General features: G+C 41.6%; 1 protein-coding gene across 1 annotated transcript; it reads right to left on the bottom strand.

Annotated features, from left to right (window-relative positions):
• Positions 1 to 95,567: 95,567 nt before the first annotated feature.
• Positions 95,568 to 142,373, bottom strand: NUAK1 (NUAK family kinase 1). The gene is made up of 8 exons (XM_039725230.1): positions 142,331 to 142,373; positions 141,757 to 142,220; positions 118,755 to 118,875; positions 108,375 to 108,526; positions 107,028 to 107,093; positions 101,110 to 101,229; positions 100,687 to 100,819; positions 95,568 to 99,616 (listed from the first exon to the last, which is right to left on the bottom strand). The coding sequence occupies exons 1-8, from the start codon at positions 142,371 to 142,373 to the stop codon at positions 98,463 to 98,465; spliced, it is 2,253 nt and encodes a 750-aa protein (XP_039581164.1). The 3' UTR covers positions 95,568 to 98,462.
• Positions 142,374 to 144,179: the final 1,806 nt, after the last annotated feature.

Genomic DNA, 144,179 nt, shown 5'->3' with positions numbered 1-144,179 from the left:
AATTTATTGCAAAAAAGCTAGTTCATGTACATGTGGTCCAATGAGCCGGGTTTTTTTCAGCAGAAGACACATAGCAGACCAGAGTAGTCACAGGAATTAGGACACAGTTCAGAGGGGAAGTTCTGGTATTGCCCATGACAGCAACTGGGAGGAGCACCAGAAGGTCACAGAGTGGTCAGTTTTCCAAAGAGGGACATGCCAGAAGCACAAAGCCAGGCAAGACTTATTGACTGCACCCTTAAAAGATTCTCTGCTCAGGAATTCTTAGTGGGGGATATGAAATTTCTTGCCTTGTCTTACTGGAAGAGGTGGGAAGCAAGGACATTTGTGGGACTAAAGTGCACTTGATCTGATCATTTCCTAATGTCACTTGTGAGTCCCATCTAATCCTTTTCTCTGGCAATGTTTTTGTCCATCTGTGTTTATCTCTACTCTGAGTGTCCCTTCGGCTTTTAAATTTGTGGATGTGCTCCAGATTCAGTGATGAATTTGGACTTTATGATATTTATATCTCCACCCTTGACTGTTGCACAAGATTACATACTGGAATTTTTAACCCCAGGTTTTAAAAGAGTTGTCATTGATTTAGGGGAGGAAAAGAAAAAGAGAGCTTTCTTGTCTTTAAAAAATGTAGAAAGGAATAAAGTTGAGGAGGTGGTTAATTTTTAACTGTGTTTGAGAGAGCTGGAACATCATGCAACTGTGAGATCTGTCAAGTATGACAGGATGAAAACATGTTCCCATGAAAGCAAGTTGTTGCAACTGGGAAAAGAAATGAGGAACAATCCCCAAAGCAATCCTGAACTGGGAGAAGCAAATCTTCAACCCAGTCCTAGCAAATAAAAATGCTGCAGTTGGTTTTATCAGCTGATTGTACAGTAGGTAGCAGAAGAGAGGAGAAAGTGAATGGAGGTGCTGTTTTCCAGATGAAGTATATCCCATATGCCAGGACAGTCTCTTCTCTGACCCCATCTGCGCTGGAAGGGAACAAGCAGTCTCAAGCAATCTGTGCTTCTGCCAGCTGTGACTGCCCCAGGGCCCTTGGCAGCTTCCCTGAGATACAGGTGTGGTGGGGCTGCCCAAAAGGACAATATCTCCCCTCTCCATGCAGCATCCCCTGCCCCCTCTGAGCTCCTGGTCCTTTGGTGGTGTCCCATGCCCCTGCAGCACCAGCTGCACATCCTCCCCCCGACCACCCACTGCCAGGCTGCCAGCCCTGCTCTCTCCCCTGGGCAGACAAGGGAATGAGCTTTTACTCCTGCAGGACTCTTAATCATTCCTTGCACTGAAAATTGATTTACGGGATGAAACCATGACTAGCAGTTACAAACTTCTGACTGAATGTTTTCATTCTTAGGCTGTCAAAGACCTCTACTTTTAATCAGCTGGAACAGTGGCAGGATTATCAGCATTAGTAATTTCTGGTGTTTGTGATGCATTTTCAGAATCTAACCCAAAAGGAAGAATTTATTTTGAAATATTTTATTTAATCTATTAAAATAATTTAGTGAAGTTGAACTTTGATTTTTAACTTTTATTATGTTAAATTGCCAAAGCCAAAAAATCTACCAGCAACTTTTGTTTGGTTGCTTTTTTTGATTGTTGTTACAGTAGAATATTTCAAGAATCAGACTAATCAACAGCAAAGAGCAGGAGAGGTTTTTTTAACAGTACTGAGCAAGTTGCACAACAGTTGACATCTTTAAAGGGACTGAGCACACTTCATCTATTATTGAAATTAATGAAGTTTAGAGCTTATCAGTACTTGTGAGGATCAGACCTTGTATCTCTCTGCTTTAGTTTCCTTGAAGTTAATTGCACTTTGATTAAACTCAGGGGTTTCTTGAACTTGACTACATCCTAGGAGCATTACAGGAATTCATCTGGGACTCAAAACACCTATTGTTTTTCCCTGAACAGGGGTGACGAGGAGCAAAACAAGCAGCTGCACATGGCATCAGCTTTCCTACACAAGGTGGTTGTGATTACTCACCTTTGTGCAGTACATGGTGTTTTACAGATGGTAAGCACTCTGCAAGAAATTGATTTTTGTTGTTGCCTATAAAGGCAGAAAGAGAAAAATGGCTACATTAGTAAGAATTAAAGCTACTGAACTATTGCATTCAGAGTTAATGAGAATTCAGGTCTCTATCCTCAAACATATTATTTTGTTGGATCTAATTCATAGCTCCAGCTGGATGATACTGTCTTTCTTCTATAGAGCTCCACATTAATTTAGACTCTGGTATAGTCATACCAGTTTTTTAACATTTGAAGGTCTGGCCCTGTGAATAGTCATTAAAAACTCCCATTGAATCCTAAGATATCTTGAACAGATGGCAAGATTTGCAGTAGGAAAATGATGACTAATTGACATCCATGTCAAGTAATCTGTTACTTGCTAGAAAAATAACACAATTAAAAGAAAAAAGCATAAGAGAGCGCGAGTGTGAACATGTGGACATGAGTCTGCACTTGATATCACAGTGTTTGTAGTTTCCCCATCATTTTTCATATGACTTCCAAAGCAGAATAATCATACTTAGTGAACTAGGCACAAGGAAAATATGATGCAAAATACAACAAGCAAATATTTTAGGTTAAAACTTCTATTGCTTGATGTCTCATTTTGCTCTCAGTATGGCAAAGTGTTAGAGAAGGCAGCTGTCAGTAATAAAATTCTCGCTGATAAAATGGACTGATGTGTACTTCAATGCCATTAAAATTCCTTCTCTCTCACATTTCACTTTTTTGGCTGATTTTTTTTTAAATTTTAGCATGCTAGAATCTCTGCAATTCACTAATTTCAGCTGCAAAGACACAATGTGACTGTCATGTGCACTTCTCTGTGGCAAGTTGCAGGTGCACAGCCTTTCTCCAGTAACTTCTAAGTGATGACATTTATTACAAAGCAAGACTAAGTTATTCAAGGAACTCCAGTAAAAACATTAGTGACTAGGTCAAAACCACTTGAAAAGGTCTGTGATTATGAGTAGATGCCTGTTCTGCAACCACAACTTCAAGAACAGTTTTGACATAACTTGTGCCATGTGGCAGCATTTACTACAGGCAGAAGGCATCCTACTGTTTCAGGGAATAACATTCTTGAAAGTAAATCCAGAAGTTCCTTCCAAAGACTCCCCACCCCACGGATTTGGGGGTTAATTCTCATCGCACACTTTGCATTGACACCCCACACTGTTGCTTTCATTTAGATGTGCAGCCAGCTCATTTCATTGATTGCACTCCTACAAAATGCTGCGCTGGGAATGGCAGAAGTAAAAATCCAGCAAATCTGGAGGAGGGGCCAGGCTATTGAAGAGTATGGGCTCATATCGAAATTATTTTGCGCTGGGAATGGCAGAAGTAAAAATCCAGCAAATCTGGAGGAGGAGCCAGGCTATTGAAGAGTATGGGCTAATATCAAAATTATTGTCTATGGCTGCCCTTCCCTCTTTGTGGGTAATATAAAGTAGCAGCAGTAAAATTCAGGGAATCAGCAGCCACACATAGGTGCACGCCAGCAAGATGGGTATTTGTCATCTATACATCAGGTGCTTAAAATACCACAAGAGACAATGCAGCACACAATGCAGAGGGCTCACGGGTGATCCGGACTGTGGCTTCTTCACAGTTCACTGGCACTGAAAGGAGCAGCAGAAACACTGAGGAAAATGTTGTCCATTAGAATCACAGCTTCTGTTTTACAGCCCAGGCTTTATGGATTGTAAAACAGGCACAAAATTTCTAGCAGCAATTCAAATCACTTAGAAGTCATTACAGCATCTGTACCAAAAATAATATGGGCTGGTCTACTTGGAATTGGGTTAAGCGACACAGAGTTTTCATTCCAAAAGCACAGATTTTTAACAGTTGTTTCAGAAGTCTTTCATCAGGCCGGTCCCCTCAACAAAGCAGGGCAAAGAGCCCTGGTCAACCTCTAAAACTCTGATCTGTCTCCATAGAGCAACATAGGGACACATGAGGGTACTGGCTCCTGTCCCAGCTGCAATATAGATGGTTTTGTGTGAGGCTGAACCTTTTTTTGAAGCAAGGCCAGTTAGTAATTGTACAGCTTTCAGCTCTGGAAATAGGTGTCTCAGGGCTCTTTGCCTCAATACTCCCTGCTGGGTACAGACATGTCTTAAATCACAGCACAGATCTGAAAAGGCACTGACTCTTGTGCTGGTTTTTTTAAAGTTACCTTTGAAATCATGATTGGTGTGTGTATGTGTATCCTTCAGTTTATTTAATTTTCCATTGAAATACATCGCTTGAGGTCCTTCATCTTATCTCGTTGTCCCTGTCCAACAAATGAGTCATCAAGGCTTCCTGTCTAGGAAGCAAATGGAGCTCTCCTGATTCACAGGCACCCTGATCTTGCAGGTAGGCACACAAGCAGGTGAGCCATTGCAACAGCAGATCCAAGAAGGAGCAAGGCCACCCAGGCAGGAGAGGAGAAGCAGGACATTTTGCTCCCAGTTCCCTCCTTTCAAGGTTAGAGAAGGGACCAGCTCATTTTGTTGCAAACCACTCTTATATAAAGCCTGACCCAGTTTCAACTTTTGCTCTGGGTCTCTGCACTCTTTCCTTCTCTGTAGTTTTTATTTTTATTTCATCTTCTGATTTCCCCAGGCCATCAGCACACCCACCTCAAGAAGGAGGTCTGTGGGCTGGCTGAGAGCAGCAGTGCGCGCTGCCAGCACTGTGGTAAGCTGTGCTGCAGGGCTGGGGAGGGTCCTGCCTCGGCCCCCAAAGGCTGGGAGCTGGCTCAGCTCTTGACATCTGTTCCTTTTCTGCACTAATCACTGGGAGTGGCCTTTGGATGTCAAGTCGCCTGTTGCTGCTTGCAGTTTTGTAGTGTTCCCACACTTACAAGCTGAGGTATCTGATTATTTTAAAGGGCATTCCCACATGCAGTTTCTACATTATCTTTTTTACTGTGAACATTTAGTCTAAGGGAATAGTCTGTCTAAAATTGCTCTCAGCTTTTTGCCAGTGGAGCTGAAAATACTAATTGTATAATTGAGTGAAAGATGCTGTATTTTCTGCTATTGTATTTTGCTTTCCTTGGTAAAATGGCAAAATTATCTTGATTCTAGTGTCACTGTTACTGCTGAAACAACCCTGGGTTAACTCCATTGATATTACTTATTTACTGCCATGCCAATTGTTTTGGGATTCTCTTCAGTCAACAAATCTTTGACATTGAATTTCTGGTCATTTCTGTTTTGCGGTCCCTGTTTATTTCATTTGGTTTGGTTAAACTGAATCTTCAAAGGTATATTCTGTTATCTCCATGCTTTCCTTAGCTGGTTCCTCGTTGAGTTGTGCCCTCCTGTCCAGCTGTCCCTCAAGTTGTCTCCTCCCTTTGTTCCAGACCCTTCCTTGCCTATCAAGGCAACCCTGCCCCTTCTGCCCTGTCCATCAAGGCAACCCTGCCCTTTGTTCCAGAATGTTCCTTGCCAGTTATCCCATGGACCAATCCCCTGTTGAGCCTTCTCCCCTTCCCTTATCCTATTTGATATTGTTGTCTCCTCCCTTTGTTCCAGACCCTTCCTTGCCTATCAAGGCAACCCTGCCCCTTCTGCCCTGTCCATCAAGGCAACCCTGCCCTTTGTTCCAGAATGTTCCTTGCCAGTTATCCCATGGACCAATCCCCTGTTGAGCCTTCTCCCTTCCTTTATCCTATTCGATGTGATCCCAAAACCAGACCCTGAATGCCACCTTATTGGTTGTTCCACTGTGTCCACCCCCTGGTTTTTGAGGCTGTATAATCCCATGCACAGAGCTGCTCGGGTCTCTCTCTGGCTGTGATCCCTTCAGCCTTGGTTCTTCCTGTACTCCTACCACCTCAACAAACGAGTTGGAACTTCACCGTGAGAGAGTCTCCTCTGCCTTCCTCACCCGGCCCCTGCCGTGTCGTGTCGGGGCACTGCTGTGGAGCAGGGAGCTCTGAGGTTCTGCCCTTGGCACTGCCCCAGCCAGGACAGCTCCCCACACTGGCTACTGCTCTGGAACACCAAAGACAACACCCGGGCTCTGGCAGGCAGGGGCATTTCTGCACAGTTTACTGTTGAGTGTTCTTCACTAGCTGCTTTTGAAATTGCTGCTTCTATTGTTGAAGCTGTTGAGATGGGAGTTTTCTCCTTTCCAGCCAGGGTTCTCCCTCAGCTCAGGGAACTCCTAATCCCATGTTTCTGACATCACGGTCCATTGCCATGGCAATGTCTGAGGGCTCTGCAGCCAACAGCCAGGTTTTCTGCAGGAACTTTTTGTGTGAAAGGATGAAATCAGAGGGAGCACTAACACTCATGGGCTGTGCACTCATACAAATATATGCAGAAAAAAAATAACTGTAGAAGAATGCAAAAGCTGGAAATCTAGAAGTTATTTGGGTTTTGTGTTTAAGGTGGGCTTGAAGCAGAGGAAAATTCTACTTTGTGTGTATCCTAAATTCCTAGTTCTTGGTCTTGTGTTGGACTTGGGCAGCACAACTTCATCCAGCCAGTGTACTGCCAGTGCCTTCTATTCATGGATATTAAACTAGTGGTTGTCTTGGTTTGAGATTGTTGTTGTTGTCCATTACTTTTTTATGCTTTTCCCAAATTTAGAGAGTTGAAAGGCAAGAGAACAAGGCTCAGAAAAAAGCTCTTTATCTTTTCTTCTCTAGTTGTTCTGTCCTTAATTTTCTAGGAAATAGATAAAATCCCCAGCTTCTGGAATGATTCATTGAAATTATATTGCACTTTTTCTTTCTTCAGGCTTTCTTCAGGTTCCCACTGAAGTGAAAATATTGAGTAATGTACTCTGATTTTTAAGATAATTTTTATATGCACTTAAGTGTTCTACTCTGAAAAACACTATCTATCATCTAAGGGAAAATGCTTGTGCTGAAACCTGCCCTGTTAGAACAGAATTTCCTTTGTTAAACTGCACTGATTTAATTGACTGTGCTTAAATGAAACGTATTGCAATTAGTCACATCTCATCCATAGCTAATTTATAGAAGGAAAGTCTTTAGTCATATGTCATTTGGACATACATTATGATAGTGGAGCTGATAATGTATTACGGTTTCCTGATTCACAATACAAATTAATGTTCAATCTTTAAAAGTATTTTAGTTTATTTTTGCACTTGTGAAGGAATCTTTGCCTGTGGGAAGCTAAGGAAAAGGGCAAGAATACACACTCCGTACTTGTAACTCTTTCATCATGACCAATGTGATCCACTTTGATGCCGATATTTGCGTGAATCTCCTGAAAATGAAGGGCTGGAGTACACGACCTGATGTAAGCCAGTTGCATAAAATATGCCTGTACCTGGCAAAACTAATTTCTCCTTACATAAAAAGCCAGCCTGTAAAATATGCGTTTGTCTGGTGAGGCAGACCACTGCTGCGTGAATTAAATACACAACTTCTTTGATGACAACATTTTGTTTAAGGTAGTGAATTACTCTGTGCTTTGCCAATTTATGACACTATTTCCCTCTGGGCATCCCTTTAGGCTTATCTGCTTCTGCCAAGATATGTGAATTGAATCATCTGGTAGTACTTGAGCTGCACATCTCACCCCAATAACTGGCTGATGGTCAAGCTGACTCAGCTGCTGCTGTGTGTTATACCCCTAAGCTTGTTACATTTACTTAATTAATTCATTCCTGCTTTCAGACTTTGGAAGCTGATAAGGGGAGGTTGCCCTTAGCTCAGTTCCTATTTCTTAACTTAAATATTTGATTAAATGTAATAATAAAATTACATTAGTCCTTTGAACTCATATCTACCCATGATTCAGAGGATTAGAAGAAGTTAATCCAATCTTTTAAGGAAGTTTTTGAAGTTTTGAAGTATGTTTTATCTCAGGGACGCACATTGTTGTGTTAGCCCCCTCCCTTTGTCATTTTCTGAAGGTCACCTCTAGTTTTGCAAGGCTGGAGGAAACGGCTGCAGGCACCTCATCTGCCAGCTGCCTCCCTCAGGCCCTCGAGCTGAGCTTGCCCACGGGTTCCACACGGAGGGGCTTATTCTGCCTTTTTTTAAAATGAGCTCCAACAAAGCCCCTGAAAATTAGCTGTGCTGTGGAAGACAAATATGTCATGTGCTTCTTGTTTACGTGCTCTTTTACTTCAGTGGCCTGACAGCCATCAGTAAGCCCTGTACCTCTGTCCAGTCCACGGATGCCACCGAGGTCATATTGTGCTGGCTAAACACAAAAGGTTGAATATCCCTAAATTCCTCAGATGCCTGATGAATTAACACAGACAATTGACAAAAGAGAGACCTTTCCCTCCACCCACCAAAAGTCACTTCAAAACCTGCACCTGGTCTAATCTTTTCTACTTGAACTAATTGCTATTTGCAGTGGCATATGGAAGAAAGCTCCTTTGCCCAATAGTGATATTTCAGGCTACAAAGACATTTCATATTCCTTGTTCATTTTGGAGACTGCCTACACATTGCAATCATTTTTCTTTGCGGGAACTGTGGTTCACAAAAAAAAAAAAAAAAAAAAGAGAACAGATAGCAAGGGATTCTGAGAAAGCAAGGGAATTTTCATATTTAAAGCTTCCTGAGAGAAGGACCAGAGAACATCACACTTTGCTCCTCTTCTTGAATAATTCATATATACTTGCACAAAAATCTGAAGGAGTTTCTAGTCTATGTGGGCAATGTGTAAAAGTTTATTTATTTTTAAGTAGACTTGTCAAATTTAATTTCCTTTTGATACACACAGTATGTGATGTTGTTAATATTTTACCAATAAGTTTTGAGAAGACAGTTGATGGCTGTCATGGCCACAAGGCATCAATGCTATCAGCCTCTCCAAAGCCTGGTGTAGCATAAACTGGAAAATTAGGCAGAAGAGGGAAGTACAATTTCCAAATGTGTTCATACACTGGGCTTATTATGCTTATGAATGTTTATGAAAGCACTCAATATTGCCATGAAGATACAAGAAAACAATCTATCTTTACAATACCCTAAAAAGTGCAGTTCGTGGCTTTTGTAAAACAGAATTTCCATGCTTTCCTTACCCTAACATTTACCTGCTTTTTTTAGAGAAGCAGATTTCTGTCCTTGTTCATGAACAGCTTGGAGATACCAGGTCTTAGCAAGGTACGTCCAAGTCCCTCCCGATGGTGTTTGGCCCTGCACCTCCCATCTCCCGGACAGAGGCTCTAATCTGCATTTGAGCTGGATCAGTGTCCCTTGTGGATACATGCCAGTGTGGGACATAAAAGTTCCACTTTGTGCGGAGAAGTTCAGGGTTTAGTGGATTAGAGGCAACTGCTCCTCCTCTCTAATGTAGCTTTGATGTTTTTTGAGGAATTTACTTGGGTGGGGGATTGGAAATCCCTCTTTTCCTCATTTATTGGAGCTGTAACACCATGGGGACATTGGGAGCCTCCTCCTGTGACCAGCCACTGTTGAAACAGTTAAGTAAAATAAGACAGGTCTGAGAAGAGGGGCTGGCAGAGCCTCACATACGGTGGTTGCATGATGGGAATGTTCACCCAGGGAGATGGGTAGGATGCAAAATAATGTCCCCAGGCAGGTGCTGGAACTGTACCTCTTTCCTACATGAACAGAGATTAAACATCTGCCAGACTCAAGGTTAAAAAGCAAGCAGGATTTTTGCCTATCTTTTAAAAGACAAAACAGCTTCAGTTTCGGATTTGGCTCAAAGAGGCAAAGTCAGAAATCAGTAGCAAAGATGGGCATTTCCCTGTGATTTGGTCCATGCTGGCCAAATACAAGCAGCAGGGCTTGCTTTGTCATGGTCTTTGCTCCTCACAGGCAAGAGAGGTTGGCATCATAATGCTGCACTTTCTGTAAATCCCATTATAGGATGTAACTATAGGAGTATAACTGCAGGGGCATCTCATGCATGGAGCTGGTGATTATGGTTTCTTCAGTGCAGGGCTCTTCACCTTTCCCCTGTGTATGTGTCTATCAACCCCAGGGAGAAAACAGTGATTTGTGAGAAGCAAGTTTGCATGCTGCTGACACCACACTCTGCTGAATAATACACTCTGCCACTGGCTCACCCAAGAGAGGAAGTGGCATGAGGGAGCATAATCAACCATGCCATGACCCCTTTTTCTGCATTATGTGGTCTAAAAAGTCTCTTTCAGCTCAAATTTCTCTGAATAAACATATGCACAACCAAATCCTGCTCTTCATCCTGAGTGCATGCCTCTCCCACGTGGAACACTGGACACCCGATCTCACGGCATCCCACCATTGCCTTCTCTTTACTGAGCTCTGCATCTCTTATCTACCTCAAGTAAATTTAGACTGGTCAACTCTGTGAGGACTTTTTTTACTGAGGTAAGAAGGGAGAGGAGGGCAGAAAGTTTATCCATCCAGCTTTGCCCTGGATTCCCTCCTAGGCAGGATGTCCATCCTCTCTGCACATTGGAACAATCTGAGTTTAAAAGGCTGAAGTATCCTTTGTTGTGCAGCTAGTGTCAAGGCTGACATTGCATACAGTATAGGGATTATCTTGGTGTTTCCTATTGACTAATATGTATGCCTTTTTGATGTAAAACAGATTAGTCTGATTTCATTTCCCACCTTCATTACAATGGCTGTCCAAGCAGCACCACAGCACTCCTGCAAAGCATCTGAAATCCTTGCTGTAGTAATTACATGCAACAGTGACTGGATCAAATTTGCTACTTCTATGATTCACCTGCAACAATGATCTTTGTCAGCAGTTTCCTTTTTCATGGATAAATCATTTGAAGCATTACTTAGGCCATTTGACCTACAGAAAAAGAATACATATAATCATTAAGTTACTCTCAAAAGGAGAGGATCAAATTTGCTACTCCTATGATTCACCTGCAACAATGATCTTTGTCAGCACTTTCTATTTTAGTGGACAGATCATTTGAAGCATTACTTAGGCCACTTGACCTGCAGAAAAAGAATACCTATTAAGTCACTATCAAAAGGAGAGGGCTGATAATATAAAGATTATAGATATATCTTTGGGGATTAGGGCTTAATAGAAAAAAGCTCACAGAATTCCTCATTTGTTCCATCCCCAGTCATGCAAGACACTAAGCAAAACCGTATCTTGTGGAAACTGCTGCGCACAGGAAGAACAGGAGACAATTCAGAAAGCTTTGGCACACAGCTCAGTTCAGTGTCTGAAAGGGAATGGGATAGGCTTAGTGGGGCCAAGGAAGCAGCAGAACAGGTATACAAGCTCATGGTCCACAAAGAGATGGGGAATTGACATGTTTTAGAAGTAGGTTTTTAAATCCCATTTGAGTATTCCTCCATGAGTTCTGGTTTCGTTCAGTGCCCAATCAAAAGGAAAGGTTTTTACTGACCTCACTGGGCCTCTAATGAGGGTTGTAACCATTGCATATCTTTGCTGACTTTTTTCCCTGCCTGCAAACTGTATTTATTAATGGCAACTTCTTTTGCTCTCTGTAGGGCGGGTAGTTTGTAAACATAAATGTGAGGATTGAAATAGGTTAGTGTATAACAGTGAGCCCAGAGGCCCAAAGTTCGATAAAGGAAAGAAAAAAGAGGAGGCACTGTGAATCTTGCTATAAACCTGTTTTCTGAGTGATTTATGTATCCCATGACAGCTGTGGAAAGCTAAGACAACATTAGAAACTCTGGTTTGATAAAGCATTTTTATGAAGAATGGTTCTCACAGTGTTTGTGGAAGATTGTCATGGCTTAAAAATGCAGTGGCAGCCCAAGAAGTGGCTTTGAGTGCAAACATGAAAATCCCTCTGTTTATGACAACAATGGCTGTGCACAAAGAACGAGACCAAAAAGCATTCAAAATAGTCATTTGAATAACAGCAGGTTAGAAATGAGATCAGATTACAGATAAGTAGGAAGTAAACACAGGGCAAAGACTAAAAGCAGAGGAATTCTGAGGAGGCATACAGCAAAAGAAGCTTTATTTTTGCAGGATTTCACCTTTTGGTCTGAGGGTTATCTGAGGCAAGTAAAGTCACTCTGCACTGTGGTTGCAGGCATATAACTTTCTACAAACTATGAAAATAATTCTTTACATTTTCTTTTTCTAAATCTATTTCACTGGAAAAGTATTGTTTTCTGGGTTTCTTTTAAAAAAGTAGAATTGAGAACAGCACTTTTATGTTGGAAGTTTAGTTTTGTGTCACCCAGTAGCTACATGCATCCTGCCATGGATCTTGGCTGTGTCAGACTGAAATAAGTAACAAAACAAGACTACACAGCAGATACTGTGCAGGCAGACACCCAAAGGTCTCTATAGCATCCACAGATGTGCTGGTCTTGTCTTTCCTTCCAGCTCAGCAGCATTTCAAAATCACATGTTTCTGTCTGGTCAGTTCCCTTTGAGGTACCACTTTGGAATTCCTTTAAAGTATCTCATTCAACATCAAGTTCCATACAAAGACAAAAGATATTGCTTCTTGAAGGAAACAGTTTTCCACTAGGGGATTACATTGCTGCTGTTATTACCTCTCCTCCTACAGCTCTTTCCCAACATCATATTTCTTGTAATGTTTTAAGGGGCCTGAAACACTAGTGTCCAACTTTGACATATTTGCAAAAAAGTTGATGCTATAAATCTTTATTCGTGAATAATGAGATCATAAGACCTAGAGAGGTACTACTACGAAAATGTCAGATAAGATCAAGGAGGTCTAGGGGACCTGATTTTGGAACATTTTTCTTTCTCTTTTTAAAAAGGTTAAAATCAACAGAAGTTAAAAATTTGACACAAATTTTGAGGAGTTAGTGTAAGGCATCAACTGGTAGTAAAAAAATAAATCAATCTCTCTCTGGCAAAGGTCTGGTGTATAAATTTGGAGAAATCAACAGACAATGAAACCAAACATGTTGTACTTATTTTCCACTGGGTTTTTATGACTGAATTAGCAGCACAGCTGAGTTCAGGAGTGAAAAAGCTTGGAAAACTGTTAATATCTGCCCCCATAGATTATTTTTAAAAGACACTGGCATCATCACAATCTCCTACAGCATCTTTATGAAAGAATTGTTGGTGAGTTTAGGAAAGAATTATGTGGCAAAATATTACTGCAAAATAATATCATTACAGTCACTAAAAAAGAAGAGAACTGTATGTTGCAGTAGAAAGTTCATGTTGTCTACTGAACGTGTTAGCAGGACCCTTCTTACTATCACTGTCATCCTGGTGCCTGCAAAGCACCAGACCTTAGCTCAGACTCAAAGACTTCCTGCAGCCAATTTAAGTTGCTACCTGAACACAAAAACCCATATTTCAGCATTTCAGTGTGATGCTTTGCTGATGGCAGGGAAGCATTGCAAGCCTGTTGATATCTGGCTGCTAAAGAGATGGAATGGTCTTGCCTCCAGAACAGGGCTGTGCTCTCAGAAAGAAACATCATTCTGTTAAGCAGTTGGGTTTTCTGTGTTCTTTTAACAGAGTTAATGGGAATTGAACATCATCCCCTTTTTGATAGAAAGATAAATGGGCCAACAGCTCTTGGCCATTGTCATGTGGGAGTGAGCATACAGACAGAGGCAGACTTTTACAAATTATATTTGTAAAAATTTTTACATGTAAATAATCTTTTTCTTCATAGTTCTAGACTGGTCTGTGTTGTTTCCTTCCTCTTCTTCCTCTCAACAAGGGGTTTCCTTCAAACACAGACAGCACGTGTGTGTCCACTTGCATCTAGCACTGACCTGTCTTTTTATGTAAATTATCAGTGCTTTGAGTCAGATCTTAGAGTTACGGTTGGGTTTTTTTGCTCAAAAAAACTTTTTCCTGGAAAAGCAGTTGGTAACCAATAATCAGGCATTCCTCTTTTTCGAACCACAGAAGCTGAGAACTGCCATAAATCAGAGGCATCAGCTTTTATCTGAAATAGTCTCTATTCTGAAAAGCCGTGATACTTTGTGCCAAATATAGGCTTGTCACCATAGAGATAAGATGAATTCAAGGATTTAAGACTTGCCAGAAAATATCATGTACCATATTTAGGATAAAGCTTTGCATGCTTATATCAGCAGTGCGAGCTGAAACTGCAAACCAGCATCTAACAAATACTGGCCAAAGAAAAGAAAGGACTCACATTCTTTAAATAAAATATATCTGTTTCTAACTAAGGATAGTGTAGGTGCTGAAGCTATGTTTGACCTCAGACCTCTTTAACAACCATGGTTACTCTGTATTTTAGTGACTGAGACATGTAAGTATTTTATTTTTTTGGGGGTGTTTCTTTCTTCCTTTTTCTCTACTTTCAAAAATAAATGTTTGTCTTTGTTTTATTTTAATTTATCCCTTAACATATTGAAATCTATCTGGCCTTTCTCTCAGGAGCAAATGAAATCTAATCAGTTCTTTATGATGATATATAAGGTGTTGTTTGAGATGCTTTTTTGGATGTAACAGTACCTCTGTTCCTAGAAATTCCTTTACTGCACCCAGATTTGAGCTAAGAATCCCCAAATCACAGATATACTTCCCTCTCCTGTTACCCACGAAAGAACAGCTAGAGTTTTCAGACGTGCCTTGGGAACTGAGACACTGCTGTAACTGTGATTCATGTTACTGAAGCCTATTCATGGCTAAAACATTTTTGAAAATGAGTTTTCTTTTGAAAATGATGCTTCCAAGGAAATTCAGTGCACTGGAAAATGTTGTGTCATATTGTCGTGCTGCCCCTCAAAGTAGAGAAGAAGATTTAATGCAGTGTTCTCAAGGAGCATCTGGGAGAAATGGAGACAGCACCATCTGTCCACCACAAAACCCCTCTGGTACCCCCAAAAAAGCTACTATGTTCAGTGGGGACTGCTGCAGGCTGAGAAAGGTGAGCTGCCCTTGCAGGCACTGCCTGTGGCCACACCAGTTGCTGCTGAGGAGTTTGGTCACTAGACAGTTGCCTGCACATGGAAGAAAACCAGGGCAACCTGGGGCCAGTCCCCTCTGTCCCAGGCCCTTCACACAGAATTTGGGGATTGCCCATCATCCCCAGCACCAAGTGCTTGGTCAGGGTCGTGGAGGAGGGTTGCAGAGTGAGCAGGCATACAAGGGGGCTTCTGGGCTCACAGGGCTTGCTTGCTTGGTGCTACTGTTACAAGCTGATGGAATCAAAATTATTAACAACAAAACCAAAAGAATTCAAATTCGTGTTTTTAGCTGTTGCCCATGCAGTGCCATAGATATTATAGTAACAACACTAAGTATAATGAAGTCCCCACATCAGAACTAAGCCATTTTAACAACCTTTGGCAAGCTCAGCAGCAATGCAAATACTCCAAGTCTTTGTGTTTAGGAGAGGGGAGAAAGAGCTTAAAATTAATTTAAATTGAAAAACAGCAGTCATGCATTTCTCTAAATGATTGTTTTCAGTACCATAAGCCACATCCTTTCAAATTTCCTCTGCTTGGCCACATCATTGGAATGAAGTGTCATACTTGGTTAAGTCACTTTGACATCATCCTGATGATGTGTCAAGCACAGGAAATTTGAAAGGACAGGGCTCAGTAAGGTCTTACTCTAACTTGCCTTCTTTTGACAATTCCTCTCTCCAGCCCCACACCCTCTCTGAGCCTTTTTTCAAATTCAGTGTTTCTGAGTTTGGTTAACTCTTAAAATCCCTATGGTGAGGCTAATACTGTAAAAAGTGTGGAAACTGCACTCTGCAGGTCTCCCACCTTCCTTTCAAAGACAGCATTTTCAAGGTGTCCGAATATTTATGGTGATGGGTCATAAAATACATGAGTTACATTGAATTTGTCAGAAAAAAAACCTGCAAGTGAACCTCAGCTGCAAAGATGTGTGTGGCTTCAGCTCTAGAGAGTAGGAGTGGAAGAGCTCTTGAAGGCTGTGAGCCTTCAGCCCAGATACGTCAGGCATCTGGTGGAAGTAGAGTTCATTGCATAAACTGATTCATAACAAGCCAGTGAGATTTTTCTTTCAAATACAGCTAGTGGGAAACTGCTCCAAAAATGTACATTTCTGTGTAGGAAGCAGTGTACACAGCTCTCGTGCCAGAAGTGTCCGTCAGCTCAAATAGCTCTTATTCTCTGGTTTCCTCTCTACACCCACAGCATACTCAGGGGAAACAACCCTACCTCTTCTCAAGCTTCATCTTGATGACCTATATGAGCCCTGTTACATTTGCGCAGGAAGTAGTCTCTCCACCCTTTTGAGAAACCCTTCATTTAATTATTTGCAGTTTCAGTGCTTCTTTCTTGATAATTGGTGAGCAGGAAAGAAAAGAGTATTCCCTCTTTCTGAGGTTCAAACTAGCCAGACAGATGGAGGCAGACCTGGGTCTTTGCTCCCTCTGTGCAAGGGCGTTGCTCTCAGTTCTGTTACACATGATCTCACTTCTAGTGCACCAGTCTCCAAAGTTATCTGTTTCTTTCCTTCTGATTCTTTTAATGCCTTCCAGTTTTATGTCATCAGTAAATATCTCTGATTTGCTATTTTTTTACATGCCAAGGTTGCTAATGAAACTATTAAGTGAATAGATCCTAAGGTCAATCCATCAAACAATAGATTTCCTCCCGCCTGATACTGTCACTTTCAACAGAAGCTGTTGTGAGGTGCCCTTTAGGCACCTCTGTTGACCTTAGAGTTATTATACTAATTCTCAGTTTTTGCACATAATGTAACCTTTTTCTCTCTGTCTTCATATGTAATGTTTACCTGAAATTCAGATTAAATACTGCATTTCCTTTGCCTACAAAATTATTGTTATCATCTAAGAAATATACTTGCTTACTCTTGCATGATTCAGTTTTGTTAAAGCCATGCTCCATTTTATATTGATTTTCATTTCTCTTGACTTACTCTTTCTTTCAAAACTTTTTGCCTATATTTTGTATTCTGTTGAAGTCAGGTTAGTTGTCAGTGTCAATCTTCAGTTTCTTGTGCTGGCTCTTCCACAATTACAGGAGAGAGATTCTCTGGTTCAAGATTTCTGCTTCAACTTCAGCTCTGTGTATTTTCAGCTTAAGGCTCTCACTTCCATTACCCATCCTCCTCTATTTCACTGTTTTTATTTTTAAAAAGGCAGAGTTTTGAAACTTTACCTGAATTACCATTGATTTCTATACCATTTTCACTCGAGTGGGGCTTTACTATTTCTTCACTGTTATACATACAGTTAAACAGCTTTTTGCTTGTTGTCTCAGTTCATTTTTTTTACCAAGGTATAATACAGATTGAATTTCACTGATTCTCACTTTACCTGTGTGTTTCCTGACTTTTAATGTAGCTCATTTTGCTGATCATTCAGTTTTCCGTCCTGAGAAGACATTTTAAAAACCTTCAATATATTCTTCAAGGTGGGCATTTACTATTTTCTGTCCAGAGTGCTTCCCCACAAGGTTACAAAAATTTTTCCTTCGCTTATGTTACAGAGTTCAGATAGGCTTCATCCCTTTGAGTAATTCTATGTTTCTTCTGCACTCAGGTTCTTGATTTCTTTTGGATAGCTCACTAATTAGGTACCTTCATTTCTGAGCCTTTATCCATTTGCAATCTAAAACCTTAATTACCTAACTGCCTTTGTTTACAGTTAAATTGTATTTAAACTGAATCAATCCATGAAAAACCTGCAACAAATTTTTATTTCTTATCACTTATAAAAACAAAGTGTAATTAAGGGTGTCCTCTTGTTCAATGAACTTTATCTTAGCTGATAAAGAAAATTGTCTTCTATAATGCTCAGGAAAACCTGGACCTTATCCTTAATATTAATGCTTATTTTTCATCCTATATTTTGGCATAGCAAACAAAAAGTACATGTATTCCAAATGGTTTTATCCACACTTAGTGATTGCTTACTCCTTTATGGTCTCTTATAGTACAGCATATAATGTTACTCCATCTCAGTTTTGTCTTAAAATACACTTTTTCCTCACAAGCACTTCAATATCCCTGTTCTCTCATCCTTGACAAAGCATCTTAGATTTTTGGCGAAAGGTGATTTAAGATCCTCTGCTACATATTCTGTTTTCCTTTTTTTCAGAGACAACCTGGACTTTTGAGTTATCCCTTGATTTTCCCTGGTCTAGTAAGCAGGCTAGAAGCTGTCCTTTCTATAACAGTGCTGTCACTGGTGGGATTGCTTTCAGATAGAAATTCCCAATTTTCCTCCTTTCCATTCTTTCCTTCAGAGGCTGGGGAAGGTTGCTGAGTATCTTTCTATTTTTATAACCACAGTCTTTAGGCCTGGGTGCTCAGAAACAACAGGCCTGTAGCACATAGAGCATTTTGTCCTTGTTACCAGCACTCCTCAGCTCAGCTCAGCTCAGCTCAGCTCAGCTCAGCTCAGCTCAGCTCAGCTCAGCTCAGCTCCGTGGCCAGCTCAGGCTTTCAGACAAGTGATTTCCTCTGGGCTTGCTCTTCATCCTGCACTGCTACACTGCTACTGTGCTCTGCTGGCAGTCACTGACCATGTGTAATCCCATCCTCTGCGTTTATGTCCATGTACCAGCTGGTTTTCCTTCAGTGGTTGACTGCATCTGCCATCAGCTCAGCAGAGCACCCAGAACAGGCCTGGGTCAGGGACCTTTCCAGGTACAGCCAAGTGGAGGATACCACCTACATAACCTTCAGTGCAAGAGATGCACAATGGACCAAAACTTCCCTTTATTTTTCTACTGTTTTGTACTATTTACACCACTAGTTATTTGTAATTTTCACCAGTGTGAGAGGCTAGTCAGGTCCACTGTTTTCGGACCTGAATAGGGATATTGCAGACTCTAGTTGTAAGTAAGAGTTAGTACTAGCATAGCTTCCCTCTCTTTCTCTAATTATTTCTAATTACATTGCTAAATGATTTTGATAAGCAGAATACATCCAGCCCCTTTATTCAAAGTGCCCTCTGCCTGAACCCTTCAAACCTGGCACAGAAATTTCTAGTAAAATTTACAGTACAAATAGTTTATGGAAATAAAGTGGCACTAGGAATGTTTTGACTAACTGTGCCAGTTCCAACCCACATAAGTCATACAATGAATTGTTATGGTTTGAAAAGAGCTGTTTGCATTTTGGTTTTTTTAAAGTGTTAATTAAATAATATATAAAGCTACTAACATCTTAGGTCAGGGAGAGTGCCAAAATGGACACTTTGGTATTAATTCTGTGTTTATGGGGCGTCTCATGTCTCTAAAACCTCCCTAGACCACTATTAATCATAACATATCAAGTATATTCATCACATATTTTTCCTGTCATACACCAAAGAATGTCTTACTAATTAAAGGGGTGAAAAATTGGAAAGGTTCCTTTTCTACCCTATTGTTTTGTAGAAGAGGAAATGATAAAGTTCAAACAGTAAATCTGCTCCTTTCCAGAAGAATGTTCTTATTTGGAAAGCAGACTTTTATCACATTAAAAGCAAAACATTTTGCAAAGTTTGACCCAAATCAGGCGGGGATTGCTTGCTCATCTCGTTCTTCTGAACCCAGTTCACTGCAAAAGCAGGATTTGGCCTTTTAGCACTTGTGCTGCAAAATCCATGACTGTTATTAAAGGCATTTTAATTAAACCCAGCATTAAAACTACATTTTTCTTTCAAACCATCTATAACCAAAAATTAGCAGCAAGGGGTTTTTCAAACCTCAAAAGAAATTGTTTGGGTGATATGCTATACATGGTTTATAGATATAAAATCCCTGGGGTTTTGTTTTCTGGGAAAGAGAAGACAAATCTCTGTCTTAAAATTAAATGGGTTAAGTTTTCTGTTCATTCCCTACTGGACAGTTGTCCACATCTCAAAAGCTGAACATAGCCTTAATTCATGACAGCTGTTTTCTTTACAATAGAATTGAATTTTATATAGCTCCATTCATATTTGAGGTGTCCCAAAGCATTTAACAATAAGGAATCATTGCCAGCTTTCGTGGCCACTACAGCACGTCAGAGTTTTGTTTGAGGAAGGTCCCTGGGATTTGGGCCTTTAGCTGTGGGTGATGCTCTGGGCGTGGAGACCACCAGGGTAGAGGTTTTGCACTCAGCAGCCCCTTTCCCAGCCTCACAAGGCAACACTGACAGGACCCTGGGGCTAGGTTCATACCAATCCACAAAGTACAGCAAAATCCCCTTTCCTTTAATATCTCTGAGCAATGACACCCTTGGCCAGTTCTACAAGCATCACTCTGCTAAATTTCTGTGCTTTGTAAGCTTTTCATCCACAATGTGAGCCAACAACATTCTGCCTTGGGTCTGCTGCAAAGGCTGTCTTGCATTAGTCTGATTGCATCAGATCTTTACAGCAAAGGAGACTGAGCAGAGCAGGGGTGGAAGGAACCCTCCACCCTGAACAGTGCTGATGCCATCACACCACAGAGAAATCCCAGGTTAGTCACTGCCTGCTTATCAGAGCCCATCCATGCATATCTGCTAAGCATATCCGGGTCTCCAAGATGAAGCATCCATCTTAATCCCTGTCAATAGATAACAACCTGAAAGTTGCTGTTCTACATCTCACATGCTTCATTTTAGGCATTGCCTAAATGGGAACAGCGGAAGCATGGATGTAAATCTTGAGGTTTGCAGGCAAAATACAGATATAAGAAAGAAATTTTTCTTAGATGCATGCTTACTTTTCGTTAGGTTTTCATTGTAGTAGAATAGTTCTGTGGTCACACAAAGTAGTATTCCACAACAGAAATTCCTGAGAACACAGGTAATATGTTGCTTCTGAGCTCACCACCCTTGCTATTGCAGAAACTCACATTGTAAATCAGCTGTACAAGTAAGGGAGGCAATGAGTACTTTAGGAAGATTAAGACAACCCGTCATCTACATTCACACAGCTTTCTAAAAGAGAGGATTGCCCAAAACCAGCTTTGGTTGCTGTCAGCTTATTCAAATGAAAATGATAAAATTGAATTAGTCTAGAAAGACATTTTCCTATGAAAATGTCACTAGTGAGTTTTGCCTTTGAAACAATGAGCTTTTCTACACACTCAGATTGGGGTAGGGCAAACTCTTTCAAGATAAATACATGAAGAAGAGATTCACAAATTACATCAATAAACAAGTTGTAGCAAGCTGTGCATAAAGCTGTAGCATAAACCCAGGGGATCTAAATTCCTCCCTGCTGTGATTCTGTGAAATCAGTGAAGTTGCACTAGGGCTTTTTAATACCAGTTTTATTGCATAGAAATAGCTTCATCTTCTTTAGAGGCCACAGACGGATTTGAGCTATCATAAAAAAAAAGTAATTTTCAAGAATGGATAGCCAAAGGGAGCTTTCTGCAAAAGACCTGAAGAGAAGCTTGCATCACCATTACATGTTCAAAATAAATCATCATGATAAGGAGCATGATTAAGGGTAAATGCGAACCTCATGGTGCCAAAAAAGATTTGGAGACCAAAGTCACATGTGAGCATGAGATCATGAGAAGGAGGGAAGAAGAAAAGGAATATACAATGAACAGACACCAAGTAGTTTCATGGCTGGAAGAATCATAATTTTATTGCCTGACCTCTAACACAACCCACCACAAGCATATGGGGGCAGGGGGAAGCAGAAGGGAAAATGAGCTGGGATAAAAATAGGAGGAAAGCATGAATCTGCTCTGACTAAATAGGGTAGAAGGAAGCAGGGTCTCTGCAAAGACACATGCTAGAGCACCTTCCAAACACACATATTGCTCAAGGCTGATGCTGTTTTCCAAAAACCTTTTTCCCATTTCCTGTGTTAAGCCGAAGGGTGCAAAATGCACTTTTAATCTTAAAAGGAGCCACTTTTCCTTCCAGGAGCAGAGTAGTCCAAGCTTGGCTCAAAGACTGTGAATTCTTTTTACTTGTCCTGTTGTAGGTAGGTTTTAGTGGGTGATGACATTCATCTGTTGTAGCAAAGGATAAGTAAGATTGTCCGTTCCTATTTTTCTCACAGGAGGAAATCCAGATGTGCATTCTTAGTATTATCTTTACCCTTATTCCAAAAAATTCCCATTCACCTCAAAAGCTTGCTCAGCTGACACAGGGTAAGGATCCAGACCATGTCTTAGCAGTTTAATGCTGCGAACAAGCAAATGAATGGGGAGATAGATGCAAGAGAGCTTCACTTATTGCAAGGCTCTGTTCTCCTTTGCAGATTCCTGCTCACTTTAACCTCTAACTGGTTCCTTAGGGCTCATGGTTTTGGTCTCGTTGGGTGGGGTTTGTCACACTAATTGAACTATGGTCATCCCAGGCTGTTTAAAATCTCTCTGTAGAAAGATGTATCCATCTGTGAAAGGTGAGTCACCCCACTCCACTGGAGATAGTTGGGATACAATGCCCTCAGGGAGTACTTATTTTTCTTTACTGCTTGTAAGGGAAACTTGGATAATTCTTGATTATACAAAGCTGGACATGATTAATCCCAAACTTTGTAAGCAGATATATTAATACAATCAAGTGAAAAATAAAAAGAAAAATTGCAGTTGTGCTGTACATACATTTCTGTCTTTTCCTGTCCTTTCCTTGGCTTCTCATCTCTTCAGTGCTTAAGTTGTACATCTCAGTAACTCCTGTGGGAGACAGGAAGAAGTGCTGATAGTCTCCTAAAGAGTAATGAAGTTCACAGCCAAGCACCTGATTTGTTAAGAATCCATTAAAAATGACAATTCACTACAACTTCTGTTGTTGTGGAAATAAGTGGCTGTTTTTCATGTTGTCTGGGGCCTTATCTATGTGCATGAAGTTCTCTAGTCTCCTCAGAGTTGCTCACAGGTTTTGAGGCATTTAAGAATCATAGGGTAATGTCCTCTACAAGCCACTGAATGTGGAAATACCCAGTCCTAAAACTTCATGGCCTTTTAAGCTAAGATCATAACCTTATTAATTAAGATTAATCTTAAATCCCTGGAGGAAATGGCAAAGGGCAAAGCAGCAGAAGTCTCCCTGTTTGTGTTGGCTCTGCCCATGAGCTGCACATTGTCCCTTCAATTCCTTGGCAGCTAGATCCCTGCATAAAAAAGCCTGTCCTTAATCTAAGTCCCACTGAAACCAGCTGGCAGGGATGTCCCCAAGCATTGGCTACTGAGTGCTCTCCTGGGCACTGCAGGGGATGACTTGGATTTCTGGTCTGACTCAGCATCAGTGCTCTTTCTCTCTGCTTTGGATGGATTTTGTTATTTAGCTCTTAAGGGTGCATTTCATGATTTGCCTGCAATCAGTGAGAGATGTGTTCTCCCTTCACAGTGTGTAATTAAAGTAATTCTCCTAGCATAAAGCTAAAGTTCTGGATTAAACCCAAGTGGCAGCCAGCATCATGTGATGTAACTTAATTATCTTACTGCCAGCTGTGCTTTACTAAGCATCTGGCCTTCTCTCTTTCAGGTTGAAGCTCCAAGTTAATTACAAATACCGTCAGGACTGAGATGTAACCTAATTGCACTTACCTCCTAAACATTGTTTAACCGGTTTGGAAACACTAATCTACATATCATAAAGTTTATTGGTCATGTTAATGTCTAGATCTGTCATTGGAAAGATGGAGAGAACTGGCTAATTTAACTAGACAACAGAATTTAAAAATCCAGTGACCAGATAATCCTATTGTTGATGTCATGAAGTTGTAGTTTTTCCTTTTCCTTTTAAAAATATCTTTGCAATTAAGATTTGTTTACAATTAAGACTGATTACTGTAAGGCTGATTACTTTCAATGCTGCAGAGAAGATTTTCCTCTCTCCCTCTCTTCTTCCAGTGAAGTGTGGCAGAGGCAACATGAAATGCATTTGTGGATTCAGAAATGTTTATAGTAGGCAGAGCCTTCAGATTAGCATGACACATGGAATTTGTGAGCTGTTAGATTTGATTTCAAAGCATTAGGCTAGGATTTCACATTTTGTTTTTATAAAATGCAAATAGACTGCAGTTGCTTTGTTATTAAGATGGATTTGAAATGCTAGTCAGGGAGCAGATATGGAACTCATATCCCTTACACAAGTCTTGCTTCCTGGAATGTTTTTTTTCTTTTTTCTTTTAGAACTTCTCCCAGATGCTAAGTAAACTGCTACTGTAAGACAGACCAACTAAAAAGCTATTCCCGAAAAGGAAAAAAGAGGTAAGGAATGAATGAACTCAGAACAAGGGCACACAAGTTATTTTCCAAGAACTTGCATGAAGGAAGAAAAATCCAGTACACACTGGCCACAGAGCAGTCCTTAGTGTATGCAGAACTCCTCTGCATTAGAGCTTAAGGCAAATGAGATGCCCTGTGTGGCAGCAGAGATCCTTCTCACTCCTGGTGATCACACTATGACGCCTAGAGCTACATGCAGGAGTCTTTGTGGGTGTAGGCAAAGAAATAGATTCCCAGTGTCCATGGCACAGGGAAGCCAGGGAGCTCCAAAGCACAGTGCCAGCATTATTGACTACCCTGAACACTGTGGTATTCCTTGGGCTATGAGGAAAGAGCCTAATGGTAAGTGTGCCTGACACCTGAAGGTCTCCTCAAAGCCAGGTCAGCTGTGTCCTGAGAGCAAGCATCCCCATGGATGCACTGCAGGAAGGCACTCTCTGGAGGACAGGCTGTCCCAGGACTGAGCACACACAACAGCTCCTTATCCTGCCACACACATCCAAAGAGACTTGCAGAAGACTGCCACAAGCAAATGACAGACTGTCAAACAGCTGCAGGGACAAGAGGTGGGGAGGTCCCAGACTGAGCCAAAAAAATGTGGTGGAGTGCCCTTTACAGTCACTTCGTGCTGTCGTCGTATTTCCAGCCATCAAACTGCAAGCAGCACCCCAAATGTAATTTAAGACTTCAAGTTAGCTTCTAACTGGAATCTCTGAGACAAAAAAATCTCAATCTGACAAATAATTATATAACCCAATTTTCTAACAAAAAAACCCAAAACTAATATCTGCTATAAAGATCATTCCCATGCTTGAAACTTTTAGTCCTAGTCTTAGTCAAATATTTTGGGAATGCATGCACACATCTGTGGATTGCCAGGAATTTCAGAGAGCTTTCAGCATCCCAGGTTACCCATTGTAATACGTGATAAACAGGAAAGGTAGAACGATCAATTGAATTTCTTGATAACTGTGCCTATAAATAAAACAACGAATCCTTTTTTTTTTTTTTTAATCCTCCCTGCATATTTCAGACATAAGTGTTGGCTAAAAAAGGCTGGACCAGCCAGTAAGGCTTGCTGGTGCATGCTGGCATGCTTGCAGTGGGTTAGGAAGGAAGCATGACTGAGTGTTTCTATGGAGATTAGAAAGAACAGGCCTTGTTTCCTTGGCATAGCCCTAATTAGCAAATGCTTAAAGTTAGGAAGATCTGTTGTTTCCACAAGGACATTTTGTTCTAGCAGAGGTTGTGTTTTCCTCCATTTGCTCAGTCTGTGAGAGGCTGAAAGGGCAAAGGAATCCAGAGTAAACAAGAGCTTTCTGTCCTTCTCATCCACAACACCTACCAGGAGGTGCCACACTGCAAAGAGACCTGGAGTCTGAGAATGCTGCTTTGTCACAACAGAATTAGGAGAGATTACCCCGGAACAAAACACATCCTTTCTAAATCAAAAGTGTGATTTCTCAAAATAGAAATTAGGTTTTTAGGATATATTTATTTGGCCCTCCATGAAATTACACAAAGGAGAGAGAAGACTAAATAAAATAGAGTATGATGCATCTATGTACTTACAGATATTTCTGGAAAGATGCACAGACCTATATGCAGATATAGACTGTAAAATTAAGAGCATAACCCCTTAATTTATTCCACTTGCAACATCAACCAACATTTTGTTGTCTGTTCTTAACTGTTCATCTTGCAGCATGAACTGTGCTGGGCTGGAGCAAGTGATCTGAGGGAAGCGTTGTCTCTTGAAACCTTGATGCAAATTCCCTGAGCCTCATGGAATGGAGACAGCATGTCCTTAAACCTGAAAAATTCTGCTTCCCACTTCAGCTGTGGTTTATTAAACCACTTTCTGATGCTGGGTCAGGATGGAATTGGTTATGTTGGAATGAGACCCATTTTCAGACAAAACTTTTATTTTCTCCATTTTCCCTTTCACAGCAGATTTACATCCCCAGCCTTAACTTGATAAAATCATTTCTGCCCTTTTGCTTGAGCTTGTAAGGAGGCACTTTCTCAAAATTCAAGGTCTAACTACTTTTTATAGCTCCAAAATGCAATACAGATTCTACTCCTGAGCACTGAAGTAATATTTTAGCAGAGTGGGGCAGAATTCCAGTACTCAAGTGAATTAGAGAGACGTACGTGCAGACCCAAGCTGTTTGTATGCTCTCTTTGAAGTGTGCTGAGACCAAGCCAGCCTCTCCTAGCTGTCCTGTCATTTCTTTTACACTTTATACCCAAGATGAGGTATAGAAAATACTGATATTAAAATTCTATAACGGCTCTCATTGCTACTTCAAAAGTCCTACCTTTCCAAAGTCTTCATGTTCAGCCAAGCTTGAAAGATATAGATGTCTTAAAAAAAAAAAAAAAATTATCCTATCCTTTCCTTCCACTTCTTGGCTGCATTTTCTAGCCACTTTTCAGGGAAATATAGTATCTCAAATATCTCACATTAAAAATATGATTCTTCCCAGACTCCTGAGGCTGCTTTCACAGGTTGTCTGTGGATGCTACTGCTCCTTGAAAGGAGCTGAGCAGTGGGACCACGCTGACTGACTGACCCAGCATAAAGTATCAGTTAAGGCTCAGTTGCACTTATAGGGGTGGTTTTGGACTTCATGGTAGACCACTCAGAAAATGGAGCAAATAAGCTTGTCTAGCCACATCCTTTAGCACTGACAGCAAAAGCAGTACAGGGATACAAGCTAGGCTGACAGACTGAATATTTTCAGTCTGTCAGCCTAGCTTGTATCCCTGTACTGCTTTTGCTGTCTTCTAATGGATAGAAGTCTGGGAAGCTCTACTCAGGCAGTATCTGGATCTCTGCCCGTGTCCCATTCCCAATATCCTTTAGACAGGGCATCAGTGTTCTGTTGTGACCTAACCATTGCTGGCCCTGGAATGCAAGGAACTTCCTGCTGTTTTTTATGGGACTCCAAGGAGAAGCCCTGCTGCAGGATGATAACATTAAAGTGGGATTCCCCAGGGACATTGCAGTCACAAATGCCAAGCAAATCACCCACCACACTCCTACTTGTGTGATAAAATATTTTACCTGCGAACTTTGCAGATTGCTTTAATATTTCCTCTTTCATCTCCCCCTGCTTTTATTTTAAAGCTATGTGTTTTACCTTCACAGGACATCTGTGGGTAATGGGTGGCCTGTAAAGGGCAAGAGAAAGCGCCTAAGGATTACAGGACTCAATTCCACTGCCAGCAAAGATTTCATCATCTGCAGAGCCAAAGCAGCAAAGCTGTAAGACCTTGCTGTCTTACCAGTGTTCAAGCACAGACAGGATCTGCGGTAACTTTGCGATTCATATGCATCTTTCAGAGTACACAGGACCACTGCCTCCCAGCCTTGTGTCCAGTAGACATAAACTGGTACAAAAGAATAAGGGTTTTATTTACATTCTCTGCCCTGAAGTGCAGAGGATTTTACTGTGGCTATATGCTGGGCCAAAGCTGGGAGGAGGCAGTGAAGGAGAAATCACTTGCCATGTGGCAGAGGATGTGTGCAGCACTGATTCACAAGAAAATTTTCTGTTTTCTCTTTCTCATGTAGCACTTCTGCTTTTCTTTGTCACAGGTGCAGGACCCTAACAGCATCTCTGCAACTGTTATATAATGAATGAAAAATTCAAAGAAAAATGGCAGAAGACTTTAGTAGACTTCATTGGTATTAATAAGTCATCAAAGACATGTAGCTCCAGTACTGCATAAACATGTGCTATATGCTTAATAAGAGAGCTCAGGGCAAAGGCTTGAATGCAGCATCTCAGCCTGTAGTGTAGTGTGAGCTGGATTATGTCTTGCAGCAAACTGTCCTTCACTGAAGATACTGCTATAAATTCCTAAGCACATGTTTCCACCCAAAACAAAGGCAGCTCAGGAATTTGAATATTGTGGGAAGACTGGCTTTGTCTGAGTATTATTTTGGGAAAGAAATATATGTGGGTAGATGAGAGGCAGTTCAGGTGGGAAGGAAGGAGAGAGCATGTGGGAAACAGGCAGTGATGTGGAGCTGCAGCACAGCCAAATTGTGTGGATCCTGTCCTGGGAGAAGCCCAAGAGGCTGGAAAGCTGGCTGGGAAAGATCTGCTGCTGTGAGAAGAAATGTTGCCTCCAGTGGTTTGTGTCCTACTGTGTTTATGAGAGCAGACTCTATATTGTTCTACATAAAAAGAGTTGCATCAAAAATACTGGTCTTTGCTATTAATATCCGTACTTGGAAAAAACTTGAGGGCCTGAATTTTGTGCAGCTGGAATGATGGGATTTCATTTAATTTAATGCAGCATGTTTTCTCCTTTTGCCTGTGCTTCTCTGTAATGCAAAAAGTGAGGTCCTGTCTGAGGGCAAAAGCTGGTCCTGTTGTGGGGCTCAGCTGGTGTTGACACCTACAGAAGAGGCTGAACTTCAGATACTTAACTCTCATCCATCCAGATCAATGTAAGAAGTTCACCTGACTAGCTGTACTGCTGATGGATTCCTTCATCTCAGATAAACTATGTTCAGGGGGGAGATGTCAAAACAAAGTTTAGTCACAGGGCTTATGAGCAAAGATCACCCTGCAGCCCATAATAAAATGACAATCTCTTAGATGGAGCATACTTAGACCTGAAAAGTAATTCACAGAGAAAAATCCCTCCCATCTCTCTGAGTCCTGATAATGTTCTGGGGGGTTACACACTTTCTGCTGAGATGTTTAAAGCAAACGTAGTAGCTAGAGAGGTCACCTACTAATCGAGAGTGCCGCCTCACTGGGCTTCTCTAATTGCAACCAGCAATTTGTTGCCATCCTGCTGAGCCTCTAGCTGCAACTGGCAGGGAAAATAAAACAGCAACACTGAGATTCAAAGAGCAGCATGGGATCTGGATTGTGCCTTTAGACAGTGTTTATTTTAAAAAGCTATTATCTACCAGCTGTTCATAAACTATGTTGTGCCATGCAAGGATCTTTGTACTGTGTAATTGCCCTGCCTCTCTCTAAATGCATATTCCACTGATTTGGATTAGCTGCCAGCTCATCATGATTATGGTCGTCATTCATTTAGAACAACTCAAATCAGATTTCAAAGAGGTGACATCACCCATGTACCAGAGTGTCTACACACTAGGGGTATATTGTCCTCAACCTAAGCCAAACCTGTCTTCTGTTTTCCTTCAGTGTCTTACAAAGCATACAGCTTATGCTGGAAAGTCTTTCCCTCTTCCACTGTGACTAACATGTATTGCAGTTAGTGGTATTTGAGACCTTAATTGCCATTCTAAAACCGGTGACCTGGCGCACACACACCAAAGTAGGTTTGGTGTTTAACCCTGTGGATTTATGGAGAGCGTGCACCGAATCTGTTACATCTGTGGACATCTCCTTCTTAACATCTGGGACACATCATGTAATGTGTCTTCCGGCTCTCCAGTAAACAGGAACCATATGAAGGTTCAGTGTTGATGCTCCCTCAAACCTGCCTAATACCAGCCCTGATGTTAATATTGGAGAAGTCCCAGAGAACAATGGAAGTAAATAAAATATTTATATAGCTTGTATATAGAAGATCTCTAAGTTCATTTAAAGAGCAACGGGCATAGCTGGTTTTTTGGTAAGGTGCTGTATATTGGTAGGAAAACTGGTAGAAATCTGCAAGAAATGTTGGCAAACCTTCATAGGATTTTGATTTAACTTTATTAGCACATAGGTGGGAAAGTTTTTTTATTACTATTCTGCTTCTTAGTATGTTGGCTGTGTTCGGACAATTTGGTTGTTAAAAAAACTCAGCAAGATCGGGAAAATATCTATTCTGAAAAACACGTTCCCTCATCATGCAGCAATGCAAGTTATTGTTGCCGAATAAATGGCACCTCTTTCAGTGCAGCAAAAGGATGTGTTTGTAGAATATCTCACACCTTGCAGAAATGTAATCCATAAAGAAAAGCTATCTTCTGGAAGGTCAGCATAGTAAGGAAAACTTCTGGTAATGGGTGAGAAGTTCAGAGTCAACTGAGTCCAGTCACAAAAACAGTAGTCAGGAAGAAAACAGGGAATACTATTGGATGCTAATGCAACCGTGCTGGCAATGAATTTGGACGGATAAAAACTATCTTAAAACATCTTGACTATGTTTTTGTCACTCAAATATGCAGAGACATTTGAATCTCTTTTCTAAAAGCCTGATTATTTGAAAAGTGCATTTGAAAAAAAATTTTAACACCTTTACAGGAGGAAAAATATGGTATCTTTATCTAAGTATCCAAAGAGTAGAGCCTTTCCACATGTGTGTATATTAATGTTGAAGGTCCTGCTAAACAATATTATGTTAGTCAATGTCTGAATAGTAAAAATCAAAATAAGGACCAAATTTTTCCTTCAGCTGATATGACTGAGTCAAATTTAGCTCGAGTGTTTCTGGAGAAAAGTTTCCCAAAGTCAAAGAAACAAAAAGTTGGATGTTCAGCCTCTGCTCTTCTCTGTCTTGCCACAGTCTACTCACATAATTAGAGAGGCTCATGTCTCATTTGTGCAATGAGTAAAATGAAAGTAACAGAGGTTTGAAGTTCCATCTGTGTATTTTCTCTTTTTTCTTAGTTTCTATCAGAGCCAGGAATGCATATTCCTCAGCTTCTTGTGATTTACAAGATTTACAAAGCCTTCCAGAGAAGGCCTCACCTAAGTTTGTTTACAAGGCTCAGTTTACTCAGGTAATTCAAACAAGGCAAGTCATGTTTTCCATCCAAAATCCTTCTTCCAGGAAGCAGAAGGAAATCCACCCGACCAAGGTCAGTCAGCCCTCACAAGTACTCTTATCAGTGAAATGTTGTCATGCAGCATCAACTAGAGAATAGTCAGCCATACAGCACTGTAATAAAAAAAGTATTTGGCACTTCCCGGTGTATTTACCATTTTATTGAAACCCACACTACTCTGAGTGACAACTGCAAATTCCAGGGGACAATTCAGCCCGCTCTCTCTTCAAGAATGGAATTTTAATGGGTCCGATAAGAAACGGCCATCTTTCTTCAGATACTGTGGTGTCTATTTTAGCTTTTTGCCTCTTCTGTGGCAACCTTGTATGCACACAGGCCTGGTGTATCAACTGATGACAGTCAGTCCTTTCAGAAGCCTCACCAAGGTACTTGAACAATCCATTACACGGGGCAGTGTGAGATAAATTTATCAGAAATATTTGCACAGGCCTTCAGCAAAGGAAGTGGTGCTTTCTGTGTATTTTCTGCAGTCTTGGTTGGGAGCACAGTCAGGGTCAAATGATGGAAAGATTTGGTTTGCAAGAAGAATGATTCCTTCATTCAGGTTTGCTTGAAATTTCGTCAGTGTAAAATCAGTCTACTGTGAATTGATACCTCTGTACAGACATGGATATAGGGATGAAAGGAGTGAAAGACTCAGCTGTGTTTAACTTTTCTTTACTTGCTACATTTCTTGTCTCTCAACTTCCTAGAACTTAACCCCAGAAAAGGTTCATGCAGTTGCCTAAGCTGACATTCCACTTGCAGTCCAGTTCAGGACACTGAGACAGAAAGAACAATGTATACAGATCCTTATTTTTACAAACACTGGTCATTTGATCAAAGGTTATACAATTTGTAACTTCTCACATTTCCAGCCCAAGAGCTGACCTGTCATTTATCGTGTGTTTTCTTCTTCCATAAAGAGATGCTCCCCACAGTCTACTTCGGAAATTAGTTTTCTCCTACTCTTTAAAGAAGAAAGAAATACTGTAATGGGCAAATCCAGGATGTGCTGACGGATTTGTCATGACTGCTCTTCAACACATCTATCAGTGCTTCCCAAGACAGTTGGCTACAGCTTCAACAGTCAGATGTGATTGTCACTGAGACATCCAGTGTTTTGAAGCAAACGCATCTTTGATCAAAAATATGTGTATACTCATGATTTTTGTGTTACAGTTTGTGTGTCTGAATCTGGAAGAAAGGTGGAGCCAGCATCCATGGCAGATAAGTTATTTGTTGGGAAAAGCCTTCTCCCAAGCTGCTGATTGATCCTGTGTTTTTTTGGTGGATGGTATCTTATGGTACCGGAGTAGTTCTTTCCTTGCACATAAATTCAAACCTGCTCAGAACAGTAAATTGGCCCCTTTTTAAAATGCCACTGTGCTGAAACAAATGCAAAGCTTCCCCCCAGCGCCAGTGGGATTTTCTTAAAGTTTGCAAGTCTACTCATGGCCAAGATGTAGGATGCAAAGATGGGAGCCAGCTGTCTGGAGGATGGTCTCAGAGGTTGGGTGCTTTGCCAGTGGGAGTCTCTATCGGCCTGTCATTAGGCCTGTTAAAGGTTATGATAATTATATCCTTCAGGATACTTTTACAGAGTTGCATGGTGGAAGCTCTGGCAGGGTCGAAGTGCCTGGTTTGGCTGAAAGTGATCTCTCCCCTACACAGCTGAGAACACTCCATGACCACCACAGGTTTGAAGAGTTCCCTGCTGACCTGACCAGAAGCTGACCACTTAAAGGTGTGCACTCACAGACCCAGCAGCCAGGGATTTGGGTCTCCTTAGTGTTGTTAATAATAGTATTTCTAAATCCTCACGAAAATTCTAGAGAGCAGAACTGGAGGTTGGACACCTTGTTTCCATTGATTTTTAATTGCAATACTTGTCCTAAATGTTCCTTTGGAAAGCTTGGCTCATAAAAACTAGAATTTCCCAATGACCCTAAACAAATGCAGAACTTGTGCAAAGACCTACATGTATGTGGTCCCCTGGAAATCCTCTCTTTGTTTTGCTAACAATTTTCATGATAATTCATGTTTTCTAAACACTGGCATAGAATTCTTAAGAAAAACACAATCTGCTTGATTTTCCAGGTGGATTTAAGCATTGAGTATGTGAGCCATGAACTCTGGAGAGCACTCCCTGAAGGTCGGCAGCATCGGGTCAGGCTCTGCAGAGATCCATGTGAGATGTGGGATGCACCTCAGGTTAATGACTTGCAATTGCACACAGCCTTCCCAAAAGCTGCACACACACTTAATGTGTATCGGAACTCAGCAAGACTATTCAAATTACTTCAATTTCCCAATGATTTATGATGCAGGTTTCTGACATCGTTGGTTATTTATCTATCCTCCTAGTGTTGCGAGCCAAAGCAAAGAGGGGAGAAACAGATGCAGTAAAATTATGTTTGAACAAAGGGTCAGATGTTTTCAGAGACAGTACATGTTGAATAGTAGGGTAGTGAAGGACTTGAAAGTCAAAAACCTAGAGGAAACATCAGTCCAGTCCAGAGACAAAGAAAGTGAAAGGGCCTTTCCTCATTTTTATTCTACACTTTTCTCATTTTTATTCTACAAAGGATCATTTCCTGACTCTGGAAGATGGATTCTATTCATTTAAGTAGTTTTCCAGGGTGTATTTTATATTGCAGACTGGAAGATTTTTACAATATGCTACTTATAAATTTTCATAACTCTAAAAAGTTTGGCTTTTTAGTAGGAGAAAAATTTCACTTCAGACACAGTACTTACAATAAACAGGCCAAATTCTGTTCTCAGTTACAGCTGTGCAACCTTCATCCTTAGTGCACAAAATATTTGAGCTTAGTAGAGGTTGTGGATTAAAGACCTGGGTTCCAAAATCCACCCTCAGATGCATGTGTGTGGCTAGGACTGAAACCAGTGGGACACCCATGTGTACATCCAGGGTAGACTTTGGCTTGTGATTTTTATTGTTTGCGCTATAGGATAAAATTGATTCCAGCATTATATTTCTCAGTCAGAGTTATTTCTACATCATCATGCATCAAAATGTTGGCTCTGATCTCTTCTTCTTGATGGTAGCTTTGAGAAGTATTTGTTTTCTGATTAGTTTGGGCCCAGCATGAATCATTCTCAGGCTTCCTCTAATCTTCTTTTTTTTTTTTTTTTTGGTTATTATTATTATTTTACTGATGGCAGATTTAACTGTTGGCTCACCTTTATTTCCAAAACAGATGAGTTTTATTAGTCTAATATTAGCCAGATCCAACTAGTTGATAAAGTTAAACCAATGTGGGCCAGATGCTCAGCCTCAAACTGCAGCCCTATTGATCTGGGTACCCTGTCTGGAAGAGTCTGACAGGGTGCCTGGGCAGGAGGAGAGTCCCAGCTCACATGTGCAACCATGTGGAGCTGAAGGTCTGGTTCCTTGGCTCCTTTGGGTGCCCTGAATTAACAAAGAGAACTATTAAATTCCCTGCTTTGTAATTAGAAGGAAGATGGCCTTTCAGGGGGCATGTTTTAATAGTTGGAGAGATGTATTTTGTAGAATTGTTAGGATTGAAAGGGACCTTTATAAGTCATCTAGTCCAAGTCTGCCCTGCAATGAGCAGGAACATCTTCAACTAGATCAGGTTGCTCAGAACCCTGTATTTCTTCATGTTTGTAGAAGAATGATTCTGAACAAGACAGTTAAATCTTTGGCAAAGAGCTGGGGGCTGTTCTTGAATTGGTAGCTTACATTTCCTAGCAGTTTTTATCTTTGAAACTTGCATCAGTCTCTAATCTAAAAGCCAGGTATCAGATTCAGGAACACAGGTAATTTTCTGAAGGGCATTTCTTCTTTCTTGTTTTGTTTTTACTTCTTCTTTTCTCTCTCCTGGGGAATGAGAGCAGCAGTTTGTGCGTGGCTCGAAGTCCACAGGAAGCATTCAGCAGGGCCATTTGCAAGGATTGTGTAAAGGCTCATAAATGCAAGGGGAAATGTGTGCCAAGAGGAATTTCATGTTGCCATCAGCTGGGCTTAGAGAGGGTCTGCAGAATGGATAAAGCATCTGAATATTTAGGAACATCTTCTCTAGCAGCTTCAAAAGCAGCAAAAGAAGGAGTGCTACGTTTTTCAGTGCTGCCATGTCAGTAGCTGTTACAGGTGCAGCCTACTGCTGAGCATTCATTTGTGCACTTTGAAGTAGGACAGACAGACCTGAATGCTTTTAAAGTAGACATGAGGCTTATTCAAACTAATTAAGCTGGATTTAAGAACTCACAGTTCTCAAGTAATTCTTAATTACAGGATCACAGGAGGATTCAAGTCAGAGAGGACTTTAGGAGATCTCTGAGCAGCAGCCTCCTTCGCAAAGCAGGGTCAGCTATTGTCTGGGTATTTTGGAAAAGTAAAGATGACTGAAAATACTACCTATGAAATTTTAGTTTTAAACATAAGTGTGTCAGAGCTCATATAGCCTTTAAGAGAATGCCTAGAACCCAATCTAATGAATTTATTTATAATTCCATGACTAGAAGTTGTTTTTTAGAACAATTTGCAGCAGAATTGTATGTCTTTCACCTGGTGTAAATTCAGCATCAGTCCCTCAGTGCAGTACAACAGCATTCCATGGCTGAGAGCAGACAGGACAGACAACAAGCTTCAAATTAAACAGCAGCATGGCACTGGTTCTTATATCTTTCATGCACTTCTTACCTTCACTCAGGAAGCCCAAGGCAAGGCAGAAGGACACATTTGTCCCAGAGTGCTGGATCTGCAGGTTGCCAAGGCAGTGACAGGTTCTGCACCCATATACAGCAGTAATTTTGCTATCTGTAGATTTTTCTTGATGTTTATTGGTAGCAATAATATTTGTGATGTGGACCTTTATTCCTGCAGAATTAATCACTAGTAGATCTGCAGAGAATGGTTTCCCTCAAAGTGGTTTTTTCTGTAGTACACATAACCATTTCCATTTTTCCTGAGAAAGATAATCAGCTCTTTTCATTTCCCCAGTTTATTATGGGTTCTTTGCCCTGTACCTTGGTCTGTTTGTGTAAAGTCTTATGGTGTGGTAGTTTCGGGGTTCCCAGGACGAAGGAGGAATGATTGAATCTGACTCCATGTTCTTAGAAGGCAAATTTATTATTTTATGATCTTAGGTAATATTAAAGACTGCTATACTAAACTATACTAAAGAATAGAGAAAGAATACAGACAGAAGGCTACAAAGAATGATAATGAAAACTCCTGACTCTCCTCCAGAGTCCGACACAGCTGGACATGATTGGTCATTAAGTTAAAACAATTCACATGAGACCAATCAAACAATGACCAGTTGGTAAACAATCTCCAGACCACATTCCAAAGCAGCAAAAGCAGGAGAAGCAATCAATAATTATTGTTTTCATTTTTCTCTGAGGCTTCTCAGCTTCCCAGGAGAAGAAATCCTGGCGAAGGCATTTTTTCAGAAAATATCACGTTGACATTATGGGTCTTTGTCCATGGCTTCTGAACGGAGCTATGAGGTCATATGATAGACTTCTGAGGAGAACAGAAGGTGCTTTTGGAAGAGCTCTGTGTTGAATTGTTTTCCTTGAGAATGAGGTAGCAATGTGCTTCACAACTGAGCTTGGTACTTGGTGCCAAAATGCTGTCAGCCATGGACAGATCTGCTATAGTATGAAGAAAATAGGGGAAAAAAGATCAAGGTTTTTGGAATATTTGGGCTCGTGGGACTTTAAATTGGGTATGCAAACTTGGCCACGAAATTATCAAAAACTGTAGCCTTAGCTCAAAACTTCTCAACAGGTGTTATTAAGCTCTGTTTTAAACAGTGCTGCTTGCCTGTGACACCACTTATTGTTAAAGATGGATGGTGACAGGAACAGAAACCACACTGTGAGGTACTTCAGGAGCAGCAGCTACCAGCATGTCTATGCTGTGCTGGTCGAGGCTCAGGGTAACACCACCATGCACACCAGAGCTGCCCCTGCACTACCTCTCCTGTTATGCCTAATTATTTATTTAGGATACCTGCTGACCTCATACAGAATGTTTACTATGCTTGTGAGGGTTTTATCTATAAATAAAAAAACCCAGAGAGTGTTGCTTTTTAAAAATTTTGTCAGGGTTTTTTTAAAAATTTTGAGGTTTCCAACCTCAGATGCTTTAGAGCACAGTATCCCAAGCTTTGTAGCTGCCACTGTAGCTGAATGGAGAGCTTGGACATTTTAATATTTCCTTCTCCACAAGCAGATCAATGGACAACAGTTTCACATATCTTCATTTATCTCAAAAATTTAATGCAAAAACACTTACAGTTGCACAATGTCTTAATGTTTATATGCTTTAAAATCTACCCAAAAAAGTCTTAAAAAAATACAGGCTAATAATTTCATGCAAGAGTCATGCATGAAGTTATTTTTAAAAAATATACATTAGCTGAGCAAAAATGACCTTGTCATTCAATTAGGGCTTAGCTCGGTGCCAGCATTACTCAAGCAATGATAGATCATATGGACCTTGATTGTATCTTAGAGAATTAGGTTGCCCAAAGATCATCCTTATCCTCTGTCAATAGGGAATGAGAGCTCAGGGCTGTATAAATAGTGCAAAGGGAATGCTGCACTGAAGAGTGTAACTTGGAAATAAGCCTTGGAAATAAGCTGTGCCCACATGGATAACCAGGCCTTTCTGAAAAGCTGTTCTCTCTCTTCATATCATGCATTGTCACTGGTAGGCATATGGAGAGAGGAATGAGTAACCAGTAGCAAAAACCATGTGTGTGAGCAGACTTACCTGCTGCAGTGTAATTCTGTCACTGTTGGCCTCCTTTCAGTTCTCTTCAGAAGAATTCCAGAAAATCAGATGGATTTTAAGCCATGGACTGATTACACAGCCACCAAGCCATAAGGGAAAAGCACTCTATAGCTATCCTCAAGAATCCATTAATGCCCTGCTGAAACATGATCTATGATCTTCACTGATTAAAGGCGATTAAAATGGAGAGGGAGAGGTCTTTAGGTTGTAATGCACTGAATTAAAGAGATCAATAAATGAAGCAGGGAGATCTGAGAATCAGCCTATACTTGCAAATGTTTTAGTTCAGCTTCACTGGGAGAAACTGCATCGTGGATTCTACCCATCAACTCCATGGGAATCAGATCAATTTAATAGGTTTACAGGGAGGGTGGGGAGGTTAGCACTGTTAATGGAAAAATACTGACAACTGTATCAAATGCTGCTGCTAATTTGAAACATTAGCAAAGTGTTCCAAAGTAGTGTTTCACCTTAATTGCCTGTGGGAATAATTTAGCTGTAATTGGAGAGTAGCTTAAAGTTATGTGCATTTCTGAAACTCAAGAAGGAAAAGGAACTCAGCAAGGAAGAAATGCCCATCTATTCAGTCTATAGGGAAACCATTAACTTGGCAAAAACACGGGTGAAAGTTCAGTGATTGAGCAAGCTGACAGCGTGGAGTGAGAGAGTAGGGGAACGGAGAAGAGGGCAGTAAACCATCCTGGTCTTCAGAGACAGGGTTTACACTGAAATCAGTGTTGTGCTGGTGAAGCACAGCAGAAGCATTTGTCAGACAAGACAAAAGAGAGATGAATGGAAGTAACAAAGAGGCCCCTCGGATAGTCCAATGAATTGTGAGAGCTCACAAAAGACACGCAGGGTTGAATGAGGATACTGAAGAAAAGTGATCCTAGGTCATATGTGCTGTTCTTGCAAGGTACAATCAGCCCACCAGGATGTCAGCTCTTGCTGCCTGGGAGATAGTGCCCTTGCTAAAGTTTTCATTTTGCTCTATGCCCAAGCTGGGAATCCTGCAGAGAGCCTGTTACCCAGGGAGCTCAGTGCTTCCTAGATGTGGACAATATCTGTGAGGTTTCTGACTTGGAGTACCCAAACCTATTATATTCTGCTGGAAAACAGTTACATTCTTTCTTGTAGCTGAGAAAGGGAAAAGAACAGTTCAAAACAGTTTTTTGCAACTGCTGAAAGTCATCAGTTGGGCTTGACCTGTTTGATAGTAGCGCTGGTACCACATTCAAGGAGGAGTTATTACTGCAAGGGCACATTTGCTTATTTAGAAAATGGGAAGGAAGTTGAGAATGACAGAGTGCAATTTTTGATGGGGGACTCAGCTATCTGGGTTTTTTCCTTTTTTTTTTTTTTCCTAAGTACTGGTGCTGGTCACTCTTAACAAGCAAGACATTAATAAGCTACGAGAACACTGGGAAAAAGCACTGGGCTTTGCAAACATGCAGTCTTTAACCTAAACATGTTAGTGGTAAAGGAATTAAGGTGGCCTTGAAATTCCAGATGTATTTTACTATACATATTTTATTATACACAATGTCTTTTAAAAGTGGTGTTTTCTACAAGCTCAGAAAGAGAATCTACAGCAAATTTACATGGAATAACTGGAGTAATAAATACTTCAAAGTTGTTCTAAAGATCATTCCAGATGAGAAAGTGATGAGCTGGCAGAGGTTTCTTAACATCCTGAAAACAGAGATTAGTGTACAAGAGTGTGCTGCTGGGATTATTCATCATTCAGCCTTCTACCAGAGATAAGGAATATTGCTTTGAGAATACCTTATCAAAGAAATGTCATGTCATTTCTACTCTTCTCACATTCTTTTATTGACAATGGCAACTGCTTTGAAAATAACCAGTCTTAAATGCACAGGATTTTACATAATTTTATAATTTTTTAAAATCTAAAATGGGAGGAAACACTGCAGAATGACTCCTCATTATTTTAGACCCTCTAGGTCCAAAAGCCATTGACAGAGGGCACTTCATTGGTTACAGCATCAGCAGGGATCATCCCAGCACTGCAGCCACAAATGCAGTGTCACAGCCTGAAATCTGCTCAAATATTTCTCTCAGGATTGGCCAGACTCTGAAATGCTGAGATGTGGAAGTTAGCACATCTTTCTAATTCAGAGATCAAATTGAATTAATTAACCAGCATAAGACATCCTTTCTTCTCCATTCTCAAATGCGACTGGAGGGTTAGGGTGAACCTGTATTGTACTGTACACACGCAGAAAAAGATGAAATTATGGATAAGATTCCTGTTGTCTCTTACCCTGACAGCTTCCACAAACTATTTGCTTTTTTTTTTCTTCAAGCCCAAACCCCACAAAAAGACAAATGAGCCTGCATTGCACAAACTTGTTTCAAAGATGCAGCACAAGCCAGGAAAGCATGCAATAAAATAAGTCTAATTTCAGGTTTAGCTTTAAAGATCTAAACCTCCTGACAACATTGCACCATCTGAAGTAATTTCCCAGTCCTTCGTCAGATTCAAGCCAGGAACCCTGCAGATTTGACAGCTGCACAGGAGCCAACAGAAAGTGTGCCTGAAAACAGTCTGAGGTATTGAAATTGTCAATTTTTTCCAACAGTCCTATAGACTGGTCTGACTTCAGATAGGTGCCAGCTTGTTTCACATCTAAGTGGCTGTCAAGGAGGTGAGAATTTGGCAGTTTTGTCTCATCATGTGTTACTTTTTTGCCTCCCTTTGCAGTCTGGGAGAAGCCCCATAGCAAACAGAGATTAAGATGGCATCTTAAGTCTAATTGACTTGGAAAATTTTACTAATAGGACCAGCTCATGAGACACTCGGCAGTTTGATATCAAAAAGGAAGCGCACAGTGTTCTTTCCTTTCTCGCCTTTTCAACAGACCTCTAGTTTATTTAAATATGTTAAAACTTTTGTAACTTTTGATTGCTACTTAATGTGAACCATTCCTGATTCACCCAGGAATGGGAAGTGATTTCTCATTACCAGGCCAGCATTCTCTGCAGCATGTGCTCTCTTGCAGTGGCACAGGCTTTGTGTAATGAGAAATCTTCCAAAGAGTAGGAATGGGTGAACTGATCACCCAGAGCCATAGCCTGTAATTGGTTCTGATTTTCTTTTCAAGGGTTTTAATTTTGATGTTGTTGTTGTTTGGGTTTTTGTTTTTTTTAAGGGGGGAAAAAATTCTGGCTTCAGACTTGTCTTCCTGAGAGCACATTTGCTAATCTAAAATATCAGCAGATGACACAAACCCAAATCACAACAGGATGCATTTTCAGTCAGCATGCAAGAGCAACTCAGGTGTGGTATGTACCATCATGTAACAGCCAGTAAATAATTGCAGAAAAACATCAGTGAGCCTTAGGCAGGTGAGTACCAACTACTTCACAGAGCAAGCACTGTCCTGTGGTGTGACAATCTCCATGGCATGGTGTGGCTCAACCCCATTTACTGGGAAAGAGTTATGCTGCTCTGCATCACCTGAGGACTGGGCAGTGCAGGCTGCCCAACAGCTGCTAGAAGCAAAAGAAGAATTGACCACGTTTCTAGAAGCTGAAGTGAAAATCTCTTGTTGCAAACACAGGTAGTTATATGGCCAAATTCAGACAGGAACGATTTCAGTCGGAGAGAGAGAATTGCAAATGATGGTGATTTCTGAGTAGGGGTAATCACCTAGGAGACAGCTTCCTCACGGGTTAGTAAACCAGCAGGGGCAATGGCAGCAGTAGCAAGAGGTTAAGGCCTCTGATCCTTGCTGTTTGCAACAACTAGAGGATACATCCTTCTTTTTGCTGGACATTTACATCCCACTGAGTGGTAACTTCTGTGTCAGTCTCCAAACCTCTAGGCAGAGTGCTAGTTAATTTTTTCCCAGAGATCACTGCAAGATGAGCTACACAAATACAGATCTCAAGGAGAAATAATTGTACGGAAGAGACCATATTTCAGAATTATTTAAAGACCTTTAGTTGCAGATGGGTACTTGTGGGTTTCTTATTTTCACTGTCAGTCAAGTTGATACCCAAATGAACTACTTTTTTGAGTAAAACCTCTATATCTCTTCCACAAAGGACAGAAAGACTCCTGAAACATCCTGAAATGACAAATGCAAGGATGTAGTACCTCCAGCTTAGTAACTGCTGTCCCCTCTGTGTAGATTTGAAGCTGTAATGAACAATTACAATAAGGGAAATACATGCCAAGTAACGTTGGGAAAGAGCATCTGTGGGATTCTCAGGACAGTTTGACATTGCCTGGACAGAGTTTCAATTAACTGAGAAGCAGAGGAACCAGTGTCAGAGGGTACTGCATATTTCTTATGGGAAGTGTAAATTCCGTGTGTTGAAAGGGGAAGCACGATTGAGAAACAGCAGTCTGCAGTCAACAGAGATGAGAAAGGAAATCATGGCTGCTTGGCATTCCAGACATTTAAACAAATGGGAATAACATTTCTAAGCAATAGAGAGATAGAAGAATGAAAAGCATGAGGAAATGGCATACTGTGATTTAAAAATAGCCTGGCGCAAGCCAGGACAGCCCTGCAGAGTGTGGAGGGAGCCGTGCAGCTGCAGGATCACTTCTGCCTTACATGACTTGTGGCATGCGCCAGAGCTCGAGTTCTTCCTCCACCCCAAACCTGGGAACTTTAATGGAGCACTGCCGATGAGGATAGAGGGCCAAGTTATGGAGTTAGAGAAGAGTCAAGACACAAGTAACTTCAGGCTCTCTGGGATGGAAGGGGAAGACAGTGCAATTTCAAAGGAATCACTAGTGTGGAAAGAGTATGTGGAAATTGCTAGTTCACAACTGGAGCTATATAAAACTTGGCCCTTGTTCTTTTCAGAGATTTGCTGTTTTCTCTTTTATGTCAGCTCATGCAGGCTTGCACCCTCTGGCTTTTCTTTTGTGTTCTGGGAATTGAATAAGCCCTGGAAGTAGTGAGAATCATCTGGTCTCACAACCTAACCATGCAAAATCCCCTGGCTGGAGTGGTTTTGATGTGAAATCATAAATCAGTCCAGGTTCACACAAAGGGTTTCTGAGCTGCAGCAAAATTTAGACAAATGTGAATTTGTTTTTTTAGTATTTTTATTTTAGTTTTCCTCTTAATTTCATCCCTTCTGTGTTTTTTTCATTAACACACATCTGGAAATTTCATAAGCTGTATTAATGGATTATTATCTTCTCCCTCTCTCCCTTCTCTTGGTGTATAATTAACTTTTCCTTTTGCTGTCTCCTTTTCTGTTCCACACACAAATGCACTTGGAAAAAGCCTCAAGGAAGATTGTTGTTAGAAGAACTACAGTAACCTTAGGACTCAGAAAAGAATGTATTCACAGGTCACATCAAGTAAGGAGCTGAAGTACCCCTGTCTGTGAGGTCTAATTTTGGTATGTTTGATCTATCAATTGATCTTATAATGAAAAAAAAAAAAAAGTAATATTACAGTTTTGCATGAAGATCATGAGGAATAAATATATTCCTTTAGGTAGACCGTTGACCAGTCATTAATTTTACTTTTTGCTTTTCTTATTGCCACAGTTCCATCAAACTCAAAGCTCAGACGCTTACACTGCACATTCAAAGAGACAAGAGGAAAAAAGTGGTAGATCTAATATATTTTTAAAAAACTTTTAACAGAGACCTTTAGAGAACTAGAATTGCAGTAGAGATGCCTAAAGAGTTTGAGGTCTGTGAGCAAACACAGCATCAGCAGTCCTGTTCCAGTGGATTTAGAAGTCATGTGTTAATGAATTGTATGCAGAGAGTGCAAGGGGGTGAAAATAGGTGGGGGAAAGACAGACACTAAGCTGCCAGTGGCTCAGTGCTGGGCCCAAGACCTCTGTTGCCTTTCCAAATGCTAAGTCATACAGTCAAAATATTTTTGTTGACTTTCTGTGTATTTTTAAGAACCTGTTACAGATTTTATAAAAATAAGTAACACAAAAAAAAATTTACAGCTGTCAGAACATATTTTTAATGCAAAATTTCATTATACCAAGGTCTCTTCAGACAAACCAGTGTGTTTTATAGCCATCATGTTTCTATTTGTCTGATATATAAGGCTGGTGCTGATGTATGAAGAGCAAGAAGAGTAGATTCCTATGAAGAGCAGCCCAGAGCCAAAGTCCTACAAATCTCCCTTCTAAGAACCCTTTCCACAACTATATCTGTAATTGCTATAGGTTCTCTATTTTTTTAATCAGTCTCTTTCATTAGGTTTGGGCAGTTTTGTCCCTCTCTTTTCCTATTTGAAAAGACAGAAGCAGGAATGTGTCTGGCAGACTGGGATGATACTTTAACAGAAAAACCAAATTATGCTTTGGAGCTTTGTGGCTTAGCACAGATTTTTCATTTTGTAAGGAGATGCTATTTTTGTATTACTGGTCAGGCTTATATTCCTGGTTGTTGGGCAGGGCAGTTCAAATTCCCTTTGATTCTATATTACTTGATGTTTAACTACCAGTTTTGAAAGATTATTTGGTCCTGTAATTTTTTCTCCATCTTTTTTTTGGGCATTCATTATTATTTCTTAGCCATCATACATTACACTGTGAGGCACAATCTTCCTCTGTGTCCCCCCTCATACTTCAACAATGCAAGGACAATAATCATGATAATATCTTCCTTCTTGCAGTAGACTATGTCAAAGGTGTTTTTCTAACCTTTCTAAATCTGGCTTAGTAAAAGAGTAAAGAAAAAAGCTGTTTGGGGTTGGTCAAGCCCTACAGCAAACTTTATATCTGTGTGCAGCAATGGGACTAAATCAGGAAGAAACATCTTGTAAATGCTGGCACTGAAAAATCCTTCTGTGTTTAATTCATCCTGCTTCCCCAGCATCTTTCAGCTTGTGTTTGTTGTGGTTTGTCCTAAGACCTCCATGCTTTCTTTGCACCTGCTAAAAAAAGTAAGCCACTGGTGGCCAGAGCTCTCCTATACTGAAGTGTAACTACAACAGAAACATTTGACACACTGTTGCCTACTGTTGTTTTGTGGTTTGTTTTTTTGTTTTTTTTTTAGTGGGGGTGGAAGGAAAGATTGCACAAAGTTTGGGAGTTAAACTGAGTTCTTTGAGCTGCTAAAGCATTTTGAACCTTCTCATTTACTTATTCACTGGAGGAAGACACAAGACACTTACCTACAATAAAGGCATTTATAACAGATGTCAGACTGCCCAGGGAGAGTCCTTCACTTTTCTCTTTGTAATTCAAAACAGCATTTGCATCCTTGCTGGAAGTGTAGCCCTCCTCAACTTTCCCTCCCTCTGGGGAAAGGAAGTGCTGAAGGATGGAACAGTTAAGCATACATGAACCCAAGCATCTCCTGTGCAGGGAAATTTCACAGGAGAAAGGCATCTGTTCTGCTGAAGTAGCTGCTCTCCAGAGTTGATATTTAAAGCTGCAGGCAGTCTGTCACTCTTTTGAGATCTTGTTTTTCCTTCCTTTCTTGTTTTGAAGGAGCTAACACCATCCTATAACCCAGATAACAAAGATCTATGTAGGGTTTACCATATAATAAGTGCTATGCAAAGCTGTTTGCAAAATTCTTCATATGCATATTAATTTTATTAGAGTAACAAAATCTTTTTAGAGTAGGTTTAATTGGTTCTTGTTGTTTGCCTGTGAGTTGGTCCTCACTAATGCCTTAATACAGGAGGGGAAACAAATATATTTTTATTTATCTTGAACTCAGACCTCAAGGTCAGTAATATTAATATTAGTTCATAATGGTAATATTGCTTCATTGGCCCAAATCTACCTGGATCAGGGGTACATAATACTAAAGAAAAACATCACTTGCATGTCGGTAAGAAAGCAAGAAGCTCTCTGAGCATGTCCTACCTGTGTTTACATGTCCAGTCCAGTACACCACCAGTAGAGCATTGGTCAAGCATTTCCCACTGACTGGGGCAATGCAAAGAGCATTTATGTCTCTTACTCAAACATTCACCCACATTTCCTCTGTCAGTGTTGATGTAATTTAGGTTAAGATTAGTGCAATTTCTCATTAATTAGGAAAATCTATTCCCTTCACCCTGTCAGACAGGGTTATAAAGGGTTGCCACACATTCCCAGTGCTGAGAGTTATCTATTTATATCCTCCTGTGTCCTGCACTATCAGATTTGACTGGCTCTATTAGTCATCTGTGCAACTAAAGTTATTATAGTTTCATGATATTATGCATTTCTTTAAGCTCAGATGTAACGTTTGATTCAATGACTGATGCAATTTACCACTCAGTTTTTCAGAATGGCTTAATAACAAACTGCATGAAGAAGCAATCCACTTTTGTTGGGGCTCATTTGTACTGATGTAATTATATCAATATTCCTCTTTGCAGTCTCAGGAGAAAATCATGTAAAGGAATTCATGCTTCTTGTTTTCAACTGATAATTTAGAATATGCTAGTCAACCCTCCTTTTTCTTTCTGAACAAATCACTTACATTTTACATCCTACTATGATGGTTTGGACCATGCATTTACTTTTGACTTAATTGCCATTTCACTATCATATCTAGCCTCCTTTATGGTTTAGATTTTGGGGGTTTTTTTTAGTTTAAATAACCAAGAACCAATTCACATATCCTTTAAATATGAATGTTACTTTTAAAAAGTAATATAGTCAGTGAAGATAATAAGATCCCATGAAAAGGTACTTGATTGAGAGTGAAGAAATCTAGACTTTGTTTGCCATCTTCTATTGACCACTCCTGAAGCTTTTAACAAGCCACCATATCTCTTTGTGCTCGTTTCTTATTCCACTCTGAAGAGAAACTGAGGCACAATTGTGGTTTCTTTCAAGTGTGAGGGAACACAAACCTTTTTTTGTGCTTTTATAATACAAACAAGCAAAGTGTGATAGTTCAGTGTCAAAATACTCACTTTTCTCTATTGGGAAAAACAGTGGAGAGCCAGTTATGTTGAACATATCACCTTACATGTGTGATTAACATGACCAACACAAGCATTCCTGGAAAAACATTTTTCACATCAGTAACTCACAAGTCTCTCAATTGTTAATCAGATGGACAGTCGCAAACTTCCTCACAATAAAGTCCATCTGATCTTGCTTGGCCTGAGTCTCCCATGAACCTCAGAAAAGCTATAGCACGAACAATGAGCTGAGAAACAGACAGAAGGTGAAGGCGAGCCCAGAGGAGCTTGGACACTAGGGCTGCCTGCCTGGCAGCTCACAAAATAAGGGTTCTCCTCAGCAGCAGCACTGCAGAGAAGAACACCTGAGAGCAGCTCTACTGAGAACTGTGGGGATTTAGGTTACCTCCCCCATCCTTCCTTCCCAGACTTGAGCATTGTCCCTCTGCTTTGTTTCAGTTCTTTGCTCTGAACCAAAGGGAGAATTTTTACAATAGAATAATCAGTTAGTAGCAGCTACAAAAAGTCCTTGGAAACCACTGTTTATGTGGTTGATAGGCTGGCTCCTTTCAGGAGGGCATGTTGGCTGGCTGGAATTATGGAGATCCTCCTGAACTTCACACAGGTTTGTGCCCTGTGGCAGAAGGCAGCATGAGCTTGAGGCCTTCCTGCCCCACATCCTCTTCTGAGTCTGCAGGTTGGAGGCTGACCTCCAGGTCACTGCTCTTTTGAGCTTTGGGAAGCCTCACAATGCTGAGCAAGCCCCTCTTGCCCAAATCCCAGCCGGTGACCTGTAAGTGAGAGGTGCTGCAGGGGGGAGGTGGGGAGCTGTCTACTGTCACTCTGGAAATGGGATCTCCTCTGACCAGATTAAGCTCCGCAATCTGGTTTCAGTTTTCTCTTTTGTAACAGTAATCCATGTTGTCAACTTAGATTATAGACCTGAATGGTCAGATTATGCTGTCAAAGGCTTATTTCTGAGAGGCTCTGTTGAACAAACCAGGTGTTGCACCTCGTCTTGTTCTTTCCATAGCTCTTCCAGCTGATATTTTACACCCTGCTAAGACTGAAGATGGCCTGAACCAGACTTGAGCAGCAGAGAGAAGGACTAACATGCCTCCCAGAGTCAAGGATTGCTGGAGCTGGGGTTTTCACACCAAAAGAAAATTTACACAGATATATCTTTGAACCACATGCTGGGCTTGGGACCAAGCAACAGATATAGCACCTCTGAGTTTTTTCTCTATTTGGTAATTGAATTTAGATACCTTGAACTTCAGGAAAATTTGAGTTTGGGTTTTAAATACCTTGGGATCTGAAGCACCCTGGACTACTGGGAGATGGTGTCATGAGCCCAGCAGACAAGTGTGTAGCCACAGTGAGATGTGGAACCCAGGCTTGTGGTTTCCAAAGGGCCCACCTCCAACCTTTTATGCTGAAGTCTAATTAATTCAGCTGCAGACACTATCTACTCTGTCCTATACAATTTCATAGAGCATTGCACTGTTCCAAGGCTCATTTGAGCCTACAGTAATATTTTAGCGGTTGGAATGGGTTTTTGCTCCAGCTACTTAAAAGGCATGTTGTGGCAATGAGTAGGTGGGGAGTATTTAGCTGTAATGAAAATATTACTGTTCTTGATCTGAGGAGCTGAAGCAAGAGGAATCAGAGACACAGAAAACCACCAAATGAGGCAAGGAGGGAAGGAGATGAAGGGGAAGAAGGAGTGTTTCCTTGATGTAGGTCTAGTGAGTTTACAATTCCAAGAGAGAAGTACTTCTGGAAAGACAATACATGGATGAAAGGGCACAGACCCCTAAGCAGGATGGTGCTATACAACTGCCACATTGCTTAGTAAATAATCATGACAGAAACGTTACCTAGAGGACTGGGCAATGGCTGCTGCCCAGTGCTCCCTTTGCTGGGTCCTAGGCAGCATGTAGCTGGGCTTGTTGACCTGGAATGTTCTAGGACCCTATGAACAAAAGTGGACATTGCCCATTGCCAGGCAACACAGCTAAAATATTTCAGATTCCCAGGTGTCTCATTTTTATATTTTCCAAAATAAGTTGTCAGGTTGTTACACTCTAAGGTTTTATTATAAGCTGTGGTATTCAGCAGGGATGATGTCAGATTCACTGTGAATAAACTGTTTCAGAGGTCTACTGTCCACTATATAATTTTAAACCTTTTACCTTTCATCTTACAGCTGGAAAATGTTTCCAGTGAATGCCAAGAGCCAAGGGCTTAGTGAAAGGAAGGCACAGCTGGTTCCACTGCAAAACATGTGAAGCAGAGTGGTACACTAAAAAAAGAAAAAGCAAAACCAATGGGTTAAACATTAACTAACACTAATTAATCACTAAAATGATTTCATATCCGAGTGCTTTGGAGAGGAGTATCAATATGAAAAGCTTTGGCTGAAAGAGAGACACAGGAGACACACTGGCATCTGAGACAACGCTCATCAAATTGTGACCATGACAAGCCCCACTTCCAGCTTGCTGTGTGCAATCACTCACTTGTAAGTGCCACAGCTCCGTGCCATGGGGCATGCACACAGGCCACATGGTTGTACATCTGCTTCACACTCACAGGGAGGTGTGTGTGCCTTGGACTTGGGGTTCTTGTCACTGCTGCGCCTCTTGTGTAACAGCAGCTTCACTCTGAGCAGAGAGTCCTCCTCCTCCCCCTTATGTTTTGTTGCTAATTGCAAACATGAAGGACTGACATTCTGATGCCTGCTTTTTCAGCTTCCTCAAGTTCACACTTTCAGGCACTCTGCTTCTAAGCTGCTGCCTTCTTTCATGGGTGTTTCCATGTGAATAATTTAGACTAGTCCACCTAGTAGCTTTCATAAATTTAGATGCTATGGACACCCATGGTGGGTTTTTTAGCCTTTTTTTTAACAATTATTAGTTCCATACTCATTTTGGAGTAGGTAAAAAGAAGAGAACATACAATGTGGGGAACACTTAGCTGTTTTTGCCTAGAAGAATGCTAGGAGACCTCATGTCTACTGAGGGCTGAGACCACACATATTTACAAAAGACTAATAAAGTGTTATTTTATCAAAGAGTAGATTTTCCTCCAGGTAACTTGTTCTTTTGCTGAGCTCTATTCATCCAGCATAGAGCATTGTCATTCTGTCCATAGAGGGTATTGATGTTAGTTCTGATTGTTGCTTTTTTTATGAGAATTAAAGACTTCTAAAAGGATGCAGTCTTTTGTCCACCTCTTTTTCCCTGCCCATATTAGCAATAAGTGCAGAATAAGCCAACTGTGGCAAAGCATTGCCTCTGCAGCCCACAGCAAGACAAACATGTTTCTTTTTGTAGCAGCTGGGGAAGAGACCCCCGGACAAGATTTTGTTCCTGATTCTCCCAACTCTCCCGCCATTCAAAAGCTAGGCCACATCTAGTCTCTGACCTGTTTGTCACTCCCCCCCAGCCCACCAAGGTGTTGTGAACATCTCCTGTCCTAGCTGGTTAAGGGTCTCTAATTAGTGCCATAGTAGTTAGGCAATGAATGAACCAAACCTGCATCATAATGAAGGATAAACATTGTTAGTGAGTCACTCTGCAGCAGGGATCCAGTGCTGCTGAAGTGGTTTTTCCCCAGCAAGCTGCAGCTGGTTGTAACTGGGGTGTATCTTTTATATGCTCTGCCTTAAGGGCAAATTGCTTCAAAGAGGACTTTGCTGCATGGCTGGAGAAAACAATCATTTATTTGCAGTTTTCCTTTGAAAGGGATGAGTCTAAAATATCCTTCTCTGACTGAAGCAAAGTAGTACCTTCAAGGTCAATCCATTTCTTGCAGTGGCAATTTTCAAAGGAATTGCTGGATTTGTCCATGCAGGGCGCTCACTGAAGGGGGTGTGTCTGTGCCCCAGGCTGCAGGCAGCTGCGTGCCCACAGAGTGAGCAGGGCTCCCATGTCACCAACCACAGCCCATTTTGCCATTACTAGTGGAAGGCACAATGCATATTAACACCTCTCTGATTGCTGGATAAAGCTTTTCTAGGGTGAGTCTCAAACCAGTAACACTGCACACAATTGACTTGGGTTAGTGGTTTACCTCAAAAAATGGAGGAAATAATTTAGCTCTTTAACCAGAAGATTACCACAGTCATAGTGGTTTTGCAGTAGCATGGATTTGGTGGATATTGCTTTTAGAGATGGAGAAAAGGGAAAGTCCTGTGGCAGAACTCAGGGATTTTCCATAATGGCCTTGAGTGGGCAGAAATTGTTGCTGGGTTGTGGGAATGCCAACATCCACAACCAGAGCAACCCAGTAGCAACTACAAGGAAATCCACATCTTACCCACCTACATGTTTTTTCAGGAGATTTATTTACGGCCTGAAGCTGTCTGTCATACCAAAATTCCTACCATCGAAGATGCAATTTGGATGAGATCAGTCAGGTTTGGTGCTCTGAGGATTGCAGTGGACACCCCCACAGAGGGTGGAGGGGCTGCACGGCAGTGAGACACAGCAGGTAGAAAACTCTGTCCTCTTTCTCACCTTGGGAGTCTCACTTGGGCAATAAGCACATGCCTACCAGTCCTAGCAGACCACCACCACCCTGTGGATTTTGGGAATGTCAAATGGGAATTTGGGAATGCCTGCAGATCAGGGAGAAATGGGACTCACAACAGCTGTCTTTGTCTTGGTGAGTCTCATTTAGTTTTCTCCTCCTCTAGTTAGCAGAGAAACAGTTTTCTCTGTGGAGAGATGCAAAGGAGCTAAGTTAGGTTCTCACTCTGAACCTTCCTGTAGTGTGCCTTTTTAATTCGTTGAGCTTGAGGAAACTAATTTCACAGGGTTTTCTGGCTCCTATTTACATCCCTAGTATCACCTGAGTTTCAGGTTGTACATACTTCATGTATCCTCTTGCATGTTCTCCAGGAGCAGGCTGGAATTTCTTGGGATTTGAAAGGTTTTACTGTGTTTTCACTTAGTAAAAAAAATGGAATGTTGCCTAAATCAAAGGACCTTGAGACACAAAGGAAATAAACTTCCAGATAAAGCTGTGAGGAGACACGGATTGTGCTCCACATTGGCATGGAAACCCACCAATTACCAGGTTTGTAAATAATTTGGAAGTAAATTATGACACTTTTTATGCCTGATGATAGTGTTTTAGAGAGACTGTGACAAAGTGGTCTGTCCCTTTGAGTCCATACAATTTTCACACACATGGCTGGCCCTAGAAACAGGATCTCTACACAAGGGGTGGAGAGAAGAGCCTCATGCAAATGGTGACACAAAGTAAGACAACTAATGACCCTATAAACTCCTTAGGTATCTCTCCATCTTCAGGACATACATTTAAGCCTGGTCAGGCCTAGTTACATATTGCATGGAAATGGCTGAATCATCCCTAGAAACCTGCAAGGGCAAACCTGAAGGAGGAAGTAAACCATTGCAGCAGCCCTGACACACACAGGAGAAAGGATCTCCAGATACCTGCTGCATGCAGAAGGAAGGTCCACCTCCAGTGTTAGAGAACAGCCCCCCTGAAAGAGACTCTTGGGTCTGGCAGAGTAAGGAAAGACAACAGCTGCCATATAGGGAGAGCAGCAAGAGCTCACTGGGGCTTCAGGGACCCTCAGTGATCGAGGAAGGAGGGCACTTTAAGCCCACAGAATATGCTTACAGTCCAGTTCATCAGACACACAGATCCCATGGCTGCACATGGCTTAAACAATGCTGAGATTTTGTCTGCCTGTCACTGAAAATCTCTGTAGAACAATGAAAAACTGAGACATTTAGTCAAAAGAAAATTACCTCCGAAAGGTAGGTGGGACACATAAGATATGCTCCCCACAGTACCAGCTCCTGTCACAGTTGGCTCTCATGCAAACTAAAAGTGCTCTAGCATTTTACAGGAGGAGAAAAAAAGGAATTTCCAGGGAAGTGAGAAGATTCTTTAAGAGTCCCTCTGGAACAAGCATTATCTGTCTTAGCCATATGTGGTGAAAAGGATCCTAGCTTGTCCACCTCTGCTGTATCATCTACTCTACTCTAAAAATAGTCTTCCATCACTGAAAGAACTCCACTTCTGTTCCCAATCAATGTGTTTTTCCTGCCTTGAATTTGTGCAGTGCTGTCACCTCTGTCAGATGTGCAGGCAGAGCGAAACAGCCGTCTGTACTGACTAGCAGAGGGAATTAACTGAAACCAAAAATGCTGCCCTGTAGTGAGCAGAACACCTTGCTCTTCTCAGATTTCCATTTTTGTCTTGAGTTAAGCTGGATAACTTTTCTGCTTACCCATCTTACCAAGATTTGCAGGTACAAAAATATTTGCTCTGTCAGAGCAGAGAGCAGCCACTGTTTGCCACAGCCTCAATTCCTTGGAAATGTTTTCTTGTGTCTTCCTATTCTCATCTCCTTTGGCTAAACTCCATCACAATAAGCCTTTGTAATGCAAACACTTTAGTGCGACATGTTAGGATCTGTTCCACAGGGCCAATTTAGACAGAAAGCATGCTTGTAACTGTGTAATTGAACTGCACTGATATGCATGTGCCAGGGAACATTAACATTTTCTAAACTCTCAATGGTTTCACATTCATGGTATTTTTCCAGATGGATTGTAGCTGAAACTGTATCTTTAATGTCCTTAAGATAGAGCACAGCAACCCATAAACTTATTGAGCTCCACAGAGCATTGGGTGGAAAAGCATTTGCTATGCCAGATTTCTCCACTAAGTATTTCTCTTGACAGTGGCATGTTGAAAAAACATGTAACTGTGAGATCTGATAGTTGCAGTGCTTTCGGAAAGAAAGAACAGCGTCATGAGCAAAGGTTAACCTACAGTGATTGATTTACTTAAGTTTTAAGCAGTCATGCTGAACCTTAGGATAAATGTTTATTTAACATTGAAAATGTATTGTTCATTTTCATGACACAACAAACAAAGTCTCTGTATTTGCTGGGACATAGCAAGGTTAGCTAAGTTCTCAGAGCCCTAGTAGTAGTGAAGAATATGAAAACCTACTTTGCCATTTAGTGGGATAACACTTCACGTTAGGCTTCCATTTATGGGTTTGCTTGAAAAGCTGAGGAAAGGGATTGTTCCAAGCCGGGTGAGAGATACAAAAAAGTATCCAGCAGCAGAGTGTAGTGCTTTATAGGCCTGGTCTAACACCCGCTAATCCTCTTTTTAGTTGAATGTCAATGTAATTCATCAAAGTGTTAATTTTAGAAGGGGGAGGTTTGAGCATTATCCATGTCCTTTCTACCTCTGTCTGTCCAGTCTCCAGATTGGGTAACTGAGATATTCCCCTTGATTTCATCCACAGATCCTTCACAAACCAAGAATGCAACAGAAACAGCCTGTGAGAAGGATCAGAGGGTGTCCTGTGCAGTGAAGGCACCTGGGAGCATTGAGCAGCCCCTCAGTATTGACTTGCTGTGGAATGAGAAGTTCTGTGGCACTGGAAAACAGAGACAGTGAATTTAATGCTGCAGTGAATTTAATTTAATTTAATTTAGAGTTGCCATTGAGTGCTTCTGGTATCTCCATGTCTTTTTGGTGCTATTTGTTTGTTTGTTTGTCTGTCTGTTTTAAGGTGAAGAAAAGTATGTCAAGGTAGAATGACACACAGCTCTCAGGGGACAGGCAATGTCAGTGCTGCTGACATCTGTTAGGATGAATACTAGAGTCTACCAGCCCAGAAGAATTTTAGGAACATGACCTAGGGAACTAAAGGACTATTTTCCAGGATAAGTGGGGCCAGACTCCGTCATGAAGTCAAACACCCCAGATACAGTCTAGCATGGACACATGCCACAGTGCAGACTATAAAGTATTCCTTTGACTTCACACTTTCATCATCTTCTTCAGGATAGCTGGAAACTGTGTCTGAAAAAAAAAATATCGTGCCTGGGAAATTAGAAATCTTACTGTTGCCTGGCTGCTAGAAAATTGCAAGGTTATTGGTAGTCCTGAAGGGGAAAGCGGGAGAGTTCTCTTCCCCAGCAGTGTGTTCTCCTTCTGTTGTCCATGTTCTTCAGTTTGAGATCAGTTGGGAAGGAAGGATAGGTGTCAGGACCGGATCCTGATTCTTGTCCAGCAGGACAATTCCTACTGGAGAATTATGGAGCAAGAGGGTGGCACCCAAGGCCCCAGAGTTGGCTTGTGATTGCACTGGTTCCAAATGCTTTCCCCCAAATGTTTTTTTCTCTGCTTAAGGGGACCAACCCAAATAGCTGCAGTTGTTTCCTCTTTGGAAAAAGTCAGTCTCTTACAGCACTGATTTTAAATCCAGGGTCGGTGAGTAGACTACTTTCAAAAGATTCATGAAAAACAATGAAGAAAAATCTTTCAATTTGACATTACCTTAGGTCTGCATTTCCCTTGGAAGTTGTCTTGAGTTCTCCACATCAACAAAAAAAGCTGAAAAATCACAGTTCTTGAGAGATTTTCTGTAACGTTCTGATTTCAGGGCTGTTTGTTTCTGTTCTTCTATAGAGTCCTCTTCTGAGGGAAAAAGTAACCTAAATTAAGGTATCTGAAATAAATCCAGTAGATCCTTTTTAACTTTATATAAGACTCATATTTCCATTTAGGCCATTTTACATTCATTAGAGTCTACATGGGATTTACTCAATGAGTAAGTAGAGAAGAGCACAGATAATCCCTCCAGGCCTTAGTCTGAAGTTCTTATTCAGGCAAAATTCCAGTGATGTCAGTGAGTCAATTCACCACGTAAGTATTTCAGTAGTGGGCCCTATCAGATTAAATACAACTTTGCCCAAGATTTTACTCTATGAAATTATAGTAATCTCAGACCCTGGATCTTCTGACTACAACTAAGGTGCGCAACACTGCCAATTTAAAAGCACAATCGTATGAAACCTTATCGGACCTGCATAATACATGCTTGTCTTAGTGTGGTACCAAACTGGCTGCCAAAATGTTTATGTTTTTGGCCACGGGTCATCTTTATTAAGAATGTGACAATTATGGTAAATTTTGGACTAATTCACCATTACTTATTAATATCTCATACTCCACTTATATAACAACAGCTATGACTCCTTCATGTTTTAATTTCGTCAACTCTATAGGTAATTTTGGGCGGTCTGGTCCATTTTTTTTCTTTCTAAATGTGCAACTTGTGGGCTTGGAGTTTCAAGAGGAAAGGAAGAAGATTAATTACCCTAATGTGATCTCTTTGATATCAGAGAACTGCATTCTCCAAACTGCAACATGATTTTATAGAAAACCTGTCCAAAATTAGGAGAGGGACATTGAATCCTGTGAGGAAGGAGAGGGATTGTGTAGAGTGGAGCCTGCCTTTTATGAATGTGTGATCTCTGTAGTGGAGGGAACATTGTCAGCGATTCATAAGCTGTTCTTCAAGTAAAAAAGCAGTAAGGAAGAAGAATATGTTTCAGTGGTCAGTCAGACAGATCATCAGTCTTTCCACAATCCAAGATGTACAGAGGAATCTGGCTGAAAGGTCAGGTCTAGCGAGACTCTGTTTTTGTTTCCCTTCTGATTTTTAATAGATACTCATTTTTACACACTTACTTAATCTTTCTACCATATCCCTATCCTTGGTCCAAAGTTCCAGAGGAAAAAAAATAGCTTTTTTCAATGTGCAAAAACTCACATTAGAATGGAAAAGGAAAACAAACTGCAAAGCCCAGGTGGCCTAAAAGTGAATATTTAAAGCAAATTTTGCTGGGCATGAACCTTGATGATTGGATGGATCCTGTGGAAACTATTTTTTTTAGTAGTCTGGTCACACTGGCACATAGGTCCAAAACTGTGTCGTGTGAGATATTTTCTGTATGAAAAATTAAATGTGCCTGATTTTTTTTCTTGGGAGTTTGAATTATTTAAATGAAACCCTATCACCCAAAATTCTGGCAATTTGTAGTGAGGCAGGAAACAAAACCCTTGCAAATCAAATAGGAAAATACATTCTTTCTAAATCCCAGCTAACCTCCAGTGTTTACTGGGCTAAAGTCTTGGAAACATTCCTTTAGGGAAGATAAATCTCCAGGGTTTGTGACTTGTCCTCATCTGTGTTGTAACACGATGAGAGCATTGTAAGGTAATATGCAGAAGTATGCTAATACAATGGTTAAATAATGCCTGACATTCCCAAGGATTCTTGCACGGGAGTATTTCTTCCACTGAAAGTGTAAGTTGGGCTGATGGACGAGAGCACTGCTGTGTCTTCCACAGCCCTATTTCACTACCAAGCCACAGAGAATATTTCATACCTGAGAAGCTTTCAGAAGATTGCCTGATCCACCCCCCCCAGACAAAGCTGGGCCAGTCTTGAGATAAGAAGACATTTAGGTCAGCACCATCAAGGATGTGAGCTTCAATCAAAGTTGGTGAAGGAGCCCTCGATCTGAAATCCAATCTGGCTGCCGACAGGGTCTTCTGAAAAGCATTTTAATCAGTGCAAAGGCTCACACTGACTTCCGTGGGAGCTAGGTCAGACATAGGTTCAGTGAGACTGCCTGCCACAGTCAAATCACAGGATAATACAACTGAGCTTTTGTTGGCAGCATTCAAGGCGCCAGATTGTGTTCTCTCCTTTATTGGTGTCTATCCAAAATAACTCCATTCACGTCACTACAGCAATTCTCTACTTGTTCTGTGTAATTAAGAGAAGGATCTTTCCCACTAGGTTGGTGAAATCACTCAGCATCAGGGGTAGGGATAATCTGTTCATGTTCATCACTGTCAGCATGAAAAGATTTAGGATCCTCTGCAGGACTGAACTTTTTTTATGGGCTTCCATGTTGAAGTCATAAAAACATAAAGGTTGCTAATAAGGACTTTTGAAAAATTAACCTCACCTGGCTCTGCATTTCTATCCAGTTTGGGAATACCAAATTTTCACAGCCTGTCTAAATAACTGACACATATTGACTATGGGGCCTGACATCTCCTGGGAGCTGTACTGCAGCAAACATTTGAGCCTGTGCCCAACTCTGACTGAGGCAGTAAGTACTGGAGACATGGCAGAAGGGGCCTGTCCTTCCCATGTCTCCCATTACAGGTTTTATTCCTGTGATATCATGTAGTGGATCTTGTAAGCCAGAAGAAGACAATTTACAGGCTTTAAAATCAGAAACTTCTGAGCAAATCCAGAATCACAAGCAGAGCTAACAGTATCATAGCTAATGAATCCACTGTGACATAGGTCCCTGAGGAAATTTTTCCCTGTGACATTTTTCCCTGAGGAAAAATCTCTCAGGAATAGGGAAGAGAAGAGACCTGAAAATATCAGGGGAAAATTTGGAGAAGTAAGAAAAAGGCAAAAATCCATCAGAATTTGATGTCAGATTTCTCAAATACTACTACATGTGCTATGAGTTTAGCATCATTTTTGCTATGGATGACGAAAGTGCTGAGCATTTTTAGCAGCACAGAATTTCAAAGTAATGCCTCTTTAAAAGAAGTCAATCATCCAAGAGAAGTTGCACAGTGTTGTGGTTTAACTCCAGCCATCAACCAGGCGCCACACAGCCACTTGCTCAAAATCATAGCTCCACAACAGCCACTGTGAAGAAAATCAGCTCGGCCCCCACTGAAACCAGCACACATGGATACAAATCTTCATTTGCAATAAAAGAGAAACTTCTGTTATAATCTATAGACTAGATTTTTTGACAGTGAATTTTTGTCAGAAAGGAAAATATATTATAAAAAAGGGTGGATAGTATGATGCAAAATGGAAACACAATGTGGGTGCAGCACTGGGAGAGATGCTCAAGAACAGAGCAATCACATCCTCCCTGACTGTGACCCAACTCACCCAGACCTCATCTGAGCAGCCAGAGGTAAGCAAAACAGGAGTCCCTGGGGTGTGAACAGTGTCACAGTGTTCACACAGGCACAAGTGGCTTCATTCATGGTGTTTCATGGTGATTCATGTTTCTCCATGCAGTAATGGACACAACAAGATTGCTCTTGGATCTGATGTTTAACTTCGTGAATATCTCTTTCCTCCTGATTAGTATGAACATCTCAGTGTAGGGATGCTTTTAAACATCAACATAGAGAGGATACGATAAACAAAATGCACAGGAAAGTTGTGCTCCTTAATATTTCGTGAGCACTGTGTAAGCATCAGCTATAAATCAATGCCAGAAGCCAAGCCTTTGTAAAACTCTTCTTTTTAGGACATATGCACCAGGTGGTTACATTTCACCTGGGTCACAAGACAGTAAATACCTACTTAACACAAGTTGCAGCCAATGTCTCAAGCTTTGAGGTGATTTTTTTATCTTGCTATTTGTTTTGTATCAGGGCCAGATTCTTATTCAAATCTCATTGCATTTCTTAAAATGTTCCTAGGACATCATGTGTTGGTATAATCCTATGATTGCTTGGACCACTCCTTAAATGATGAAAAATGGCTAATAATCCATAATTTAAACTAAAATTGCTTATGTGTGAAAAAAAGTCTGGGCGCCAGCAGAAGAATAAATCTGCCATTCATTGTGTGAATTATTTTCCAACCCAAGATCTAAAGCATATCACTGGTTAAGTCTTGAAGTAGATCTGTTATGTGCATAAATGCCTTCTAATTTTTCAGGATCAAACTACTTTGGTCCAGATTTTCAAATGTTCTGCCCAGCTGAAAAATGTTAATGTTCATCTGGAATTCCAAAGACTGGCAAAAAGTCAGGCTTAGGGCTTTGACAGTAAGATGCAAAATAATGACCACTTATTTGAACCCTCCTATACTTGACTAATTTGAGATGACAGGAGAGGCCAGTGGCAGAACCCGGAGCTGAACCTGGGTGAGCAGATTTCGTAATTTTATGATGCAATACTTTTCTCACATAGTGCATCTATTTCCTTACTGGGGTTTTAGAGTTGTATCATAGCTTTGCTGATCAATTGGTGAGCAACATTTTTATTTAAAAGAACATACTGTCAATGTCTACTCTTCAATCATTGAATCAGACTGTTAAAACTTCATCTTTCCAACTAGTATAATTGAGTAAAGAATCAAGCACACAATTTCCATCTCTCTCTGATTTTTTTCATGTAATCTGACTCAGATATTAGAGCTCTTCTGGAAGCTCCTTAGGTTTCAGACACTTGTGTGAGGTTGTCCTTGCTTTGTTGGTTTTAGTGTTATAATGACCCTCTAACTTGGAATTTATTTTACACTACAGTAGTAGAAGGAATTTATTTTACATTAAAAGTAGTAGAAGTAGAAAGACCCGTGGAGGAGAGATGCTCTTTATTTAACTCTTTACAGTTGTCACATTAGTCATAATAGGTAAAAAATTTATCTCCTGGCTTTACTCTGAATTCTAGTAAATAGCTTTGACTCACATCCTCATAAATTAGGATGGAAGCAGAAACTTACACAACTACACCTTACAAATGTAATGAAAATCAGACTCCTGACGTGTAAAAACTCTATTTATCCTCTGTGATACCCTTTTGTTCCTCTCAATTATAGCCACGGATATAATGATCAAATTACCCCAGAATTTTCAGTGAGGGTTAGGCTTATCTAGTTATTTGTAAATAAGAGGATTTGCTTTTCACACTTTAGTACAATTTCATTCATGTTTGAATTGTATACTCTGCTTACATGGCAGAAATGGCCAAATAATAATCCTTGGAAGTATTGTGCTGCCACATGAGTTTTTTATTGCATCATTGAGGGCTTGACTCTACACCTCTGAATTTAAAAACCATGTTATTACCATAGCACTACCACAGAAAATGTTCACAGCTTGTGTCTTGGAGGCTTCTTGCTTTCCCACATCAAAGAACTCATATAAAATGCATGATTCTCTATCAGTAGGTCTTCTGTCTAGTTTCTGGAATAAGTATGATTCAGAACTATCTACTTTGCAGGGAGGATGAAGATAAAACTAAAGCAGCAGAGCTTTGTCTCATGTTTCTTTAGTGCCATGACACAACTTGCCTGGCATCTGCTGTTTACTCATTCCCTACCTGCCCCAAAGTAGCAGAAACCATCTTTAGGTTTCCCTGCAGCTGGGCATTGTGTGATCCTTCGTTCCACGCAGCCTACTCAGGCCAAGGTTTTGCATCTGCAAAGGAGAATGTGGCCCCAAAACTGGTTTGACTCCCAGTTTCTGTGTAACCCATGTTTTGTGGTTTTGAGTTTAGTGGAGAGGGATCAGCTCTGCTCTCCTCCATGAACCTACTCAGCAGAGTATGATGGAGAACTGAACTGGTGCAAGAGTTTAGGAAGGACAGACAAATTGCCGTTCCCAGAATTTCCTTATTAATCAGACAACACTGAAAAAAATACCATTTGCTCTATTTGCTGTACAGCTCAGAGCATTTCCTAACAGGTGAGACTAATCCAGTCAATACCTATTCTGTAAAGTGATGGTACTTGCATCCTGTGCTGCCAAAGGATCAGTTTACCAAATCAATTGTCCTGGCAGTTCAGGAGAGAATTACCAACGCTTTCAATGATTAGTTTCTCTTCCTGTTTGGTGTCTAGTTACACTTAGAGCATTAAGTTTCCTCAGTAGCTATTTCACTACCTACATATATTCCAGTACTGCCCTTAATATTTGGCATGTGTTTCACTGAAGGAGCTTGGTTCTGGTTTAAGTGGAAGACACCAAATGTTAGCTCAGATGAAAGCCCACTGAAGCCAGGGAGCAGACATGGGTCTCGAATTTGGCCGACGGTCTGTGGTACTCAGGAAGAGGGCCACGAAATGAATTGTTGATATATGTGCTTGCTAAATGGTATTTTCACCTCAAAGCATACTTGAATCTTAGAAGAATGCAACTATTTCAGCTTTCTTGGATGATATGCCAATGGTATGGCCTGCAGCTAATATGGATCATATCTTTCTTTTAGTTATTCCAGCACAATTTTATTGATTCAATGTGTTCAATGTCTCTTCTCTCATGTTCATTAAGAAGAAATATCACAGATTCTAGATGATAGCTTTTTGAACCAAATCCTTAGCAGTGGAAAACGAGGATGAACTTCCTGAATACCCAAGTAAACCTACAAACTGCAGATCTTGCTGTGAACCTGCAGTGTCTTTCTATCTGTTTGTAGTTATGCCATTGTAGAACAATAACCATGAGAAGAAAATGGACATTCTTGTTTGCTCAACCACATGGAACAAAACTCACTCTATCATTTTTTAGGTGATCAAAAATGGACAAGGCTGGGCAGACTTCTACATTCTACAGCAATAAGAAGGAAAAATAGAATTGCATTGCTTAATAGCTGTATTATACATAATATGTACACATATTATACATAATATGTATAAAAACATGCATGCAAAGTGATAAATTAATTGCAGATGGAGTACAGTAAGCTCAGCTTCCTGAGAGTTAGACAGTAATATACAACAACAACACCACAGTCTCCAGACTATGAATCCACCACCCACATCCAACATAATTCAAGGCTTCTTAAATAATTATGCCAAATTATAATGCAAACAGTGTACAGAAGGACGAACAAGGAAAATAATTGACGTGTCTACCCTGAGGCTCTTCCAAAGATTAGAGAGAAAAGCCCCAGGACTGGCATGTTATTTACTTTGTATTTTATCTTTTTAGTGGTTGTTTACATCAATTTTGGCACGGATGACTAAGAGCACCCTTAGTTTTGATGGATGCAGGTAGTGGCGTGTGCATGGACCCCTAGTAAATAATATTACCAATGTGGGTTGCTTGAAGTGGCTCTGCTATCAAGAGTTCTGTCTTAATTTGAAAATACATCTATGTGATTAAATAATGTCTTAGAGCTAGATTCATTTGTTTTCTTTGATTTTCGTGGCGTTCTAATTAAAACTCCAAATACATAATTATATGAACCAGAACAGTGAGCAGCTTGCTTTCCCTCATCACAACTTATTGTGTGGTGGAGATGCAGGGAGGAAATAATTTCACACCCAGGAGCATTGCAGGAGACTGTGGGTTTACCGATAGCAGATGAGTACCACAGGACTCAAGACCCCCAGATGTGCAGTTTCAGAATAGCTGCACCAGTGCTGGTCACAGAGCAGCAGGGATATCACCATCATGGTCACAACAGTTGCTGCCTGTGGGAAAAGGGGTAGCCTATGGGGTAGGTCTATAAGAAGTTTTAAGAGAAATGTGAATAGTGGTCAGGCTGTTTCCTGAAGAGTACTGAGCGGAGGAAAAAAAATAGCAGCAATTACCAGAAATGTGAAGGGCTTCAGAGGAAAGTTTGAAGGCACTGGCTGAGTGATGGTATGAGGAGAGATGTGCATAAATATTTGCAAAGGCTTAACACTCAGTGGAGAGAGGAATTACTTATCTGGGAACAACAGGATGAGCATGATAAAGTAGCCCTGTAAATATGATACAGAGCAGTGCTGCAAGGTGGAATGTACAGCAATGTTGTTCAGCAAAAAAGGCACCAGAAACAAGACCTGCTCCTGGAACATGGTGTTTGGCTTGGTTAGGACAAATCCTCCTAGTGAGGAAGAGAAGTTGCAAGAGGGAACAACAGTTGCAGCTTCAAAATTCCCCTGTATACCTATCACCTCTCATCGGAAAGACCACCCAGGAAAACCACAGCACTGGAAACCTCAGAGACTCACTGCATTCTCTCTTGCAGGGTTTTTCCCACATAATGTGGGGGATCATGTCCTGCATACTCACCTGAAATGCCCTCATTTTTCTCTTGAATAGCAATAGAGAATTAAGAGCATGCTGGCGTACAGAGGCAGAGGAAAGGGTAATGTGAAGAAGCATAGGAAATGCTTTGAGTCCTATTTCCTACAGAATATGTAGAATTTTAAGGTCTTTCCAGATGGAGATGGCAGAGGAGATTAAGAAGACAGCAAAAGAAAGGAAAAGATGCCCATACGTGCCATCTCGCATGGAACAACAGAGATTTGTTTGTCTTAATGGGTGAAGGATTAAGATGATCTTTCCTTATTCTGCCTGCATCTTTCGAAAAGGTATGGGTATGGCAAACATGGTGTCATACTGTTAATTTACTTTCTCCAGAGAGAAAGATCAAATAAAATACCAAAGAAAAACAGTAACAACTGCAAACCAAACAAAAAACAAAACAATTCTGTAAAATAGGGATTTTAGAAACTGAATCCAGAATGCTTACACTCTCTCAACACATTAATTCAAAACCTTGTAAATCTAAGAGTGTTGATGGAGATACTTCTCACTCACACCCTATATAAATCTGGAACCAAAAATATCAGGAGAAAGACAAATATTTATCTCTATCACCATCTGATAAAGAATGGAAAAAAGACATATGGGACAATGGGGCACAGTGCCTTCTGGGGACTGCTTTGTACTTTCCACGGGCATCAGCAGCAGTGTTTTGAGGCATTGTGTGAATGCAGCCATTGTGATGATCCAAAGGCATGAGATTGACATGAACATTTTTGCTCACTCAATATGGAGATAAAAGCTCCTGCCTTTTATAACGATCCACTGATTTCTTAAGGAATGTTCTAAGGATGAGAAAAATGCAAAAGACATTTATAAATTATACAAAATCTCATTAAAGGCTTCTGGGTTTTTTTCTCTTACATTTTTTTTCTTTGAAAGGTAGGGTTTCTTTTTAGAGGTACTTCTTAATGGGGAACTGCTGAATACCCCATCCTCTTTCTCATTCAGGTCCTTGGAATGAGTCATCTTCAGCTCGGATTTCCTTCCTTCCTTGTTCCTGAGCCATTCAGAAATGCTGCTGTTTCTATCTTCTCTGTATTGTCTTATCCAGGGTGACCCTTTGTGTCTAACAACCTTCCAACCATCAAAAATAGGCTTCCTTTTTCCTCTCTTTCCCTCTCTTCATTTTAAGACCACCAGTTGGTGTCTTTCTTCATTTTGACTGCAACATTTGAAACTACAGGATTTAACTTGTTGACTATCTGTCCTGAGCTGAAAGCCTGGCTCTGCTGAGCTCTATTTAATGATGTCACTCAAGTATTTTCCTTGCAATCATAGAATCATTGCAGAATCATAGAATTTTTTGGGTTGGAAGGGACCTTAAAGATTATCTAGTTCCAGCCCCCTGCATGGACAGGGACACCAGATCAAGTTGCTCAGAGCCCCATCCAACCTGGTCTTGAACACTTCAGCTTCTGCTCCTCACACCATCCACAAACCCCTTTGAAGTCAGCATGGCAACCCACTCATGCCCAGGAAAACCTAGCCCAGCTCTCAGCCAATATTACACCTTTTCCACTGGCCGTGTTTTACTGGGTGGGGAGAGGGGAAAAGGGTGACAGAGTGAAGGTCTTGCTATGCCTCCTACTGCCATAAATACCATTCAGTGCAACACAGAGCAGTTTTTACTTTATTTATTTACTAATTTAAAGCAGTATTTACTTTATATATAAGGCACAAAAGTATGAGATCACAGCTATTTTGTGTGAAAGTCTGGCCTGAGAGGTGAACTTTGCTGTTAGCAATATCAGCGTCCAGCTTCCTCCTACTTTTATCTCATTCATCAGTGAATTAACTGGGTAGGGAAGTCTATAAGAAAAATAAATTCAGGCTCAATTCCTCTGCTGGTACAAATTGATATTATTCATAGGAGTTAACATCAGTAAAGGTCAACCACTTTTGGTAAAACTTTGATGCTTGATCTCATTTTGTTTCTCTTTTTTTCTTTCCTTTTTTTTTTTTTTTTTTCCCCCTGAAGACCTCCCTTCAAAATGCAGTTCTTTGCTATCAATTGCCCTCTGTCAGTTCCTCCTGTCCTCTTTGATTCACTCTTCAGACTCTCTTGGCTTCAGGACATGAAGGTCAGGCTTTTTGTATGCAGTTTGAATGCTCTCCACAGGCTGATCTTTCTGCCTACCTGCCCTTATAAAGCCTGCACTGTCAGGGGGTGCCTGAGTTCCCACCCTTTATGAATAGAAGCAAGCAGAAGCGCCCATTGCCCTCCACTCTTTGGGGACCTCCAAATGAACAATGAACCAAGTCAAACTAACCAACCAAACCAAATCTCAAACCCAACAGGTCAGCAAACAAACTGCAGGATTTCCATAAGGATTCATTGTGGTCTGTGAACCTGTGAACTATTTCTATTTTATGAAATACGCTGAAATACCAAACCAATGGCAAAACTGGCCTAAGAGAGTTCAATACAGTGCAGAGAAATCTTGATGATGTATGGCTGAAATGCCAGTGAACTATCCATTTTCAGCAGATTTTCCCTTTTTCTTCCTGAAAGTCAAAGAAAAATTCAGAAGATACAAGATTCAAGCAAACCAGAACCAGGAGACAAGCTTTACTGTGCCCACAACACCACACCAGCAAGAGCTGCTGATGCCCCAGCCCAAACTCCCCATGCTTCCCCATGCCCTAGGAAGGACACCAGGCTGTGTTCAAGGGCAGAGCTGGTCAACCCCTTTCAAGTGCCAAAGAGCAGAGGGCCAGGACATCCATGGGATGCTGTGAAAGCTCACCTTTGTAAAGCTTCATCTGCCCCTGCTCTCTGGCCTTAAAGCTGAGGCAATGGTGCTGCCAGCTGTGTGTGCCTGGCTCCTGGCTGGGCCACAGGCCTGACTTCTCATTACATGGAAATCAGGAGATTGGGATGGAGTAGGGGAAGGAAGGAAGGAGGGAAGAACATGGCCCACACCATTCTTAGCCCTACACAGGTTCTAGGCTAATAATACCCATACCACTAGACTTTCTTTTCTTCTAGATGAAGGTCATAGATTTAGAGCAATGAATGATTTGTTAAAACCTCTTGTGAATGAGTCAGCTCAAATCTCCTCCCTTTTCTGTTCTGTCTGCTTCTTGCAAAGGCTCCGGCCTTGTTAATTGCCAGAGTTTTCCCCCTGCCCTTACTCGATTATAGATCATTTAACAGGCATGGAGAAAAATGTCATTTGGTTGCCCTTTAGACTCTAGCCGGAAAGTGACAATAAATTTAAAGCAGAGTTTTGGGATAAAGCAAAAACTATTTCTGAAGAATGACAGTATGTGTTAAGCATAAATCTTGAAGTTTAGCAGCTGAATTCTGAACCCATGCAATATTACACTGCCCTCTGTCATTAGCAAGCTGCCAAAATGACAGAAAACTGGATTATCTCCTTTATAATGTAGTCTGCTCAGCACAAAATAAATGACTGCTGACTTTTAACAATGTGCAGCACCATTAGAGTGAAACTGTGTTGTGACCAGAGGCAATCCTACACGGAATTACCTTGGAAAATGAAGCTGCAATTAATCTTTTCTAGCTACATGTTACACTAGGTTCTTCTTATCAAAACCATCTAATGAAGCACTGCATTATTTCCAGTTTCATACAAGCCTAACTTGCTTGATGTTATTGGAGTAATAACACTATTGACTTGGACCAGTACCAGAGGAAAGCAAGGCATATTCCCTGCACATTGCCTAGCACAACCACATCATCATGGTTTCTCCCACTCAACGGGTGTCTCCAACACACTTTCTAATCACCACCTTCCACAAGAAATTTAAAGTTTAATACTGGTGCTCCCAGACCGGAAGCGTATGCTGTCAACCAAACCAGCAAAAATACTTGTGCCAGAGGGAAATGATGACGGATCTTTAAACAGCTACTGTCTTTTGGTTCACAAAGTCTCTGTTTTACACTGAGTCATAAGATATCTTTAGAGATCTGGTCTGTCTTCCAATTGATCATGAAACTGAGCATGAAAATCCAGCTGAAGTTTTTCCAGGGCTTCGCAGAATCAGACTCCTTTTCACTCCTTCGAGATGAAAGATTTAAGGAATTGTATTGTCAAGTCTAAGAACAACATCCTGCACATGTCTCTACTGAATTTCATCCTACCTTCTCCAGTCAGTTTTCCTGAGGTGATGTGATAATTTTAAATTCCATTTCTCACCCTGGTGCACTGCAGACTTCCCATATTTGTGTCTTCCTCAGATCAACCAAACTCCATCACTACCAACCTTCAACATCACTACTGAAGACACTGAGCTATGCTGGTGTCAGAGCAGCCTCAGCTGCTCCCCCTTCAGGGCATCCTTCCAGCTGGGCAGTGACTGTGCCACTAAACTGCCCCTTCAAAGCCTCATTTCTCTAGCTAGTGAGAGATGGCACCAGAAATGGTGCAGCTCCCCAGCAGCCCTGAAAGGGGCAGGGGGAGGGATCCCAGGTATGGGTGTTGGCTGAACCTTGGAGAGCATCTCAGTGGGAACCTGCATGAATCACCTAGGTCTGTGAAAGAGTGGGGCAGGAGGATGGGCAGCACTGTAGCTCAGTCACTCTACCTTGTGTTGTGTCCATCTATGGGAAGCCTCCTAAATGGTGAGAGACCCGGTGTTTTCTCCATGGGAACAGACCCAGTAAGCAAGTTCTTCAAAGGCAACCACCAACTGTGGTTGTTTTACCTTTCTGAGAGAATGAAGGCAGTGTTTTTGCACAGGAGCTGGGTGTGTCATTCCAGGCAAGCCCAGGCAGGTGGGCCACGTTGCATGTTCACCTCCCTTGTTGGCCCCTCCCTGCAGGCTGAGCACACACGCATGTGGGCAGCCTGTCACAGCATCAGCCAGGCCACAGCTGCCTCCAGATTTGGAAGGAGCAGGCTTCTGCCGACTGAGCACGTGCTTCCAGCAAGCTGGCCTCTTCAGCAAGGCAGGCGTTTTGCTAATTTTCTGCGTGCATGTACACATTTCCACATGAGCACTCAGCTTTCTTGGCTGCATCCAAACACCAGCACCTTGGAGGAGTCTCAAGGGAGAGGCCACCCACCTCACTGCCAGCTGATTCATCAGTCCCAACTGTGTGTGACCCTCAAATAAGAATTCATCATGCAGCAGAGCTGACATGATCTGAGAGGGGATACAGACACCCAGAGTCAGCCTGAGCCATTCTTTCTAACCTTATCCCAGTTTTAGAAGAAACAACTGACTACAGAACAAAATACTCCATACTCCAGTTCTTTATGTCTTTGACTGGAATCTGAAATAAAACCTCCAAAGAGACTCTTAGATGATCTAGACTAACATCTCTGATATGCTTATTTAAATTATAAATCCTGGAGGATTAGAGGTGTGTGTGAACAGAGCTTGGGACAATAGGGCTTTGTCTGTGGCAGTGGCACTAATAAAATAAAGAAGTCCAGATTTCAAAAGCAGTCAAGTGTTTTATTAGGAGTTAATAACAGATCCCTGTGAGCAGGTGGATTTGTGGCATCTTTCTGGGTGTCAGTGAAAATACGGTTTTTTTACAAAAGGGCTGTCCTCCATCCCTACTAAAGGTATTTCTGCTTTGCTAAAACTCCACAATGATACATCAGAAGATGTCACAACACAATGAACTGAATTCAGAGGGGAGCATTGAGTGTTCATCCTCATGATAATAATCAATGTGTTGCTACTTTTCCTCATACTTGGGATAGGTCCTGCATTTTGCTCTACTCAGTGGGAAATTGCAGGCAAAATGGGGGTGATTTTGCTAAAAAGTATGCTGTGAGTCCCCTGGTTTTCCCTTGATACCATACTGGTCCTATGCATGTGCCCAAGTTTTCAGCAGAGGAATCGTTCTGTTAGAGACTGAGCTGCTGAGCCACCACCTGAAATCATGGAAATTCTTTTCACCTGTGTCATTTATTTAGTAAAGCTTCATTCACATCAATTACTTGATGTGAATAGATGAGAAGATATTTTTATTTTTGCACATTTGTCCTTGATCTATTGAATATTTTTCTTCAAACTAACAGTCATCAAAAGGGCATGTGTTTTTATGTGTGCATGCAGAACAGTTTTGCCTAAATAATTGCCATACTACCTTGATGTCATTAATTTAAAAAAATAAAATTAAAAAGGATTCATTGATGCAGCTCAGAAGTCTGAAGGGCCTAAAGACAGATGTGAAACCCAGCAAGACTGTAGTTTAGGCTCATGAAAATATTCTTCATGCATATTTAATAGACAAGCAATTTTCCATTTCTTTTTCCTTGCTCATCCCATTAGTCACCCAAGAAATTCATGCTATTCACTGAAGTAGAACCTACATTCTTTTAATGTCAGATGCTGGTTTGATGACAGAGAGTTGGGATAATTTCTAGAGACTGCAATACCTCTGAAAAGCTGAAAGGTTGAACTGCTGGAGTCTAAGCCATGGATTTGGGGTGTTCTAACTAAAATGCCAAGCACCTCATGTCTGCTGTGAAATAAGTAGCAAGGGGAGATCTGGATCACATGCGCACACACACACACACACACACACACACACAAAAGAGTTGGTGATAGTAGCAGAGCATTCTTTGATCAGCACAGGGCTTCACCACTTGATCATGACAACAAATGAAGGATCTATGCAGGAAAAAGTGTCCCCTAGAAGCTTGTTCTTCAGGCATTAAATGGATATTAGTCCTCTCTTGGTACCAGGAGACTGGAGAATTGCATAATGGGGCATACTGAAGAGTTTCTGAAGAGGAAGTGAGTCAAAGTCTGCTATTTTCAGTGCAGACAGGATTGTATTTTCTGCCACTTCTTGGGGAGGGTGATTTACCCAGCATAGCTGTGCTACAGGAATTGCAGCCAGGATCAAGAGCAAACATCTCAATTGCGACATCCTGGCAAGAAGCTTGTTCTAACAAGTAACTATTTTGAGAAAAGAAGAAAAAACAACAAAAGTTGGCAAAAAGAGCTGCAAAAGGCTGCATTGCATGCGGATGCTTCCTACTGCTCCCCAGACCTCGCAGACCTGGATTCGCTGTCCAGACTCCTGCTGCCTCTGCTCTGCCAAAACAACTTCTCTGTCTCTGAGGCTCTCCTGAACACCCACAGTCTTTCTTAACTCTGTCTCTCTGTTCTTCCTGATCCATGGTTCCCATCCAGCTGCTGGCACTCCCGTGCACTGTTCCTGCACAGTGTAGTTGCAGGCAGATCCAGTTTTCCCTGCACTTTGTTTCCCAATGCCTCAACGTCCAGGTGCACTGAGGGGTATTGCACCATGTACCTCAGGCAACACTGCCTGACTGTCACTACCCACAGGATCTGAAATATTCATGTAGGGCTTAACTTGCCACTGCCAGGTGTCTCCTTGGATCATTTACATCTGCGCAAACATGAGGAAACACAGTGGCTGTGACATAGGACCAAAAGTGAGTAGCTGTAAATTGACAAGGGCCATTTGTCACACTGCCTCCAGATATTTCCTGTGTCACAGCTATTTTTATTTCTTCACAAATAAAGACTGTATTCTTCAGTTTGCTCCTGCTCACATCAGGCTTGACTCAAGGCTCTGACAAGGAGAATGACACAAGGAAACTTGCCTCAACACAGGTTGGAAACTGTACCCTAGGTACTGGACAGTTTTGAAATTATTACAAAACATATGTTGGTGCTGGAGTACTAATCACCATAAGAAACTAATGTGATATTAACAGTCTCTTGTAGACAGATTGTGAAAAAAGAATATTGACCTGACTATTTCAGAAAGATTGGATTCTAGGTTCAGGGTTGGCTTTTCTTCTTCTTCTTCTTTTTTTTCTTTTCCTTTACACATTTAATGTTATCTAACATCAAAGGAAATACTTTCAAGCATTATCCCGAACAAATCTCTGCAGCTGAGGCACAGCAGATGTCAGACAGTGCAAAGTGCAGTAGCCTTGAAAGTGTGTGAGCCATCTGGACCTTTGACATTAGCCCGAGGTTTGCTAAATCACCTACTTAGATGCATGGCATAATGCTTTACACTGAAGCAGCTCTTAGTTGCTTTCCACTGGCAATTGATGACAAAATAATTTGTGTTTGTGATATTTATATGGAAGACTTTTAAAATATGAACAGGCAGGATTTTGTTAGGACTAGGGGGAGTGTACTTGTGGAAGCAAAATTTAACCTTTCTCTCACAATCTTGTAGTGCATTTTAAATTTAAATTGAGAGCTTTACTAATTAGCATTTGGTTTGAGATCCCTAGACCACAGAGTACAAATGTGAAGACAGAGAAAATCAGGATTATTGTTCCTTCATATAATGGGCTTCAGATTAGGCAAGCTTGGCATACATTGAATTGCAGTGACCTGGAGCCCTTATCTACCTCCAACAATACAGCACAGCTCAGACTAATAAAGGTTTCTCAAACTCAGGCACCAAGTACTTGGTGAGACAATGATAAAGAAGGCGCCAGGACATGCCTCATATATAGCAGGATCATTGAGTCACAGGAAGGGATAGCAGAGTGTTAGTGACTTGGGTTTATAGTCCTGTGGTTACATTCATCTGCTCAAGCGACAGTCTTCCTTTCCACAAATGACAAGTGGCCTCTTGTCAACTAATGACCATAGGAAGAAAAACATCTCAAAGCAGGAACCCAAAAGAAAACTAGAATATTTTCACTCAGTGCTTTGGGAACTTGGCTGAAAAAAAGTTCAGTGAACACTCCCAGGACTGAAAGATATCAGATGAAAATCAGCTAGCTTTGTCTCTTACTGATAAAAGGAATTCTTCTTCCTCACCAAGGCAATTTAACAGGTTTTTAGAGATTTGCAGTCAATAGAAAATTGTTTTTCAGAACTGGCGGTTTTCTGGCAAAATACTTTATTCTAGTTAATCACTCTGTGCATTCTCTGGAAATCTGGTGTGATATCATGTCTAGCAATAGCTCTGGTTTTCTCTCTTGTGAAATACTGACACTGGCAATCACACCCACAGCACCAAGCAGCATCCCTGAGGGATTCATTCAGTTGTTCAGCCCAGGAGCTGGCTCTCAGTCTCTTCCATCTAGGACTCCAGCGATTGCATGACTGGTGGTTTCACCACTCTCCTTCCAGGTATTGGGTTATCTGCCCAGGTGGAGGGTCTGAGAAATTAAGCCTCAAGCAGATACATCAATACAATCTGCCTGTGTGGTATTCACATATTCTTTGAACAGAGAGAGAAATTCTCTCCCTGTTTAATTCTCTCCCAGGATTTTCCTGAGGAGCTGTGAGAAGGCTCGGAGAAGTGAATGATAAACAATTATCTTCACTTTCTGCATCTGTTTTTTGGCACATGTGGAATGTGTTATGGAGATTGTTTACCAAAAGGTAGTTTCCTAATTGGACACTGGTGATGGTGGTTTTGATTGATTGACCAATTAGGTCAAAGCTGTGTTGTGACTGTCTGTAAGGGTCATGGGTTTTCTTTAGTATAATATAGTATTAGTGTAGTATGTATCACAATATAGTATAGCTTAATGAAGCATTTGTTCAACCTTCTGAAATCATGGAGTCAAGGCTATTTATTCCCTGGCTGGGAGTAGCCCTGCCACAATATGCCTGCACCCATTTTGTTGTGCCTTTAGCTTACTTTGTACTCAGTGTTTTCTCCAGTCACCCCTTTGAACTTCCTGTTGATGCCTGAAGTGTCTGCATGTCAGGCATGTTTTCCAGCCACAGTGTCATTCTTCTTCCTGCACCTATTTTTAAACTTTCTAGCTCCTGTTGATGGTGGGCACAGTATCGTTCAGTGCAGTAATGTAATGGCAAGAGGAAGACACAGGCAAATGAAGCATCTTTGTGATAAAGCTACAGTGACTAACCAGACTGCAGTTCCTTTGCAGCAGTTGTTTAAGGTCTTGGCCTCTCCCAGAGTATTCTCCAGGAAACCATAACAGGGTGAGACGTTGACTTGGCTATTTATGTGACGGTCCCCAACATCCTGGTCACTAAGGGTCCTGTGTTTGGGCTTACGCTTGGCCCTTCAGGCAGGACAGTCACAGCATCCAAGAAATGCCCAGGGAGTAATTGTATAGTCCTTGTGCAAGGAGAATGCATATAATTATGTATTCCCAAAGTGTACAATGCTTGGTAATTATACACAGTAGACCCAAAAATACCATTTAACATGTGTGCTGGTTTTTAAGGCAAAAATACTGGTGAATTTACTTAGTGATTATATGGTCCTTACCACATGCACTTTCTTCCAGTATTTGATACTTACTATGCCATTAAATGGTCAGCAATTGCTTTGGAGGCGAAGACTGCTTGGAAAATTGTTCTCTGCAAAATGGAGCATTATTTAAAAATCATTAACATTTTTCACCACAGCATTTTTCCTGAGGAAAAATATACAAATCCTGCAATTCGACTTCAGCCTACATTCTTCTGGAGATGTGTTGTGTTCCTGTTATTCTGAGAAAGCACGATGATGTTGCTCTCAAACTTTTTTAATCAATGTTTCTCTCTATCCATTTTCCTCTTTAGATCCTTCCCTCCTAAGCCAGAAATAAAAATTTAAAGCTGATTGTAATTTTAAGCAAATAATATCCCTGTTCCTCCTGAAGCCAATGAATGTGGCATAGTTCCCACTGACTTCCCGTAGTCCAAGTTTTATTTTAGGGATTCTTGCCATGTGGATGGAATAACTCCACCAAGGTCAACAGGTTTGCACAGAAAATGCCTGGGCACAATTGCAGCACAACCCGTCCTAGTGGTAGGAGGATCTTTTCCAATTTCTTCTGAAGCAGGCATATCTACAGATGCCTGCACACATGCCAGAGTGGAGCTTGCAGTTCACAAGCTCTCTTTGTTTGCTAGCATGGTATGTTATTTTGTTAGATTGCTGGGCTGCAGCACAGAAACATAAATCAGCCCAACTCAGCCTGATTGAAACTTAAGGAAAATGTAGCCTGAAAGAAACAAAGAGGTAACTCTAGTCAGAATATTCTATATCAAGACTTACAGGGCTCTAACTAGAACAATTTTATGGCTCCTGATGTAAGGACTAAATTCCTATTTAGCTCTTCTGCTTTTGCTTGAGTTTTCTATTTTTTCCAAGGAGCACTGAAAACATTGAAGTGGTGATTCGTAACAATATGACACCAGTTAAGTCCTGAGACTGGAATTCAGTCGTTTTCAGAGGACCAACAGAATGGCTGTACATTACTGCATTGTCAAAATAAGCTCAAAGGAGACTGGGGTAAAGCACGTACCCCATTCTGGCTGTCTACACAGAGGAGAGTTTCATCCTAATTTGCAGATCTTTGCCAGCATGGCATTCTTCAGGACAAACTGTACCCAAAAGCAATGTGAGCATGGAAGACATGACTCTCTTTAGCTTCTGTGGTCATGGTATCCATCTGGGCAAACAGGATCTCTTAATTTATGATGGCTCCTACCACATCTTTTTTCAGTCCTGGTGAAAGCAATGAGTGGTTTATGGAAGCCAAGACCAGACAGCTAAGGACAGCTTGGGTGGAAAAGGAAGATAGGAACACAGCACCTGGGCCACAGAATTTCTTGCTGGCTGGTAGGTGCAAACAAGTGATTTTAATAACTACAGTGCTGGACCACATGGTACAGTTCAAATGCTAAATGTCAGACTAAAAATGTTTTGGGGACTGGATTCTTTAATAATAATAATAATAATAAAGTATTTCTCCTCTGAAAGCCACATGCTTTCTTTAGCCATTTTCCTTTTAAGGAAAACCACCCTTTTTCAGATGTTTCTCAGCTGACAGATTGCTACATCGCCTGCCTTAGAAAAAGGATGCATCCTGTCTGTGCATGCCTGTGTCAGAAGAGTGAGTTTGTAAATAGCTGTCCCTACAAGAAACACCTTCTGATCATATGACAATGCAAAGATAGTTCAGGGGTTCAAAGCAACTATACCCCTCAGGCATCTTTGTTCAGGACCAAGTAATATCATAATCATTTTCTCCTGGAACCTCTATTTTAGTTCCCTGGGACAAGCATTTTTTTGGGGAACCCAGTATGGCCACAGCATGACTGCCCTCAAATGCTTGTTATCAGCTGAGATAAAACCTAAGGTTTGGGGCACCTACTAAAAATACTACCTGAGCCTTTGGGTTTCAGCCTTTCCCAGGTCATAACATCCTGATTCTCTCTGCTCTCCCACAGAGAACAAAGGGTGCCCCTGTTTAACCAGCAAGAAGATCCAAAAAGCATCTCTGCAACCTCATCTAGCAGCAAAGCGAGTATATCTGCTCTGAAAATAGAAGAAGCAAAAAAGAAATGGGTTATGACTCACAGCTTAGCAGTGCTCTTGTTTATAGTGGCACAAAACAAGAGTAACTCCCTTGACATTGGTGAAGTTAACACCCCTTCAAGTAGCCACACTTCTTGGGTAATTTTAGGTCAATCTACACTCATTCATCATGATTCAGCTTTGATATTGGATTGACTCAACTGGTTTACAATTCAAGGAGGCTCCAATGCATCTGATCAATCGGGAGTAGTGAGAGAAGCTGAGCTTATTTGTACAAGTGCAAATCGTTGCTTGGGTGACACAGGCCCTGCATCATGTAGTCTATGACTTCCCTGGAGAGAAGCTCCCCTGCAGTCACTAGACAGTATTAGTTTAAAACAAGTGGAAAAGAGTGGGAAGAAAGCTTGGCTAAGGGATGAACGACAGTGTTTGTTGGTTTGTTGCATTTCCTTGGCATTACACAACACAATTTTTGCAGACATGGCTAGATTCCTTCCTGGAGGAACTTGCTGAGCACAAGGGTGGGCTGAGGATTTTGCTTGCCTGTTTGTTTTCCTCCAAAAAGCAGGAGGTTTCTCATTAAGAGTTTACAGGAAATGCAGTTATATAAAGGTGCTTCTGTTTTAGTGAAAATATTTACTGGGGGAAAATGTTTCTCATCTGTACTTTCAGTTCCTGAAAAGAGATAAGAAAGGTGCCTGACCTCCTGTGGGAAGTCCCAAAAGAGGACTCACATATGCAAAATAAACAACCCCAAAAAAGTTTGGCAACAGACATAGGGCAATCAGAGGTACAAGAAAAGCCCTAAACAATGCCCCAGTTACTGAGATATCTATTGTCATTGCCTATGTAAATGCTGATGGAGATCCAACAGCGTGCTATTCTCTGGCCAGACCCCCCACTTAGATTTCTGGGTCACCCCACAGCAAGCAAGAGAAGTTATCAGACCTTGTTGATTGTCCACTGAGGAGTGGAAATGAAAACAGCTAAACATCTGCTATTCTTCACAGCAACATTACGGTGCAGCTATGCAATCCACCTAGCTCACTTCCACACAAATGAAATGTGGTGCCAGCATTTCCAGTATTATAAATCAAGGTTACAATCTGAGATGATGTTAGAGATCCTATAAATAAAGATAAGTATATGTGGGGTGGGGGCAAAGATAATAAAAAAGATCCCACATGTGTGGGGATTTGTGCTGTTGCTCAAACAAAGGGATAGGATTCAACAGGCACAGCTGTTCTTTGCCTGTTGCTGCCTCCGCCCATTCATTTTAAACAATATCCATATTTAATTGAGCAATCTCAATGATATTTTCTCAAGTGCTTTTGAAAGGTCTGTTTGGTTCATTTTCCTTGGCACCTTTATCCTCCAGCTGCTCATTTCCTTATTACTAAGGACCCTATCACTCACAGGAGGTCTGGATCTTGACTGGTCCTCCAATCCAGATTTTAAAGCTGACATGGCAGGATATTATCCATTGTGATATAATGGCATTTTTAAAAAGTAATTATAGTCAGCCTTTAAAGATGCATATGGGAATTCAATGCCTAGGTTTTGTCCCCTTTGGAGCTGCAGTCAGCAGCAACCAAGCACCATGCAAGTGCTGTTCTGTGCCTGCCTCCACACCTCCTTTTGGGTTCCTCTCTGCAGTAATTTACTGACAGCAGAAAACAGCAACTTTTGGCTTTTCCTGCATTTGGATACTGCACTGTGGAGCTGAAGCCTAAGAAAAAGGACGTGTGGTATCCACCCAAGTGCGTGCAGAGCAGACAGGAGCTGGGACAGAGCACCAGCTTGTAACTCCCAAGGAGGGCCCTTGGCACAGGTTGCACATGCTGGATAAAGGGGGCTCAGTCTAAGTCTGGGCTACGTTGCATGGATCTGCTCTGACATCCTGGAGGAGCCATGGCAGGAGAAGGAGAGCCCATGGGGAATCAAACCTTCATATATCTTCATAACTTCTGGATGCTAAGCCATGCTGCTAACCCACTTTAAAGTCAGATATACAGGGAGTATGAAAGGCAAAGGAAGCCAACAACATGTGGGAAATGAAGCTGCTTCTACAGTTTAGGGTTGCTTTCATTTTTGCTAAGGCACTGTCAAGTCTGGTGTGTGATCCCAACTTTAGGCATTAGGGCACATTAAGTTCTGGGGTGAGCACTGCTCCCCAGCCCGCTCTTGGGAGTGAGGAAGGTGATGGGGGACTGCTGAGATATCCCAGAAAAGGGAAAATCTGCTACCCAAGGTATGTGGTGCAGACACCCCAATGTCACTGCAAGTAATCAGCCTGGGTCATTCAAGCTCAGCTCCTGGCAGGTTACCGGCATTTGGGACTATCTGAGCCCAGCCAACAGGGGCTGGCAGACATTGCTGCCCCAAGGGCCCTGGCCCTGGACTGGGGAGGTTACAGAACACCAACAAACAGGATGAATGAAGCGTAAGATTAGCATAGATAAGTGCAAGATATTGTCTAGTGCTCCTTAGAGGTGCATTGTCTTTGTTAAAATCAATTAAATTTTGCTCCACAGAGTGTACAGTTTCAGGACTTGTTCTGGGATGACTGAATAAATTCAAACAATGGAAAGGAATCACATAGCAGTTGAAGACAAAGTCGGCACGAAGGTAACAGACTCTTTTTATGTCTTTAGTCTCCTTTATGGCTCTTTCCATCAATTTCAAAGCAGTTATCACCTCTTTGAAATTCAGTAGTGCTGAAGGGCATGGTCGGGCTGTGGCCAAGTAATAGGATAGAATTTTAAGGGGAATGAAGACATGAAGCAGCGGGACAGAACTGTTCAGTCTGCTTTGGTTAATGCATTTCTGCAGGCAATGGAAGTGTCTAATGCAGATCAGAGGTAGGGGAAACCTTTAAAATCTGTAAATTAAATATTTATATTAAAATAAATATGCTTGTGTGCCACAAAGTAGATAATTAATAATTGCTTGCTAAAATGTATGGTTAGCAATGCTTAGATGTAATTGCTGTGGCAGTGTTATGTTCTACTTGCAATACCATTACATTCCACTTAGTTTCCCAGGGAAAACTTGGAAAGTAATTTATTGCTACCTAGATGAACACAGGAGAATAAATTGTTTTCACAAGCTGGATGTTTTTAATTACTCAGAACTAAATGCAGTGTCACTGACATTTGTTTAATTTTTAAATGCCACATACTAGGAAAGCATAGGAAAAGTTACCTGATAGATTTTGTGCATGTCTGCAAAGGAAGACTCCTTCTCTTTTTAATGGTCTAAAAACCCCAAAACCCACTCATAATCCTAAAATAGGATTGTGCATTTAATCTAATTATGCACTAGACTCTGGAAAATCCTGAGACTTTCCTGTTATGCTGTTTGGCTTTATCCTTCATCGGCTGAAACCTCTGAGCTCACTCTCTCTGTGACACCATGGATGTGGTTCAGCAAAACACTTAAGTATACTCTCAGCCCAAGCACTTTGAGGACTTGCATCCTTGCTTGGCAGCACTTGTAAGCACTTACAGGATTTAAAGACTATACTCAAGTCCCTTCAACTTCATTGAAGCATAAGATCTACTTAAGTATTTTGTTTAATGAAAGTGTAAGTGATTAAAATATCACCAATGCAAATGTATTTTTCTCTGGTTTGCACTGCTCACTTCTTTTTCAAGTAGCCCAGCTTATCAGACCTATTTGTTTGCACTCACTTTAAATGCAGAGCTCTGTATGTGGGAACTGTACAATTAATTTCTCCAATCTGTTTGATTTTCCTGCAGATGTAGGGTTCCCAGCTTTTTTGGGAAGTGCTGTGCTGCAAAGTATTTAGCACCATGCTGAAGTCAGAGCAGAGCTACAAGCCAGTTTCACTGCATGTGACAGAAGCAGATGAGCAAGCTAAGCTCTGTTTCAGCCCTCTTAGGCAAGATTTGTGCATCTTTGACTCTAATCTTGCAAGGAAATAATCGTCATCCTCTCAAATATATCCTTGAAGATGGTGGAAGCAGTTGATGCACAGAAAGCTTGCAAGGACTGATCCTTATTTAAGCCAAGAGAAGAGAAAATAGTGCAAACCCAACTTGAAGATCATGTGCATCTGCCACTGGAGTTGGTGTCAATTCAGCTTCAGTAGGCACAGTGCTAAGGGCAGGGCTAGACCCTTTGCTGTCTGTGCCATCCACAAAAACCAGCAGAAAGATTGCTTTTCCCACGTTATCGTGGCATGATATAAATGAGCTCAGGCAAGACTGTCTATAAACCCTCTTCTCTGCAGTCTCTTTTATAAGGCTGGGTAATCATATAGGAATTACCTCTCAGCCTGATTTTTCAATGGCTCCTGAAAAACACAAGGAATGTATCTGACTCCATCAGAACGCAAGTTTTGTATTGTACAACTGTTGTGTTACATCCATGAAAAGAGCCTATGTGTCAACCAATCTCCCACTAGTCCTTCCCTTTAGCAGAGGAGACCATCCTAATTTCTCTCTGACAAAAAGATACAGCTTAATTCCTAAAGCTGCAGGATGACATGCCAGCTGCTGGGAAATTCTGCATCTGTGATAAAGCAGGAGGAATTTTGGCACTGGATTGTGCCCCACAGGAGATCAGTTCTGCTTGGCAGCTTGGCCAGAGAGGGTTTTCAAGTGGGATCTTTTCTCAGGACATACTTAAGGGAAAAGCTATCTTAGAGGAGGTAAATGCAAGTAGTAAAACTGTACCAGGTTCAATAAACTATGTTGACACAGACATTGATCTCAGCACCAAAATGAAAAGAAGATTAATCTAGCTTTGGTGATTCTAGTGCACTGGGGAATCAATTAGTACAAAGGAACTGGAGAAACCCCTAAAAACTGTCACTATACAGAATTCTAGTCAGAAGGTTCTTTTCTAAAAGACCAAAACACCCAGGAAACCAGCAGCTTTTAAACAGAGAGAAGCACACATACAGAGGTCAGCCAGAGAAAGAAATACTGCTTTTTCTCTTAGCTTTGAAGAGTTTTACCCTTGAACAGAGCTGGTTACCAATAGCAAACAGCATCTGTAAGAGGAAGAGTAGCTAAGCACAGGACAGGCCTCAAGGACACACAATTTTATAACCATCATCTTAAATAGGATATTTTAAATTTGATTTAATCTCAGGCATCTTGAGTAATTTATCTGAACCATCCATATGAAGTGTTTTTATGGTCTGTGATCCTTTCATAATCAGGAGAGAGGATGATTGAGCTCACTTGTTCTTCATGTGCAGACAAAGGTGATGGTCAAGGGCATCACATCAGAGAAAGGACTTAAGCCCTGTCAGTCAGGACAGGGATGTTTCCTTGTTTTACATTCTTCACAATAACTCTTGATACTACTCTTCCTTTGATTTTTTTTTTTTCTGTTTGGTTTTGAAGATGCTTTTTTCCTGCCTGAGACTGTATAACCATTATTTTTTAATGTTTACTTTTCAGCCAGTGGTGGGGCAGGAGGTGGAAGTCCTCAGACAGCACTGCCACAGAGTGGATAAGCTGTCCTTTCCCTGCTCCCCTCAGGGAGAGCGGGAGAGTGGCAGGGCCTGACGCCTGGCTTCCTCTCCATCCTGTCTACCCTGCCACTGACCCCCAGGGCCACCAATCACATAAAAACCTGCTTTCAGAACTGCCTGACACCTGCAAGTCTCCAGCAGGAGCTGCCAGTTTGACACTGGCAGGTCAGACATGAGGCCTGCAGCAGTGGTCGGCTCCAGCCTGCTGGGGTTGGCACTGTGGTGTACCAGGTAAAACCTTGAGTATCCTTCCTCCTTTCACGAGGAGAAAAATAGACAACATGGGGTCCCAAGGCAAGTGCTGAAATGCCTGTGGAGCAGCGGCACAGCCCTGTGTGGTGACAGGACAGCCTGACAATGGCTCCCGCCAGCCCAGCCCAGTCCTTCTGGGCCAGCCTCAGCAAGGTCCCTCCGAGGTGCCACGAAACCCCCGGGCCCACCTCGTCCTTCCACCCACCCGCTGCCAGGTAAGGCCCCCGGGGCTGAGCTTCTGCACCTCAGGAATTTCCACCACAGGTGGCCATGGGCTCTCCAGGGCGAGCAGAGACACCCAGGGCTAGCCAGGACCCTCCCCACTGGCACAGGTGCCCCTGGGCAGGGCACTGTGAGTCCCTCATGGCATGCGGTGGCTCTGAGCAGCCGTCGGCCATCGGCGCCGAGGTGGAGTACCTTATTTAACCCTGCTGAGGGAAACACCAGCTCTTTCCCCTCTCAGCGTTTGTTTTCAGTGGCTAATCCAGGAAACACACGTCCTTTCTATTTACTTAGAAAAGAATGAGTAAGAACCACGTTTCTTCCCGGTTCTTTCCCCCTCTCCGGCCCTCTCCTCACTCCCCTCCCCACCTTGCTATTAAAATGGCAACCTCTGTGCTGCAGACATCGCCAGGCTGCTGGAGCACTTAAGCAGCGCCCTGTGAGCTGCAGCCATTTACTACGTGCGATTGTTTCTGCGCGACCTAATAATTCCACCATTGTTATTACAACACTGTGCACTAATACAAATGAGCTTGTAAATAGGAGTCCAACTAAAATAAAACCATTATAATCACAGCCCAGGCTGTAAATCACAGGCTAGTGTATTCTGCTGTGGTTTGACCCTGAGCCAGGCAATAGTCAAATAATCAAACTGCAGATGTTGGGATAGCAAATCTGCTTAAATTTAAACAGTGGCAATGATCCAAACAAAGGGGGGGGAGAAAAGAGTCCTTTTCACAATGTAGGAATTTTCCCCCCACCACCCTTCTTGTTAACTGGGTCTATAATGTAACTGGACATGTTACCAATAATAGCCGTGCTCCTGGGCAGCTTGTGCAGCCAGTCCTGGCTCACAGGAGCGATGCTCTGCAGGGCATCTACAGAGTGACTGATAATTAGCACTGTCTGCCAGGCTTGCAGGGACATCCCTCCCGACAGTCCAATGGCCACTGCCAATGGTGAGATCAAGCCCTCCAAGCCTTCCCAGCGGAGAAGCCCAGGGGTACAAATAATGTTCTGTACCATGAACTGCGTTAGAGTTACCCCAGAAATAAACGATGCAGAGTCATAGATAGACTCCCTCTAATTCCATGAGCTTCTTGGTACAAGTAAATCATCTCCCTGCTCTGTCTCACTCTTAGACATCCCTATTCCCCTACGATAAAACAGCTGCCATCTGGACTCTTGCTCGGGGGTGTTCACGGTGGGCATTTAGCACCCTATGCTGGGCCAAGGGCTCATGTCCCCTGCCTCAAAGCATCCTTGGCCAGGGCACACACAGAGACCTGCCTAGAAGTGCCACGCTGAGGGTCATTTCACTGAGCAAAGCAACATGCAGGGTGTAGCAGGGACACTGTGCTGCAAATGTGGAGCAGCTGGGAAGGAGATCCACATGAAGCTGTCATGCTCTGCCAGCTGTTTCTGTGGCTGTGGGAGGTGCCGTGTGGTTGATTTTCCTCCAAGCCAGAGAGCAGGATCTGTGTCGGTAGTGCTCACAGGCAGTGTGTTTGTCTGGAGAATACAAGAACCTTGGCTGTTGCCCCATGACATTTAAAATGCTGCTATAAGCTTCTTTAAGAAAAGTCCATGGTCATTTGTTTCTCTGACAGCCCAAGCCAAACAAGTTGGATGGGTCCAGTTGCTCACCACATTGTCACATGTGGTCGTAGGACTGTTAAACGTGAGAACCTCCTTGATGTTACTTTAACTTACTAGGAAGGAATGTTTTTATGCTCCTTTTTTTTTTAATGTAATATTTAAGCTGCTACCAAGCAACAAGTCATAAGAACAATCAATCACACAAACAGGATGCCATGAAAACACATCTTTTAAGCAAGTAGCTCAAGAACTCATTCAGGGGATAAAATAGTGATCTCTCCAGGGAAAAATTAGCAAAATGAGCTCGCCAGTCTTGGATGAAGACTGGACAGGACAGAAACCAGCCATCCTCGTGAATCTGCTTTTTCTCTGTGGCACTGACGCAAGAGCTGTGAATATTAATTTTATTTCCCTAAAACCTTTTGACTAAATTCCACTATTTGCTGTTAAAATGGCTTGAAGGGAACATGAACCAAGCTGGAGGGACCCCAGAAGGAGATTTTAGTTATAAAAAGCTCATTCACTTTTTTGGAACATTTTCCTTAGAAATTGAGAAACCAACTTGGATGAAAGTTCTCTTTCCTCCTTTTTTCCTCTATTATTGGTTCTTTTTAAGGGACAGTCTATCTCCTCAAAGTGGCAAACCTTTCTTGGCCTCGGTCTTCTCCTGGAGGGAATACAATGTTAGAAGCAGAAAAATGTGCCACTCCAAGGACGCACTGCAAAATTAACACATTGGCGTGCACTCCTTGAAAAGTCATTCTGCTGCATCCAAATTTTCACAGGTTTTCCTGCTCCATTTGTCAAGGGCAGCATTTTTTAAAAGTGCTATTTTTTTAGCCTTTGATTTACAGTAAGCCCATTGCTCAGAGGAAGCCTGTAGAAAGAGACCAGCTTCCTTTGATGCATTCCTAAGTGTCTTGGTGAGAGGAATTGTTCTGGTGTGTGAATCAACTTTGCTTCCTCTGCCTGTCAGAAAAACAGTGCAGCCTTGTACTGCTGATATATGCCACGCTGCACGGGATGTGGTTGATCTCCTCTGCTGCTGCTGCTGCTCTGCAGATATCTGTTTCACAATGTGAGCAGTAACCAGATTAAAATCAAAGCTGGAGGTTGTTGTGAACATTAAGCATTAAATAAACTCCAACATTGTACCATAATTCCTCATGAATGATTAGATCATCCTGCTGGGAGTGCTACCATTATACATAAGGCAAATGTCACTGGGTGCCTCATAAATTTAGTATACAAGTACTAAACGTATTAGGTCTGATTCACTGCTGCCTAGCTTCAGTTTATCCTAGTATGAGGCAGAGGAGTTACTTCGGTATAAATGTGCAGTGAAACACTGGTTCCCTTCTCATTTTAAGGGCTCAGCTGTTTCCACTGACTTTCATAACACCGATGCTAAGCAGATTTACAGTTGCTCCACTCCAGCTATGTTAAGTTTCAGCTCTGGTAGATCATGCAGGGGATGCAGTCCTGGGGAAAAATATAGGCTGGTATCTCTGGCATAGAAATGCAACCCGTAATAGTGAAGGCAGGTATGGATTGCAAAAAAATTATGTGCTCTGGAGCTGGGCTGACAAAATCAAATTAGCTGGTTTGGAAGAAAAAAACAGATTCAAGGCAGATTGGCCGTTGACACAGGATAGCTGCTCAAGTGCAAGTCCACCACAGAGCTTATTTTGAACAAGAGCTACATACATGATTGTCTCCAATTCCATGGCACTCCAATGAGAGCACTCCTATGAGGTGCACTGAAACTTTCCTGGGGATGGGGAAGGTTGGCACGACAGCATTTCAGTGTGTTCCACTGCTCCCATTCCAAATATGGTGACTTTTCTCTTGATGTTTCAATTTTTTCCATAAAAAGAGTAATTTCCCTCCAAAAGAATTTCCCTCCATCTACTGTTTGGCAGGGAGAAAATAAAAGTCTCGTGCCTCAAAAACGTTGTTGGGAAAATCTTTACAATCATATGCTATTGACAACAGCAGCAATAATGGAGAGAATGTGGCCTGTGAAACTCCCTGGTCCCTGACTTTCTCACTGAAGGATTATTCCCTGCAATCCCCCTCAGTGCATGTTGTCCAAGGCATTTTTTTTAATGAGGTGTTGACTAATTCCCTCGGGAAATTTTTCTGCAGTCTGACAGGTCTCATTGTTAGCATTCTACCCAGCCTAAATTTTGCTTTTCCAGACTTTGTCTCAAACTATTTCCCTCTTTCCTTGGTGTATTATGCATCTTTCAAATATTTGTAGGCAGTTATCATATCCCCTTTTTTAGCTGTCTGTCAGCCAAGTTAAACATAATTAGCTTTTTTAATCTTCCTCCATAAATCCAGCTTGCTTTCTTGAAACCCAGTCCCCTTCTCCTACTTACGTGTCCTTTTGGTATGATGAAGCTACATATTTTGTGGTTACTTTTCACACACCATCACTGATACTAGAAGGAAGAGGCATCAGAAAATCAGACAGTAGGTCAGGGATGGTTTCTAGTACAGGTCATTTTTTTTGCTTTTTGTAACACAGACTTAGCTCCACTGTCAAATAATTGAGGGTTTCCTTTGAATTTTTATATCAGTCAATATTCACAAAAATCAAACACTGTAGAGTACTTTCCAAGCAAATTGCTGTAAGAGGTTAATAGGAATTTTGTGCATATTCTATGGGCAGACTGGGAACAGTAGAACACTGATGGAAAATAAAGTTAATTGTCATGACAATGTGTTAACAGATGTGGAAAAAATTACTTTTTTTCCAAAAACAATTAGAAAATATTATCAAGGAATTTGAAGGGGGGGGGTGTTGTTTGTTTGGCACTAGTGAAACAAGTGTTCCAATGTCCCAGCACACATTCCCTGAGCATTTGCTACAGGATGCCAAAACCCCATTTTTCAGATCTATGTAAACAACAGGGAAACATTTCCCATCATATGCATCCCACAGGACTGTATGGAAGCTTAACCAGAGCATTGTTCTGCACTTTCTGATTCTGGACACAGGCAGTTTCTATTTACTCATTCAGTTATTATTTATACATACATACATACATACATACATACATACATACATATATATATATATGTGTGTGTGTGTGTGTGTATGTATATGCGTATATATATGTGTATGTATGTATGTATGTATATATGTAACCTTTGGGAAGAAAGAGATGGGATTAAATACACCCAGCAAATATTAACTGAGATCAAAAGACTTCAGGGACTTAATAGTACTTTAATTTCAGCTAGGCTTCAGAGGTACACTATCAAAATACTGAAGAAATTCCTCCATATGGAGATTTTAAGGATGAACTGCTTCCAGGTCTTGGTTTGCTCACTTCTCAAAGTGACTCTGAAAATCTCAGCTTCATGTATCAGTAATAAATGACTGAAACAATTTCCCAAGGAATGCAATTGATTCTTCATCCACTGGAATGCTTGTACCAAGGCTGGTTATTTTTTAAAAGATAAGTTGTAATTTAAACAGACACAGGTAGTACCTGGTAAATCTGTAAAACTTCTGTTTGGCAAAATGAACAGATTAGAATATAATCCTTTGTCTGCCCCTAAGCACATACTAACACCTCCTTCTGTGGTTGTATGCACGCAGATTTGTAGATTTTCACTTCGCTCCCTCAAATACCATAGCTATGACAAAAAAAGTGTAAAGAGGCATCCTACTTGTCAAAATGCCTTCAGGGAAATTAGCAACTGAAGCAGGAAAATCCCTGCTGGAAGAAAATCCCCTGAAGCATGGATAGAAGCATGCTCAAATGTAGGCCTCCTTCAATATTAATATCCTTCCTGAGGGCAGATGTCTTTGTTCTTCAGGCCTCTTATGTACAAATTCTCAAGTCTCCTCTAAATACAACTGCAGAATGACTGATTCACATGGCTGCTTGAAATTTTTGGTATTTTGAAATTTATATTAAGGGCTCTAATTATAAATTGAAGGGAAGCTGGGAAAAAATTTCTTTTTTTTCAGTGTCTTATAGTATTTTCACAATTTTTCCTATGAAAATGTGTCTGTATCCAAAATCACTGAGACAGCGATTGTGTAATGTAGGTCTCCAGTTTCTCTGGTTTAGCTCACAGTAAATTCATAAGGAATTCAAGTGTGGAAAACCTGAGAGAAAGATCCAAGTCCGAGCAAATGAAAATTAAAAGAGAGGGAGCTGCTTTTGTTGTAACAATAGCTCAGAATTTCCTGAACTGCAGATTTTGCTCACTGACAGAAGCTAAAATCCTTGCTGATTTTCATTTCTTTTGCTGATGATGGTACTTTTGCAAGATCTCCCCACAGTCATCCTGAAAGTGGAACAAAAGGCTTGAAAGCCACCATGAGACATCTGACATGAGTAATCGTGACATCAGTGATCAGAGTTGTGCTCAGCGAAGGACTGTGGGATATGTGCACATAAAAGTGCATAGCTGTGTGCACAGTGTACTGCAGCGTGCCCCACACAGACAGCAGCGATCAAACAGCACGGGAGAGGCAGCCTGCAGTTTGATTTTCTAGTTCATATTTTTAAAATAAAAATAGCATCACTGGTTTTTACCTATAGGAAAAAACCTGGATGAGCAACCAGGAGCAGACACTCAACCGAGTGAAGTCCACCTGAACGGAGCTGTGAACTCTGCAGGTTAGTGCAGGTCTGAGGCACAAGAAGTGACTCTTCTTTCACAGAAAGCAGGATAGATTTTGTTCAGCCTGACGGAGATTCCCAGCACTCTGCTAACTGCTCCAGTCCCTCCTGCCACTCCTTCCTTCCTGAGCTTGGTTATCTACTTATAAAGCAAATTGCCTGTGCCAGCAGAAGGTGTGAATTAGCCTTGTCTGAAGGGAGGGAACTACGGGGTGGGATGACCAGTTAAGAATCAGTTTCTGATGTTTTCTCTGCAAATCCACAAATGAAATTAGCTTGAACAAACTGGAGGAAAACACATGGTCCAGGCACCCTGGCCCTTGAGTAATAATGAGCAACAGCAGGCTATGCTTCAAGGGGAAAAAACCCAAAACAGTGGTGTAAGTGGGTACAAAAACACCCTTCAGGAGATCCCTGAAGTCATTCAGCTCACAGTGTGTGTGGTGCAGAGGATATTTGCAAGGGACAACACAACAAGGATCCTGGAGGTTTCCTGGGTGTGATGGCACTTTTGGAGCAGGGTGTGACTTTGCAGGGAGGCTGCTCCCAATGTGCCCAGCCTGTGCCAGTGCTAGAAGTGCTACACAGCCCATGGGGTGTCAGGGAAACCCAGTACGGAAAGAGGTGAGGAAAGACTCCTTACAATATCCATTTGCTTTGAGCTCTGACTTTGCCTCTTCTTTCCTTCAAAGACTGTTCACTTTATTCTGGCACTTAAAAGAAATCGAGCAGGTTAAAGGTCAGCTTTATTATTTTTCTTGGGTTAAAGAAGTTTAAGCCATAACCCAGGGAGCCTACCTATGCCATTTGGGAAAGAAAAATCAGCACATTAAAGCCAGTTATTTTAGGTGTCCACTACAGCAGGGAAGATATTATGGGCTACAAAATCAAATATAATAGTGACCCTGGATGTACTGGAATAGCCTCTTCAGTTTTTGTCTCCATTCTAAGCTTGCTGATTTAATTTCTTCAGAATCCATAATTATATAAAAGAAAATCAGGGTTATCGTTATTATCTTGCCAAAATGTTCATTCCTTATGCAATAACTCCTATAATGATTCTACCAGAAACGGGGAAATACTCTTCTGGGTATAGGATAGGCTTATGAGGGGCTATCTGTAGAAAAAGAAAAATAGCATCTCTAGGAGTTTTGCCAGTAACTTGAACAACAGTAGAGCTAGGCTTATGCTGACTGTTTTAGAAAATTCCATGTTTGATTTGTTAATGACCATTTGTATGACAGAGAACTGCAAGCCGTTTATCTTCAGAAATAAATACTCAAAATAGAAGAAGAAAACAGGACATAGCCAGGCAAGCTGTGGTTTGTACCAAAGCTTCATATTTGCAGAAAGACAGATATATAATATTGCTCAGTTTTTTCAGGAAAACCACTACTGAAGCATTTTTGCCAACCTTTTTGAGTTCATGTCAAAAAATAGTACTGAAAAGTGACCTTTGGGGATTTTCCTGGGTAGCATTTCACTGTCAGATAGAAAGCCATGGCCCTGAGTCAGCAAGGAACAGGCAGACCTACCTTTAAACATGTGAAAGTTATTTATAGGAGTAATTTAGTGAATCAGGGTTCATATGAGAGAAATAACTGGGAAAATTTAATAGAAAAGACTAAAATAAAGGAAATCCTGACACTGTTACATTTGAAATGTAACATGGGCCCTCTCCCTACCCTCCTTTTAAAATTAATGCATTAGTTACAGCAAAACTCTTCCTAATAAAAGTGCTGGAAGATGGATTTAACATGGTTGCTTACCAACATGGTGGTACATTCACATAATGGTGGAGTATGAAATGCAAGTAAAGCCTCCAGATATCAATAGAGAACAGATTAATGGAGACCTTTCCTCTGCAACAGCTAGCTGAACTCATAGTTTCCTAAATGCTGACAGGCACCACTCAAAGAAGCAGCCTCCAAGACCTGCAAGGCAGAAGAGTGCCTACATTAGCTGTGTCCTCATAGGAACCACTCATTCTCTAAAAATCAAACCTCCCCAGGGTGCCTCAAGTGGGACACTGAGGAATCGTGATAGCTAAAGCTTTTCTAAAACCTCTAGCCTGAAGCTACAATGAATTAGTCCAACACAAAAAGAGATATTTCTAACAAAACCTTTTCCATTCTGATGAAAGACAGTATTTGTAATCACTGGTAAGAAGACCACATTCGTTTATTTTTTCTAGTTCTTCCTCACCCCTCAAAACAAGCTGAAATGACCTTTCAACAACAGTTTGTTTCTTCTTGGCTTGATCTGAACAAAGGCTTTCTATTCTATTCACATGCATGTGAAGGAGAGTATGGATGCTTTAGTGGTGAAACACCAAATCTCTCCTTTGAGCTTTGCAGGCTTTCTACTGTCCTCTCAAAAACCAGTCCACCAAGTGTTTGTGTGTGCTGAGGACTGTATATACCAGGGCAGGGGGCTACATTAATTTACAGCCTTCTGATGCTTCCAACACACTTTCATTCAGTGGGCACTTAGTCAGTGTAGCCTCACAGTATTTCTGGGAATTTGGCACTAGACATGGGACATTCATGCAGGCAGTATGGACAAGCTTTGACTGGTCAAAACTGATGCCACTTTTGTTCCATTCCTCAAACTGACTTGAGCTTAGTTTATATAACTGGAGGACCTTGCTTCAGCTTTAGACCGAGGCTTCTTCAGAAGAAAAGGTTTAAAGGGAGAAGGCAGATAAACTAATGCAGGAATTCTGTCTCAGTAGTACCAGCTTTGGCAGAAGAAAAGCCAGATAACTTTGTGGTGGAACAGTACAGCTTTAATGAAGGTTTAGTTAGTGTGTTGACAAAAGAAGGCTTTTTTGCTGTTTGAAGCAATCAGGTTTGCTCTCAACAAGTGTATTTTCTGAAATATTTTTAGAGATGCCCTCTGTGGCTGGGGTGCTTTTGCAGGTGCTTGGGAGCGTGTTGATGTCAGAGGGGAAAATATGCAAATCTTCCTTTGTTTGCATGGCAGAACTTCAACAAAAGCTGTCCCTGACAGCCCCCTTAAAGCGCATTGAGGGCTCAGATCTCTCTCTCACGCTAAAGTTGCCTTTGTCCCAGGGCCCGCCCTCAGCATGTCAGCCAGCAGGATCCCATTCTCAGTGCAACTCTGATCCCACTGCAAATGGTGCCAAGGGACAAATCTGCATCTCTTGAGAGCAAACCTAACTATTTGTACTTGCCCAGGGAAAAGAAATAAGAGAGGATCCAGTAAATCTGCCCCCATTTCAGCTGGGAACAGTAAGAGGAAATTAATTTATTCACTCATATCCAGTGCAAGAGAAGATTGTCCCTCTATTTTCTCACCAAGATAAATGTTGCCCTTACTCTGCCATGTTTTCTGTGATGATCAATAGTTTCATTTGTTCCAGAGTTACCTGCCTAAGTCACTGCTAGATCAGGATAATAATTGGGAACTTTTCAGAAAACAACATTCTGGCTGTAGTAAAAAAGCAACTGCAGTTACTTCTTCACAGGCTAGGTGATGTTGTTCACGTGCAACTCATCTGGGCTTTTTGTGACTTCTCTATTAATGTCACAAGAGGACAATTTCCATGCCCACCCAGACTAGTCTGGTGGGATACCCTGGGATAAGACCACACCAGAAACTTGACCAAAGTGTCATTCCCCTTTGGAAAGGACAGATTTATTGAACTGTAACACTCAGGTTCTGGGCTGTTGAAAGCTTTGCAAGTGTCTTGTTTTTCCAAGGGGCTGAAGCTTCCTGTCTTCTATGCAGTACTCACAGTCATACACTCCTGAGAAATTAAAAACATTTTGGTTTCCTAAAAAATCACCGTTGATGATAAAATTCCTATTCAGCTGAAGAATTGTAAATTTCCCCAAAAGTTTACAATGCCCTGGTGTGTCAGTATTTTGGAAGACCCCAAACAGTTAAGGAAAAGCTCAAGATTTCACAGTATCTCTGTTTTGAAATGTCCAGCCTGAGGTCCAGTAAGCCTTATCCTTGTAAGCACATGGGACCACAGCTCAGGCTGAAGTCACAAAGAGCAGATGGTGGCCATCAGTTTCAAAAGTTCAGATGTAGGCAGCTGAAATTGGCTTCTCAGAAACAAGTATTTCTAACACTACTTCTGAAAATACAGAATTCCTCATATGGAGAGATCAAAACGTAAGCACATGGGGCTGAAAGCCATTCCCACTCAATCTAGTCACAATTTCACAATGATTGGAATTTGGTTTTTAAGGCTGGATGCTTGTCCAGGTTGGGTCACCATCAGTTTGCACCATCTGGGGATGTAATACTTGTCTGTTACCCATTGCCTCTTTCCACCCTGACACAATTTTTTCCTGGGAATGCAAGGGTCTTAACTACCTTGGGGTTTCTAAGGCCTGGAGCTAACAGAACATTCCTTGTGGCACTGAGTTGTATGGGAATTTAGCAAAGATCTCTTCTCAGGCAGCAGATCCCTTGTCTCAAGAAATCTTTTGATTAAATCGTCAAGCTGTGGGACGTGCAGCAAAAGAGAAAACAGAGTTTGAGGGAACATTTAAAGAAATATTTTTGACAATTCCCAGTGCAGCTGGGATGATGACACACACTCTGGTCCTAGCATTCTTGCCTGGCAAGCGAGGACTAGGGCTTTATATGTAAATAAAAATATATTATTTACATATTTTCTAACATCTGTTATGAATTTGTTTTCCCTTTGGTTCTATTTAAAGTATGTCTTGTCCTGTTATCTCTGAGGCTGAAATTTTGAAGGATTTCTTAATAAACTATGTTTACTGCAGAGCTACAAGAAATATTCTCCCTCCTCCACAGCTTTTTGGAGTCCTTCTAGTTATTTCTTCCTCATATTTTAAATGCATTAGCATCTCCCCAGCCTATGAAAGGAGCACAGTTTTCTTAGTGGATTCCTGCTGGGAAGGGTATAATCTCACCACTAACTTCCAGGGATTTATATTGGGTCAGTCTAACCCATTTGTCCTGGCAGCCCAGCTTTGTAATTGTCCTGCAGCTTGGTGCCTGTTTCAGAGAGCTCCCTACTCTTAGCTCAGGGTTCCATCCACAGTTTCTGCATCCTGGAAGAAAAGCTGCCTGCTGCAAAGGACCAGTGCTGGAGCCACCTCTGCAGAGATGGATCTCAGTGACCTCCCAGGCCAAATGATGGCACAGCCAGGTTTAGAGCTGCAGAAGGACCTTGGGAGTAAAGTTCATTCAACACACTGTCCTGACAGGAGATTTATGCAGTCCATGGAGCAAAGCTAAACAGGACAGCAAGCAAGATTTGGACCACATGAGAGAGAGACATGCTTTATTTGTGTTAAGTAAATAGGATAAAGTGAAAAGGGAAAAGGCAAAAAAGAAAATGTCACGGTGGGTCGATGCCAACATTCCCACATGGTCTCTGAAAGTAAAGGCTTCCGTGCAGGGTGCTCATTGTGTGTCAGATTGGGCATTGATTTTCAGAGGTGCTCAGTGTCAAAAAATCCTGAGTTCACACTAGCAGTCAAGATGCTTTGCTGAATGAAGAAGTTGGGTGATGTCCTGACCCAGCAGTGCACCTATAGCCAGCACCCACAGCTGATTTCCTTATTTTGACAGCAGTCACCTATCTAATTCCTTTGTGGCCCTGGGCCTGGTGCAATAGTCAGTGTGAATTTGAGCTGGGATGAGGAGACTTCTGGAGATTTGTAGAATTGTCTTGTAAAATGCTTTTCCAAGGAACAGTTAAGCATAAGTGCAAATAAATATAATTTCCTTTAAAATTCAGGGCTTTGTATGGCCAGATGACATGCAAATCATAGGGCTTTTCTGCACTGATAAAATTCCAGGAAATATGGAGCAGGGAGTAAGGAATAGAGAGAGATAGCCAGAAACAAAAATGCTCAGACCATCTATCCAAAAAAGTTGCTTCTCCAGCCCAATTACTCAGTATTTTATGAGAAAGATGGTTTGGCAAGGAGGAAAAAACAGCTCCACCAGACACTTAAAAAAGGCTCCAGTTAAATTCTAAATACCAATAATGGCAGTGGAAACCCAGCTTGTTCTCTGCTGTGGTATAACTTTCAGCTGAAACCCTGAAATGAGTAACCCTCAGACAGGTACCAGAGACCTTGGGCTGATGCTAGCAAACATCAGAGTTTCTATAGGCTCCACAAAAGCATTCTTGCAGGTTTGTCTCCAGAAGCAGCTCATTAAAATGAGCCGGGAATCACTGAGATAAATGTCGAATCAAACTGATAAGCTTCTTATATATACCAAAATTACATGAGTATCAGATATCTCCCTTCATTAGGCTGGTTACAACTTACCCTGTAGCTATAACTGAGGCTCTGCTGTTGCAAAGTTTTACTGTACATGCTTATGGAGTCAATAACAAATTATCTGCAAATTCATTTGTCTGCAGTAACTAAAAATGCTCCTCTCATGCTTCCTTGCTCCTGTCTTGCCCAAACCATAAAAACTCAACAATTTCTGAGAACCACTGGAATGCCTATGTAGTAAACATAAAGGAAGACCAGGTCTGTCTACAGATTTATTGTGTGACTTCAGCTAAGGCATATTGCTCTGCACTTATCTTCTGTAATAAATAGGAAAATTAAAACTCTGAGCTCCCAACCCACCCCAGAGCTGTGCACTCTCAGAGCTGTACAAACATGTACATAATTACTCCTCAGAGCTTGCCACAAATGCACATCATTCCCAACCATCCAGAACTTTCTAAAAGTCATTATTTTTTAAATGAAACAAATAGTTTGCCCTCAGCTTCCCTTTTTAACTAGTGTATTAGAAACAAAAAAAGAGTTGTTTCATAATTGCTGTTACAGAAGAGACTTGCAGTATATTTTTCACCACCAGCACAATTAGACCTTATTCACCTCAAGTGCAAGAACAGGCGTGCTGACTTTGACTATACGCCTCATAATTCCTGACTCAATTAGCACATAGCAGATAATCATTCCTTTTGTAATGTTTTAACGCCTGCCTACTCTTCTGCATCTTTGGCTTCTTCCCTTTATCCCCACTGGGTTTTAAGTGGTCGTAATGAAGCAGCTACAGCCATGGCTTCTTGTTTTAAAAAGCTCAAGAGAGATAAAATGAATTAGAACAATTAAAGCCTCTTTCTTTTTTCATAATATCCAAACCTTGGATCCTAATCCAAACTGCCTGTAATTTAAAAAAGCAGAATATACACCACAGGTATCTTGGCTGGCTGCATCAAGGGTGAAGCTTAATGGTGTCTTGCTCAGAGCCAATACAAAGACACTGCCAACCATTTCCTTTATTTTAACAAGTCCTCAGCACACACAGCATACTTAACACCCAGCTTCCCTCATGATGCCCACTTGTTTTCCAAGAAAAACAATCTAAAGCCTTCTTGGTGGGGATTGAAAAAAATGAAAACTGACTCCCCTTTTTCCCCTCTCACCAGCTGATTATTCTGTCTGTTCAGAGCCATCTGACCAAAATCAACGCATAATCGACAGCAGTGAAAGGCCATCAGTCTTTTTTATCAAATTACTGCTCAAACTCCCTAAATTTTACCAACAAAAACATTGTCAATAAACTGTCTCTTCCCAGACAGGGAGGAGAAAGGACCATGACCATCTGTCTCTGAGCTACAAATGAGTTGTGCTCTGTCTGCTCAGCCAGCTCTGTCTCACCTACAGCACACCTGGCCCACAAACATCATTTATCTTCAACAGAAAACCCCCAGCCAGTTCTCCACCAAACTTTTTTAGAGCTGAAAGCTCTGTGTGCTTTGCAGTGCCAAATACTTCACAGCAAGGGAGTCTCTGTGGCCACCCACATTATATTCAAATGCACAAATGAGCCAAGGAGGTTTGCATAAACAACTTGGTACAAAGTGCTGAGATGCTGCTGTATTTCTGCATGACAAGTTCATTACCATTTGGCATTAGCTCATGCTGATGTACAGTGAAAAAGGGGAGAGACTCTTCACAGTTACAGTAATTTCATTTTATTTAATAAAAAACAGTATCAGATTAAAAATACAAACACTTCGGGTGATTATCCAGCGTTTTTCCCTGTGTGCCTCGTAGAGCTCAAACCAATCAAGGATTGGGAGAAACAAAACAAAGAAACCCCAAAAAATAACACCAAACAATTTTGGCCGGAGCTGTAAAATAATGTTGCACCAATTAAATTACACCAAATATATTATTATAACTTTGAAATGGCTTTCAGACCAATAAATAAAAAAAAAGACAAAATCAAATAAAAAAGTTGACTTTGTATTACAAAAAAAATTAAATAAGAATCACAACACTAATAGTAACAATGTGCAGTCAAGTTTTTTTTCTTCTCTTCTAGGAATGATAACATGCCAGTAAACATGTAACATGCCAGTAACATGCCAGTAAACCCCCACATAACATTTCCAGTTTGGCAGCAAGCAGTCACTCACTCATTCACATTTGTACACAAGGAAGCAGGCCTGGGCAAAAGCCTCAGAGATAGGAGCCTTCAAAGTGCTCCTCCTTCCCTGTCATGGCCAGCTGAGCTCCCTTCCCTTCGTCCTGAAACGTCTGTAACTCCGCTCAAGGTTTAGTGCCAGATGTGCAGGGAAGGTGTGATGCACTGGACAGCACTGCACAGGACAGCACTGACTACACCAGCTGAGGATGCAGCTCTTACACCCCAGGTCATGAGTTAGAAGATGTGGCTGCAAGGCACATCCACCCTTTTTTCAGAAAGGCCATGGAGGCTATGTTGAGTTGTTTTAAAATGCACCACAGCAAACCTGTTAAATCAACACACTGCAAAATAGGGTGCTGGTTTGGGACGGGGTAAAAGAGCACATGCAGGGCTTGTGAGAGAAGATGAGATGTCTGAATATCATACAGAGAGGTACACATCTGTAGACCTGCAGTTGCCCTTCCTGAGCAAATGACAGTGGGTCAAATTTCACTTGACCACCTGCGAGTACATCTCTGAGAGATTTGATGGTATTGATGATGTATATTTCAGAGTCAAATTTGGTCCAGTGTAAGTGGATAAGCAAAAGGTAAAGGCTCTCCACAGATTAAATTATTTAGGAAACTCAGGCTGGTTCATCTTTATGCTAGGTAGCCCACTTGATTTCTAGGAGGAACCAGCATTCTTAAGTACCATGACACACTGAATAAAAGGAATCTGCAAGTGAAATAGCTCCCTGTCCCAGATGCCAATGATATATGGACTTATTCCCAATTCCCAAGGAATCCCCAGAGGAACTCTATTCTGTTTCTGCACCATCTCTACAATCTGGGACACAGTGGGTCAAACTCTGCTTTCAGTTCCAGTTACAGGGCAGGAGTGAGACCGGAACTTGCCCCATGCCCCTCTGCTCTGGGTATGAGTGTGGATACAAGTTTTGCAGCTGTGGATCATTTGACATCATCAGCTGAAACCTGTGATTTAATCACACCAGTGCACTTCCAAGAAAGCCAGGGGCTATGTGCTCATGGAAATGAAACTGAAATGGGCCTGAAGATTCCAGTTTGCCCAGGCCTGTCAAACACACAGTGCCTTTCTGACATAGGCTTACATTCAGGTAATCCAGTAGACCCATGTGGTACCTTTATGGGAGTTGAAGCCTTCGGTCTGGATAGCTGAATACGTCTGAGAACACAAACACATATCCTTTTGTTTTTTTCAAACTGGTATCATTGCACACTCAGTACCAGCTATACTAGAAAGAGGCAGGCCCACAACTTTATGCTAACTCTGTTATTAAATCTACTGTTATCATTTCATTATTCAATTCTTTCTGCTCCATTAACACCAACCTAGAAACATTTTCATGTGCAGAAAGGCATCTTCCCATTAACCTTCTGACCTCTATCCATTTCCTACATTCTACAACCTTTTCCTTACCTAACATTCTGCTTGCAAACTACTATCACCCCCAAATACTACAAGCTAGCAGCAAGGTGGCACCATTTGCTGACAGTGACTGAACTCTAGATTGGAGGGTCAGTTAACCCTTGGGACCCTTTGTCAGATCCATCTTTGTCTGGGCATTCATCTGGCTGGCCATTTTGAAAGAGTCACAGATTAAACATATGGGAAATGCCTTAAAAGGTCATTTAGCTGCTGATAACACCCATTCCTTCCAGTTGCCATTATCATTTCTGTGTCTCTGTTTTTGCTGGTAGCTGGAAACAATTTGAGAACTTTCTACTCACTGAAGAGCAATAGGTCTGGTCACTGTGGGAGGTCTAGATATGAATGCCTGCTCCACTGCTTGTCCACAAACACCTCATGAGGTTTTTCTGGGGCAAGTCTCTCAAATTACCTTAGAACACGTTCAGAAGCCCTCAGGTCACTCTGGTGGAAGTGATCACTTTGCCTGGTGTCCTGCATATTGCAAGGCAAAGATTCCCACTGAGCAATCACTGTACCCAGACAAATAACTTCAGGAAGACATAAAGCCTCTTGTTCTAAAAGGCATCCAAATCTGACTTGAAGAATTCAGCTCATCTCTTCAAAAAGTTTATCTAATATTAATTACAAACCTCTCAAAATGTGTGTCCCTCACTTCCAGTTTTAATTCTGTCTAGCTTTGACTTTGAGCCATCAAGTCTTGATGCTTTTGTCTGCTAGCTCCTGATGTGCTTTCATCACAGATACAAAGACCAAAGTTTTTTCTCTGGTCAGGTAGGTAATATTTTGAGGACACAAATTAGAGAAGTGTGAGATGGCTTGGGGGTAACTTTACTTGGAGTTCAGCTAAGTAGGTACAGTCAGCTCCTCTGAATCAAAACCTACCATTGTCAGCAAATCAGTGACCTGGCTTACTCCATCATAAAGGTACACATAATAACTCCCTTCCCTCCCTCTTCCATCTTCCCTCTGCTAGTTGAGCTTGTTGCAGATCTCTAGGGCTTTCTTGTAGACCTGAGTCACATCATCCATGTCTGTGAGAAGAGAAAAACTGCTGTCCCCCAGACGGTTGCGGTAACGCTTTAGATACTGTGGCCGTGGGCGGTTCTGAAGTCCTTCAAAGTCTTGGATCTGGAGAAAATTTTCAGCAGAGACACAGCTCCGTATTCTCTGCCTGTTTGGCCTGTTCTCTTGCAAATCCAGCAAATCAAATGAGTCACTGGACAAAATACTGTCATCACTAATTACGCTGGAAGGGCGACTGTAACTTCGAGGTAATGCGTCCCCAGGCAAGACCATTTCTTCCATGGCCTCCAGCGTTGGTGTGTCAGGGCTAATCAAAGCAGGTTCAGTGCTGTTGGTAGAATACTTACTGTTATGTTTCAAGATGCCCTTACGCCTGCAGGAATGGCTGTAAGACCCATTTCTGGACGGCTCTGTGACCCCTGGAGAAGTGTCACTGTTTACTGTCTCATCATTATTGTCCAAGAGTTCAGAAGATTCACTTCTTTCTGGAGAGGAGTAATAGCCAGACTCCCTCTGCTGAGTCTTCTTTAAGATCCCTTTTTTTGGCATTAGTGAAGACTGCTTAGTGCCATATTTGCCAGCTACCTCTCCCTCTACAACACTTTTAATGGCCACGCCAGTCCTACACAGCTCTTGCTCCATCTTAAAAGCAGAAGGTAACACTGGGCTGACAACTCCTTCAATGAAACCTGCACTGTGAGAGCGATGTTCACTGTTGCTCCTTTTCTTCAGGATGCCTTTGGGTCTCTTGGAGGTCGGTTTGGTTGCATTTTCAGCTCCTCCTTCCTGGATGGACTGTGCAATGTCATTTTCCTTTTTTGATTTTTTCAGAGACCTTTGTCTCTCTAGTGTGACTTCAGGACCTTTGGGCTTAGAAAGGCACTTGATTTTGGTATCAGTCTCTGGTTGGAGGCCAGTAGAACGGTGATGCCAATCAATGAACCTTGCCAGCAGTGGGGACTCGGAGTCCCTCATGGCATCACAGTCACAGACACTGCTCTTGTAGCCCCAGTTAACCCACCAGTGGTTGGCAATGTCTTCAATGGTTGCTCGGCGTTCAGGGTTCACCATCAGCATCCACCTGATAAGACCACGAGCATCTATGGGTAAAGAATGGCATGTAACATTTTTAGAACACGGGCATTCTTAGGTTTGTCAGTTTAAATTGAAAGCATAAAGACAATCAAATGAGCAAAAATAATGCTCCATACTACAGAGATAGTAAAAAGGAACAAGGCTTGGACCATCAGTCAATGATGGAAAATGCCTCTGAGCGCTATTTTATCAAAAGAATATGATTCAATCTGGAAAATCAGCTCTGGGCTATCCAATAAATTAATGTTTTTACTGTATTAGACAGTGAACAGTTCCATATTACTGAAGGAAGTCACCAACCTATTGACTCTAATGACAAAACTTGGAGGAAAATAAAACAAAATTGCGGTATTTTAAATTATCTACACATTATTGCTTCTGTATTTACTTTTTCCATAAACAATGTAGTCTTCTGTGTATTGTAAAGGTTTATTTCCATACAGAGAGTGAGAAGACAGAAAATTGAAAGGAATTGCAAACAACTAGAACAAGAGAAATATTCATTTAAATATAATATTTGCGTAGATATTTAAGGTTGGAAGGAGTCATTATAATCAATGAGCCAGACTTAGCTGCTACTCTTCTGTCAGGTGACTGCTTAATGTGGTATCCTAGAAGCCGATGTAAACACAGTGGCATTAATTCAGATTTTGGCCTGCCTTCTTTAACAAGAGACTGTGTGGCTCTGACCATTCACCCTCTCCCTGCTTGTGGTAGCCCACAGTGTAATGAGAGGACTGATCTGTACCAGTATGTTGTACCAGTTTACAGCTTGTCTGAACAATTCCACTTCCAATAGCTAACCGACCTTCCACTGCCACAGATCTACTTAAAGGAGTTCATTACAGCTCCCCAAGGCAACAAAATCTATCTGCTACAAAACTTTAATTTCAAAAGGGCTTTTGGAAAGTGCTGTACCCAGATGGGAATTTATAGCAGATGAACTCAGAGGAGAATGAGATTTTTTTTTTTTTGGTGTACATCATTCTAAGATGACATGTTGGAAGGGGCCAAACAAATGCTCCATTCTGAATGGCTGTCAGCTCAGCACATAGCTCTCCCTCCTTTTTCATACCTGAGGTCTGTGTTGGCTCACGATATTCTCCACTGCTGATCTGCCTGATGAGATTTTTGTGATCAAAGCCATCAAAGGGCATCGTTCCATAAACCAGAGTGTAAAGCAATACACCGAGGGCCCAGCTGTCAACCTGAAATACAGACACAACATGTGTGAAGCCCAGGAAAGTTGATCCCTGCCCTTCTCCATGCCATTAGCACCACAAGAGCAGCATCATGTCCAGCTGCACCTACTGCTGGGCAAAATGGTATCTGACATCTCACTAACCACCCACAGGCAATGTAAACAAGAAGCAGCTTAAGAACTTCAAATACGGAACAGACCCAAGTGAACTCACATGTACAGTAACATTTGCACTAAGACTCCCTCTCAAGAACATTATCATCCCCATATCACCACAGAAAAACTGACCCTTCTTACCTCTGGGCCTCTGTAAGGCCGTCCATTAACTATTTCAGGAGAAGCATACAATGGGCTTCCACAAAAGGTCTGCAGAAACTTGTCTTTATGATAAAGGTTGGAGAGTCCAAAATCAGCAATCTGTAAATAGAATTGCATAAGGTATTTGTAATATTAATGATATCTTAAAGTAACAAAAAATCCTTTATCAGGAAAGAATTAGATGTATTTGTCTCCGCCATAGGGAAAACTCAATGTGGATTTTACTTTTCTCTCTAAAGATCCCTCAGAGAAGAAGGGTTCTCAGGTTAAGTCCTCCTGATTAGGAACAAGGATGCTTTGGGTCCATTCACAGAGAGGCCAACAACTGCACAACCATCAGATGGTAATTTTATCCTGGGTGAATTATGTATCCTTGCAAAGACAATCCCATACTGGGAAGTCTGCTGTCCACTGCTCTTCATCTTGTATAGTGATTAATACCAGAGGAAAGCAAGCAGAAAGTACCACCCTTCTTATCACACAAATGCAAGCCAAAAGCCACGACCTTTAAATTCAACAGGAGGAGGGAGGCAGCTTGCAAGAAGCTAAGCATTACTGAAGAAAGTGATTTTTTAAATCATCTGGAATGTAGCCACGCCTGAATGAGGGGCAAAGCGAGGCAGTCACTCACTCCTCCAGATTCAGGGACATGGGGCTGAGGAATCTGAGCTGTTAAGCCCATGAGATGTCTATCATGAGATAATAAACACAAGTCTGGTTCCTAACTGGAAACAATGGGCCCAAATCCGGCTTGCCCAACACAAACAAAACTTCCCTCGGGACTATTGGGAATATTGCCCATGCAGGAATTGCAGGATCAGGTCCAAATATTTTGTTTACTTCAGTTCTCTGTTCTTGTTCTTACAAAACAAAGGCTGAGGACAGCAACACAAAATACTCCCACAACCTCTGCATTTTCTTTGTTTGTCTAGCACAAGGCAACCCATCTCATTTTCATCTTGTTTAAAACCCAAATGTTTCTGCTTCCCAGAGATACTTGCATTATGGCCCACAATCAACATAATGCCTACATAAAAGACATACAGCACAGGCATGAAAAAGGTATTGTAGATATAAAAGACAGGAGTTTTCTCTGGGTTTTCTTCACCTTATTAATGTCTTTTCTACCAGAAAGAAATTAAATCCCAGGAATTTTCACCAGAGAAAATTCAAGAAAACACAAAGTGAGTGGGAAAGAAAAGGACTTGCCAGCAACATAATTCACTCTTGTCTTTCTAAAATGTGTATCACCGATGCCTCTAATACCGGTTGAATTATAATGTTCAGTGAACTCTTGGAAGAGGTAAAGTCTTTGTCTCTACTACCTCAACTGGTACAGTTACACTGAAAAATGACACAGCTGAGACCAAAACAGGAACATATATATGTTTTATGAACAGATATAAATAGATATATTGTTGTTAGATACTTTCATGTTAGAAATACAAATTTTTTATATATCCTTTTTACACAATTTTAAAAGTCACAAGTCAGATATGAGATTTCATGCTTCACTCTTCCCTATTTTCATGTTCTACTTGTGCAGGTGTTTCACTGACAATCTGTATTCATCCTGCTGAAAGAGCAGCTGATTTCTGTTCATTAATTTTAATTCATCTCAACATGTTCATTCATAGATTGAATTCACTCAGTCCCTCAGACAGAGTATTATCAACCAACAGCAGAAAATTCAACCCTTAAATAAATGCGGTTTGTAAAGTCTTCATTGTATGGCTGGAATGTCATTGAAAACAGCTGGTGTAGAATTGCAGTCTGCAAACATATTCTCATGTCTCAGATTGCACTTAATTGCCTTAAATTCCACTTTCTTATCAAGTCACTATGCCTGGCTTGCAGGAAGTTGGTTTTAAGCCTTATGAAGTGTGCCCTGTCAATCAGGAGAAGAATGGGATCATTTCAGTGTTAAAAATTCGTGCTGGTCATTGATTTTTATTTTAGTTCAGGATGCAGCTAAGACAAGGACAAACACTGCACAGTGTGATTCCTTATGAAAATACATTCCCTTAACACCATGGAATGTATAAAATGCATGTGGATGTGCATGAATATATATATATATATAGGGATACATACCATTGTTCACTCTAAGAAACTCTCAGACTTGGACATTCATGTTTTCATTCTGACCATTCAGGAAAGAGTATTTATGTTACAATCCACTCCCATGCTCACAGACTGATGTTTATCAGCTTTTCCCATTAAAATTGTCATGCCCCCCAAAACAAGATTAATAGAAGCCAACATTACTTCATGTTCTTGGCACTTAAATGGAACTAAGTCCAAAAAGTCAAAAAAACTTCCTAAATTGGGAGGAGCAGAAAAGTGGACTTCCACTCCTCTTGCTTCCGGAGTATATGTTTCAAATTTATTGTTAGCTGTGTTAAAACAGATGTAAGTTATTGCTGAAGTGTGGAATATAAATTCCACTAAGTTCACACTCATGGAAATTGTCAGCTTTATCCCACTTAAGAATCTGTCTCTCTGTAGTGCAGATAGAGAAATAATTATGTCTCTTAAAGCAAATGAAATATATGTGCTGTTGGTGAGACTTCCAGCGAAGTAAATCCCAATTCCATACACTTAGTCTGTATATACAAAACCCTTGTGGGTTTTTAGTGGTTAGTCTGATTGGTGTCCCCTTACCAGCCCAAGAGAATGTGCAGTTAGGAGGATCATGTTACTGTTATACTTGCATTGTTCTACTCTTCTGTCACATTGGGGTTGATCATACCGTTACGTCAACCTCTGCTAGACATCTCATTTAGCTGCAATTTCCAGCCCAGGAACTGTCCTCATCCCTTCTGTGAACAAGGATGTTCAGTCTCACAAGTGTTTAAAGCTGATTTGATTCATTTGTGTCTGCTGCATTTAGTGGTTTTCAGTAAAAGTCTGCAGGAAATAGTACTGTATACAAGTCCATGAAAAAGCTAGTAATACACCCCAGATTGGATCACCTTTTTCCTCTCATTGCACTCCAACTCTGGCCTGTGGATATGCAGAACTCTTCAAAATGTGTACTTTTTGTTGCTTCCAGACACTGGCGTTTCCTTGTTGCTGTATTCTAACATGACTCTGCTTCCAGAGGTTTTTATTCATCATCACAACTCTTAAAAACAAAACAAACCCCTTCTTATGTCTTCACACTCATTTATGACGTTCATTTAATTATCTAAAGCTTAAGAATGGTTTCCAAGTGGGTATAGTAACAAGTAAAATGGTCTGGGGCCCTTTTAGGTTGGAGAATAATTTCTAATGGATTACTTGTCCTCTTTATTCCCTGATTTAAAAGTATTGTTGAAACTGCTGTACAGGGATCCATTTTTACAACATCCTATTTTTTCTTCACATTATTATGACATGTTTTTGTAAATCCTAATGCATAGATCACTGGCTTCATCAGAAGCATGTATTTAATTGCACATTGTACCCAAGAACAAAGAGATTCCTTTAATTTTCTCATTCTTAAAATCAAACCACCAATTTTGTGTTTGTAATCCACTGAATGAAATATAAATACTAGACAAGTACAGATAAGACTATCAATCCGTTTCTAGAAAATGCCTTCCCCTGAGTATTTGAAGCCTTCAGTCAATACCAAACCCCTGCATTTTTTTCTGCCTGAACAAACCACATGTAAATACTCGCAGAATGAGGACCTGATAAATTTACTCCTAATAAATAATTTACAGTTCCATATGTGTTTCCTTGCCAACGGTTACTGTTTAGTGAAACAAAGAAAAAGTGGGAAGTAAAATCCTGTGCAAGTAACACAGAAACCACAGCAACATATTCAAAGCTTCAGCATCAGGGAAATAGTGGCTGTATGTTTACCACCAAGTATTCAAAGCTGACCTTAGTCACAAGGTTTAGAAAAAGAGAGCACAGAGAAAAAGAAAAACCATACCAGAAGTCACCTCTTGAAGCAATACAAATTCTAACACTATTGACTGTAAGATGTACGAAATATCAATACCTTCCTGAGTTCAGTCTGTTTTTCAGTTTCATGAGACCCTTTGCACAAGTAGTGACTAGGGGACAGCCAAGAAGCCACTTGCCCATGCCAAGGCAGCCTTGCCTGCTCAGAGGCCTTAACATTGAAGAGATGTAGCTGAGGAAAGGCTGGAAATATGAAAAATACCTACAGCAGTTTAAACACAATGCAAGTCAGGAAAGGGAAACCCTCAAGAAAAGCACGTCCAAATGACTGGAAGGTAAGTGAGGAGGTAGAGCTACCTGCATTTCTTCCACAGCAATGCCACTCGCTATGGCAGCTGAAATGCATCTGTGCTTCTGAAGCCCTTGGGTCAGCTCCAGGTGTGGACCAGACAAAGCCACCTGTCCTTGCTCCATCCTTCCGCTCTACCCACAGGAGAACAACTCCCATAAAGGATACAGGGGCAGGAGCAGAGCTGTCTGACAAAGCTCAGTTCCCCAGAGGCTTGAGGAAGTGATTGGTTTTGCATATGAGGAGCACAGTGCAGATCCAGCCCTCCACAGCTAGCAAATTCCACAAATTCCTCTTTTCTCTCAAGAATTCTCTGATTAGCTGTGAAGATAGTTTGGCATGTAATGTGGAAAGAAAGGTCATCCTGCCTGCGGAAGCCTGATTCTTATACAATGTCCTAGAAAGGCTACGTTTTGTTTTCAGCACTGCTGAGAACGGCTCTGGCTGCTGCAGAGTCCCTGTAGAAACAGGAGAGGGGAGGTCTGCTCCAATGCTGCATGCTAACAGCAAAACATCTAAATATTGCACTGGATGGGCCTTCTGTAAGACTATTTTTGGAAACCACATATTTATGTGCCTTTAATCCACTAGCTGATTCAAGTTAGCTTCTGTCATCAGCGTTACACAGATGGCAGCTACCACATGTTACTTTCCATTTCCATTGCACATCAGCTCAAAATGAACACAGTCTCTCCACTGAAGCACAGAAACCAGTGCCTACAGCCCCAGGGCTTTCAGGGGAGACAAAAGGAAGACCCAGGCTATTTAGGTACTGGGCTAGGCAAGTAGCTCCTTGATTACTTTTTTAATTAAATAAGGATGCTCAAGCATCAACAGAAACTCTTTGGTGTTCCTCCCTCTGGTTGTTTGTCCATGGATGAGCACATCCAGCCACTCTTACATCCAGCAACCCAAGGAAGAACAAAGTTGAAAGTGAAACAGGCTCAGCCACCTGGAAATTACTTATTTTATAGAGGAATATAGATAGGATATATATAGGAAATTACTCTGGAAATTAAATCTCTGCATTATTTAACTTTGTGCTACAGCTATAAACAATACAAGAAAAAGACAGGAAAAAAGGTCATTCTCATGGTTTCACTGGGGAGAAAAGGCATGGAAATGACATCACTGACATCACTATCCAAAGTATACGTTTGTGTCTGAAGTTCCAAGGCCATTTCCTAATGAAGCACATGTGCTTTACTAGGTTTATTTTGAAACTCTATTTGCTTATTTTCCAGCCATGATCAAAAGAACATTCAGACTGTTCTGCAGGAGGCACTTGAACCCTGTAGACCAGATCAGTTTTTTCCTAGCCCCAGAAGCAGCCAGCAATAATATCATTTGTACAATAAACCTGATTGCACAAAATGCTCTGCTGTTTTCTACCAGTGGGTAGATACTGCATTGGGATTCGTGGCCTTTGCATGGCAGGACAGGGCTTTCACCTCTGAAGTATGCAAAGCTTCATTTAGTGTGTGTTGCTGGGAATCAGTGGTGTCTTCCCCCAACCTCCAAAACTCTGAGCCTCTTGCCAGATGCTGTTGCTTAGCAGCTGTTACCATAACAATGGTTCTTCTAATACCTTGGGTAAAAATTTTATAAAACATGCAAATCCATTCTGAGAAACTGAGAAAAAGAATCCTACCTTTATATTAAAATTGTCATCAAGAAGAATGTTTTCCAATTTTAGGTCCCTGTGGACAACACCATTCTGAAACAAGGAAGAAAAAAACGGGGAAGAGCATGAGAAAATATTGGAAAAATTAAAGGTGAGCTGTCAGGGTGGTCTTTGCATCTACATTTCAGGGCTGATTTGACTGTCATAACACTCATGGCCCAGTCACTAGTGGCAGGCGCTGTATTAGTCACTTGGTGTGTGGTTAAGGGAAGAATGACTGGAATCTGTCCTCCCACAGACACTCTGAAACAGCAGGGGGTGGGGGGGCGGAGGGCTGGGGGTGTTTTTTCAGAACTTAATTTCATCCTGGATCCTGTCCCCACTGTGTGAAAGCAGGATATTCCTCCCAGGCACCAGAAACCAATATCTGTCAATGATGTCAGCCCCTACAAAAGCCCTCATTTCTTCAATGAGCAGCCACGTGGATGTGGATCAGAGGACTGAAAATGTTAGGGATGGAAGCAAACAGACTGGGTCTAGGTCAGAGCCTTCTTTACAGAAACTTGGGAAAATTAAATGCATCAGAAATGGCACTGCAGCTTTTCAGCACTATGCAGTGAGGACTTTGAGAAATCCCATTTTTATCAGAATTCAAGTAGAGACTTAATGTTTTAAGAATTTAAATTAAAATTGTGTTAGCTGCTCATTGCCTTTAGCCTCATACAAGTTTTGGCTCTATGCAGTTGTTTCATAACAGGGATAAAAGGTCCACGACAGCCAGCCACCTACCTTGGATTTAATTACTTAATTTGTTATTCCAAGTGGGTACCATGATGGATAAGGTCATTAGGAAATGGTATCTTTCCTGCTACATCTGGAAAAGTTACTTTTAGCTATCCAGAATGAGTATATACTAAAGCTCACACATCAACCTCATAGCCTTCTCTTGGCTTTTTCCTTTCATATATTATATCTCCTATTCTAAAGTTGTTTACTAGTATATTCAAATTGCAAACTAATATTTTTCTGAATGCATTAACATTAATGCTGTAGAGGTTATATGGGATGCCTTCTTTAGTTGATGTTGTAATTTCTGAGTTTTTAAATGTCAGGAGAATTATTTTAAAGGCAAAAATGCAAGGTAGGCCTAAAGTAAGGGTGTGTCTGGTATCTGTCATAGCACAGGAAAACATCATTAGTCTTTAAAAATGGACTAGTTCTGTGTAGTGCTTTTAATGAAGATGTCCTGTTGCACTGATAAAATCATGTACTCTGATACTTAATAATGAATGCTGCTGCCTCAGACATGCTTTGAAATATATGCCAGCAATCAGCCTTGAAAGAGCATTTTTCACCGTGAAACCCTTTGCTCACCTTGTGGCAGTAATGCACAGCAGAGACTATTTGTCGGAAGAAGTGTCTTGTCTCTCTTTCGCTTAATCGCCGCCTCTCACTGATGTAATCGTACAGCTCTCCCTTACTTGCATACTCCATGATGATCACAATCTTATCTTTATTTTCAAACACTGCACAGAAGAAAAGAAAAAAGCATCACAGTTGATTCAATACATTTGAAAATTGACACTTGAAAGAGTAAAGAAGACTCAGGATGTCTGATCTTAGACCACCACTGAGGGCTGGAAAGATGTACTAACAAATCCCACTGTAAAAAGCCAGTTCCAAAGCTACTTTTTACCAGAGGAAGATTACAACATCTCAGACCAAGAGAAGGAAGCTGAGTTTATCCTCTCTTTCATATGGCTACATGAACCTCTTTGTCTCAAATAATATGGGGTCACAAGGTGGTCAAGTCAACTTATCCTAGTGAGGTGAGGTGTGGACACTTGTGCCAGTAATACTTTAATAACAGCTCCTGCTCCAGCACAGAATTCCTTCTACAAGTAGCCCACTTGAGGCCAGAGGACAGAAGCAGACAGGAGCCTTTATATCATTTGGAAAGGGTTCATAGAAGGCACAATAAATTCTTGTCTTCAGTAACTGATACAGGATTGCCATTTGGCTTACAATGACTGTTGGTTGGCTTTCACCTACCACCAAAATCCATAAAGTATCCAATTGATGGATGTGCCTTCCTCCATCCCAACTCTGTGTGACAGCATAGTAGGACACCTGAGCTTGCTGTGGCTGCAGCACCTCCAGAAGAGTACAGCTCTTGTCAGTGTGGCTCTGTACTCTGTCTCATGCAACCAACTCTTCCTCAAGCTTCCTTACCCCCTGCCCCTACCATGTGTCCCACTGCATGTCACAGACTGCACGCTGTAATCCTCTGTCGCTTGCGCAGAGCCGGCAGCAATGCACAATTCCAGCGTAAGCAGAGCAAGGAAAATCATCTCATACACGTCACAGCCCAACTCTCCTTCAGGGCTGAGAGTATGCCGTGTCACATGCTGTCAAGGACTTCGCTGTGAGTGGCAGATAACCAATATTTAATCTAGTAAAGCAGGCTGTGAATAGTCTGGAATTGCTGTAATGTCCTGGCTGCTAAATAGTTCTTTTTTGTCAGCGAAAATCCATTGCAACCCACTGGAAACTTCCTGCACCTGCCATAAGTAACCACTGTTACATGAAAACATGGTAATTTTCCTTTTCTTTTTATCTGTGGCAGCCCTGGTCATAGTGGTAGCAAGACGTATACAAATTAATAAGGTTAAAGGGTTTATTACAAACAGATGCTAGTTTTGACCAGCCCTACTGTAATGATGCCTTCTTATATCTCTTTATCAAAGCTCAGACAGTAGTCTTTGGTGATTAAAAAACCCCAGAATTAAGCTTCAGCTTTTGCAGTGAAATGTGAAGCTGCCTCTCTTAACACACAGATATTTACTTCTCTTAGGCCTTGTCTCATGTCCTCTCACACCTTGTCACTGAAATCTACAAGCCAAAGCCTCTGCAGTTCACTCTAACACCCCTGAATCCCAGCCAAACAGCTCTGATAAAAGAGAGAGCAAACAGCCAGATAAAATTGGCTGCTTACTTGTCTGCTGGCCTCACTGTACCCCGAAGCAGAGGCCTCTGCCAGCGATTACATCCTATGTGCATCCTCATTAGCAATAAACTTCGGAAACTGGGAAAGCCGTCTCTGGATGGATTATACGTACAGTATCCTCTCCAAGAATGACAGAATGATATTGTCTGGGAAAAACTGAACATGCCCCGTGTCATACAGGGAAGTGGTGTGATAAAACAGTAATGCACACATTCACTTCTCTAAGCTCAGAAATGCTTGTTAGGTACAGGCTTGTTTAAGAAGGCAAAAAGAAATAGTAAGCTGAGACAAATCCCTGAAAATGCCCTCATATAGGACATATTATTTAAAACAAACACATAAACCACACAACAACAACAAAATTTCCCTGAAACCCGGGCTGATTCCATGAGTTAGCGGTTACTGTATCACGCACATACAGGTGAAGTTGCCACATGGCACAGACGATCTCAGTGTACTTTCATGGAAATGCATATCCCAAGCAGTTCCAACTGAGGACAACCCTCAGCTCGGAGGCACATTTGCCCTTGGCTCTTCTTGCCCCACTCCCCCAAAAGCTGATGCCCCACCAGGTGTTCAGTGCTGCTGATGACAGTAACAGCAACAACAGCCCTGCCACGATAGAGCATTCTTCCAGGCTGTGTTTTTATGAAAGCTTTGCCTTTATTACTCAGTCCTAAGAGTTTTCTCAAATCATCCTTGATTTTCTAAAGTTTTAAATCCTAAAATGTAATTCTTTTGGACTCAAATTTGCCATATTAATACAAGTCTTGATCCAGATGTATTTTCCAATATTTCTACAGAAATGAGGTGGAAAGCATTTGGTTTGGAGGAATGTGCATTCAAAGGCACTTTACATTTCAGATTTTCTCTTACACCCTCTAGGAAACTGAGATAACACTATCAAGTTGAATTTAGGAAAGCATAAATCCCGGTTCCAAATTTCAAATATTTGTCACAAAGCCGCACTAGAATCAGTGGAAACAGAATTATTGCAAAAACTCGTATTTGGCTTTCAGTTTACTGGCACGCTTTTCTTCATGAGGAGGAATTTTGAGAGGGAAACTATCCTTGAACTTGGGTAACATTACAGAGGCCTCCTCACCATCATCATAGCTGAACAATTACAGAATTAAATTGTTTCTCCACCCAGAAGCAGAGGTGAATAGGGAGGCGGTTTTTTACAACTGCATCATTTCACGTCAGAGCATCTCCACTGCATGGGCTGAACCTCAGGAGTGGACATGCAGCTATTTCCTGCAGAGAGGGAACTGAACAGCAGACAAAAAAATGAGAGCTACAGCTGAAGGAAGAGGAGGTTGAAAGGCAGTGGGATTTATTCCTATACACACACGGCCTTAAAGAGGAATTTAGTGGTCATGACTATCAGGCAAATGACAAGGTGGTATTCTGGCAAGTCTCACACCATCAGCCAAGTACACCATGAATTTTCACAGTAGTATTAGGATGCCAAGCAGGTTTCAAACAGGCACTTCTGAATTTCGCTTCTGAGCACAGCATGTAGTTTTATAAACATATGCTCAAGAAAGCCTTGTGGCCAATGGCTGGAGGAAGAGAAGAGGGCATTAATTAAAGGCTGGATTGACTTACTGCAAAGAATAATGAGGTAATAAATATACTGCCCTGTTAGCACCTGGGCTGTAACCTGTGGGCTGATGATGGACGGGTTGCCTCCATATAGCTTCTGAGACTGCTTGGTTCACTCTTTGTTTTTGCTGATGATTTATTACCTGCCATCCTACTGCATATTCATTCTGAAACTCACCCCCACCTAGAAGTGTGCCTGAACCCTGGCTGCACGTACTGCCAGCAGAGAAGCATGGCTCTGGCAGGCTCCTGAACTCCAGGAACCTCCCAAATCTTGCTATTTCTGGGACAGCCATGTCATATAAGCCTGCTCCACAGCCCAGAGCAAGGTCAAGGGACGGAGACCATGTATGACTAAGGTGGGGCTGCTTTAGCTTCTTTCAAACCATCAGTACTCTGTAAACGGCTAGCCAAATTAGACACGCAGAGAACTGTCAGTACCAACACCTATACATGGATAGCAGGAGAGATGGCCTGCCAATTAAGAATCAAGATAGGGGGGTTGCTTAGATACAAGGCACAAGCTTCACCTATTAGAGGGGACAAGAAATGCTTGCTACCGGCTGTCATCTATTTCTGAGCTGCGGTGTTTATTTTCACCACTCTGCAAGCTGAGATACTCTGAGAGCTGCAACAAGACCTTGATGTGGTGGGAGGACTGCTGCACTGCCTCAGCCATAGCGGTCAAGTGCTGCTGCAGAGTAGTGCTTGCAAATCACTACTACTCCTTAGCAGACAGAGCCTGCCAGCTGAAGGATTGACTGTGGAGGTGGCTGCACTTTATGTGGCCACAGGGGAGGAAGCAGGGACAGCAGTGTGAGAGCACATCAGGAACCAGGAACGGGAATAGCATGAACCTCATGGCGTAAGGAACAACGTGACTGTGTCCCCAGGAGATGAGCAAAGGACAAGGACATTGGCCACAGCAAGATGGAGAAACAGCATTTTCGAGGGCTGCAGGTCTGCTTGGGCTTGGTCTGGTCAAAACCACTTGGTTTTGGTTTCCAAAAGCCTTGTAAACACAAGCAGCAAAGGGTGCTTAACATAGAGTAGTCAAAGATTTCTTACTTTTCTTTAAATGCCACTCTTAACTCTAACATGTTTGTTTCTCTTTTAAAAGTGACCGAGAAAAAGTCTATACCTCTGGGCTGATAATTGAAACCACATCTGCTGACTTCAAAGTTCCTTGAAGAACATAAATGTGAAATTGGGAAAGAATTTCACTTTTCACTATCAAAGAGATATCTGAGACAAAGTACACTTTGTAACGTGAACAACCTGTCCCTCTTTCACAGGTTGTTCTACTATAGTAATAGCTCTTGCATATAATCTCTCCACTTATTTATAGTTAGAGGCTGTGAAATTATGAACTCAGCTTCTATCTACAGCCTTCTATTTTCCAAATAGTGCTGGTTGACCTCTTGCTCATCAGTACTCTTCTTTTCAACACTACTGCCAAATTCATCCCTCTAGCTACACCAAAGTCACCTTCTCTGAAACTCATGGGACAAGTCCAACATCAAACGAACACACTCACTGTATTTCTTCTCTGCTAAAATGTGCTTCACTATAAAACTGTTAAAAGTCCAGATGGGCATGGTTTGCAAACATCAGTGAGAAAGGTTTAATGGTACACCGTACACCTCTCTATTAGGACAATTCATTTTGGACTGACTTACTACCAAAATAAAAAAAAAGGCAGGAGGTTTTTGCCCTTCCTCCAAGCTCATAGAATACTAAAGTCAGTGAGTGCTGAGGGTGGTGGATTCCTTTCCCCTGCCAAAGGACTATCTCCTCGTGGGCCGATTCCATTTGGTTTACATGTAACCCTGGGGTAAGGATTTTAGTTTGTTAGTTTAAGAGGGGCGGCCAATCTCTTTGCACTGGAACCATTTGAATTCTCCTCATGCCTTTGCTCTCTATCAGAGCAATCTCCTAAATTAGTTCCAGTATGTTGACATTCCTTCCATCTGGTGTCTTTCCATTCAGTGGTATTTTTATTACTCTCCTAACAGCCGCAGACAGAAGTACCTTTCCACTGCTACAAAATGCTCTTTTATTAAAGGTCAGCCAAATCAAAAGAACAAGCAAGTTTGTTTTTAATTTTGGAGATGCAGACTAGAATAACCTTTTCATTCAGAAAATTCATGTATGACCCACTTACCTCACTTGTGTAATAAGCCTTGAATTATTCTTCAAAAATCATGTGAGTACTGAAAACTGTCCTTTACCTTAGAAATTCAGCCCGATTCAGCTTTTGTGTTTTTGACTGTTTTACAACCCCCGGCATAATTTTTATTTTAGCTGGGTTTTTTTTAATCTCTATTTTTAACAGAGAATATAGCAGACATGAAAATATCCCAGATCCAATGAGAAAACCACATATATGCATACACATAAATTTATGCATTTGCTTAATTATAATTGAAGATATCAAGATATAAAGTATGTGTTTTAATGCTAAACTTGTGTTAAACTGTTTTCCTGAATTATGGCCTTATTCAGCCAAATTGCATCTCCTTTTAAATTAAAGGAACGTAGTTAAGATCCTGCAATAATCTTTTAAAATCAGACAGCATGCCATAATTTACTCCCCAGTGAGAAGATTAAATCAGAATGGGAACTATTATCCTTGGTGAAGTTGTTTCTCACAGAGCAAGACTGAGGATATGTAGATTATAATGGTTTGCTCTTTAGAAGGAAGGAAAAATGACAGTTGCTAATCTGGCCACAATAACATGTTACACTAATTGACTTTGTTTCGGCACAGAATACAAGCACTACCTCCCTTTTATTTAAATATTATTTAAACTGTTGAGGAACTTCAGAGAAGTATATTTACATTGCTATGGTAGGACTGTGTAAATGGGAAGATGGAAATAAATTTCACCGCTGCTGGTAATCAGCATGACATTTAAACTGGACCTGCCTGTGATCTCACACATTTGAGTTTGTCATGTCCGATGAAGGCTGTTTAGGTGATCACCCTGAATGGCAGGAAATTCATAAAGCTGGGTTATGGTAACCAATGAGTTAAATTTGTTTATTCTTGTTTCATTAGTATCTCCAGACACTTGAAATATTACTTGATGTTCTTGGATGTTATCAACTGAAAACAATGAGAATAAAGCACTCAAAAGTCAAAAGCCTACATAATCAGAGGAAATCAATTAGAAATGTGGTTAAACACTATCACTACTGAAGTACTTTCTCTTGGCCAAAAAAAAGAATCATTTCAGCTTTTCAACTTCCCACATTCTTGATTAAAGGCCAGTCATCCACGTGATGTTTAAAGGGACTCGTGGCTTTTTCAGGTGTTTTGCACACAGAAGGGGTGGGGTCATTAGGCACCAAAGTTTGTTTTGATTATGTCTGAAAACCAGGAGATAGCAAGGGCTTGGACAGAGGCTGGGATCGCTCTGAACTGTCACAGCCTGAGATAGGTGACTGTTTTGCCACCCTGGCCCCTGGCTGCTGCCCCACCCTGAGGTCCACATGCAGCTGATGGCAGGAGACACTTGTCTGAGCCAGCACTGCTGCAGGGATGAAGTCCCTCAGCAATGGCTTGTGTCCACACACCTTTAACAGCTGCCACACAGGCAGATTTCTGACAATGCAGCTGGTTTTGCTGATGATATGGTGACTTGACTGACACAGCTTCCCACACTGGAGACAGGCCTATGTGTGTGTGAAACACCAAGTGTGTTTATGCTTTGTCGCATGAAGTCTGGTGCAAAGCGTGACACTGAACATGTATTTGGCAAGTGCAGTGAGTATCCTGGACTACTATGCCACTGCTGTTACACACTGTCAAATTATCTCCTAGTGCCTTCGGGGTTTGAAAGTAGAGCTGAACCAGTCTCCTGATTAAGCATGTAACCTAGCTCAAGCCATTGTGAACTGGCAGACACATGGAGAATCTCTCTGCTTTTTCTTAAGAGTAGCAAAAATGCAACCTAGAAAAAAAAGAGTGCATCTTACTTGGGAGATCCATATTTTGTGCTTTGTTAATGCAAAGTGTGCAGCACTCTTATAAGCATCCTGGCCCCAAGTCAGCGGAGCACTTCAGCACACATTTTCCTTCAGTTACTCGTTTACATTAATGCCATCATGTTCCATGAGCACCAAATTTTGATCCTAATGTTGATTCATTCTCCAGGGAAGATCTTCAGTAAACTATTTCTACAAACATGTTAGCTGATAGTCTGCTTACCTTTAAGTACATTTTGCAAAAGGGCAGACTTTTCTGTATGGTTATGCTGACCAAGGACAACTCTTTCAGCAAAGAAACAGTCATGCAGACAACTGTATTTCACACTACAAAGACTCAAGAGCCCACTCCTAAACGTATCAAGTGTAACTTCACCCTCATGATTGGCCCAACACGTGTTTTAATGTTTGCAGAATGTTCCTTCCCTGGTTTAACTTTTATAAAGTATTGCCAGATGAGGTAGATTTTGCACTCAAGCTACCCCTGGAAAAATATGTTAGCTCTCAAAGGCTTTATTATAAAATCCTGGAGTTTTCAAGGCAAAAAAGCAATAGGGCAATGGAAGGGTGAGGGGCAGGGGAGAGACAGACAGATGAATGGACAGAGGCATTATTCTATAAACTAAAATTTATGTGCTGAAATCAGAACACTGCCAGCAAAGCCAACTTTGTTTATCCAGTCCCTTTCAAGGAGTTTAAAGTCACTTAAAGGAGCACTTCCCTCACAGCCACACTTGGCAGATTGCCAATTACAGCCCTGCTGAGAGGATGGAATTTCTTTAGTCACAACTGTACATCTGCCCTGGCAGTAATGGGTAAGGTACATGCCTTATGATTAGGTTACAAAGAAGTACCTCTAAACTGGAAAGCTTGGTTTCCACACATCTGAATTTGCTTGGTATCAATAAAAAAAGATACGGAGCAAATTCAGATGTGTGGATACTTGTGTTTACATCAAGTAGACAAATTCAGAGGTTAATTGCTATTAGCAGGAAGGTCAAAAGGATACCTAAACAAGAGCCTACTCAAGGAAAACACATGTTTGTAAATGCAGTACAAAGAGCTTTCAAAGGTTATTACAAGGATATCCAGTGTTGTCCATGGTACGTACATCTGTACAACTTAGCACCTACAGAGAGAGCTGTCAGACATGCAGTGGCACGTCTGGAAACCTGTAGTAAAAATTTGTGAGATAGGAGTAAAATATCTATAGGATGGCTTCAGTCTTAAAATTAATCTGGTCTAAGTTAGTCAGCTAGACTCCAACAGGAGCCTCCAATATGTCATTTAGTCCACTTATCTGAAAAAAGGTCTCCCAGGAGGGAGCCAGCCACCCCGGGAAGATGCTGAACTCTCTTGACTAGAGACAGACACCAAACTTGTAGCATACACCAACTGCAGAAATGTTGGATTGCTTAATTTTAGTGAGATTAAGCCCATCTCTGAGGATTTACTGATTTCAACATTTTTTGTCAGGGGATAGCAATATTATCACTCTTTAGGAAAATCTATGTGTTTAAAGTCCAGCTTTGAAACGATAAAAATACTTTAGTCCTTGATGTAGTAGTCCCTTCACTTCATATCAAGTGAAGCTTCAAGAGAAGCTTCACACACACTCAAGGGCCCCTGAGGTCACACCCTCACCTCTGAGCAGTTCCTGTGGGTTCAGCTGCACAACCACACATCTTCCCAGTGCTACCATATCTTAAGTTACAGCATTGGCTGCTACAGGCCAAATACTGACTCTGACTGCTTGGAAAACACACCAGAATCTGATATAGGTGCTCATCCTCCTCAGACAAGATGAATTCTCCATCATGGAAGTCAACTGGCTTTGCTGCAGAAGCATTGCTCCTCCCTCCACACGGTCAGAGAGGGAACTTTTACTCCCACAGGACTTAGTGTCTGCTTCCTAAAAATGCTGTAATCTTTTTCACATTCACAAATATTTTAACTCGGGAAAAACTATTTTAAGTAAGGATGAAAAGGGCAACTGGTCAAAGAACCACAGCATAGCATACTTAATTTTTTTTCTTCCTGAGTTTCCATCCGTATTTGAAGTAACTTTTGTTCCATTTGCAACCTACATGCTGACACAGCATCCCTCCCCTTTTCTGTTCCTTTATCCTTTTATGAGTTTATTCAATAAAAAGACAGATACTCATCTCTTTTCAAGTACAAGAACATGCTTTTGAATAACTCAATATGAGATAGTGTAACAGTATGCCAAGACAGCCGTTGTTTTAATCAGTCGTATCAACTCTCTGAGCAGAGCTGCCATACACATCTCATCACCTTCTGCATTTACCTCACAGCTATGGAAATGTGTAGGACTACATTCAGGTTTCCTGTTCTTCACAGCAGAAAATGGGTGATCCCCAGGGATAAGACTACCTGACCCAGTTTCCTCTGAGCCTCTAGAATCTATATCCCACATCCAGCACGCAGACTCTCCCTCCCTGCAGCAACAGGCCTTTTGGCTGGCATCTTTTAGCACGCACATGGCATGACCCGTTGAGCTAGTGCTGAGACATAAACAAACTGGCAAATCTTCCCAGCTGTGTCCCAGGAAGAAAGGAGGTAGAGGAGGAAGACAGTATAAGGAAACAGGAATGATAAGCCAGCCATCAGACTGACAGGAAAGCGTGCAGGGGTGGACAGAAGCGGATGCTGGGATTCAGGGAGAAAAGTTGCAGTGACAGAAGTAGCAACTTGAACTGGCTGGTAAGGGAGGACCAAAGTCCTAGAGCAGGTAAGAGCAGTCCTGTGCAGTCCAGGGAAAATAAAGCAAACAGGGACTGCTCTAGGGGCTGGGAACACAAACAGACATCAGGCTGGTTCATGAGTGAGGGTGAAATGAAACTGAACTGTACAGTGGGAGCAAGGACATGAGGTGATACATGCAAGCATCTCCCACCTGTGACTGACACAGTGAACTCACACAAGAAGAAGCTCTTCCAAGCAAAGGTTTATGCATCTCTGAAACACTGGTAGCTCAGAGGGAAGGCAGTGCTCAAGGAAGTCTCGTTGGTAAGGGACGGGTTACACAAGGAGTAAGGGTTAGTTTGGTGCACGATCTCAAGAAACACGAACATCAGGTCTGCAAGAATGTAACAGAGCAGTCAGGGAGGAAAATCACATTCACTAACCTTCATATATGGTGATGATATGAGGGTGGCTGAGGGATGACATGATCTCAATCTCCCGTCTGATGTGAACCATATCTTGTTCATCCTTAATTTTGTCCTTACGAATGGATTTTATTGCAACCTGTAAATGCAGGAAATCAAGCATTATTCTTGGAACTGAACAGATGCATCTAATCCACTAAGAAGAGTTAAAAAATAAATACAGATGTTAGATGTTGGCAGAACGTGGAATGACCAAAGCAAACCTTTAAAATACAAACCTCTATGCTCCAGCTCCCTCGCTGTATAACAGTAAATACACTGTCATTACAGTGTAATGGCTGACATGAAATTTTGGGCTCTTCAAGTCTTAGGACTTTACTGAGGGGGAACACAGCATCCTTCAGAAAGATTTCTGTGCTAGCCTAAGCACTCTCCTTATGCAAATGGAAAAACTCCCCAAGAGATTTTGATGGGAAGCACGTTTGCTAAGACATGATTGCATCTGACAATTTCAAAAAGAAACTTTTGAGACAATTTCTTTGAAAAAACTTTGAGATCTCTGATGGAACAGAGGCAGGGAATCCAGGGTGCTGATTATGTATTGATATCCATGTTAATACATAAAGGAACCCATTAACACAGACTAGTCAATGCTTCTCTAAAGCTCAGGAGTTATGACTAATTCAAAAATCAGAATAAATAAATCTTTAAAATTTACATCTAAACTCGTCCTCATATAAACCCAAGCCTTCAGGCCCGACACAACACTTATGCAGTCACTGCAAAACCGTATCCTTCCTGCATCCTTCCTCAATCAGCAAGTTTTTTTACAAGCATATCATGTGACTGGATGTCTTTCCAAAAGGCAGGGTGGGAACAGAGGAAATGATAGCGGAACTTGCAATATAAATTCAAATTATAACAGTCCTTGTGAGTGTCTGTGTGTTGCCTGTGAAAAAAGGGCTTATCTGAACACCCCCATAAATAATCATGGAGGTCATCTCATGTCCTATAAGAAATGAAGAAAGCAACAATGCAGAGAAGCTGGCTGGAGAGGGAAGGTGAGGGCATTGTGCATACTGAATGGCAGCACGGCCTTTATTATACTCCATATTTACCCTTTATTGTTTTTTTAAGCTAGAGTTCAGGGAATAAATTATCAGCTAGCTTAAAAATCAACAATACATCTTTGAAAAACATCACTGACCTGCTGAGATGACCACCCTTTTATGGGTAAACCAAACTTGTGTCATTCTTTGCAGCCAACTAGTGTGGACTTCTCCTGGGAAAACATTTGTAAATCTATGATTTACGTTATTTCCCCAGTTACTCTAGAAAAAAAAATTTCACTGCCTACTTCAGTAATTGCAAGTGGCATGACCAGTATTGTTTTAGTTATATGATGTAGCATTGAGGATATTGAAGAAAGAAGAGAAAAACTTACAATATTATAAAATTGAAATGTACATAAACAGGAGCCAGTTTAAAGGATCAGGTTTCCTACAAAGCCTTCAACTCTGAAAAGCAACATTGTTCAAAAAAGCATTAAGCACATGCCCCATCCCCTTGAATTCCCAAAGACTGCTGCACATGCTTAAAATTAAGCTCTTGCTCAAGTGCTCCCCTACTTTGGGACAGCAGAACAAAAAGAAGTCAAGGGACAAAACAATTTGCATGTTAAAACCAAAACAATTATTTTTTTCCTCTTGACCCAAACATTTGGAATAGAGATTTTTAAAAGCAACAACATCGCTATAGTCTTCTTTACACGGCACATATTTCTAGAAAAGGTAATACAACAGATCTTAATTAAATGAGTGACCAAGATAGCCTCAAAGTAATTCTAGAGATGGAAAAGGCAACCAGCTCTAAAGATGACACTGGATTTTTCCCCTTCCCACGTTTGCACTGGTTCTGACTGCAAACGCAAATACACCCCGTATACAGAAGGATGTGGGTGGCTCTTGGAGCAGTATGTGCATTCCTGCAAGAAATAAATATAGACATGGGTAAAAACACATTTTTTATTAAAAGACAGCCTTGTACTTGGCTTGGAGGAAGAATTTAAGAAGGGTTTCATTGTCAAATATACAACGGGGAGCAAATTCTTCCCCATTCATGGCTGGTAAAGTAATAACAGCAGCCCAGAGGACATGCCAATCTCCTGATAACTTGACTGCATGCTTCACAGACAGGACTTTTGCACATCTACCCATAATTACTGCAACTGGCCTCTGCAGAATAATTTATTTAAGAAAACATATTTTTAGATACAAAAATGCAAACATGATTGAAAAATGTGGTGACACTTTGTAATTATATGTTTGGATCAAAATTCTAATGCAAAGAGATGTGTTGCCTGGGAAGATATTTTTTAACAGGACCAGAGAGTTTACAGTCTCACAACTCAAGCTGAAAATTAAGACACCTTAATTTATGAAGACTATTCCTAAAGGTTTACCCAAATTTCAAAGATGGTATTTAAGCTCTCCTGAAAGCATCATTTCCCAGTTGCAGGGGTAGAATGCAACAGCCCAGCCAAAGTACTTGGGATTTTGTCGGTGACATCCAGGCAAGGTGTCATCACAAATATAAGGAAAGAATACATGCTGAACACATCTCTTGGGTTTTTACATTCAAGACTTTCTCTTCCCTCACTTGGCACTTAGAAACAAGGAAAAACAATTAGCAAGTGTGCAATGTCTTTACTCCAGTGGTGTCAGCGGAGTCAGGGCAGCTCTAAGCATCCACCTGGCCATGGTCAGCCCATCCCCTGCCATCCTGGCACACAGCGAGAGCGCTGCGTGGGAGGCAGTGCCCCTTGTACCTTACCAGTACAAGCACTCGCAGAGAAGAGAGGTTTACTCACATGCACTAACACTGTCTATTTGCACAGCACATAAGCTGTAGCCATTTATTAGTTAAACCTTGATAAGCAAGTGGTGAAACAGCACAATTTATCCACTTTCAGAAGATGAGGAAATCGAAACAGAAAGGTGACATGACTCCTAAAGGAAATGAGGACAGTAAGGAAACAAGGACAGTATCACCCCAGAAACTGCTGCCTGCCTCTTCCTCCCAAAATGCGCAACACACCACAGAAGTACCTTATTCAACAAACCATCTGGTTATTAAAGGATGATTTCCTTTCCCCATGCTCAATTGCTATTTTTCTCCTCAAAAAGAGTGTCAGGAAAGTGAAAGGTTCAAAGGCATCTCAAAAAATACTTTTCACCCCATGCCATCTGCCTGGCGGCCTGCACAATCCCCAAGTGGATAGGTTGCACACTTCAAAGGCTACCAGCCATGCACAGCCTTGCTGGTGACCTGGTCTGAAAGGCCAAACAGGGGGTGATCGGTGTCAGCAGACTGTCACTGTCAGAGGTGGCATCCCAGAGCAGGATTAGTGGAGCAGGACAGCATTCATTCTAGCTCTTCCCTTCTAAGAAACAGATTTCTGCCAGTCAAGTCTTTCACATACACCAGTCTGCTCAGACCATGTCAGCAAGAATACTTGGGCTCAAGTCTACTGATGTGAAAAAAACAACACAAACAAGAAAGCAGCCCAGTTGGGTTTTATTCAGTATTTCATGGAAACATTACAAATCACAATCACATTCCAGCTATTTATTACGTATTTCATTCTGTTCATATCTGTGAACAAAATAAGACCTCTAGCTGTATGTTATGGTATCGGACTGTAAAACAAGCCTCCCTCCCAGGTATTCTAAAATATCAATAATATAACTTCTCTCATGAAATGTATTTCTTTCAGAAATATATTCCAGAAAATACATTTTCAAAGAGCATTTATGCTTTTAACACCAGACAGTGCTGGCTCAACTTTTCTAAACCCCACTTACAGGACTGCTGCATGATGGACCTGAATAACTTCAGCATAATAGGAAATAATGTCAATTGAGAAATACCTCATGAAAGAACTTGTTTGTTCATTCTTAAGGCTCCTTTCTTTCTTACTTGCCTGTTTTCTTGCTTTCTCTGAAAGCAGCGGCTTCACTGGAGCAACATCAAAATTTATTAAGGGTCACAGCCTATGAATCACGAGTACAGAAAAAGCAACACGCTTTTTACATCAGCTACATTAACTACTCCAAATATTCCAGCTCAATATCTGCAGAGAAAGTGCTATTAGTCCCTTTGGTACTCTCAAAACCCTGTACTTATACCTCTACCACACTTTTCAATATATTTTACAGGGTTTAAGACTTAGATAATTTAATTATAGTATTTTTAGTAACATTACTAGTGGAGGAATTTGTATTTTTCCTAGCTTCTTGTCTTAATGAGAATTTCAGATCACTCCAAGACCTTGCATTTAGAGAGAGTAACATATTAGATTCCTAATACTGAAATCTAAAGCCTCTCACCCCAACAAAACAGGTTCAAGTTCACCTAAACCCCCTATAGACATAGTATCCAATCTAGCAAAACACTTTAACACATGCCTAACTTCACACATGTGAGCAGGCCATTGACTTTTGTGGGACAGCTGACACATGCAAAGTTAAATACATGCATGAGCACCAAGGTCACAGCTCAAAACTAGGCCATGTGAAGTTTCCCTCTGGGGATCATTACTGGCTGTGTGCACCAAGACCATCCCCAGAATCTTCTGCAGAGAAAGACCATCACAGATGGGATGAAATCACCTCCACCTGCTCCACCAGTACTGGTACCAGTCTCTGCTCAGAAGGAGGTAAAGAGAATACCCTCTCCAAAATCTATGGTACAGGCACGGGCTGTGAGTCTCTAACCCAGCCAGGCACCTCCAAACTACTCTGCACAAGCACAGCCCAAGCTTCACTGCTGCTCTGCCTTCCAGAAGCAGATAGGAAAGAGGGAACAGAACTTTTGGCTTCCCATCCCTCCATGAGTCAGCTTGCAGAGTGTGCTGGGCAGGAAGCATAGAGAAATAAATTGCTTTCTTCAAGGCTGCAATAAATTACTGGAAAAAGGATTTATATTCACTCCCTGAACTGGTGTAGAGAGATTATAAAGTATTTTCCAACACACTTCATGCTTCTTTGCTTTTGTTTCATACAAATAACTGGAATTTAACTATAAATACTTCAAAAGTATGATGGTTGCAAAGGTTTCTGAACATTCAGTCATATCTGTGAGAGAAATGTCTTTCTTCCTTTTCAAGCTTCTTGGCTGCTTAGCAGAGCAAAATGGTAGAATTTATTTTTACAGAGCCTGATCAAGTTCACTGTGTACAAAAAAGTATTTCCAGGTCTAAACATCTGGCAAAGGGCATGGCAGTAGGTGCCCACTTCTATATCAAATCTCCATGTCTGCTGAGTCACTGCTGGCATCATCATTTACAGCCGAGCAAAAAAAAAAGCTGTGTTTTCATCAAAGTGAAAATCTGTTTCACTTGATTTGAGGAAGTTGGTTCATGTGTTTGTTTTAGTCTAATGAACCTTTCTAGTCTAATGAACGTTTCCAGCTGAGTTGTGTGAATATAAATTAAGGTAGAACTAGCCATACTGCAGAGTCACAGATTTTTAAGTCAGTGAGTGCTGTAGCTGAGCCTGACCACTTAAATGCCACAAACCACTGACCCTTCCCCAGCAATTTCTGCATGCAGTACATTCAGACCCATTGAAAACAATCTTCCACTCTCTATTATCTAACAAGGCTATTTTTAGGACCATAGTGAGATATGAACTGTTTTTTTCCACCCAGGGAGGCTGTGACTTTTAAGCTGGTTCCAGTACTTGTACATATCACCCATGCTCGAACAAATTCCAATGGGCTCTTGTAATACTATTGTGGAGAGTCAAAGAACCAACATCAGGACAGAGAGCAAAGTTCCCTGAGAAAGGGAAACCAGCTTGTTGCCACTGAGCAATATGTCAGAAAAGCCGCTTAAAGAAAATTATTAAAAAACACTGTATTTGGATGAAGAGGGAGGGGAAGGTTAAATACACATAAAAATCTCCTTTCTGAAAGCTGTGAACTGAATCCATCCCCACCCAGCAATGGGAAGTGGGTGAGCCCAGCCAGTTTCACAGCTCTGCTTCCTTTCTTTGAGATTCGAAGGTGGGAAGTGAAATGTGCCAAGTGCCAACGGGGTGTGGAGGTAAAGAATAGGTTGTTCAACCAGGGGAGGTAGAGAAAGGGAGAGCAGAGGATGTTTGGGGGTGGGGAGAGAAAAGGTACATTGTTCTTTCTCCAGCTCCACAGAGCCAAGTAAGAAAGAATAAAGTCTGGCACCATACAATGTTTTTTCCAGGGGAGTCTCTGCCTATGGCTCTTGGCCCAGACATCACCAACGCAAGAGGAAAAGAAACAAAGCTACAAAATTATGTGGTCCCTGAGGTGGCTGCAATCAAATGATAAGGAGGGGGATGCTGGTAAAGCAGTTGCATTGAAATGGCACTTCCAGAGGTTGCACAAAGGAGAAAAAGGAAAGGCAGGGGGCGGGCTGAATAACTGTCTAATTGGCCTCTGGACCTTTCAGGTGGGAAGAAGGATACATGGACAGATATTATGGGGAAATGAAGCATCCAAAGGGTTCTGAAAAGGTATGCTTATGAGGACTTCTTTTTGTAAGCCTCCTACCACATGGTTATACCTTTGCTGTGTCCATTTGCTGAAAAAAGTTATCTTGAGATTTCAGCCCTGGGCCAGGCACAGTACTAAAGAGCATCATGCAGGATGTGTAATTCTAAGAACAAGCTTCTGCATGGTCATAGAAAACATTTCATGCAGTCACTGAAAAGTTGAAACAAGGCCACTGTGAGTCTAAGCAAAATTAGTGCTTGGCGTTCTGCAATCTGCTAACACATCTCTCAGAGCTCTCCCTTTCAGGGAAAGAGTAAGGTTGACACAATGCCATTGTTTCGGAGATTGTTAGTTTTCACATCCTAAAAGCCAGATCATCTCCATGGTGATACTGCCTGGGAGACAAGCATTCAACAGAATCCTTATTAATTATTTATCAGCAGCCCAACTCTATTGTTTGATATGCTGGCAAACTATGCAGTAATCGGGAGAGTTGCTCAAAGCAGTAACCGGTGCCATCTGCACCCAAGTGAGCCTTTGCTGATTTAAATCTCAGCTTCTGCTCATTACTTTGTTCCATCACGTTTGTTCATGTCATGGATGTTACCAAGAACAAAACATTGTTATTGTTGTTGCCAGCCAGCAGCTGCACACATAAAGGGCAATGATGCACGTGCCTCGATGCACCTCTCAGGTCCATGTGCTTGTGGGACATAAAGGTATTTTTTACAGCTGCTGCACTCTGCATGGTAACAGCATATAGCAAACATCAGCATCTCCCTGTTTCATTCCCCTCTTCACAATGTACCAGACAGATTATATTTCTAAAAACCAAAGCTGATGTCACTACTTGTAGAGAAACTCACCCTTGTGACAAGGCACTAGAAGCCCCGAGTCAGCGTGATAAATGTTAAATCAAAATTATATTTGCATAAGCTGAGGTACAATGCATCACTGTCTCTGGGAGAATGAAGGTATGATTACCTCAGGTTAAATTTTCCTTTTCTGGTTCTGCTGGATATAGTTGCTGCTATCATATCATAAATGATGATTCACCAAGTGGAGAAGAGGAATTAACTATTCACGAACACTCAGTAAGGGGATTACATATTCTCTCTAGTTCCTCCTTTATTCACAGAGAAAGATGTTTGTGGAATCAAGTTTTTATGAACAGTAGAAGGTATCAGATGAACACACTTATACTGTACGTATATAAAGTGGGTGCCAGGAGCAACATACAACACCCTTCCTCCACTTCTTTCCTCACCCCCTCATACGGTGCTTGTTATCAGGATTTGTGAGCACATTTCCTGAGTAACTACTGCCTAACTGGGAAATTTGTATCCCTTCATTGTCTGGTACCCACTACCCTCAGCTATGTCTAAAAACCTGGCACATTTACACCATGCATTCTCTGACAAATTTCTCTGGCAGACCTTTCTTCATTTAATACTGAGAATCCTTGCCTCAAGTCATGCGTGTCAGAAATATACCAAAAAACTTCTCCCTTCCCAAAAGATTTTTACACCATATTACTGAAGTCCTAAGTCATAGCACTGTTCAGTTCTAGAAGAAAGATCCTACAAATAACCACCATCCCTAGCAATAATGATGTGTTTCCCGTAGTGATACCTCAAGTTGACCCTTCTCACCCCTCCCCACTGTCCCAACAGCATGCTACCACAAACCTTCATCCACTTCAATCCTCGCTAACCCACAGCACAACAAATTTGCTGTGGTAGGAGCAGAGGTTGCAAAAGATTTGTTGAAAAGCAGAGATCTTACATGACCAGGTTATTAAAGATGTTTGCAACTGTGTCCTGTCAGGACTGGAGACCAAGGCTGGTCTGGCATCCTGGGAGAGTCGCTATCATGTGCAGACTTCACCCTCCTGGAGAAAAGAGTGGGACTACTTACATCTTCTCTAATACACTTCTAAATGTAACTCCATATCCTCCATATCATGCACAGATTGATGGAAGACCATCTTCTTTCCAATGTCTAATAACTCACAAATATCCCATCCAAATACTTTCAAACTTTCAAGAAAAGTTCATGCTTTGGCATGTAAGAAATTAGGTCTGGAAAGAAACTGGGGTAGGGGATTTCCCCAGGGCAGTGGATATTCATAACTGTAATTAAAAAAGAAAAAAAAAATGCTTTACAGCCTCAACTATGGATCATTCTCCTTAATAGATGTTAACCAGCACTGAATGCCACATTCACTCAAAAGATGAAAACTGCATTTACAGTTAACTTCTAGTGAAGTTGCCAAGCAGATGTTTATTTTTGGCTTCCACATTTACCAAAGCCAAATGCTACACTGAGTTGGGATTTCACAAGTCTAATTGCTTTTCTTCCAGGTTACAATTTTGTTGGAAGCAAAAAGGGGGGAAAAGGAGGGGGAAAAAAAACAGGAAAAAAAAAAGCTGACTTCACTTTTAAGTAGGAAAAAAACTGGTAGCATCCATTTCTATCATGTCTGTTTATATCATAGTTTAAATGAGGTTAGAATTGTGCAATCATTATTGATCGACTTCCAAATACAGCATAGCTCCATCCAGCACATAAGCAAAAAGAGGAAAAGTCACTGAAAGAGAATCCTGTGTCAGTCAGGCTTTTAAATTCTGCAAGTCTGTGTGTAGACTCTTTAGAACTAATTAAATTACTGGCAAGTCGGGATAAAGAGGACTGAAAGAATTCACAAGCCCCAAGTTCACTGTTCTCAATGTTACATGGGTATTACAGATTCACTCTCCAAAACCTGGAAGATAGATTTCACAGTAATTTTGGGGCTTGATCTCACAGCTACCACAGCTGCTGATGTAATGCAAAATGCTAACCTGAGGCAGCAGAGAGGGACTTTAATTCAATGTTGTTTTTTCATTGTGAGTAAGCAGTGAACCACACTGAAGTAATCCTCCAAAGTAGGAGTGCACACTGTTCAAGGCATCAATTTGGGGATGAAACATAAAACCAAGATCTTGGCTATGTCGTTATAAAAAAAGCCCTTTATGACTTTCTTAAGAAGACAGGTATAAAGCCGTGGTGCCTGGATCTAGTTCCAGTCTGAAAATTACACGGTCTCCTGTAATTCCTCCAATAATTTAAATTGGAAATGGGTTATTCACACCCTCTAAGCAACTGCTGCAAACTGTTACAATGTGCTGCTAAATAATGGTAACCTCAGCAGTTACGAGAGTCTCTAAAGTGATTTTACAGGTTTAGGCGAAAGGTACTACATCAGTGCAAGGCTGTAATTCACATTAAGCAAGGAAGAGGGTTAGACATTGTTTGAACTCTTAGAAGTAGTTGGTTTTTTTTTCCCCAAGAAGCCATCTCACAGCACATTTTCATTCATTGGTACGTTCTGCTTGAGAAAGTCGTGGATAAATAAATGCAGCTTGGATTATTCTCTCTCTTTCACTGAAGCTTCTGTGAGTTCAGAGAAACCTCAGAACCACTGAAAGTTTTGCACATCTTTACAATGCCTCTTCCACCACAAATGTGAAGTCAGCTGGTATTGTGGGGATCTTTTGATTCTGCTCTCCGGTCCTACAGTCCTTCAGAGAAAAAAGGGAAGTGCTGTTTCACCATAAGAATTAAAAGCACAAGGAAAAAGCCTGGGAAGAGTCTTTTTCAAAAGAAATGTCTGTACTTGCATGCACCACAACACTCATTAAAACCCAAAACCATACTGTTTGACCACCTGAAATTCCTAATTAACAGAACGGAATTTTTAAGTGTGAAGAGATTTTTAAAGCTGAATTTAGAGACTTTAGTATTTTTGATTTACATTGATGAGCAAGGATTCATTGTGCAAAGATGGTGGGCCACAGAATTATAGGATGGAGGGTGCACAGATGTGTTTAAACAGCAGAGTTGGAAGGGTTAATGACATGGAACTATCAGAAGCACCTGTATCTAGTATACTTTCCTAAACTGATCTAAGGTGGATCAAAATATAAACGCCACTTCCTGGTGGGAATCTAACAAACCATAAACCCATATCCTATCTGGAAAAATACTCTTGGAAAACAAAGCCTCACCCATATTATTTTGCTCTAGGGCTTACACATCGCTTTGCAATATTAAATTTGTTTTTGTTAACACACTGCTTCAGTATTACATTGTTCTGCCTGGACATTACCTATTTAATGGTCCCTTCTGGGAAGGGATCGTCTTAGAATTTATGATGGAATGTGGTGGAATTACTACAGCGGGAGGAAAGAAGTTTGCTAAGATTTCTTCCCCATCCGTCTCTGATTTCTGAGAAATGTTTACACCCCTGAAGGTAGAGGAACCTCCTGTTGTTCTGTTCTATTTATTGAAAATAAATTACCAGGGGCACCCTAATGGCTCAGGAGAGAGAGTAAAACAGGAACAGGGACACTCTTGCTTCCTGCAGCCAGTTGGGCTTGGAATGGATGTGAGAGGCTGAGGAATGAATTACACTTTCCTACAATTAAGTGGCTGGCGATCCAGCAATTCTGCACCCTTAAATGCATAATTCCAGCTTTCCCTGCTAGAAGAGCAGTTCACAACTGCAGGCAGTTGTTCTAAGCAGTTATGAGGAGACTTAACCTTGGAGGGGAAAAAGCACAATGCAATTATTTTTCAGGATGGAAAGCTTTTGCCTAGGAACTCCCCCAGACCCTGCGAGCTGCAGGACTATTGCCCCCTTCTTCAACATGCACAAACACCTTTTTTGGCATGTGTTTTGGCTGGAGTCAGTTGAACAAGCAAGAGTTATAACTCATGTTTCTGGGATCCCCTTGCCAGAAGCTAAGCTGTTAGGTAGTGTAACAACAGCAGCCCAGGCTTCCCACTTCATCCTGCCAGTGACCTTCGCACACACTTGGATATACCCCCTTCCTCAGAGTGAGGAGCAATTCCCTTTCATGCTGCTCGGTCCAGAAACTCATCTCAGCAAATACCACAAATCATGTCAGACCAAGCAGGACTATTAAAGCAGTGCTGCATAATGTGATTGCTGTCCACAAGGGACCGGACCAAGAGACTGCCTAACCCACTTTGTTTAACTTTTTAGTTAAACAATCCTGAAAGGGGAAGCTGCATTGCTACTCTGGAAATTACAACTTTAATCTCATTTGAACCACACATTCCTCAGTTAAACTGCAGAAATAATTCAAGAACCAACTCCCAAATAAGACATTTTTCTACATTTCCTGGAAATATATTATTTCCGATGCTGTGAAATAAAAAGCAGACTTATTAATTTACCCAGGTTAAAGTTCTTCCAGTAGTCCTACTAAATTCTAATGTAAGTCTAATTACTTGCATTTCACCAGTTTTGCATATTCACATTGCTCAAAGCAACACCACACAACACCAGTGGAACACTGATCGTTTCCAACTCAACCCCACAAACCATTTGCACATATTGCATTCATTGCTCGCTCGTGCTGCACTGCCCATGGCAGAAATCCATAGTGCTTCCCTGAACACAAAGCAAGCTTCATTTCCCCTCCTTGGGCATGCTTTAATACAGCTCTGAGGTGCCAGTTTTTACTGGGTTATTTAAACAGCATCTAGAGTTTTGCTGGGCAGATAAGAAGAATAACTTGGGTGTGCAGTAAAACAAAGATACAGCTCTTTGTGCCAAACATTCAGTTTATGGCAATACTTCATAGGAATTATTCCCCATAACAACTGAACTGTCATATCCTACAACTACATCCCAGGCAACCTCCCAGATGAACTCACTACGGCTGCTGTCTGATGTGCTCTACATACAAACATCCAGAACTAACCAGATGTTCTCTATGTAAAACATTTGGTTTGAAACATGCAGTTCTTCTTTCCAAAAATCCATTACATTTGTTTAATGGACTCGCACAGTTCAACTAAAATATCCTGGAGCAGACATTTGACTGCAACTCTACTCTACCAGCCCCATCTGCAAAAAGAAAAAAAGAGAAAGAAAGAAAAGGCAAATGAGAATGCTTTACATGATTTATGCTGTCTTTATGATCAGCCAGTTCATAAAATACAAGCTCTGGTCTACAGACAATAACACAAATCGCTTTCAAGTGTATTGTTTAGTCCTTGCCTGTGTTAAACAAATATTTCAATTGAAACAAAGGGCCGAACTCTACTCTTCAGCTTACAAGTGTTAACACAACTGAGAGCAGCATTTTACCCACGTACATCACAGGGGATGCAATTTTTTTGGTTTATGCTCAGAGTGAGTGAGTAATGACATCCAATAATGATAACCAGTTACATTCACAGTTGCAGAGTTTTCATCCAAGAAGGGCTTGAAGGAGGTTGAAGTACAGCACGAAATCCTTCTCCCTGATGAATTCCTTGTGAGCAATGCATAACCCAAAACGAGGCCTATCACAGGTTCCCTTAGACGAAATTTACATAATAAAATGCCAGACAGAATGGAGGAATACTTTGTTTTACTGAAACACTGGTACAAAACTCTCAAAGTGTACACAGAAAAAAAACCTGCAGTTGAAAAGGATGGTTAGTCTCTGCCCTGGATGCAAAAGCACTGCACAGTCCAGCCTAAAGGCCCTCATTCCTCCCAGGCTGGGCTGACACAATGGCAACCAAGTTGTATCAGGTGGTGCTCAAGAGTGATGAGCTGTCTCCAAGGCACAAGAGATGGTGGGCTTTTGAAAAATTGGCACCGTCCCTTCAAAGTGTGACTGAAGCCATGGAAGAGGACATTCATTTTAAGAGCAATTTTCCTGAGATGGTTATACCCACAAAAGGAATGGGCTGAGCACAGTGCTGGAGCTGTGTTCCACCTCAGCTCTCTCCCTGTCGCTGCACCACAGACTTTCTGGATGAACCTCAGGGAAACCACTCACCCTCCTGGAAGCCCAAAGCATGGCTGTAACAACTGGCTCCTACAAGAATTGGAGCTTAAACCCACAGATCATCATGTAATTGTCTCACCTCCTTTTAGTGCCCTGAAGAGAATAAAAACATGACAAAGGAAGTAGAATGAAGGATGCTATTGCTCATGTATAGTCCTGATTAAAAAGGTATCTTCCCAAGAGGGCAATGTGAACATCTCTCAGTTACACCCCTACACAAGTCAGCTAAGCCTGCATTGCCTCCAGCAGGTATTTACAGGAATTTTCCAGATTCCAGGCCACATGGCGTTAGAGTACATACCAGATGGGAAGGCTGCACTCTCCCCTCTTCTCCTCCCAAAGGCTACTTTATTTCCTCACACCAAAACAACAGCCCTCAGCTCTGCCCTGTGGAATCCACTGCACCAGCCATCCCCAGGCATCTCCAGGCACCCTCGCTCCTCCTTCCTGAGCTGCACTGTGCTGGGGAAGCCATAATGTTTGATTTGTTCGGAGTGGCAAAAATATGCAAATAAGTGACAGCTCTGAACACGTGCCTTGGAAGCTATTTCTTTAACAAATGCTTTGCTTTCTTCCCGTCAGACTTCTGTGCAAAGGACTCAACCTTTTTGTGTCAACAACAAAGCACCATTTAACAAAAATAAACATTTGCTTAGTTACCACACAGCTCAAAAAAGTATTTCTACCCAACCCTTATTGCTGTATTTTGTGATTTAAAAAATATTCGCATTCATTTTTAAAGTAACGCTTGTACCTCAAATAAAAGGAGATATTTTCCAACATCAGGCATTTAATAGAGATTAGAAATACCATCAGAGATCAAATGGCTTATTGTGTACAGGAAACATGATATGAAAGCTTTGAGATCTCCATCAACAGCAGGACCCCAATTTTTCTGATCTACCAAGGAATACCTAATTTTAGTCCCTGAAAAGATTTTGGTATCTTTTCACAGGAACAATAAATCATTATGTTTTAAAGCCTAATGTCCCTTAACTAGTGTCTTTATTCTGAAGCTGTGCTGCTCAAGGCCAAACACGCTGACTCAGCTCCACAGCCCAGCCAGACATTAAGATAATTGCAAGTCCCTCAAGCCGCCAGACCTCAGAACAAAGACACTGCTCCAGCCTTAAGTCGTCCCACATGTGGCCACTGCGCCAGAGCTGCTGAGGGGCCCTGGGATCACCAACATTCCCCAGGAAGGTGCAGCAGACCCTCCCCTTCACCAGGCTGCTTCCCAGGGCTCTCAGGCACCATGCTGAAGGGGTGGTGAGGTGAAGTGGGAAAGGCTGACAGTGAGAAGGGAAGGCTGAGGAGGAATCCAGAAATTAACAGTTACATTAGGAGCATGTTAAACTCAGCAATCTCAGCTGCAGTTTTCTTAATACTTATAAAAAACAAGAACTGCATTTATTTTGGGATTTTCGTATTCACCTACAACTGGCCAGGATGGTTTCGCACAGGCCAGCCATGCCAGCCCCTTGTCCCACAACTGCTCTGTGACTGGATTTTTTTCAAGTGAAAGGAACCACCCATTAAAGTATTTTATTGTCTCCTCCATTGGTAAGGATAGAGCCTGGAAAAGTCCATACTTGAGCAAGACCCAGGACTTCCATCACATCATGGACCAATGGCAGCTTTAAGGACTGATAGTTCATAAACCATCAGAGCTAAGGAAGTTCCATCCGTCTTTGGAGAGCTGAGGGAAACAATGAGCTTATATCATGCAATAGTTTAACAGACTGAATCGAGGATTGACCCATGGTTTGTAGTTGAAAACAGAGAAATTACAGAGCTCAAATAAGAGTACAAGAACCATGGAAGATCAAGGGGTGGTTACAACCTTGTCCCCTCCATGCCTTGCAGCACACAGCAAAGGTTACAGGAGGGCCTCCATGTCTACTGAACATCTGGCATTTTTGGTGTGCGTCCAGGATGTTTGAGGGGTATGGCCAGACACAGTACACACACAGAGCACCTCACCCAGCCTTTGAGCATTCAAAGGTCTAGGATCCCCTAATTTATACAACATACTATGCTGCCTGTGAAGACACGGTGATAAAATATATTCTGTTTAAAAGTAGATACTTCTCAAATCATAACTTGCAGATGCTTGAAGTCTTTCATGTGGGTAAGACAAATGAGAGCCATAGAGACTGATTTTGTAGCCAGGGAGTACAGGAAGCAACAGCAGGAGAACACTATTGAAAGCCTGGATACACTTATGGCTTTAATGAATTGGTCATCAAATATAACAACACACATATGTGGATTTTACCTTGCTTTGTAGTTCGCTCCCCGCCCTTTGTAGTTCCTCCCCCAGCTATTCCCCATATATCTAGCAAAGTGAAAATTATTTTGAGTTTAGTTTATTAAATGGACACACATGGTACTCACATCTGCTGGAAGATATTTGAGGGGAACACTGACAAATATCATTTACATATTTAGTTGGAGACCTTTTCATCTGAGACATTTCCTGTGACATATCAACTATCCTAAGTAAATCGACCCATCAGTGCTAATGACACGAGGTTTTTCTATAAAGTGTCTGGTGCACACCTGGGCAATTTAGGGACAAATTCTGACTTATGGAGGAGGCAAGAAGGACATGCTCTTGTAGGTCAGAGATTCCCATGCCAACGTGCCCATCACTGGTGGCGTGCAAACCCCAAGACGGGCACTGGCTGCAGGCTCCAGCCTAACCCAGGGTCAGGAGCTGCTGAGGCTCTGGCCAGCACTCTGAGGAGCCACCAGTGGCTTTTGCTATCCGTGCTGTGAGCTCCTATCCCACCCCAAGCCTGGAGGCAAACCTGCACCTCTGGCTTCAGAGAATCTTTCAGAGCTGTAGCAGAAAACTTTGTTTGGCCCTGCTTTTTAGAGGAAAACATACAAGACAACAGTAAGGAGAACAGTGTCCTGCACAGCAAGAGGAGGTGCTTTGACATCAGCATCCCAGTTCATGTAGATACATGATAGTTCATGTAGTACATTAGTGTGTACAGGAGAGAGACTAGAACCAGGCAGATGCCCATGTCAAACCAAAGGTCATCAGCCAGTTTCCAAATGCCTGGTACGTAGCTTTTGGAAACTTGTCCCATAGGCTCTACATTTGGATAATTATGGCTCTACACATGTTCACCTGCTGGCGTTCAGAGCTGATATATCCAGAGCTAGTTTTCAACCCACACATTTGTCATTCTTCCTTGGGACTGTTGTGGCCACGGTGTGCCTCCTCCCAATTCCTCACTCCAGCAGAGACTCTCTAGTTACTTATTTACCAGACAAAACACAGACTAACTACAATTACAGTTCTGTAAAGAATAAACAATTGTTCACAAGAACGGCACATTCCACATGGTTTTATTCAATATGTATGACCCTGAACTACAATATATACAATAACTGCCTCCACATGGCAAATCCACACTGTGGTTCCTAAAAATTAGTAATAATTTTTAGAATACATGCCACTAAAAAATGCAGTACATTTTAGCAATATCTAATGGAAGACTTTGTACAAGCAATTTCCATTCTCTTGTGTTCTCTAGCACATGGTGCTGTGAAACCATTTGTAAAAACACTTAGGCAATTTATAGTGTTTTTAGCTGAAAGCTGCATTAAAAGCATTGGCTCAAATTCTGTTGTGAAATTTCACATGTAGAGGGAATCATGCTATGTATGCATCAAGCCCTGTTCATTAGTCTCACTTTCCCATATTAACCCTTCCAGAAAGGAATAAACTGAGACACAGGAAAGTTAATTATCTGCCCCAAATTGCTCAATCCAATGCAGGAGAAAAAAAATAAGGCAACAGTCTCTTGGAAACTTGTAATTGTTTCACCTGTAAGGAAGTGCAACATCATTGAGAGAATTTCGCTTGATCTTTACTCAAAGCTCAAAGAACATGCTGTTCTTTAATTTAATAAAAGACTTGACAAACAAATATATTCAGATGACCCCTTACTGGCTAGTCATTAATTCAGACTTTCATACCATTGACCCATACTTCCCTGAACAAATCTGCTTCTCCCACAGAAATTCTCAGTGCAGAAAACCAGTAATCTGTTCTAGTGTCTTTCTCCTGATGACCTTCATGCTGTAATCAGTTATTTCTGTCTGCGCCCCTTAGTGTTAAGGTCTTCTTTGGCATTTCAGTTATCCAAGTGTTTATATGAAGACTGCAGCAATTTGATACAACCAGGTAGTAACTCCTATGGTAATAAAGCCCACAATATTCACTGTGAATTACATTAGAATAATTCCAGTGGGTTTCTTTCCATTTGCTGCTTTTTTTTAAATCACAGTCTTGGAACACATCTAATAGTTAAGAGTGGAACAAATAACAAATTAACAGCAAAACTATTTTCAAGCCCATATACTCTTTCCAACTTCTATTCATTCCAGATCTAGAATTTCCATGCATGCAGAGGATGACCTGAGTTTCACTAACATGCCTTCAGCACCATGAAAACACTGTCCAGATTTAGTCACATTACAAGTCCCTAAAGGAACTCGGTTTGAACATCTTAAATAAATAATTAAATACATACATACAGACATACATACACGCGTAATATTTAGGTCATATGTTTTGCAAGAATCCCTTTTGCCCTGAAGAAGCTCAGGCCCCACGTGAGGGTAGCGTGGCAGGAGAGGTGCCCGCAGCAGCCACCACAGGCTGCACAGACCCTGCTGGCAGCTGCCAGCCCGGGAGCAGGGAGCAAAGCCGCACGCCCCGCGCGGGTCACCGCGCTGGCACGCACAACAAAGCGGGAGCCAGCCGAGTACAAAAGGGCCAGGAATGGAGACCGAAGCTGGATGTCACACAGGGACAAAAGACCCGGGTAAAGAGAGAGGCCAGGAGGCAGGACAGGCTGAGCTCTGCAAGAGGAGGGTGTCATCCACGAGATCCTGATGTTACATAGTCTACATGTCTGGACAAATCAGATACTTGGTTGTGCACTCAAAACTAGCTGAAACTTCTGCTGATTTTGGCTTTAAGTGGCAAGTTTTTCATTTCTCATGTATAAAATGGGGTAGTAATACAAGCCATTGTTATACAATTGAAATGTATTATTAGAGCTGTGGAAGCCACCTTCACAAATCAGGAACCTGCTAAGCGAAGTACTGTACAGACACTTTGCATCACATCAGCATTGTGTAGATACTTATTCCCGTGTCTGCCACAAAGGAAGATGTCTTAGTAAGAGCAACAAAGAACCTTAAAAGAAATAAACAGATTCTGTGTCAGATTTGGACATTATCCTGCAGAAGATGCACACCAAGCAATGAAGATAAAAATCAACGTGAAGCAGTGAACCAAGCACTAACTGAAGAAATTTTTGGGGAAGAAAATGGAAATATATTATTAAGGATTAAAAAAAATCACATGTATCAGAGGGATACTCACATTTTCTGTTATATTGGTAGCACAGGTGAGAGAACAAATGTTTCACCTGGCTTTCATTGTCCTCAGTGACCCACAAGCACATCCTGTTACAAGGAACCCTTAAAAACCACACTCCAAAAAAATGGCTGTGTGGCAAACAAGGCCTTAATTACTGCCATGACAGAGATATCATTATTGATATTCACGTTTTGTTGTGATATGGAGAAATACAATCAGTAAAGCAAAAGCTCTCCTTTCATGTAATCTGTTCCTTTCCCGGTTTCAAAGACCCTGTGCAACCCTTCAAACTCATCAAGAAGCAGACCTGTTTCAAAGCAAAAATTTGCACTGCAGTAATAAATAAAAAAATTGGTTGCTTTAAATTTTGAGGGTTTTTTACAGGATTTTGATCCAGAAACCAATTTCATTTGGCAACATCCTTCTACCTGCACTTATTATGCAAAAGAGATAACACACAGCAGCCACCACACATAACAAAAAAATTGGTTGCTTTAAATTTTGAGGGTTTTTTACAGGATTTTGATCCAGAAACCAATTTCATTTGGCAACATCCTTCTACCTGCACTTATTATGCAAAAGAGATAAATAACACACAGCAGCCACCACACATAACATGCCTGTCCAAATATGCACCATGTGCCTGTTTTCATGTTGGGCTGCTGCTTGTCATCAATTCCCAAAATAATTAACTTTCTGGAAGAACGGCTGGAGGAGAATAGTGCTTCCTCCACCTGCTGGTGAGGAGGAAGAAACGATGTCGTGGCTCAGGCAGAAAGAGGGAGATGAAGGAGGAGGGGAGGCAGGCTCCTGCAGCTACTCCCCATCACCTCCCAAGTGCAGCCTAGGGAGAGAAAGGGAGACAAACTTCCTGGCTTTTGCAAACGGCAAACAGAAAAAACCTATCAGTAATCTAAATTCGCATTCTAATGACTGTTTACTCCAGTAGAATCATTTACCCAAAGAAGAATCCAGCAGCATTTACCATCTTCATGCACCATGCACAGAATCAGGCAGAGGTGGTCAATACACACCTTAAATAAGGCTGAAATAAGTATAACTGTGGATTTCTTGGCTAACAAACATTGAATACACAACACAAACAAAAGTTCCGTTCTTTGGTTTAACATGTGCAAGATGACAAGTGGAAAAAACACCCACAGAAACATCAACATGAGTGTTACTTCACAGGCTTGAGATATCATCTCTTCATCCTTACACTTGCTAACAGGTGCCTTAATTTAAAATGTCGTAAGTTACAACTCTGTATACTGAGACAGCACTAATGAAGAAACCTTGCTGGCAAAATTAGGCACCTCATACATCATATACTGGGCAATATTTTAACTGCTCCACGCAGCATGCAATACTGTCTGTAGTCACTGTGGTAATTAACGCACAAATTCATCTAAGTTGTTTCCAATAACTAACCAAATGTATCATACAATCTACCCTGGAGCTTTATGGCAGGAAACTTTATGATCATGTCCCTCTGCATTACAAGACCAAAAAGTTAAAGTTAAGAGGAATAACAACTCGAATAAACCCGTAACCTGCTAACACATGCCAAATACTACTTTCATTTAAGTCAACAGAAATCCTGCTATTGATTTCCAATGGCATAGGATTAAAGCACATCTGTACTTTGTGTTGAACTGTCTTCTCACCTTGGTTTTACTTTATTTACCCAAACCTGCTAGTTTATTTCATTTCTGAGCTCTGTTTATACAGATGACAACAAACCCAGAGTTTGTGCTTCACATTAAAAGCCTGGCTAATCACGCAAACCTCTTTATTAAATTCCATACAGCTAAAGAAATTCTTGACAGACAAGAGAAGTGGAAAGGCTAAAGAGGAGAATTGCTTGAACAAGACTGATGAATGGGAACACAAGGTCCAGCTTTGCAATCTGTTACCATTCAGCTTCAAACACCTGCTTACCACTGAGTAAAGAAAGCGATGATCAGCTAAACCAGAGTAACAGAGTAGGAAGCAAACCTGGACAAGAGCACCTTAGGACTCTTGCTGCCAGTTGCAATAGGATTGGCATTGGACGTGGTGCAATGGACAGTGTCAGCCACATCCCCTGCTCTGTGCATCCCCTGCTGGACACGGCAGCATCTGGTCCAACCTGCTCATGGACAGGGCAAACACTGCCCCTAATAATAACTGAGAAGAGGAAAGGGAAGAGAAAGAGGGGTGGAAAAAACAAAGAAAAACTGCCCCTCTCTGATCAGTCATCTCCCATCAGTTCTCTTATCTCACCCATGGAAAGGAATCAGTGTTCACTGTAACAGCCAGACAAGGGAACTGTCAGAAAACAAGAAGCATTTTCCATTCACCAAGACCTGGCTGGATTCCTGACGACTAGCTTTTATTCTGCAAGCAGACAAACTGTGGATATTTTACATACACTCACAGATGTTACAGTTCAAACAGACACGTTACACCAGAGCTCGCCTGCAGACTAGTTAATAATTACGAAGTGCCACACGCCAAGGCTTGCATTACTCCAGTAAAAAACACACCCTGGTAAGGACTTGTTCAGCTTCTACATACCAGCTGATACAGCGAATGTTACATTTTTATTGCATTTAAGATTCTGTAGGTATTCTAATTTTCACTCTCTCCATTTCAACATGCCATTAGCCATATAAATTTAGTTCAGACCATAACATCACAGTATCCTTTAACTGTGCAGCTGAAGGGCTTGACAGTTAGCAAAATATGGAAAGACCTAGTATATTTTTATGTTTTGTTAAGTTAGATGAGACACACATCTATCTACTCCACATTCTTTCCTCTGTGAGAGCTCTTTCCAAAGCCAAATCTCATGGTACATTACTGCCCCCCTTTTTTGTTAATTTCTCAACTCCTTGAAAAGAGATATTTTCAACCTATTTGCTTATTTACTATATTTTATAACGCAACTCAAAACTAATCTACTTTAAAAATAATAGTTAGCATATAATATAGCCCTGAAGCTTTTGTTAGCCTGAAGTTGTAAAACAGCCAAGACAGCAAACTTTAAAAATCATGGCCTTAGAGTGAGCATGTGCAGAGATGTCCATCTCTGGTTTCTCTTTAGCCAGCCTCCAAATGAGCTAATAAACTGAAAGCATATAAGATATGACTCTACAGCTTGGCTGGAACATTCATTTTCACTCTCGACACAAAGACATTGAGCTGCAAAGTGTTCCTTATTAAAGTCATAGCATCTGAAATTTCATTTTCTGTTTTACAGATCCTTCTGCCTGTGGGTGCATGGTGAGCTCCCCAGCAACAGAAACGGAAACGTAAATGTAACATCACCAGGGAAATGCCTCACTTTTAGATGAAGTCTAGTGAAAACTCATACAGTGCACTTTAGGACAAAGAAAAAAACCTCTGTAGAAAACCCCCTATTTCTTTAACACAACAATGCCTGCCTCTCATTCCCCTGCCCTCTGTGGATAGTTACGTATTTCTGGGAAGGAAAAATGACAATAATTCTGACTAACGTGAACATGGCTTCAGTTGCATTTCTGCAGCCGGCTGGAGCACTGAACCAGTGAGGAAATGCTGAAGCTGAGTTATTGCTGAACAATCCCCGGGCTGCTTGAAGTCTCAAGCCAGCCGACACCACTGAGCAGTGAAATGCATCATAAAAACCAAGGGGGTGGGCTGCAGTCCCTGCAATTTTTTTAGGTGTCAGCAAAGTTCAGCTCACAAAAGTATGAGCGAATCACAGCACTTTTAACCAGAGAAGCAAACGTTTTCCTTTCTGACAGTACTTTGTGAGCTGTGCTGGTTAGCCAGAGGATGTGACAGGTTTGTCCAAAACGTGAATTTCCACTGGGCAGAAAACTATTCATAGTGGACACGCATGTAAAAAAAAAAAACAAAGAAAAAAAAAAAAAGTCATCCAAATTTTCCAATAATAGCACATCCCTCCAAAATGTACCAATGCACTACTGCAGTGCCTCTGCCACCCCTGTCAGATACAAGTCTCTCTGCAGGGCTGGCACGCTGAACAAAGCCGCGGACCGCAGGCACGGGTGGGATGCAGAGCGGGTCCCGCCTCGGCACCGCCCGCCAGCCCCGTACACAGGACGGGGCTCCTAAGGGGATGCACCCGGCCGGCTCTGCTCCGAAATCGGCGGTGGAATATGATCTTACATATACCTGTATATAAAAGAGAATATATAAGAGAAAGAGGCAGAGAGAAGCCGCTCTGTTGCCTTACCACTCTGCCAGAGAACCTCTCGATGGCCCGCTTGACTTTGCCATAGGTGCCTTTGCCCAAGGTCTCCTGCAGCTCGTAGCGATGCTTCAGGTTGTGCTTGTGGTGATGCCGTTTCACCCCCTGCTGCTTCCTCGCCGCCGTTACCTCCGGAGACGGAGCCGCCCGGACCGGCTCCTCCATGGCCGCCGCCGCCGCCGCCGCCTCGCCGCCGGGCGGGCCGGGGCCGCAGGAGGGGCGGGGGCGGCGGGGATCGCTGCTGCGGGCGCTGCTTTGTGCGCCGAGCGCACGGGGGATCCGCCGCGGCTCGCCCAGGCCGCTGGAAGGCGCCTCAGCGCGGCCGAGCCCCGGGCTGAGCCCCGCGGGGCTGGGCCGAGGCCAGGCGGAGCACCGGCCCCGCGGGGCTCGTGTGTGCACCTGCACGGACGGCGGGCAGGGGCTCGAGAGAGCCTGCACCAGATACAGGTCTGGAAAGATTTTCAGAAAACTTACTAATTTTCTCCATTCTCCATTCAGTGGGCGAGAGTTTCCTGTAGGGTTTCCATGTTGGTGGAGCTGGCAGAAAAACTCGGCACACCCAGGTGCCGCCTGTCCTTGGCATGGGCAGGCACTGTTTGCATGCTCCACAAGGTTTTTGCCAGTGAGAAACCTTCCTGGGCCCAGTCCTGCTGTGGTTGACTTGCAAATCTGTGCCAAGAGCTGAGGAACACCTTGTGTCTGCTTTCGGGATCTTTGAAGTACAAGGAATGCATTGGTTTTATGCTTTCTTCATTTTAAAGTAAGAATTATTTCTTTCAAAGACAGCTTGAAAACTTAAACCAACACAGATATACAAATTTTACCAAACTTAAGATGAATCATATACTCTCTTCAGAAAAGAAGCCATCCCCAAGTGCATAGCCAGAGAAGGCAGATGGTCACTTGTAGCAGAAATAGGAAATTTGCATAGGGTGGAATCACTCTGGCATTCTCCACTATGGCCAGTTTTCTGGAACAATACACTTTCAAGTGAGAGCCCTGGTTCAGTGTCTCTTCCCCACTGACTGTTCTTAAGGCACAGATTACAGCTGGGGCTGCCTTCTCTGCAAAGATAACACACAGACCTTTTGAAATCCTGGCTTCCACTTTGTGGTCACAGCAATATCAAGGCACAGAATTTCAGGAACCAGTAGCCCCATCCCTCTGGTTTGCTGGGGGAGTGTTAGCACAGAAGCTAATCCATGTGCCAGACAGTTTTACTGGCTGGCTCCTGCAAAGGCTCAGGTCTGTCAAAGGCAACTAACTATGGAGTGTCAAGGTGATGGGGTGATACCCAGCCACCAGCTTTGGTGAGGATGCTTGTTTGGTTCCTCTAGCTCACTGGGCCTGTGTGTAAAGCTGGATTTCTGCAAGGTTTCTTCCTGAGACCGTGAACACACTGCCCTGAGGTTGCAGCCTTAGCTTCTCTGACTTGAACTTGAAAACAGAAGTTTTTCTGTAATTACATCACTACACCTTCATTTTAGCATCAGCAAAAGTGTCCAGCTGGCTCAAGGCAAGTCTGCCTAGTGCAGTACCCCGTTCCTGGCAGGAGTCAGCACCATGCCACAAGGCTTGAAAAAGACAGAAAGAATCCTGCAGCATTCAGAAGAAACATCTCCTATGCTGGCTTCTTGATCTTTGGAAGCCCGATATTGATTGAAGTCTGGGAGCATGAAATTTAACATCTCTTTCACAGAATGCACCAGAAAGTGGCTATTGCAAAGCAGGAGAGGTAAGGGAAGCTTCACTCTATTACCATTAAAAAAAAAGTCACACGTTTTCTTCCTGTAGCCCCTTCCTTTATCTTAAATGTGGAAAGCACAAAAATTCTGTCGCCTTCTCTTTGTAAGGAGCAAGATGACATTTGTAGCTTGGAGGTTTTTGTTGTTTTTATGCTCTGAAGTGCTGTTGCATTCCCCCCAGCTGGCGCAGAATACATGATGCCTGGGCTACCTGAACATGCAGGAGAGGGACAGCAGGACATCTGCTACTGCCCTGGCTGACTTCCATGCCCCAGTGTGAAACCCACTTACACAGCTCTTCTCACATTTGAGGAGGTGCCTCAAGAGACATCCATGTGTAGGAATGCGGGACAGACCTGCTGCAAGTAAGGACTGGCACAGGGGTGGGAATGCAGCAGGAGGCAGGAGGGACCTAGGGTTGGGGCTGGCAGCACAGGGAACATAAAGGGTGCCCTTGACTGCCAGGGGAAGTGAAAAATTTTCCTGGCGTGTGTTCACCTCTGCGCAGCTTCACTTAAGTAGATTAAATCAGAGTCCTGCTCTTGCTGGGTGCCAGGGGTGCAGCAGTCTGTCAAGATGACAGTGACAACTGTCCTGGTGGTTTTGCATGTCCGGTGCAAGCCCTAGTCCCACCAAAGAGGGGAGCAGCCCGGGTCCTGCCCT

This window comes from Passer montanus, unplaced genomic scaffold (assembly GCF_014805655.1).
Source record: "Passer montanus isolate IOZ18808 unplaced genomic scaffold, ASM1480565v1 scaffold55, whole genome shotgun sequence".
NCBI lineage: Eukaryota > Metazoa > Chordata > Aves > Passeriformes > Passeridae > Passer > Passer montanus.
This window is presented reverse-complemented; position numbering and strand designations above follow the sequence as displayed.

Excerpts from the sequence above, each read along its gene's own strand:
- NUAK1 (XM_039725230.1), bottom strand. The coding sequence starts at position 142,373 with ATGCAAACAGTGCCTGCCCATGCCAAGGACAGGCGGCACCTGG. Across the intron at positions 107,094-108,374 it reads CTGTGCATTACTGCCACAAG|AATGGTGTTGTCCACAGGGA; the intron begins GTGAGCAAAGGG and ends TCCTTGTTTCAG. Across the intron at positions 99,617-100,686 it reads TGAGCCAACACAGACCTCAG|ATGCTCGTGGTCTTATCAGG; the intron begins GTATGAAAAAGG and ends CTTTACCCATAG.